This window comes from Globicephala melas, chromosome 12 (assembly GCF_963455315.2).
Source record: "Globicephala melas chromosome 12, mGloMel1.2, whole genome shotgun sequence".
NCBI classification, from domain to species: Eukaryota; Metazoa; Chordata; class Mammalia; order Artiodactyla; family Delphinidae; genus Globicephala; species Globicephala melas.
Genome location: NC_083325.1, coordinates 69,090,698 through 69,227,311, shown reverse-complemented (window position 1 = coordinate 69,227,311; position 136,614 = coordinate 69,090,698). Strand labels below are relative to the sequence as shown.

General features: G+C 47.8%; 10 protein-coding genes and 1 non-coding gene across 37 annotated transcripts; 4 read left to right on the top strand and 7 right to left on the bottom strand.

The window, feature by feature from the left end:
• Positions 1-2,305: 2,305 nt before the first annotated feature.
• On the bottom strand, positions 2,306-15,020 carry SLC30A3 (solute carrier family 30 member 3). 2 transcript variants are annotated; one of them, XM_060309413.2, is made up of 8 exons: positions 14,677-15,020; positions 11,047-11,228; positions 10,323-10,412; positions 10,072-10,225; positions 9,287-9,485; positions 8,937-9,042; positions 8,562-8,696; positions 2,306-7,668 (listed from the first exon to the last, which is right to left on the bottom strand). In XM_060309413.2, the coding sequence occupies exons 1-8, from the start codon at positions 14,769-14,771 to the stop codon at positions 7,520-7,522; spliced, it is 1,110 nt and encodes a 369-aa protein (XP_060165396.1). In that variant the 5' UTR covers positions 14,772-15,020; the 3' UTR covers positions 2,306-7,519. The 2 variants fall into 2 exon arrangements, with proteins under 2 accessions (XP_060165396.1, XP_030714000.1); XM_030858140.2 differs by having other exon boundaries at positions 10,323-10,469; positions 14,677-15,013.
• DNAJC5G (DnaJ heat shock protein family (Hsp40) member C5 gamma) lies at positions 14,189-28,071 on the top strand. The gene is given in 7 exon segments (XM_060309414.1): positions 14,189-14,275; positions 16,209-16,316; positions 26,198-26,313; positions 26,572-26,589; positions 26,591-26,831; positions 27,069-27,213; positions 27,953-28,071. Coding segments are annotated over 6 exon segments (621 nt in total). The 5' UTR covers positions 14,189-14,275; positions 16,209-16,283; the 3' UTR covers positions 28,021-28,071.
• Positions 28,072-29,978: 1,907 nt separating this feature from the next.
• Positions 29,979-47,452, top strand: TRIM54 (tripartite motif containing 54). Of its 3 annotated transcripts, none has more exons than XM_060309170.1 (9): positions 29,979-30,395; positions 42,127-42,299; positions 42,825-42,996; positions 44,760-44,855; positions 45,535-45,768; positions 46,029-46,048; positions 46,165-46,289; positions 46,428-46,520; positions 46,828-47,452. In XM_060309170.1, exons 1-9 carry the CDS (start codon positions 30,228-30,230, stop codon positions 46,836-46,838), a joined length of 1,092 nt encoding a protein of 363 aa, XP_060165153.1. In that variant the 5' UTR covers positions 29,979-30,227; the 3' UTR covers positions 46,839-47,452. The 3 variants fall into 3 exon arrangements, with proteins under 3 accessions (XP_060165153.1, XP_060165152.1, XP_060165154.1); XM_060309169.1 differs by having other exon boundaries at positions 46,026-46,048; XM_060309171.1 differs by lacking the exon at positions 44,760-44,855 and having other exon boundaries at positions 46,026-46,048.
• Positions 46,402-49,537, bottom strand: UCN (urocortin). Its single transcript, XM_030858139.2, has 3 exons — positions 49,401-49,537; positions 48,161-48,407; positions 46,402-47,899 (listed from the first exon to the last, which is right to left on the bottom strand). Exon 3 carries the CDS (start codon positions 47,884-47,886, stop codon positions 47,506-47,508), a length of 381 nt encoding a protein of 126 aa, XP_030713999.1. The 5' UTR covers positions 47,887-47,899; positions 48,161-48,407; positions 49,401-49,537; the 3' UTR covers positions 46,402-47,505.
• Positions 49,060-59,557, bottom strand: MPV17 (mitochondrial inner membrane protein MPV17). 18 transcript variants are annotated; one of them, XR_011377882.1, is made up of 9 exons: positions 59,506-59,532; positions 58,943-59,017; positions 58,181-58,271; positions 52,082-52,197; positions 51,792-51,884; positions 51,612-51,707; positions 51,020-51,363; positions 49,888-50,031; positions 49,060-49,539 (listed from the first exon to the last, which is right to left on the bottom strand). XR_011377882.1 is itself a non-coding variant. In XM_060309178.1 (8 exons), the coding sequence occupies exons 2-8, from the start codon at positions 59,010-59,012 to the stop codon at positions 50,728-50,730; spliced, it is 555 nt and encodes a 184-aa protein (XP_060165161.1). In that variant the 5' UTR covers positions 59,013-59,017; positions 59,427-59,500; the 3' UTR covers positions 49,060-50,727. The 18 variants fall into 18 exon arrangements, 9 of the variants coding, with proteins under 9 accessions (XP_060165161.1, XP_060165162.1, XP_060165157.1 ...); XR_011377886.1 differs by having other exon boundaries at positions 52,082-52,162; XR_011377883.1 differs by lacking the exon at positions 59,506-59,532 and adding an exon at positions 59,427-59,467.
• Positions 59,558-62,049: 2,492 nt separating this feature from the next.
• GTF3C2 (general transcription factor IIIC subunit 2) lies at positions 62,050-83,535 on the bottom strand. The gene is made up of 19 exons (XM_030858119.3): positions 83,385-83,535; positions 75,526-75,796; positions 75,041-75,362; positions 74,161-74,446; positions 72,220-72,314; positions 71,339-71,416; positions 71,094-71,192; positions 69,789-70,016; positions 69,503-69,614; positions 69,189-69,297; positions 67,869-67,894; positions 67,555-67,684; positions 65,426-65,570; positions 65,157-65,318; positions 64,886-64,973; positions 64,112-64,240; positions 63,665-63,817; positions 63,407-63,514; positions 62,050-63,097 (listed from the first exon to the last, which is right to left on the bottom strand). Exons 2-19 carry the CDS (start codon positions 75,770-75,772, stop codon positions 62,879-62,881), a joined length of 2,736 nt encoding a protein of 911 aa, XP_030713979.1. The 5' UTR covers positions 75,773-75,796; positions 83,385-83,535; the 3' UTR covers positions 62,050-62,878.
• Positions 83,536-83,749: 214 nt separating this feature from the next.
• On the bottom strand, positions 83,750-92,994 carry EIF2B4 (eukaryotic translation initiation factor 2B subunit delta). 5 transcript variants are annotated; one of them, XM_030858127.3, is made up of 13 exons: positions 92,737-92,994; positions 92,315-92,358; positions 91,856-91,991; positions 91,454-91,660; positions 91,106-91,188; positions 90,827-90,918; positions 90,480-90,594; positions 90,203-90,279; positions 89,404-89,506; positions 89,042-89,169; positions 88,726-88,903; positions 88,148-88,328; positions 84,431-87,468 (listed from the first exon to the last, which is right to left on the bottom strand). In XM_030858127.3, exons 1-13 carry the CDS (start codon positions 92,768-92,770, stop codon positions 87,269-87,271), a joined length of 1,578 nt encoding a protein of 525 aa, XP_030713987.1. In that variant the 5' UTR covers positions 92,771-92,994; the 3' UTR covers positions 84,431-87,268. The 5 variants fall into 5 exon arrangements, with proteins under 5 accessions (XP_030713990.1, XP_030713985.1, XP_030713987.1 ...); XM_030858128.3 differs by having other exon boundaries at positions 84,435-87,468; positions 91,454-91,657; positions 92,737-92,989; XM_030858125.3 differs by lacking the exon at positions 92,737-92,994 and having other exon boundaries at positions 84,430-87,468; positions 92,315-92,698.
• Positions 89,619-89,719, top strand: LOC115854354 (small nucleolar RNA SNORA8). The gene has a single exon (XR_004039978.1). It is a non-coding gene; the product is annotated as a small nucleolar RNA SNORA8 (small nucleolar RNA).
• On the top strand, positions 92,346-98,806 carry SNX17 (sorting nexin 17). 2 transcript variants are annotated; one of them, XM_060309731.2, is made up of 15 exons: positions 92,346-92,479; positions 93,713-93,787; positions 94,816-94,933; positions 95,455-95,519; positions 95,800-95,910; positions 96,022-96,112; positions 96,267-96,354; positions 96,599-96,668; positions 96,964-97,056; positions 97,153-97,356; positions 97,495-97,620; positions 97,784-97,861; positions 98,014-98,088; positions 98,181-98,222; positions 98,315-98,806. In XM_060309731.2, the coding sequence occupies exons 3-15, from the start codon at positions 94,924-94,926 to the stop codon at positions 98,426-98,428; spliced, it is 1,167 nt and encodes a 388-aa protein (XP_060165714.1). In that variant the 5' UTR covers positions 92,346-92,479; positions 93,713-93,787; positions 94,816-94,923; the 3' UTR covers positions 98,429-98,806. The 2 variants fall into 2 exon arrangements, with proteins under 2 accessions (XP_060165714.1, XP_030713995.1); XM_030858135.3 differs by lacking the exon at positions 92,346-92,479 and adding an exon at positions 93,015-93,219.
• A 108-nt stretch (positions 98,807-98,914) lies between these two features.
• Positions 98,915-102,860, bottom strand: ZNF513 (zinc finger protein 513). Of its 2 annotated transcripts, none has more exons than XM_030858132.3 (4): positions 102,686-102,860; positions 101,984-102,139; positions 100,179-100,766; positions 98,915-100,088 (listed from the first exon to the last, which is right to left on the bottom strand). In XM_030858132.3, exons 2-4 carry the CDS (start codon positions 102,006-102,008, stop codon positions 99,262-99,264), a joined length of 1,440 nt encoding a protein of 479 aa, XP_030713992.1. In that variant the 5' UTR covers positions 102,009-102,139; positions 102,686-102,860; the 3' UTR covers positions 98,915-99,261. The 2 variants fall into 2 exon arrangements, with proteins under 2 accessions (XP_030713992.1, XP_030713991.1); XM_030858131.2 differs by lacking the exon at positions 102,686-102,860 and adding an exon at positions 102,398-102,583.
• Positions 102,861-103,283: 423 nt separating this feature from the next.
• Positions 103,284-123,374, bottom strand: PPM1G (protein phosphatase, Mg2+/Mn2+ dependent 1G). The gene is made up of 10 exons (XM_030858122.2): positions 123,060-123,374; positions 108,529-108,598; positions 107,972-108,057; positions 107,497-107,629; positions 106,398-106,813; positions 105,682-105,819; positions 105,121-105,355; positions 104,606-104,735; positions 104,211-104,313; positions 103,284-103,893 (listed from the first exon to the last, which is right to left on the bottom strand). The coding sequence occupies exons 1-10, from the start codon at positions 123,177-123,179 to the stop codon at positions 103,687-103,689; spliced, it is 1,638 nt and encodes a 545-aa protein (XP_030713982.1). The 5' UTR covers positions 123,180-123,374; the 3' UTR covers positions 103,284-103,686.
• Positions 123,375-136,614: the final 13,240 nt, after the last annotated feature.

The window sequence follows — 136,614 nt, the reverse complement described above, 5'->3', positions numbered from 1 at the left end:
GGGAAGCCCTTAACATTCGTTTTTACCTACTCTTGGATGAACTCTTTAAATATATTCCCCTGTGAAAAGAGGTCTGACCTAATGTATTTGCTTATTTCCTTGCAAAATAATTTCCCCCAACTCTTCACTGCCTATATCCTAGTGAAGAAGAAAATCCCTTCAAGACAGGTATTCCGCTTGGAGCTTGAGCACCCTCATCCTATTCCTGCCACTTGTCGCAATGACCTGCAACTGTGGGCCAGTAAGTCAGTGCACCTTAGGGCTTTAAGTTGAAAGGGTAGAGTTGGAAGTTGCCAGTGTAGCATCGGTAGGCATGTGTAATTCTGTGACGATATCCTGTAGACTGTGGGGGACCTTGCTGGTGATGGTGCGGGGTCGAGAATGAGTGCCAGAAGAGCTGGGGGTAGCAGCCATCCCACCATTAGGGAAGCCAGGTAGGATGTTGTTGCACTAGAAGCAGATGATGGCTGAAGAGAAGAGACGAGAATGGATGTTATAAAACACTAAGGATAGGAGAGTGAAGGGTGGCTCTGTGGGGTGGGCTCTTGAGGAGAACGGGGATGGGTACAGACCAGCTTGGGGTGGGAAAGGATGAATTGTTTGGGCAGGATACTGTTCAGCTGCTGTGGGACATCTCTATGGAAATGTCAATAACAAAGCTGGGGAATTGAAACAAGTGCAACAGAGGTAAATGCTATTTATATGTGATAACGTTACGTGCCCTGAGAACAGAGACGGTATTCACTGATGTATGCCAGGCACCTAGAAAAGTATTGAGCACAGAGTCGGTGCTTAATAAGCACCTGTTGACCGAATCATCAACGTAAAGGTAATGAAAGCTCTTTAAATTTGTGCCTCTGTATTATTCACCGAGAGAATGGGAGCAAAAGCTGTCAGCTAAAACCTGAACGTCAGAAAGGGTTGGAGAAGAGTTCAGAAGAAAGCCCTCAAAGAGGCCCAGAATCTCAGATATGTGAGATATGGGGAGAGGTGTGGACAGGATCAGATCCTGCAGGAGGCCACAGAGAATGCAGTCTGAGGCACAGACCCGGTCTGATGCTTTGTGCGTGGGAAGGTGGCACCATGTTCACGGGCTTCGTGAGGTATTGGCTGAGAAGCTGAGGGTTGTTTGCCGAGGAAAAAAGAGGTGTAGGGATTAGAACCTGAAAGTCTAGAAAAGGCTGGGAAAGCTGTGATGGATCCTCAGGAGATTCATAAAAGGGTCACCAAGCAGGGCTCAAAGGGGAAGCTAGACGTCGTGAGTTTGTGGTAGGGTTAGGCAGGCAATGCCCAGGCAGGGCCACGGCACCTCACCCACCTTGGAGGACCCTCTCTACAAATAGCAATTACTTCCTCCTTGACAGACTCCTGATCAGCTACCACCAAAGGGTGGTGCAGGTTTGCCCTGGGGAGTTAGCCCGGAAGGCACTGGCTTGCTGGCCCATGGCTGGGGGCCTGGGGACTAAGATGGCACCTAATGGGCCTGTATTGACCCCACGCCCGTTCCTTCCCCATCTTTGCATCCGTTCATTCCTTCACCAGCGGGCGTTCCTGAGAGTCTGCTAAGTGCCAGGCTGCGAGCTTGGTGCTGGGGAGGCAAACATGAGGAAAGCAGCGCCTTCCCTCAGGGGCCATAAGCAACCTGCAGGGCAACCTCACCCACTTGCTGTGCCTCCCAGAGGTCTTGTGTGACTGGGTCCTGATGTGAACCCTGCTCTGGTGCAGCAGGTGGGCGAGGTGGACCAGAGCCGGGAGGTGAGCTCTGGGCAGACTCCACGGTCAGGGAAAAGGCAAGTTTGCTGTTGTAACGTCTGAAACCTGTGTATTTTGGTAAGCTTTAGCTGTCTTTTAGTTCCTGGATTCGGTTCCCTTTTGTTTCTCCCTAGGCTTTTTGTCTACCGTCCTTTGAAAATTTATAGCCTATCTTGGTTGAGCCAAAGGGAACGAGAGAATGGAAATGGATGTTCAGACTGTTTGGGTCAGAGAGAAAGTCAGGGAGTAAACCCTGCCACCAGGTGCCATGGGCACAGCACCAAACAGGATAGGAAAACTCAAAAGGGGTGCACCTGGAGACCCACCTACGCAGAGCTTTCCTGTTCTATTCTGGGAAGATTTTAAGAATGGAAACTATTCTGTATCAGGAGCCTGCAGCCTTCCCTAGGATCATAGCTCTAGGCTAGGATGGGGGAGGCTGTGGATGGCTGCACTTTTCTTCTCTCCAGTAATGAGGCTTCTACTTAGGAATTGACCATAAAATCTTCTAGAAATGTAATATGGAAGAACAAATCTGACTCCACATTGGAGCTAGCTTTTTTTTAATTTGTTTTGTTTTATTTGTTGTTGTTGTTTTTACTTTTAACCTTTGTAGGCTATTAGGTTTGCTACAAGTTAAGAATGTTGCCTACAGCCTGAAATATACAGGAGAGCCCCAGAGCTCTGACCTTTAAAGGTATAACACTTTTCCATTCATATAGAGATTAAAAAGTTGCAGAACAGAGAATAACATTTGTCTTGTTGGAGGTTTGTGGGAACATTGTGACCAGACCTACCTAGACAGCTGCAAGAACAAAGCATTCAGGCACCAAAAAGTTTGCAGCAAACAACCACACCTCCTCTCCCTTTAGTATAAAAGAAGCCTGAGGGACTTCCCTGGTGACCCAGTGGTTAAGAATCCGCCTTCCAGTACAGAGAGTTTGATCCCTGGTCAGGGAACTAAGATCCCATATCCTGCATGCCGCGAAGTGCAGCCAAATAAGTAAAGAAAGAAAGAAGAAAGCCTGATTTCTAACTCCGTTAAGATGGTTCTTTGGGACACCAGTCCACCATCTTCTCAGTATGCTGGCTTTCCAAATAAAGTCACTATTCCTTGACCCAACAACTCATCTCTTGATTTTATTGGCCTGTTGTGCAGTGAGCAGTATCAGCTTGGTAACAGAGGGAGTGGGATTTCTGGCTCAGGAGGAGAGGCTGGGAACAGCTCATGAGCGGGCTGTGATGTGCCCTTCCCCGGGTGGCTACCACGGCCTCTGCATTGGTGCTCGGTACAGAGGGTCAGCCCAGACAGGAGGAGACCTGCCCTCTGAGTGAGCGTCGCCCAGGCCTGGGGCTGCTTCCGGGGGCTTCAGGATGCTGTAGCCAGAGAGCAGCAGAGGGAGGGTGGGGAATGGGGCGCAGGAGTGGGGTGCAGGCTCTGGCAACCTCCCCACGCTCCCCACCCACTTTCTCTCATCAGTCCTGGCAACAGGGCCTACTTTGTGGGATCATTTGTGATCGTGGCTGCACGTGCAGCCTCAGGCTCTGCCCCACAGGCACCTGGGAACTGCCCAGCACCCTTTGGAAGGTGTTGACCAGGTGCTGATGGGATGGCCAGGGGGCTCAGAGCAGGGACAGGGAGGCCCAGGGAACTCAGAGTTGGGGAGGAAGAGTCCTTCTAGTATAAAAGAAACTCTAGGGAATTCCCTACCAGTCCAGTGGTGAGGACTTTCACAGCCAGGGCCCAGGCTCAATCCCTGGTAAGGGAACTAAGATCCCACAAGCCAAGTAACCAGGCCAATCAGTCAGTCAATCAATCAATAAACTCCCTAAGTACAGTTCTCCACAGAGGTGGGGGAATCTGCCAGGAATAGGGGCAGGGGTCTTCCCAGCCTGACTCAGGGTCCTGTGATTCCCTCCAGTCTTCCAGCTGCCTGGGCTACTACCAAGGCACAGGCCTCATGGGGGCGCTGCTCCCCCTCTGATAGCATGGCTCAAGGCAGCCAGGATGGGCCCACCGCTTAGGGAAGTCCCCGAAGGGGCGGCAGAGTCACTGGAGGGAGAACACCGCTTTATCACCCTGAGCTTGCTCTTGACCACAGACAGGCTGCTACCCTGGTCTGCCGGGTCCTCAGCCCTCGCCCCTCAAACAGGAAAGCAGGGCCCCCCACCCATGACCAGCTGACCCAGCGGCCCCCCAGGTGAGCAGCTCCCTGAGGAGGGCAGGGCCTGCCCAGCTGCCCAGCTTTTCCCCTTCAGCACCTGCCCTGTCTCTGCAGCACGAGGCCCTCCAATCCACAGCCTCCCATTCTGGCTTTTCCGTCTGACTCCTTGGTCTCTCTCAAGCGCTCCTACAACTGCACTGAGCCCTCCCTCCTGTCCACCTCATCTTCCTCTGGCTTTCCCTTTTTTCTGGTACATCTCCACCTCGGGAGCAGCCCTCTCCCCTCTCCTCCCCTGGTTAACCAGCTGTGTAAAGAGCTGCCAGGGCTGGGCTGATGGATGGGCCCTTCCCCCGCTCTGCTCTTCCTCAGGCCTCCCCTTGTCCCCACGCCTCCCTTCTGGCCCTTTCTCCTCACCTCTGCCTCCACCACTCATTTTTACCATCAAGGAAGGACACTAAGGGGAAAGGGCCTTCTGGATAAGCAAGTGGAGAGGTGGGTCAGGGAGATAATAGGGGTGTGCAGGCAGCTCCTGCAGATAAGGCTTTCCTGGACTCCCTGGGGAATGCCCTATGAATGGGGGAGAATGCTCCCGATCCTTCTGTACTTCCCTGTCCCTGACAGAGCAACGCCTGGAGTGGGGTGGAAAAGCAGGGTGGTGTTGAAAAGGGCTGGGGACTTAGTGCAGCCAGAACTGAATTTGGATCTCAACTCTGACGGTTATTAGCTGCATGATCTGGGGCAGGTAAGCCTCAGTTTCTCCATCTGTAAAGCACAGATAATACTGTCTGCCTCACAGCGCCTGGCACCAAGTGTAAGCTCAATAAATGTTGGTTCCTGTCCCTGCTGTCAGGGTGCTGGGTCACCCTTTTCCCTGAAATCCCTCATAGATTCCACCCAAAAGGTAACCCTTTCCTACATGCCCTCTATATACCAGGCACACTTCTACCCACAACGTCATGTAACCCCTCTGTTTATAATTAGGAAAGCTGGAACGCAGAGGGGTTACCAGTGACCAGAGTATTAGCAGAGGGCCGAGGCAGAAGCAAGGAGCCTGAGCGCAGAGCCCCAGGATGGGCTAGCCAGCAGCAGCAGGTTGCTGGGAAGGAGCCGAGAAGAGTTTTGCTGAGAAACTCAACTGTGCAAGTGCCTCCCAGGGCCTGGGTGGCAGTGAGAGCCCAGGCTCTGCACCTGACCCTGTCACTTGCTGGGTGACCTTGGGGAAGTCCTTTTCCCTCTCTGAGGCTCGGCTTCCTCTTCATTTTGCAGGGGTATGGGACAGAGATGGACTGCGTGCGTTGTGAGGTCTCTTCCTGCCCTGAACGTTCTGTTCCCTCTCCTGCAAAGGGATCCAGCCTTGTGCGTGTAGGGCAGGGCTGCAGCTTAAGGCTGTTCATAGAGTAAAAATCTAGGCCTCGTTTTCCCCACTCTCTATTTCCTCACTCTTCCCCACCCCCATCCTGTCACTTGGGGCCTGTAATCAATGAGTCGTAAAATGAGAAAGTAGCAGGAACTAGCAAAGCATGGACAGCAGCTGGGGCAGCCTTGGTGCCCAGTGTGAGGGACTGCTAGCCCTTTGCCCGCGCCCAGCCTCCCGTGCTAGACTCAGGCCAGCAGCGACTCACCCATCCTGGTCGAGGGGCCCCCAGCTGAAGATCAGAATGGGAAGGCCTATTTTCAACCGGTCCAAAGACCACACGGTAAAACAAGTAATGAAATCTACGTGTATTAACGTGGAAAGACGCACCCAGGATGTATGGCTGAATCATAAAAGCAGGTTACATGTTATCACCTATAATGTAATCCTCTTATGTTATTACGAAGAAGTCTTTGTACATACAAGAAAATATGGGCAGAGAGACTGTGAATACCAGTTCTCTCTGGGAGTAAAAGTATAGGGGAATCATTCACTTTCTACTTTATACACTTTCCTTTGATAGGTTTTTATTTATTTATTTTTATTTTTGGCCACACTGCACAGCTTGTGGGATCTTAGTTCCCCAGCCAGGGACCGAACACATGCCCCTGGCAGTGGAAGCACAGAGTCCTAACCAATGGACTGCCAGGGAATTCCCTCCTTTGACAGGTTTTTAAAGCGAACATATATTGCCTTTATAATTTAAAAAAATCAACACAATTTAATAATAAAGATGTTTCCATTTGGGGGAGAAGCCTTGCAGAAATATGCATGAGCTAATGAAAACGCTCCGGGCCTTTGCTTCAGGCTGGAGTTGTATCAACCTATGATGGGAAGGCCGGTGGACTCCTGCACTATATCCAGAACAAAAGCACAAAGGGCTTGTTTTTTTAAGAGAAAATGAACAATCCCTTAAAGAGATTTGTAAGGTCAAATCTGTCGAAATATATGATTCAACGTATATGAGGCAAAGGGAGGATAATTGTAAAACAGGTCCTTGGTGTCCACAGCTCAAACCTGGACTTGGGGTTGGCTGCTGTGAGGCAGGGCTGGGGCAGTCGGGACGGAGGGCTGCTCCCCAGCACCTCACACAGCTTGAGAACAAAGCCAAATCAGCACCGTGGTCCAACCCCTCTCTCCCAAATGGCTGCAGCTTCCCGCCAACAAGCCCAAGGCCACCCTGGCCTGTGGGAGCCTTTCAGAATGACTCCAGTATCCCTCAGCTCTTTGCCATCCAACTTTCTCCTATAACCAATCCCAGAATGAATGGGCATCTCCCTGAGCCAAGGACCCAGGCTCAAGCACACTGCCAAGTAGGGGAAGGCAGTAAAGGGACTGGCGGGTTTCAGCCTACATCAGAATGGATATTTGAGGGTGGAGAGGATGGAGAGGGTGGGAAGGGGGTAGGGGGGCTGTGCAAGGTCACTCTGGCTGAGGGATTCTATCCGTTCCCAGGTGACCGGTTCTGTGTCCCCCTCCTGAGGAGTCAGCACAGGGGCTGAAAGGTGCAGTTAGATACAAGTTTATTGGCAGAGCTGCGGCGGAGTCCTCCCTCTCTCTGGGAGAGCCGAGGGCACAGCACCAACAGAGGGATGGCCAGACAGACCCCCAAACAGACACATGGATGGTGCAGACTCATAGAGACCATAGCACAGCCACACAGGCACAGAGACACACAGGCCACAGCACCAAGACACACACACACACACACACACACACACAAAACCATAAGGCTAGAACACACGGACAACGTGCAGGCTTTGGGGCTCCTGCATAGACAGAGAGAGAGCCACATGGGGAGGGGGCCCCTGCTGCCCTCCCCCAGGCTTAGGCACACCAACAGCACAAAGACAGGCAGATCCTCCAGCCAGCCAGCCAGCCAGCCTGCCACACAGACAAATGAACTGCACGGAAAGGAGGCTGGGGGCTCCCCCGAGCACGGGGAGCAGGGACCACAGGACTTCTACACACCCCGACTGCCCTGACTTCCCTGTTCAGCCTGACCCTGGCTCCACTCCCCACACACACTTTGGTCTTGCCCACTGGAGCTGGGGGGTTGGCAGGTGGAAGCGGGCAGAGAGGAAGGGTACGGACCCAGCTCCGTCCCTTCTCCGTGAGCAGGGAGGCAGTTGCTGAGAGTCCAGGGCTGAGCCTGGGCCTGGCAGTGGGGTGAGGGTGCGGCCGTGGCTCAGGCTTGGGGGGGCTCCCTGCAGCGCAGGCACTGGGCCATCTCAGGCTGGTACTGCTCGACCTGCAGGGTAGAGCTGGAGAATCCAAACCGGGAGCGGAGCCGGGATGTGGCTTCAGCCAGGACGGCTTCAGAGTCAGCCGTGGAGTCTGCGGGGGAGTGATAAGAGGCAGCAGGTTTCCAGGGGAATTGGGAACCAGCCAGGGGCCCAGATAAGGATGGGTGAAGGGGACCCAGGGGTTTGCATGGCATGAAAGCCAAGATTGAATGGGAAGCTTTATTTTCTCTATATATTGTATGAACAGTGTAAAACTGTCAAAAAGATCAGACAGACTCATCCCTAATCGACTAGGCTAACACACTAGACCGTCATTTTTCTATTCTCTTCTGCTCTTTGAGTATCAGTATACAGCTGTGTATTTTAGCAGCCATACCACCCGCTTTTCCACGACATTCCAGATGTTAAATATTCTGTTCTCATTGTCCCTCTAGAGTTACCATCAAATATCCTACAAAGTATAATATTTTTGGCATCCAAATTGCATGTCTCTGATTGCTTCTTGCATCTGGAAGAAACTCAAAAATTCTTTGTCAGCTTGTGAGTCACCATATATATTTTAAATAGTTGAACCATAATGTAGCTAAAATTTTATATTCCGCTTTCTCTCTTAGCATTATACCATAAACATTTTCCCTAGTTGCCCTACAGTCTTCATAATCATCAATTTTTAAAAGTTACATGATACTCCACTGAGTGGAGGAGCCATAATTTACCTAACTGTGCCCCATCACGAGACCTGTAGGTACCAGTGACCTTTTAAAGGGTTGCTGGTTCCCAGTACTACTTCAGAGAGAGTGAAACCCCCCCGAGAGAGACAGAGAGAGAGAGAGAGAGAGAGAGAGAGCAGGAAAGAGAGATACAAAAGACAGAGAGATGGAAACATTCGCAGTTAATTCAGACCATCTTTCTATGTTTGGATGGTGGTACGGGAAGGGAGAAATGTTTCTGGAAAGTAACTGGCTGGGGTCAGTGTGGACTCACCAATCGCCAGGTGTGCGGAGGCAACATGGTAAGTAAGCGTAAGGGACCACAGGTGCAGCTCGTGGGTTGCCCGAACTCCTGGCACTGACAACAGAGTATCCCGCACAGGTTCAAACCCCACACTTCGGGGGGTACCTGCAAGCAACACCCACCGTGTCTTATTGCCAGGGCCACTCCTGCCCAGAGGCCAGGACCCCACCTCCCCCATCCTGTACCACTCACCCTGTTGATCCCCACAGTTTACCCCATCCCTGAACCCTCCTTCCACCAATAGGCCTTCTCCCCACACTTTCTCCAGAGAAAACAGAGGCGCCTAGTCCTGGGGTGAGGTCAGAGAGGGCCCCGGGGGGTGGGGAGCAGTGGCGTCTGACTCACCTTCCATGAGGACGCGGAGAACATCTCGGAGGGTGGGAGCGGTGGATCCAAGGGCACAGATGGAGAAGAGAAAGGTGCTGATGGGGTCAGCTGCCTTGTACTGAGGCTGTAGAGAAAGAGAGCTCTAAGCCTGGGAATCAGGGACCTTTCAGAGGAAGACCTAGGGGCATCCTGGACATACAGGACCTGAGAGGCCCCTGAGAACCCTGCTGGGGTGAAAGGACTATAACCCTGGGCCAGGAGTCCTGGGGAGCTGGGAGATGGAGTGGGGTGGGTGGGGGTCCAGGGAAGGAGGGGCTGGGGGGTGGAATTGGGGGAGGAAGGCTGGGGCAGGCTTGCACAGATGGTACCTTGAAGTAGATGAGGATGGAGGCGGCCAGCACCCCAAGGCTCTGCAGAAGGTCCCCCAGCACGTGCACAAAGGCCGCCCGGACGCTGGTGTTCCCCAGGGGCAGGGGCTCCCCGGGCCCCTCCTCCAGCGGTGCATACTCTGCCCCCCTGGACCCGTGGCTGTGGTGGGGCCCGGCCTGGTGCAGCACAAAGGCCATTCTGAGGGGGAAGCAGAGCAGCTCAGCCCAGGTGACCTGCTTCCAGGCTCCTCTGCCCACTTCCACACCTCCTCCTCTCACCTCCCCAGGAGCCCTCTCTCCATCTATTTTCTCCCTATTTTCCCAGTCCCAGGAAAGAGACAATACGGTCCAAGAGAGACAAGTAATGCAGCCTGGGGGCAAGAATACGTGGTGCCAGAGGCGTGGATTCAGATCCTGGCCCTGCTACTAAAGTAGCTATGTGCCCTGGGCAAGTCCCCTGGTCACCTCTTGGGGTCTATCTGATTAACTGTATACCAGAAGCGATGCTACCTACCTCATGGGGTGGTTGTGAGCTTTAAATGAGACAGTGCTGATGACAGCCCCCAGCAGGGTGGCCAGTACACAGCAGGCCTTTAACAAAGGTCTTTTGACTCTGAATTTTAGGTCTCTACCCCAGCCCCTTCTCAGGCATCCCTAGAGCAGAGAGATGAGAACAGCATGTGCGTGCTGCGAGTCTGTCCGGGAGAGGAGAGCCTGCTCTCCCATCCTGGAGGAGGAGCCCTCGCCCTGAATCCCACAGGTGCCCGCTCCACACTGGAACGTACAGCAGATTGGCACAGACTGCGACGCTGGCGGTCAGCAGCATGGCACCCCCCTCGATGTGGTAGTCGCTGTGCAGCAGGCGGATGAAGGCCAGGTACAGGAGGATGCCAGTGACCATCCAGAGGGAGACCACAGAGGCCAAAGCCCCCAGAGTCTCTGCAGGGGAAGACAAGCTATCAGAGGGCTGCCCAGGACCCTGAGAGGTACCTTCCGGCAAGACTGGGTGGGTCATCAGACCATGCAGGGGCCTTACCTGAGCGGTGCCAGCCAAAGGTCATGGTGCGGGTGGCTGGACGGGTAGAGAGCCAGAGGGAGAAGAGGCTGCCCATCATGCTGCCCACATCTGCCAACAGGTGGGCTGCGTCAGTCATAATGGCCAGGCTGTGCGCCAAATACCCACCTGTAAGGGTAAAGCGATATATGGTCTGGTCCATTTAGAAAATATCATGCGGTGTGTGTAGGGGCATGGAAAAGAGACGGGGGGACACACACCAAAATGTGAACAGCAGTTTTTCTCTGGTAATGGGATTACACGTGGGTTTTTGGGTTTTTTTTCTTTTCACTCATTCACATTTTCACAGTTTTCACAGTTTCACAGTTTTTCTACAATAACATTTTTTTGACCACGCCGCACAGCTTGTGGGATCTTAGTTCCCCGACCAGGGATTGAACCTGCGCCCTCAGCAGTGAAAGCGCGGAGTCCTAACCACTAGGGAATTCCCCACAATAACGTATTTTAATAAGAAGAAAATAGGGCTTTTACAAGACCAGTTCATACTGATGAGCCAGCCCTGAATTCCCTTGGTGCTGTCCCTCGCCCTCTCCCACTTCCTGAGTCCTGGGCACCCACCTCCCCTGTCCCAGCCATCCCCACCTTCTCTGCATCTCCACCCAGGAACACTCCTGGGACTCCGGGCGGGAAGTGGCTTAGGCAGGCGTCCGGAGGATGGTGTTGGAGGGACTGCTTTCCGACTTACCGACTACTTCCCCGGCCATGAAGACGCAGCACACAGCACAGGCGGCACACAGCTGCCTCTGTGCCTGCAGCCTCTCAGGGGTGAGACCTGGCTGTGGCAGAGGGTCCCTGTGGCAGTGGTGGAAGGACATCTCCACGGGTTTGGGCTCCTCGGGGAGGGGCTCAGAGGGCTCTGTGAAGAGACTGAGGCAGGCAGCCCAGTTCAAGTTGGGGCCTGGTTCAAGGGCTAACCTGCTTCTCACTCCCAGTCCTGGATCCCCCAGACTGGCTTCATCAGATGTCCCACCTCTCTATCCTTTCCCAAGGCCTTGTGGACAGAGGGCCACAGGAGAGATGGGGCTATATGGACAACTCAGATTCCAGCCTCCCTTTTCCTTTCACGTACAGAGCCATAGAATCTCAGAGCTCACATGGAAAGCACCTTAGAGACGTCTGGTCTACCACTTATTAAAGAATTAGAAGTATGAGGTTCAAAGGGGGAAAGGACTTATGGAGGCCACACAGCTAGTTGGTGGTTGAGCTGAGATTAAACTTCAACCAAATCAATTCATTATGATAGGCACCACGAAGAATACAAGTGGGATAGGATATCCTTTCTGACCTCTGGGAGCCTCTGGTGAACAAGACAAATGTGTACCTAAATACTGTGAGATGTAGCAAAAGGTAGCTATTGCCTTAGAGCAATTAAAGCACTATCAGGGCTCCGAGTGACATACTGACTCTAATGAGGAAATCAGGGACACAACTGAAGGAGGCCCCTGAGAAGGGCCTGGAAGGATGGGAAGGATTTTGATAAAGAGGAGGTGCACGTGCCCGGCGAAGGCAATAGGAAGGGGAAGTGGTGTGAAAGTGTGGGGTGAGGCTCAGCACATGGTCCTGGCCTTAGTGCCTCCCTGCTGGACCTACCTCCTGGTGCCTCCACTCCCAGGTCCTTCACCTTCCCTCTCCAAGACATTCAGCTAGACGTGGCCCTTTAAGAGGAGAGCAGAATGCTGGGACCCAAAAAGTCTGAAGTTCCTGGCACAGAGAGCTAATGGCCAGATTCCAGAGCTGGGTTGTCATGGGGAGGAGAGAGCGCAGACTGATGTGGCTGGGATTGGTGGCAGGAGGAGTGCTGGGTTTGGAGTCTGCCACATGTTAGCTGGACCTCAGTGTGACCATAAGCACCCAGCAGAGGCCACTTTAACTGCACAGTGCAGTAAGCCTCCCTGGACAAATGAATGGGGCTGGAGGCCTCACCTGGGGATGCCACAGGCTGAGCTCAGGCTAACAGAGTTTTCAGTCCCTTCTGGCTTAATTCTCACCCCCATTACTACCCAACCTGAACCCCAGGGAGAAGAGAACCTTCCACAGCATAAAGGACCTAAATAGAAAAGTACAGTTCTAGAAATACTTGTGGAAGTGTCACAAGAATACCCTTGAGAGAAAATGAAGGCTCCAGATAGAAATGTGATCACAGCAGTAAAGTGGGGAAGGGCGCCTGGGGCCTTCTGGCTGAGGACAGCTCTGCCCAATGGGCGAATTCAGCTGTGAGGGAGATGGGGGCACATTTGGTGCTTCTAGGGAAAATTCAAGTGCTGGCAGGTAGATTAACTTCTTGGAATCCCCTTCCAAAACTTAGAATCTGGGTGTGTATGATTCCAGGTGTGTTTCCAGAGGAGACGGGAGATGAGGGTGGCTTTGAGATCCATCCTCATTCCTCAATGAGACTACCAAGCAGCGTACACGTACTGAAGCTCAATCTAGTGGGAGAGACAGAAGTGTCGCAAATGACTGACTATGCAAGGAGAAGCTGGGGCCAGGAGGGTTATGAACAAAGGACTTTGGAGCACAGGGGAAGGACTGACCAACTCTAAAGGGGATGAGGAGACCTTCACAGAGGAGGAGATGTTTAAGAGAAGACCTAGGTAGAGAAAGGAGCTCCAGACACATGGAATGACAATGACAAGATATGCAGCTTGGAGCTTAAGTGTGAGGAACCAGGGGAAGGGCTGAGGAGGAAAGTGATGGGCTCAAAGTAACATAAAGGGAGATACACTGATTGATTTAATCTTTCCTGATCTGTGAGATGGATGACCTTGACGATGGACTAGTCTGGGAGGAAGAGAAGAGAGGAGATGGAGGGGTCCAGTACAGACAAGGCCAGAGGCTCCCTGCGCAGAATCTTAGAGACAGGCAGGCAGGTAGGGAAGAGCCTCTTCCAGAAAATACTGCAGGATTTGGTGACTAATGGTCATATGAGAATGAAAACAAGCTGGGAGTCAGAGATGCGGGTCTGAAGAGTAAACAGAGGGTGAGTGGCTTTGAGGCAGTGGGCAAGATGCCTTTCCTGGCCCTGTAAGACACAGCGCGGCCAGGCATCAAGGTAGTCACCCATCAACAGGCTGCTCCCTTTTGTTTTGCATTAACTGGGCACTAAAGAAGCCTCATTGTTGGTGTGTAGGGGTGCGGGGAGCTACCTGCTGTGTGCAGAGAAGGAAAGACAACTTGCTCTCCCTGGCCCTCTGAAACCCCCGACAAACAACAAATAATACTGAGTAGGGTAGAAGGAAGACTGGCCTGAAGCAGAGTCGAAAGGTACATTAAGAGATGCCAGGGCCACAGCTGCCCCCGTCTGCAGTCCTCCGCGGGAGAGATTCCGACGGAAGTCTTCCCTCCCTTCTGCTCATCCATTCCCCCATCCACCCAGGTTTACGGCCCCCATCCAGGGAAAGAGCGAGAAACCCACAGAGGCACCACACCCGAGACAAAGGGAGAGGGGTTGGGAGGAAAAAGGAAAGATAGGGAGAGATGAGGAAAGAGAAAAAGCCGGAGACCCTGTCAAATTCCCGAGATAAACGAACGGTGGGCAAACAGACAAAATGGCCAGCGGAGGTGGCCAGGGAGGGCCTGGCGCGGCCGCTCGGAGGGACAAGGCGGTCGGCGGGCGCCGGGCGCGGGAGGCCGGCGGGACGCGGAGGCGGTTCTCCGGCCGCCCCCGGCCCGCTGTCCCGACCGCTCCGAGCGCCTCATTTCACACCTCGCCGCCCCCGGCCCCGTCTGTGCGTAGCCGGGAATACCCCCGCCGCCCAGACCGCACCTGCTCCTTCCTTACCGCCCCCTCGCTTCCCAGCGGCCGCCCGCCCCACAGGAGCCCGGAAGACCCGCTGCGGAGCCCGGGCCCATCGTCGGCCCGGGTGCCCACAGCTGGCCACTCTAGAGGGGGCGCCCCGAGCCCGGGAGCGCGGAGGGTAGGGCCGGGGGCCTGGGCGGCGAGGGGCTCCTACGACCCCGGAGCAATGCGTACATCGGGGCACCTGGCGCGGACTCCGGCCAGACGGAGGGGCAGTCGCTCGCGGGGAAGTCAGACGCGGCGGGGGCGGCGGAGGGGTCGGGAAGCTTGGGGGGCGGGCCGAGGAGCAGTTTCCCGGGACCGGGAGAAAGAAGGTAGCCAGGAGGAGGCATGTCGGGCTGTTGAGCGGCGGGGGTCGGGGCTGGCTGGGCGGGCCGGAGGGGACAGAACGCAGCGCCACAAAGCCGAGGGGGTCGCGGTGCGCTGGGCCGGCTGGCCGAGAGAGACAACGAAGTGGACGGAAGTCGGAAGGGTGGCGCCCCCCCCCCCCAGCCGAGGGCCGACCCAGGTCAATCCTACCTCTTCAAACGCAGGCCGCCACCAGCGCCGCCGCGGTCTCGGGGGCTCACCAGGCGAGTGGTCTCAGAGCCCCCCGTGGCGGGAGAGGGCTCCATTTCCCCGCGGCCCCGACCGTCTAGGCCGCACCGAGGTAGGGAGAGGCGTGGCCAACCCCGCGCCAAGTCCGAGCGGCCAGTCGACCCCTAGACTCCCCGCAGGGCCTCGGGGCCACCACAGTGAAGGGAACTGCGGCGACTGTGGCGCCGGCAGTCCGAACTGCAGATCCCGCGGCTGCTGGAGCCCCGCCCCGCGTGGGGCGAGCTCCCCAAGCCCCGCCTCCAGGCTCCCCAGCCTCTCCCCCCACGCCGAAGCCCCGCACCCGGAGCCCCGTCCCCGTAGGCATAGCCCTATTTCCCGGTGCCGGAGCCAGGTGGGGCGGTGGGAGCTCTCTGCGCCCCCGCCGGGTTCTAGAGAACGCCTAATCTCCATAGCCCACCCCTAGGCAGACCAGCCCCGCCCCTACCTAAGCCCTGCCTACCAGTTTCCAGCCGAGCTCCTCAAGCCTAGGGACCTTCCAACCAATCTTCAACCAAGGGACACCGCCTCGTGCAGGTCCGCGCCAGGGCATCCCACCCCCTCTCCTCACCACCCGTCACCTCGTGGCCCCAGCCTCCCCACACGAAGGCAGAAACAGGTGTGGAGGAGAGAACCAGAAAGAGAATGTGGGGTAAGCAGTGTGACAAATCCGGGAGAACTCCAGGGACTCTGGCCAGAAACCCCTCTGTGGCGGATGTGGGGTCGGAATTCGCGAGCCAAGTCTGCTGCCAAGCACTGTACCGCTCATTATTATTTATTTTTATAGAGACATGGGGCGGACAAAAAGCTTCCAGCTCTCCTTCAATCCATTATTATCCCTATTTTTCGGACGAGTAACAGTCCCAGAGGAAGAAGTGTCCGGGGTCATGCGACCAGTGAATAAAGGACTGGGACTGGAACCCCATCCTCTCTCCCTCCCCGGTTCAGGACGCCACAAGGCGACTGGAGAGAGCACACAGCCGCAGTTTTGTCACTTAGAGGCTGGGGCAGCCGAAAGGAAGAGCGCTCCACTTCTCTGGGGTCACAAGCCCCAGGTTCATGGAGGGAGGCTGCGGTCAGCTTGTCCTTACCTCCAAACCTGTAGCACCTTCCCGGGCATTACTTCATCTTGCCTCATTTTAACTAAAGCCCAGGGGAAGGAGTGACTTACAGCAAAGTCTGTGGCTGAGCCTGGAGTCGAAGCTTCAAATGCTCAATGTTCTGTGCCCCTCACATCTGCCACCAGTGTACAATGAAAAGCGGTGGTGACTGGATTGTGCACTCCAAGCTGTGACACTCTGTGAAGAGAAGGATCCGTAGGAGGAGGGGAAAGAGTAAGCATGGATGGGGAAGGTGGAGGGTGAGAGTCGTTAGCTAGCCCAGGCAAGAAACCCATCAAACGCACCCTTCAGAATACCCGTCAGAATGAATTTAGGGTTCTGGTGACCGTCATCTAAGCCCAACATTCTTTTTTTCAGACAATGAGACTCCGTGCGTACTTCTAAAAACAAAAAAAAAACTGGAGGACGTGCCAGCTAGAGTGGTTGGAAGTGATGGGGTTAACCTGGGAGAGCTTCGCGGAGGAGGTGAGGCTTGAACGGATTAGGCAAGCTGGGCGGCGGGCTGGCTGTTCCGGCGGGGAGAGTGCGGCTTGTGCCAAGGTTTGCGGGCGGCGTGTGCTAAGCGATCGTACTGCGCCGGGAGCGCTGCTGCACGGAAGAACGAAAGGGTCTGCGCGCGCCCTCGGCGCCGCCTCCACCCACGCCCTGCACGGGGCCCGCGCCAGCCTGTTCTCCACACTCTTCCCGCAAGGCCCAGCCCACAGTCCACGCGGAGCAAGGGAGCGAGGGTGGGGGTGGCTTTCGTCCCCCAACCTCCCCTAGAGGCATGGGGCCTCAGCTCCCTCCGTGGGTTATAGCAAGGCGAGAGGGGAAGCCACCAGCAAGGTCACCTTGTTGGTCCGCGTCAGAGCTGGGGTGGAATTCATGTCCAGCTCGCCTATGTCAGGGCCCCGGACACGTCCCGCCTGGCGCCGTCGGTTTTCGAAGCTCCGTCCGCACTGGGCCTGGGGCATTGCCAATTCTGAGAGCCTTGGAGCTGGGACGTGAGGGCCACTGCTCACTCCAGGGCTCAGATGCGGTAGCCTCGCCCAAAGTGGCGCGGGGCGGGCGAGCTCGAAAATGGGCAGAAACCGCGGGACCCTATGCGGGACGGGGTGTGGGGGGCGGGCTTCTAGGAACGCCTCGGCCAATGACGACAGCAGGGGGACGTGGTAATAACAATGGCTTCCTCCGGGATTTCCTTTCCTGGGCAGCCCGTGGCGCAGGGACAGCAGCCCCGGGTGCCCGGGAGGGGGCGCAGACGCCGGCACGTGCCCGCCCCGCCACTGCCACCCGGCGGGGAGCGAGAAGGCAGGACTGGAAAGGGGCGTCGGAGCAGACAGATAACAGGGCTGCCCTTCGCCTCCCCTCCCTGGCCTTGGAACTCGCTGCCTCCAGAAGTCCAGTGCAACGGCAGGGAGAATACCAACAGTTTCTTTTGCTTGGAATTTATGCATGAAAAGCCTGGCAGTGAAACAGACAGCTTGCACCTGTTTCTCAAAGAACCATCAAGGCCCTATGAAAATCTTTGCAAAGAGTCCTCTTGAATTCCAGGTCTGAGGAAGGCATTCTGCATCTGGACAGGAGCTAGGAAAACTGTGCAGGAGTTAGAAGGACAGCTGAGGGCTGGTGCCCTGTATGGAACTCTAGTCTTCATTCAACATTTACTGAACACTTATTCCTGCCATGTGCCCTGCTATCCTAGCTGCGGATTCCTGGTGAACAAGATAGACGTGTTCTCTCCCATCCTGGCTTTAACTTGATTGCAAGAGATTTCTATTCTGCAGACTTTGGTTACTGATTTACCCACATGCTCTTACGCCTTCCTCAGATACCAATTTTCCCTAAGGTGAGTCCTTAGTCTACTCTTAGTTGTGGAGGCAGGAAGGCCTGATGTTCCCGAGAGGACAGGTCAGTGCCAGCTTCCAGAGCAGAAGGCAACAGAGCAGCTTAGAAGGAGGCTTCAGGGAGACCCAGGCTGGAACAGTTCATATTGAGAGAGAAGGAGAGCAAAGCCCAGTGCTGAGGTCAGGATTTAGGCTGGGCCAGGGATCTCAGGCAAGATTTGGAATCCAAGGCTGTGGGCAAGGGTTAACACTTGAAAGGGCTAAGCTAAGCTGAAGGGTATGCACAGAGGTGTTACCCCTAGAAAGCCTTTCCTGACCCCTCCCACCCCTGGGTGGGTTATGTGCCCTTCCCTGGTGATCTCAAGGCCCACTGTGCCTCGGTGATGTTAGCACTCACCACGTTTTAACAAAATTGTTTACTTGTCAGTCTCTTCACTAGAGTACAAGCTCTCTGAAGACAGATGTTGTCTTTCTCAACACTGTGTCCCCAGCACACCATAGTGCCTGATACATAGTCCTCGATAAAGCCATCCCAGAAAGGGGGAGCTGATTGTCAGAGTGGAAGCAGGATGGAGGAAGCAGGATTTTAGTTGGAGATACGGAAGATGAGGGAAGGCTGCAGCTTACGTGTCACATCCTCAGAGAAGCCTTCCTGACCCCCCAAATCAGCCTAGTGCATGTTATGCATTCTCATTGCACACTTCTTTTCCTGCCTTAGCACTTATCCTACTGTAATTAAATTGTTATTTGGAGATTATTTCTTTTTTCACTTGGCTTCCAGGATACCATAATCTAGTTTTCCTCCTATTTCACTGACTGCTTATTTTCGGTCTCCTTTGCTGGTTCCTCCACATCTTCCCAACCTTTTAACACTGGAATATCCCAGGACTTGGTCACCCTCGTCTCTTACCTTCCTACACTTAGTCCCATGGAGATATCATCCAGTCTCAAGGCTTTAAATACTACCTAGAAACAGCAAGAAGCAATGATTATTGAAGCTGGGTGATGGGTACATGGAGAATCATTGTACTATTCTGTTTCTATATGTGTTTGAAAGTTTCTATTAAAAAAAGAAACTTAAAAAATAAATGGCAGCTTATATGATGATTCCCAGATCTCTCACTTGAACTCTGAACTCATGTACCCAAATGTCAGCTTGACCTCTCCTCTTTAATGTCTAATAGGCATCTCAAGCTTCATCAAAAACTGAGCTCCTGATCGCCACCCTTTATCCCAAACCTTCTCTTCCAGCAGTCCTCCCATGTCAGAACATGCGAACTCCATCTTTCCACTTGCTCAGACCGGAAGCCTTAGAGTCATCCTTGACTTCTCTATTTTTACCCCACATCCAATCTGTCAACAAATCCTGCTCCCATCCTTGTCTAAACCACCATCGTCTGCCTTCTTGATTACTTCAGTAGCCTCCTAGGTTGTCTTCCTTTTTCTACCTTTGTTGCCCTATAGTCTATCCTCAATCCGGACTAGGCAACTAGGCCAGATTTCATCAGTCTCTGTCTCAGTATCAGCCAAAGGCCTTCCACTGGCCTGCAAAGCCCTATGCAATCTAACCCTCTCTGATCTCATTTCATGCTACTCCCACCTCACTCCCCAGCCACTCTGGCCTTTGTGCAAGTGGGTCCTATGACATACCCGGTGTGTTCCACCCCAGGGCCTTTGCATTTACTTATCTCTTTACCTATAATACACTCTGCCAGATGTCTTCACGACTCACCTGAGCATCTGCTTCAGGTCTTGAATCAAATATCACTTTTACAGGGACTTCCCTGGTAGTCCAGTGGTTAAGAATCTGCCTTCCAATGCAGGGGACATGGGTTTGATCCCTGGTCAGGGAACTAAGATCCCACATGCCATGGGGCAACTAAGCCCGTGTTCTGCAACTACTGAGCACACGGGCCACAACTAGAAAGCCTGTGAACCACAACTAAAAAGCCGGTGAACCACAACTAGAGAGAGAAGCCCGCGCACCGCAATGGGCGCAACTAAGACCCGATGCAGCCAAAAATAAATAAATAAATAATACAAAATATACATATATATATATATATATATATATATATATATATATATATATCACTTGTACAGGCCCTCTCTGCTTATCCTTTTAAAAAGTGCAGTCTTCCCTCAAATTTTTTCCATCTCCATCCCTGCTTTATGCTTCTCCATAGCAACTATTACCACCTAACATACTGAATATTTTACTTATCTTGTTTACTGTCTATCTCCTCTCACCAGAATTTAAGCTACATGATGGCAGAAGTTTTTGTCTGTTCTGTATGTTGCTATATCCCCAGTACCTAGAACAGAATCTGGCAGAGGATAGCACCTAATAAATATTTGTTGAAGGTATAAATGAATGTCTATCTTCCACATTAAGCTATAATCTATGAGAGCCGATTATCACTGTATCCAAAGTACTAGGCATAGAGGAACGATTAATAGATGTTTGTTGAGTAAGTGAACTGATTAATTAAAAGGACAGTTCATGAGGGGAACTGGTGTGAGAGCAATGGTATAGAGGTGAGAAAGAACAGGAATATTTAGGAGGAAAAAAAGACTGATGGTTATGGAAGGTTTACTTCAGGGCAATAGCAGACAATGCATTTGGAGGGATAACACGGTGTCAGATTGTAGATTTCATTGCCATATTTTAAGGGTTGTTTTGCACCCCATAGGCTATGAGCAAAGGAGTGGTAACGATGGTAACATTGCTTTGCTCTAGGAACATTGATCTGGTAACCAGTATCCAGAATGAGACTGGCAGTAGGGAGAACAGTTAGAAGGCTAGGACAACAGTCAGTGTGACATGGAAATCCTTTAACTGAGGCGCTTCAAAGCTGTGGGAGCTGAAAAGAAGGGGACGATGAAAGAGCAATTTTGAAAAAAGAAATTCGTAAGATTTTTTGGCCTGAATTTGGGGGAAATAATGGTCCACAGCCCGCTGATGTTTGGGTTTTGAGCAGCATTATCTTGGAAAGAGTCATAACATTAACGTAAATAGAAAAAGCAAGAGGAACAGCCAGTCTGGGGGCAAGGTCATAAGCTCAGATTTCAGAGTGTGGTTTTGAGGCAATGGGAGACTGGCATGTGGATGACACTAAGCTGAGCTAAAGCAGAGTAGTGCCCGCTGAAGCCACGCCCATAGACTGCATCTCTGAAGTAGAGAGGAGAGAGCAGAAGCAGGAGCTTAAAGACCAAGCCATATAGAATATCCACAAAGAGGAAATGAAAGAAGGGAGAGGAGCCAGCAAGGGACAGGAAACTTATCAGAGATGTAGGAGGAGACACAGAATAATGCAGAGCCCCAGAATTGAAAAGACATGAAGTTGGTGGAGCTGAACAGAAAGGAGAGGAGAGATTTAAGGCCCAAAGTCTCTTCCCAAAGCAGAGCCTGATAGTTTTCACTTCATTCAGTCATACTGCCTGAGATTCTGCCAGTTATTCCTTTTGTGTTGGTTAAGAATTAAGAGGGTGAAGTATTAATAGTTGTTCTCACTATAAGCAGAATTATAGGGTTTTAATTAGATTGCTTTCCACCTAACCCATAGGGATGAGATAATTTTATGGAGGTAATCATTTTTATTAGAAATGTTTAAAGGAGAGGAAGTGAGAGAGGTAATGTTGGAGTTTTGACTGCTTGGGGAACACTGTGGCTATTTTGGAGGGCAGAGGGCACTGGGTAGAGGAATGAGAAAATAGGGTTCTAAGGGGCTGAGAAAAGAATGTAGAAAGGGGATGGAAGGATTCCAATGACAATTTCCAAATCTTCTTAGAGGGAGGACCCTGATTTACCCCCTTCCTCCCAGAGACAGAAGGAAAGCAATTTCTCTCTTCACAAAATTGGGAGGAGACAGGATAGAAAGGATGATGATGGTGATGATGACAATGACATAGCATTTACCACATGCCAAGCACTGTTCAGATTAAATATTTAATCCTCTTAACAACCCTAAGAGGCAGAGACTATTATCTCCATTTTACAGGTAAGGCAGGTGTGCCCTGTTAGCCTGCCCTTAGGTCTGCAGAGTCTGGGGTTGCAGGGCAGAGAGGACAGGAGTATAAAGCAGCTTCTCTAACTGGAAACCCTCTACCTCCCACCACGAGACGTCTGCCCTGGGGAGGACAGGCAAACAAACGGGGCCAGAGGTATTTTTAGTCACATGTAGTATGTATGCCTTCAGCTGGGGGGAGGGAAAGCAGGATATTACCTGACATCACCATGAAAGGAGGTGAATATCAACTACAGATTTGGTCTGTTTCTACACTTAGATTTTAAAGTGGAAAGGGAGCTGGTGTGTATGAGGAGCAGACACAGTATGGACACTGAACTTGGAGTCAGAAGACAGGTCTGGACCTCACAGGTTGACCTTGGGCAGGTTAATCCCTTTCTCTAGGCCACACTTTTCTCAATTACAAAAGGAAGGCATTGTATGAGAGTTGTTTCTGAGGTCCCTTCCAGCTCAAAATCTGTACGATTCTAGAACCTGGGGGTTGGGTGTGACAAATTATGATCTCTCTCTCCCACTACATATGTTGGAGAGCGTGATATTTTGGGTATAAATATACCAATGTCTGTCGTCTGTATGTGTATATTCCAGCTATATGACTAAAACTTTAGTTGTTTGTGGATAAATAAGGGATGCTTCTTGGTTTTCTCCAGGAAAGACCAAATGGCTCTGTGACACAGTAAACTTCTAAGATCACTGACTCAACATATGATGGGAGGGCAAATGATTCCAGAAAAGGTTTGAGTCTGTCATCATTCTTTAGCATGGTTTTTTCAAATTTTTTCCATTTTTTTTTTTTTACAACCAAATTTAATTTAGTCTTGACCTCAACCCTGTGAAACAGCACAGGATTTTACAGAAGAGGGAAGAGACTCAGAGATTAAGTGACTTGTCCAAGATCACACAGCCTGTTAGAGCCAGAGCCAAAACAAAGATCTAGGGCTTCTGACTCCTGGCTTGTACGTTCTTCCTAGTTGTGTGCATGGAAAATGGAGTCAAAAAGGGTCTGCTTCTAGGTAAAGGCCAAGGGGAGGCCCCTGGCCAGAGGATGCCAGCTGACCTGCTTGCTCTATTCCCATCTCTGCAGCTGCTGGCTGCAGTGTCATCTCATTCAGAGCGGAGGCGCAGAAGGCTTAAAGATAATGGCTATTTCAAGAGCCACTATGATTAGAATTAATTAGAATGTCAGAGGGCAGTGATAAGAAGTAATAACATTCTGGAGCCTCTGGCAAGATGTGAAAGCTGTTTACTAACTCTTCTCAGAGCCTAATTTGCCGTCTTTCTTGGGCTCATTTCTGTAAAGCAGGGATGGGCTCATACCACCTCCCAGGGCTGTTGTGAGGATCAAAGGAGACAATGAGGTAAAAGTGCTTCAGAAAAGGTACACAAAAGCATGCTTGTTCATTCAACTTAACCAACATTTATTGAGTACCTACAATATTCCAGATACTGTGTTAGGAACTGGAGGAAAACTAAGACAAACAAGAAACAAGGAGCCCAGAATCGCCCTTACTATCTCTCCTAGTGCCTTCTGTCTCTTCTTGTCTCAGATCATATGAGGAAAAGTGGGCTTTGCAGTCCTGTCCAATTCCCCAGCTATCTGCTTCTGTCCCAGGCAATTCTTGCTATGGCCCAAACTCTGGGCCTCCACTGGACCAGCAGAGGGCTCCCTCTGCTATAGTTCATTCAGCAAATCATTAATTCACTTATCATAAGCCAGGCATGGTTCTAGGTGCTGGGGATACAATGGTGAGCAAACATACAAGGTCCCTGCCCTCATGGAGTTCACTGTCTACCGGTGAAGGCAGACCTTAAACAAATCAACGTGAGATAAATATATATTCACAAATCAGGGTGAGGGTGTTAACGAAATGGGGAGAGAGAAGTGGAACTCAATTTAGAAGGACTCTCTGAGGAAGCACAAAGCTGAGAGCCACAAAGGATGAGAAGTCAGCTACGCACGTAGCCTGGGGAGGAGCCCTCCAGGCAGAGGAGTGGGAGGGAACACGGTGTCTTCAAAGAACTGACAGAAAAGCAGTGCAGCAGAGACCAGAGCACGCAAGACAGTGGTACTCCGTAGAGCTGGAGTGAGAGGCAGGGGCCGGACCACACTGGGCCTGTAGACTGAGGTGAGACGTTCCCTGTAAATGCACTGCACTTCCAGTGCCTTCTGTTCTCTTCCCAGTGCTGGTAAAGAAATGACTCGGGCTGTTCTAGTTCTGTCCTTCCATGATGGTGACGAAAGGCTGGAGGTTAGTTAGAGAAATCTGGCATAGTACAAACCATCAAAAAATTGTTAGCTTTACCTCCTTTACTTTAGGCGACTAACCTCTAAACTCATCTAACCCAGAACCTATGCACTCAGTGAGGGATACCAAAGATTTTCATCCCCACCCCTACACTGATCACGGATCTACAGAAATAAACTAATTCAGTGGTCGTTGTGCCTGTTGCACATGGACTCTTTAGTTTGCTCAGATGGCTCACATCTTTGGGGTGCAGTATTTACAACTTAAAACCTAGAAGGGAAGGTAAATGTACACAGGTAACAGTAATAAAAGGAAGAGATAATAAGTCACAAGACAGGTAACAGAGAGATAGGACTGAAACAATAAAGTTCTTTCAATTCCATGTTATAGGAGCCATTGAGTGCTCCTTTGTTACGAAAACCAACATCATGAAGTGGTAAATTATAAGGGATGCAAACCTGTAGGAGATCACAGGAATTAAGTAGAAATAGGTGCTCTTATGCCCTGCAAGTAGCATGTAAATTAGGGAGGTAAATTGGTACTTTTGGTAACTTTCTGGAAAGAAAGTTAGCCATGTGGATCAAAAGCCTCAAAAAAATTCGCTTTGACCCAATAATTCCACTTCCAGGAATCTACTCTAAAGAAAAAAAAAAGATTTATTTGTAGATTTAAAGATAAGAATTTTCATAATAAGGTCATCATACTATCAAATGATTATAAACAATTATCCAATCTGGATTATATCATTATATTATGGTACATCCTCGTGATGTAATAGTATTTAAAGAAAGTTTCTGAAGAACAGTAATGACTTTTGGAAATGTTCAAGACATCAATTTAAAGGAACATGCCATCTTAATTACAATATGATAGGATAACTGCTTTTACAGAGGAAGGTGAGAACAATTGAGGGAATGAAGGAAAGTTTCCTAGGAATACTTACATTCGATGTAGGTCTTAAAGCATGTGTAGGAGTTTCCCGGCAGAAAGGAAAAAAAGGACCAAGTGGAGACCCCTAAATTCCGTAAAAGAAGGCTGAGAAGGTAATATACCTCTTGAGAAAGGTTTGTAGCAAACATACCTCTCGTACAGCCACGGTCTACAAGCGCCGTTATCTTTCCTTAGGTGAGTTGGTGAGCCACGTCCCTGATCGAATGAGTCCCCTCCCACCCGAGAAGGGACGGCCCTACAGGCTGCATCCGCGGGTGCGGTTGGAACCCACACCCCGCAGCCCTTGGCCGCTGGTGCCAGGCAGATCCCTACGCTCAGGCTCCCCGCGAGAGAAATAAGTCCCTCCCAGACCTACCTGCAGCGCCAAAAAGGGACCCCTAGTGTTGACGCAGCGCGCAGGCGCAGTCGGCCACTGGCCCGCTGCCGTGTGAAGTTTCACGCCTTGATGGAGGTTGCGTGAGGCCTCCCCGGCTGAAGAGAGCGACTCCGAGGTAGACGCCAGGCTGGGTGGGGGTGGGGGGTCCACACAGAGCCAGAGGGGACCTGGGGAACCAGAGCGTTCCCTCTGAGCTTGTTGCCTTGGTTCTCCCAAGCCGCAGCCTCCCAAGCGCTCCCCCGGCCCTCTGGGGTCCTGCTCGCTGCTACCTCTCTGGTCTGCCCCACAGCTCCTCCTTTATCCCTTGATTCACCCCTCTGTTCTCCCTGAGGGACAGAGGTGGGAGGGTTTGAGCGGGGAGGTTAGGAGGAAGAAAGCGTCTGGCCTAGGTGCAAGCACTGCCTCCCGGCCTGGCTTTTGGACGCCTGACTTCTCTTAGGCAGCGCAGGGTTTCGTCTGACTTGCTTCTCCCTTGGGAATTGGGGATCGCCATGATTCCGCACCCAAGCTGTTCAGGGGCTGGGGCCCTGCTGGTCTTTCAAACCCAGTAATGAGCTTGGACAGGCTCGGGGCTGTTTACTTAAGGTACCAGTAGCTCTGGACAAAATCGATCTTTATGCAGGGTTTAGACCTCCTTTGGCTTTACCTCTGTAGAATGTGGGGTGTCTGGAGGTCTGTGCATCTGAAGGACACTGGGAAATGTGAGGAGAAGATGTTTCCTCTTTAAAATTCGAAGATCTTGTCACCTGCACTCTCCTGCTAGTCACAGATGCCAGTCACTGTTGTCTTATACTTGTCCCATTGTAGCCACTTACCTGCCTCGCCCCTGAAGGCGATGAGCTTCTTGTCACTGGAAGTTCGCTTCTCTGTGGCCTCACCTGTGGAAGTTCTCACAAATGCTGCTTCTCCTCTGACCCAGATCATGGCTCACGTGGACAAAGCAGCCCGCCCGTTGTCCAAAACTGGATCAACCCTCTATGCAGTGCTGGAACTTAAGAAGGGTGCTTCACCTGAAGACGTCAAAAAGGCCTACAGGTTCAGACATCAGCCCCTTATTGAATCCTGCAATTCTCCCCCTTGAACCCTTTTCCCTCTACCTTGCTTTCTGACCCATTTTTAAATCCCCAAGCCTTCACTTTGGGACCAGGTGGGGCCATCATCCTCTTCAGTGTGACACGAGAAGGAATGTGGACTTGGGCTGCATGCCTCCATCCTTTGTACCACATCTCATGCATTGTTTTTTCACCATCTAGAGACCTATCCCTGTCATTCACCCTAACCCTCCCTCCCCAGCCATTCCCATCCTCTCCCCACCCTCCTTTGGGTATTGCTTGGGTAGGAGACTGGCCTTGAAGTATCATCCAGACAAGAATCCAGGGGACCCTCAAGCAGCAGAAATATTCAAGGAGATCAACACAGCCCACTCCGTACTGAGTGACCCTAAGAAGCGGCAAATTTACGACCGGCATGGCTCATTGGGAATATATATATACGACCACTTTGGCGAAGAAGGCGTCACATACTATTTTACGCTGAATAGCTGTTGGTTCAAGGTACACAATTCTTCCTAGTCTCTTAAGAATAAGGAAGCAGGGGCAACCCTCCTCTATTAGGACAGCTAATCCCCCTCTCCTAGGACACGTGCTTCTGTTGTCTCATATAGCAGGTGCTGGAAGGATTGAGGGAGGGGAGCTTGAATGGAAATACACAAGAACTGCCGGACTGAAGCCATTCTTTCCCACCTTTTAGACGCTTGTGCCGGATTGAAGCCATTCTTTCCCACCTTTTAGATGCTTGTCCTCCTGTGTGCTCTGCTTACCTGTTGCTGTTGCTGCTGCTGCTGCTGCTTTTGCTGTGGAACACTTAAGCCACCACCCGAGGAAGCAGCTAAGAAAAAATATGAGCCGAATGTCCAGAATCAGCCTCCAAGGCCAGGTGAGAACCACAGGCAGGGACTGGGATGAGAGCTGGAATAGGGGTGCAGGAAATGGTTGGGGGTGAAACTGTGAACTCCCAACTATGGGAGTCTCAAGTCAGTATTGGGGCAAAGTGAAGAAAGAGAAGGGGATACACGTGGTTTCTGAGTTTGTTTATGCCACACACTGACAGTTTGAATGTGATGTTGGCCTCCTATGACTGTTAAGCTTAACGAATGGGGTGGAAGTTAAGGAAAAGAATGGGGTGGGGGACTGTGCCTAGAAAAGGCAGTAGTCGAAGACAAGTTAGAGGACGCAGTTCTTTGCATTTACTCGAGAGAAAGGTAAAGTGCCTGAGATTATCCCCCTTATTCACACCAGTGCCACCTAGTGATGTGAGTGCATAACTGCAAGGTAACCATTTTTTCACCAGTGGACTAAAAACTTGTTACTAAATACGTGTTTTTCAAATTCCATCACAGGACACAGAGAACATTTTAGAAGAGGGGAAGATAATTCTAGTGATGATAATTATTAAAAGATGAAGAAGAGTGAGGTATGAAAACTGAAATGCAGCAATAATTAAAGGGTAAGAAAGAGAAGGTTAGACACTAACTTCAGATGAGTCATTAGTGGAAAGTTTATATCTTTATAGTATGGACTACAGGTATTTGTATCCTTACCTATAGGGGGTTGGCTTTAAATTCTGGGTGATCATTCCTTCTGGTTAATAAGATGCCATCTTCTTCTGCCCTTAGGTGCTGACCCAGTGAGGGTGACTTCTGCTGCCCAGTCCGCTGGACTCGGTGAAGAGAAGAGCAAGTAGCCCTGTCCTGACATTGACCCTGATTTTCCCCTCTACTTGTAAGACTCCCATCTTCAGAAGCATCGATGGCATCCATCCCAGTGAGGATGCCATCTTTGTACTTGATGGTATAACTGACCCTGGCCATACAGGGTCACCCAGCTATTCTTCTTTTTAGCTGCAGTCCCAATTTTAGTCTGTTAGAGAGCAGCCCTCGTATCCCTACCCTTGTGAGGTCTTAGGCAGTGATGACAGTCTTTTCCTGAGCGTTCTTTTTCCTGTGCTTTTCTTGGGATTTGAGCCAATGTCAGCTGGTAGGGTCAGCCACTTGCGATATCTCTATCAGGATCCCGATAGCCAAGCTGGATGGATCCTGTCCTGGAGCTGCCAAAGCAGCTAACCCTTCTTTGTTGCAGTTCTGTGTACCAAGAACTCTGAGTGTCAGCCACGTTCCTAAGCGAGTACACCTTTCTGGGGGCTGGTCTCATCTTCTTCGGTGCCCATGCCTTTGGCATTGCCAGCCTCATTCCATACCACATGAGACAACTCAGGAAAAATATCAATCCATTTGAGGCTTAGGGGTAGTTATCTCACCTTTGGATTCTCCCTGGACTGCGGCTGCCAGCATAGCAACCATGAGCAGGGCGCCTGTGGGTTGACTGAAGTTCACACCTCAGTGCCTGCCTGCCTCCGTCCTTTTGACCACGTCTTATGCAAGCTCATCCCTATATGTTTTGTTCTTAAAACTGGGGCATGAAACGTGTGATAGGGTAAAGATTGCACTTTTACAGACCCTTTCCCCATGTGTGCCTCATCGCACTGTCTCTTTGGTATCCTCATCACACCATTTCTCGTCTATGCAGGGTCAGAGTCTAGTAACTCCTCAAAGTTCTCTCTCCTGACTGGGAGAGGGGCTAAGGGATGTCAGTGAATAAAAGAGCTTTTGTCCAATCCCAGTGCATATGTTGGGCCCCAAAAAGACAAATTGTGCCTGGGATAGAGAAGAAGTAGGAGAAAAAGATAGAGGGCCAGTGTGCACATCTGAAACCAGCCTGCCTTGGAGAGCAGGAGTCCAGGACAGCTGTGGAGCTGGGGCAGAGGCTTCCCAGAGCCTTGTGATGATGACTTTGTCAGTGCTCTAAAATTTCCCTGGAGACTGATACCCCTGGTGCCCGAAATAGGTCCCTGGCATTCAGGTCCTTTCTGCCCTGCTCAGCTACTCACAATTTCCTAACAAATTTAAAGTCCTTGGAGTGGCTCCAGTGATGTGTTCATGGACCAGAATCCCACACTTTCTCAGGGGCTTGCTCATGAGGTAGTTCCAGGCCCTGGCACACCTGCCAGCTCCAGCCTCCTGGGCTTCTTTTCCTAGGTGGATATAAGAAAGGTCTGGGCAAAACCAAAAATGGGTCCAGAAGTGTTGAACCAGAGCCTCTCTCTCATCTCTGGTGCCCTTGTTCTGAATCACAGGGTTCAGAGGAAGAGGGCCAAGGTCACTGGCTAAGCCTCAGAGGCAGAAACTTTCACTGACTCTAGGTCTGGCAGGATCTTTCCTCCCACCCTGAGCCATGGATGGTACCTCTCATACAGGCCGATTCAGATTCTGTGTCACTGCCCTGGAAGAGGGGCCCAGGCCAGAGCATGGGGGTCAGGGGCTTACAGGAGCCCCCTAAGAGCCCCTTTGCTGTCCTACCTTCCACCATAAGCGGTGAAGCTCACCCCGCCTCTTGCTCAAGGGAGTCACCGTTCCTGAGTGAGTCAGGGTCACTCGGTGACAGCTGTGGCTCGCCTTACATGAGCTAAATTGGGAGCTGGAATGTCACACACAGATGCCCCTTGTTCCCCACCCCCACGTTAAAAAATAATCTCCTCTCTGGGGAGTGAGAGACAAACAGTGCCGCCCATAGAGTGGACAAGAGTGGTTTGGGAAACAAAAGGAGAAATTCCCAGGGACAGAGCCGTTCAGGGAGGGAGGGATAGAAAAAGCTACGTGTGCCTGGCTGGGGTACAGAGCAGAGACTCAAGAGAGACACAGAAGTGTCTGAAAACAGCTATTTAAGACAAGGCAAATTGTTAGAGGAAGGGACAGAAGAGATAGCAGAGCTATTTCGGGAGTGAGGGAGCACAAGAATCCGCAGACTGTCTAAAGTAAACGAGGAAGGGTCCAGAGGCAGTGAGGGAAGGCCAGGACCAGGGTCAAGGCCAGGGCAGGCACGATTGCTGAGGGGATGAACTTCACAGTGGGTTTCAAGCCGCTGCTAGGGGATGCACACAGCATGGACAGCCTGGAGAAGCAGCTCATCTGCCCCATCTGCCTGGAGATGTTCTCCAAACCGGTGGTGATCCTGCCCTGCCAGCACAACCTGTGCCGCAAGTGTGCCAATGACGTCTTCCAGGTGGGCCGGGGCAGGGGCAGGGCCGGGTAAAGCAGTGCAGACTCGTGGGAGACTTCTCATCAGGTCAGCGCTGAGATCCCAGGAGGTGAGGGGAGATGGGTTCCATGAGGTGGGTGGTGGCTGTCCTGGCTGACGAGCAGAAGAAGAGCCAGGGGTCCTAGCAGATCCCAAAGTAAGCATGAGTCAGCAGCTGCTCTGCAGGCTGGCGAGTACAGCCAGTGCACGGACAGCCGCTGGGATGCTGGTATCTACAGAGGAAAGGAGACCCCCTTAGAAACTGGGAGGGAAGTGATCCTCCACCAGGCTGTGTGACAGTCTGTGCTAGACTCTGCGTTCCAGTTTGGAGTTTGAGATTTCGAGAACAATATGGAAAATCTGGAGAAAATAGCAGTGAGATAATGAAACATTAAAAAATAAACTGTGAGAAAGGTCCATGGTGACAGTGAAACTATTTGTATTTAAAGCAAAGCTGAACGCATCCATCTCTGGTGGGGGGGCAGAGTTAGACAGTGGGCAGGAGACTGGGAATCCTCCCAGCCGAAGTTCACACCTGTGTCCACCTCAGACTGGTCAGTAAAGGGACCTGCTGGTTAAAATGGATTGAGGTCACTTAAGCAGGGAAAAGGCAGAGAATAAATTGTACATCCCCCAAATGTAACCAGTCTTGGCTTATGTGTGGTCATGGAGCAAAGCATAGTTAATCAAGTTCACAGATATCATTTTAGCTCATGGTTTCAAAAATAAAAGCACATATCAGAATGCTTTATATAAATGGGTTTTCTTTCTTGCCCTGTGCCCTGGTGTAGGTTCTAGTAACCTGTAAAATGAACAAAAATCAGGGAGAGTGAGGGATAAAGGCATGTACACACACACACACACACACACACACACACACACACACACACACCTTGCAAATGAAGTAGAAACTCAGAATAGACCAGAGCTGGCTGGCTTAGTAGGCATGGCAGCGATAAGGGACATCGTGAGCACTTAGTCTTCATCTGTATCAGAAATTATGAGGAAATGTGTTGAACACAGTGATTTTCAACTCAACCAAGAAAATGTTTCCCTTTTAAGTTGTTTAGGGGCAGCATGTTTGGGGAAAATAATGGGCTGGCTAATTCAGGTCATTCCACAGCTATGCCCTGTGACCCACCCTTTGCTGTCTGCCATCTTCACTGAACTCCATGGTCTCTCCTGCCATCTTCCCATCAAGGCTTGTTCCCATCTCCTGTTCCTCTACGTGTCCAAACCTGCCATTATTTGGCTCCAGAGAACCTCGGAGCCAGTGATTTTCCCTCTCTGGGATCTGCTTATCCCGGGCACTAAGTCACGTACCAGAGGCTATGCCTTGCCCACTATCTTGGGTTTTCCCTCGGTCTTAGTAACGCTGAACATCCTTCAGGCTGAAATGCCTAGGAGGGAATGACGAAAAGATTTTGCCATCCCTTCTCATGAATTTGTAGTGAAACGTCTTTTCATTAGAGCCTGAAATATGTGAAAGCAAAACAAAGTTTTGAGAGTGAAGGTAACGTGTTCTGTAAAAAATTGGTCAGAATATTAAAGTGCCTGGCACACAGTGTCATTGGGTAGAGGACCCAGGGACGGTCCTACATATGGAGGCTAGAAGCTGTTCAGTCCCTCCTCTGTATCTAGACACACTGTTTTGGTTCCTTGAAGCTCTGGAATACTGATCTGGACCCTGAGAGACCTGGGAATTGTTTGGTACAGAATATTTGGGAGAGAACATGATTCCCAGAGCTTTGCGATGGTTCTGTGCATCTGGACTACTGTGTATCCTTTAAAGTGCCGGGCACCCCTGGGCCCTCCAAGGAGAGAAGTTGAACAGCTCATTTCCTTGCTGCTTTATTTGGGGTGGCCTGGTGGGAGGCTGACCCAGTTCCTCAGCTGCGCTATGTATACACATCTCAGTAGACCTCCCTCTGCAAGATGAGCATATTTAGTTTCTCACACATTGCCTCCACATTTTGACAACTCTAGGCATAATCAGATTGTCTGTTTTCTAAGTATGGGGACAAGAATAGGACTTGTGGTTTCTCTCTCTTAAAACTACTTAGGAAGAACACCCTTAGAACATTGCCTAGAAAGTTAATAGGACTTAGAAAAGTGATACCAGTATATTATACACCCACACACACACACTTTTTTTTTTTTCAAACGCTATAGGAATTTATATCATGAAAAGTGAATCTTCACCTCAGGCCCTATGTAATTCCCTTCTCCATTACCAACTTTCTTGGGTACCCTTCCATGGTCCGGTACACGTTTCTGTGTGTGTGTATACACACACGTTTAAACTAAATTCATCCTATACCTGCCTTTGTTCACTCTCTTGGCCATTGTTTCGTATCCACACATTCTGATATGCACCTTCGTTTTGGGGACTTCCCCGGCGGTCCAGTGGTTAAGGCTCTGCACTTCCACTGCAGAGGGCACGGGTTCGACCCCCTGGTCAGGGAACTAAGATCCTGCAGGCCTTGCGGCACAGCCAAAAAAAACCACAAAGTTAATGCACCTTCCTTTTTCATGGCTATATAGTGGTCCATTGTTGTAGCTGGGCCACAGTCTGTGTAATCTGCGCTCTGAAACATTTAGATGATGCTCAGTGTTCTGCTGTTCTAAAAACTGCTGTGATGGGCAACAAACAAGAATTTGGAGGGATTATGATCTTATAACATCAGGTTAACAAAAGAGCCAGGAAGCAAAATTTTAAAAGTTAAAATATTTCATTGAGGTAATTCCCTGGCAGTCCAGTGGTTAGGACTCCGAGCTCTCACTGCTGAGGGCCCAGGTTCAATCCCTGGTCGGGGAGCTAAGATCCCACATGCCACACAACACGGCCAAAAAAGAAAAAAAAATTTTTTTTCATTGAAAATGTTGAACCGTATTAAGGTTTGGGAGGAAGTCATCCATAATTCCCACCTCCTCCAACACAATTATTTTCATGTTTGCATATTATTTTCAAGTGCTTGTCTCATATATATTTTTACTTGGTTGCCATCACAATTTAACTAGTTTTCTTCAGAGCTGTGATACAGCTCTCTCTCTCTCTCTCTCTCTCTCTCTCTCTCTGAATTTAAACAGAATAAAACACCAAAACACCACATTAACCCCCTCTAATTTCTCTCTCTCTCTTTCCCTGCACTTGCACCCACTCAGCTACCAAGCATTTTGACTAGAGGAAAGCTGTCGGTGTGGGAATTTGACACAAACATCTTCCCATGTTTCTGAATTTGTAAACTCTATTCACTCCTAAACTACTTTAAAACAGCCTTCGGTTTATTTTTATACCTGCCCCCACTTCACTGTGGGCACTTGTTTATGAGCTGCAACCTGCTGTAATTTAACAGGCAACCAGAAGGGCTTGTAAGAAGGTTGATCAGAAACAGCTTTTCTGGACGGTGTCCATGTAGGGAGAGATTTACAGAGATGGGAATAGCAAGAAAGGGGCCTCCTTCTCTCATCAAGGCAGTCTGGGAAGGAGATGACCTCTTTTACTTCATCCCCGAATTCCACTTCTTTACTGGCTAATTGTTAGGACCTGCTGTCATCAAGTATAGGCCAGCTGGTGAAAACCCTACACAGCCTGTCTCCTCGGCCACTTCCACCTGCTACTGAGGGCACCAAGACATCCCCTCCCCAGCCCAGCCTTGGGCAGGTCTCCTTTTTGAGAAGTTGGTTCACTGAAATTTTGTGAATTGTGTTAACCTTGTAGCAGGCTTAGGATCTTCCTTTAGGGAAGAAACTGGGTTGAGTGGGAAACAAAATCATAGAGACTCAGCATTCCTGGGCTCAAGTCCCACCAGCTTCTTCCTTAATTTGTCATGTGATGTAAAGCAGGTTATTTCACCTCTTCAAGCCTGTTTACACACGTATGGACGAAACGGAGGTTTTATTTTATTTTTTTGGTTTTTTGGCCTCGAGGCATATGGGATCTCAGCCCCCTGACCAGGAATCGAACCCACGCCCCCTGCATTGGAAGGCAAAGGCTTAACCACTGGACCGCCTGGGAAGTCCCCGAAACGGAGGTTTTAAACTGATCTTTAACATCCTTGTGATTCTAACAATCTGATTTCACAAATTCAAGAAATGTCATTATGGATTTCCATTTTTTCAGGACTTTGCATTCTGTTACTAGCGTCCTACCTTGTCTCACTCTTCTGCTTACCAGCCCTCCTTTCAGCCAGGCTCCGTTCACAAACCCCTGTGCCACACTCATTGCTAGCTTCTGTCGGGCAGAGCTAGCTCACCACCCAAAACCCCTTCTCCACCCACAGCTCAGCTTTTGCCGCCAATGCCTGTATTCTTCTAAAGCTCAGAGGAAGAGGGCCAAGGTCACCAGACCAAATGTCTGGTCTTCTGCCACCATTTTCCCAGTTTCTCCAGTGTATTCTGAGGGTCTGGCCCAGAGGATTTGCATGGTCCACTATTCATCATTGGCCAGGCCAATAGTTTAGGGGAGGTAGCCTCCAACAACCCTCCTTCCATCCTGGGCCAGTATCCCCAATCAGCATCACTCTGGATAGCAGGAAAGTGGGAAAACATTCTGAGATAAGAATTTGATAGAGAAACTGCGTTCACAGAGCATCTTTCTAGATGGAACGTTTCTATTGGATGCCATGGACCATTACAAAAGAAATAGAAGCCACCATATAGCTCTTATGCCACACAAAACCCCTGATCATGGCCTAGAATTCCATGTATTTATTCCATTCCATTTTATCCTTCACAGTGAAGAAAGAACAGTTATTTCATGTCCTGTGGTTCTCTGTGGTCATATATTTTTAAGGTCTAGATTAGGATTTTTAATAACCATTTGTACAGTGCTTTATAATTTATAGAGTACCTTCACATGTGTGATTCCATTTGAGTTAGAATCAATGTTATTTCCATTTTACAGGGGAGAACACAGGAAACAGGTTACAGTCACACAAACAAAGGGACAGAGCAGGGACGTAAATCTAGGTGTTCTGTTTCCTAGAGTGATGGAATTTTCTCTACACATCACATTATTGGCCTGTGAAATTTTACTTTATGGGGCTGGCTCCCTTGTGTAAATGTAAGATTTAAGCAAAGTTATTTCTTAGTCTTGAAAGAGAAAGATAAACAGAAGCAGAAGATAGCTTATGCTAACTGGATATTGGTCAGCTGAGAGATCTTTAGCCCAAGGTGGAGACTGTCAGCTATGGAGACGTACTAAGGAAGTTGCCATGCGCACCTCAGAGTGTAAAGTTCCTGTTTGTGATGAGACCATGTGGGGACTCACGATCAGGGCAGGAAGTAATCTCTTTTTGTGCTATAGATCCCTTTTTAGTTTGTGAAGCCTATGGATCCTAAGGACAATGTATGTGTGTGTTTTTTTAAGAACAGGGTTTTTAAGTGCATAAATTATAACATATATGATTATAAAGAAAACCAATTGCATTAGAACACAGCATGCAGTCTCAGTGGGGGTGATATGCTCCAATTATATCTGTGGTATTAAAAAAATTTATTGCAATTTTACATTTTATTTATTTTCTGCTCTTATGTAAAATTTATTCCCCAGCTCTGTTGAGGTATAATTGACAAAATTATATATATTTAAGGTATACAACATGATCATGTGATATATCTATACATTGTAAAATGACTACCACAATCAAGGTAGTTAACACATTCATCACAGTTTCCATTTTTGTGTGTGAGGGGTCTAGACTCTCTCAGCAGATGCCAAGTACACAATACAGTGTCATTAGCTACAGTCACCATGCTGTACATCACCTCCCGGGAACTTCATTTTATAACTGCAAGTTTGTGCCCTTTGACCAACAGCTACCCATTTCCCCACCACAAGTCTCTGGCAACTGACTTTCTAATCTCTGCTTCTATGAGTTTGACATTTTTAAGATTTGTGGTGTTAAAATTTAATTGCGGGGGATAGCAATTGGGGGGGATATGTCTTAAAATGCTCTTAGAAGAGGCAGGAGTGAAAAAAAGCTTGAGAAACGCTGGAATATAATTACCAAAATAATTAGAACATGTTTTTTGATAGAGTAATATATGTGCTTCTCGATAAACCATTAAATAATGAGATGGGGGACTTCCCTGGCGGGCCAGTGGTTAGGACTCTGTGCTTCCACTGCACGGGGCACGGGTTCGATCCCTGGTCAGGGAACTAAGATCCCACATGCCTCGCGGTGCAGCCAAAAAAAAAAAAAGAGAGAAGGAACAGTGGGCCTAATAACTACTATAGTTTAGAAGTAGTGATAAGCATAAATTGTTCTTGGAGATTTGATCAACAACTGTGATCAATAATGTGATATGAAAATACTCGTTGGTGACAAAGTCACAGGTACTGCTAAACCTACGTGGTTTGTTGCCTACCTTCATAATTGAAGAAAGCGCTCAAGTTCTGCTCGGCACGTTAGTGAAAATGAAGATGTAATTGTTTTCCCATCGAGGCTCACAGACTCCTTAAGTTGTAGTCATGGATCTTTTGGGGGCTGTGGCCCCCAGGTTAAGTTCTCCAGCATTTATTCCCCAGCTCTGTTGAGGTATAATTGACAAAATTATAGATTTTGTCACACAAAATGTATACAGCATCCAGCTTCCGGTGTCTTCCCAAGCATCCAGGCTTGAAATGCCTGAATTGTCTCACTCCCTCCTTTCCCCACAGCCCACCCACAGCCAAGTGACTGGCCAGATTCCACCTCTGGCATCCCTAGTCTTTGCAGGATTACTGCCACTATCTGAGGGCAAGCCTGTGACCTGCACTGACTGTGGCTCTTGCTTCTGATCTATGCCTTTAGATCAGGAGCAAAAGCCATAGCCTCCTCTCCCATGTATCCAAATCACCTCTGTTAGATTAATATTCTAATTTTCTCTTGCAGTTTAGAAACCTTGCCTATAAAGTTAAGTTCAGATCTTTACCCTTGGATTCAAAGCCCTCCATGTTTTTACCACAATTATTTTTAAAAAGCCCTTCTTGGGGGCTTCCCTGGTGGTGCAGTGGTTAAGAATCCGCCTGCCAATGCAGGGGACACAGGTTCGAGCCCTGGTCCAGGAAGATCCCACATGCCGCGGAGCAACTAAGCCCGTGCGCCACAACTACTGAGCCTGCGCTCTAGAGCCCACGAGCCACAACTACTGAGCCCACGTGCCACAACTGCTGAAGCTCACGTGCCTACAGCCCGTGCTCCGCAACAAGAGAAGACACCGCAACAGAGAGTAGCCCCTGCTCGCCATAACTAGAGAAAGCCCGCGTGCAGCAACGAAGACCCAACGCAGCCAAAAAAAAAAAGAAAAAAAAAAGCCCTTCTTGGTAAAACCTACCTTTCTAGCTCCTCCCCCACCTCGCAACCCACGCCCGTCTCAGGACTCCTCTGTCTGTAACCTAAACTCCTATAGTATCTCTGGTCTCCTGAAACTCTTTCCTAACGACCATCTCCTGCTTCCTGTCTACCCTGTCTTCAAATGGTATCTTCTTAAACAGCTCCTCCCTCGCACTAGCATAGTTCCTTACGGTCTCCTAAATAGCATTTTCACTTGTTAACTCGTCTGGCACTTTTTAAAAGTAAAGGTTTTTTTTCTTCCTCCAAACCCAAAGTCCTTGTACAAAATTTGGAAATTATATTAAAAAAAAAAAAAGGAATCACCCACAATTCTATCACTCAATGGAAATGATTGCCAAAATGTTTAATTTTTATTTTATGTATTTTATAAAGTAATTTCATGGTCTATACAAAGATATTGGGTAAATGTAGATGACTACAAAGAAGAAATTTTAAAATCCTGTAAATCCCATCACCCATTTCAAAATTGGGATTCTACTGTCTATATAGACTTATATCCTGCTTTTTTCATGGGTCTCTCCCCATGTTAAGAACTGTTAAAGATAGTTGCATAATAATTCCTCTATAACTCATTTAATATTTACTATTAAATAACCAGCACGTTAAGTATCTGAAAAAGCAATTTTACTGTTCATTCTGGTTACAAAAAATAATACAGGTGTATTACATAAAATTTAAACCTCACAGATAATACAAATTGTAGAATGTATAAATCCATCTAAATACACTAGGGCTGTTTCAGAGGAGATAGGATTTCAGAAAGTGCTGGCATCAGGCAGGAAGAGGGCGATCCAGGGACAGCTAGGGACTGGCAAAAACAAGTGAAATACCGGATCACAGGAGCCAAAAGGTTAAACAGAGTGGGGTGGCCTGCAAGGTGTGAGAGGAGAAGGTTGTTATGAAAACCAACAACTCCCTTCCCCCACACTGGTCAGTATTCTTACCTTAAATATATCCATTAAGGCTCATTGCTCAGAAAACATCAGCCTTTGAAGGGAGTTAGTGCTAAGTACAAATCCTCTTTTTAGATCTGAGGAAATTTGAGCCCTAAGAGAAATTATTTTCCCAAGGTCATAAATGGCAAATCCCAAACCAGATCTTCAGATCAGTTACTTTCCCTACATCATCCTGCATTAAATGCCCTCTGTTAAAATACAGAGATGTTGCCAAGAATGGGTAACAATTTTATCTACATATCCAGTACAGGTGACTTTCTCAAGGTAGCCACCTAGCATTTGCAAAAGGTTTGGGACACAAGACACACAAATTTTGATAAGGGGAGTCAGAAAAGGGTTAGAGCAAACATCCCAAACTTCATTCTCGTTTCACCTTCCTGATGTTTGCCAAAGCTGTGTACCACCTATGCTATGCTTGAGTATTTCTATTTAAAAGAACTCACATTTTTTTAACTTTTTATTTTACAATATATTGGAGTATAGTTGACTAACAATGTTGTGGAAAAGAACTCTTTTTTTAAGTAAATTTATTTATTTTTGGCTGCGTTGGGTCTTCGTTGCTTCACACGGGTTTTCTCTAGTTGCGGCGAGCGGGGGCTACTCTTCCTTGCAGTGCGCGGGCTTCTCATTGCGGTGGCTTCTCTTGCTGCGGAGCACAGGCTCTAGGCACGCGGCCTTCAGTAGTTTTGGCACACGTGCTCAGTAGTTGTGGCTCACGGGGTCAGTAGTTGTGGCACGCGGGCTATAGAGCGCAGGCTCAGTAGCTGTGGCGCACTGGCTTCGTTGCTCCACGGCACGTGGGATCTTCCCAGACCAGGGCTCGAACCTGTGTCCCCTGCATTGGCAGGCGGATTCTTAACCACTGCGCCACCAGGGAAGTCCCAGAACTCACTTTTAAAGCTGAAATATTTGTCATTCTAAATGACAAAATCCATGAAAAATCATGTGTGGTTTTTTTGTGTTTTTTTTGCGGTACACGGGGCTCTTACTGTTGTGGCCTCTCCCGTTGCGGAGCACAGGCTCCGGACGTGCAGGCTCAGCGGCCATGGCTCACGGGCCCAGCCGCTCCGTGGCATGTGGGATCTTCCCGGACCGCAGCACGAACCCGTGTCCCCTGCATCGGCAGGCGGACTCTCAACCACTGCGCCATCAAGGAAGCCCCAAATGTAATGTTTATGATGTGCCTGTCACTCTCCCCAAGATAAGTCACCCAGTTCACAGTGGGGCCACATTTCCTGCCTTGCCTACATCTCTTGCTACCAAAGGATCAAATAAGACTCTGGACTTGGATGCCCTCTATGTGCTGTAGGTGCTGCTGCACACGCATTAGGGTCCTGGTTGATGTAGAGCAGAAGGATTTGGAGAATTTTATGGAACCCAATTGCAGGAAATACATCTGAACATACAAAGTCACAGGTGACTGCTCTCTCCATTACTCTCTAGGAGTTCATGGTGTTCCAGCCAATTAGGATTAGGTTCGGCTGTAAAAGACAGAAAACCAAAAATAACAATGGCTTCAAGTAGGTAAAACTTTGTTTTTTCTCTCCAGTGAAAGTGTGGGTAGGTAGTCCAGGACTGTCTCATAAGAGACTCACTCCTTTTATCTTGTTGCCATTCTCGACATGTGGCTACTTCATGGCTCAAGATTGCTGCTTCAACCTACGCCAGTCCATATTTTTTTTTTTAATTTATTTACTTTATTTATTTATTTTTAGCTGCGTTGGGTCTTCGTTGTTGTGTGCAGGCTTTCTCTAGTTGCGGTGAGCGGGGGTTACTCTTCGTTGCGGTGCACGGGCTTCTCATTGCGGTGGCTTCTCTTGTGGAGCACAGGCTCTAGGCACACAGGTTTCAGTTGTTGTGACACATGGGCTTCAGTAGCTGTGGCTCGCAGGCTCTAGAGCGCAGGCTCAGTCATTGTGGCACACGGGCTTAGTTGCTCCGCAGCATGTGGGATCTTCCAGGCCAGGGATCGAACCCGTGTCCCCTGCATTGGCAGGCGGATTCTTAACCCCTGCGCCACCAGGGAAGTCCTGCCAGTCCACCTTCAATCCAGCCAGCAGGAAGGAGAGAAGAGGAGGAGTAGGGCATGCCCTTCCCATTAAAGATACTTCCTAGAAATTGCACAAAACATTTCTATTTATATACCATTGGCCAGAACGCAGTCACCTGGTCACACCCAACTGGAAGGGAGGCTTGGTCACATGGTCTTTATTCCATGTGTCTTGCTAAAAACTCAGAGCCTCTATTATTGAAGAAGAAGGGGTGAATATCAAGCAACAATAAGCAGTATTTACAAGTCTTTCATCTCTGCTGCTCTCCCCAGATTGACTTTCTCTTCCTTGCAGACCAGCCTTCTCTGTTCACAGTGTCTGACCCCTCACACTGTCCACCTACACAGATTTTGGGGTGGCCACAATGTCAGCTTTTAGCCCAACTTCACAAGTCTTTTTTCAGTTCAAAAGCTGCACATGGTCTGGTCACCTCAGCGTCTGTGACTCGATTCCAAGTTCCTAGAGAGAAAATTTGATTGGTCCTGTTGGGTCAGGTGATCACCTCCTCAATTCTGAGCCAAGCATCGGTGGCCTGGGCCATGGCAGGGCTCTCCCTTTTAGGATGGGATGGAGCAAGTTCCCTAAGAGGTGTAAGCGGGAGGAAGTGGTGAGCAGCTCTGGTAAACCCTTCTTCTGAGCTTCCTCCTGTCATAACACGCAGCCCATTGGATGTGGTTGTCACTTTGCTCTCCCTGATGGTAATGTGATGTACCTGTTCATGTTTCATCCCCAGAGCCTAGCAATTACCTGACACACTCAATGTTTACGGTAGAATGAATAATCCAATCTCGTCCTTAATTGTACAGAGGTTGAATGCTTGCCCAAATATGCATAGTAGGGCAGTGTTGGGGCAGCACAAGAACCCAGGACTACTGATTCCCAGTCCCTGGAGTGATTTTCCCGAATTACCCAGCTCGATAGGTCTGCCCCATTGTTCAGCACTTGTCTCCGTGCCCCTGACCGTGGCTGCAGAGAACGTCCCCCAGATGTGGCCTGTGAGAACCCCAGGCTGGAGGACTGCAACACTCAGAGTCCATTTCCTACTTTGGTCTTCCTGCTGAGGTCAATGTCTCCCCACAGCTCCAAGCTGGGCCCCTTTGAGGAGAGCTTGCCCTACCCAGGCTTGATCAAGCTAGGTTCTGGATGTAGGGACAGTCAAGGAGGTGGGCTGAGTAACAAGGCAAAGGTGGGAAAGTCTCCATGGCCACCCACCGGGAGCTGCTCTCAGAGGAGCACGCAGCCATGGAAAAGAGCTGATGCTTCCTCTTCACCACTCTCCTACTCCCCAGTCCCCGTGATATCCCCCCTGCCTCCTCCCAGTTCCCCCATGACTCACTGTGCCTTTCTCTCACGCTCCCCGTCCCCACAGGCCTCAAACCCTCTGTGGCAATCCCGGGGCTCCACCACTGTGTCTTCAGGAGGCCGTTTCCGCTGCCCGTCTTGCAGGCATGAGGTTGTCCTGGACCGACATGGTGTCTACGGCCTGCAGCGGAACCTGCTAGTGGAGAACATTATCGACATTTACAAGCAGGAGTCCTCCCGGTGAGCTGTTAGGGCCTCTTGTTTCTCTAAAGTGCAGGGCCTGGGACACAGGCAGGGAACCCATCAGGGCCAGAAGAGAGGAGCTGAAGCGATCAACCTGCCTCTTCAGTTTAGTGATGAGAGGACTGGACCTGAGAAGAGGAGGGACTTGCCCCCAGCTCGTCAGGTCACCCAGCTCAGGCAGCCTCTGATTCCTGGTTAGTGCTTCCCCCTCTTCACCTCGGAAGGGGCTGGCCATCCACCAGCAAGGTCCTTGCCAACCCTCCATGACGTCCCGCCCCACGGGACTTCCCTGCCCTGGAATAGAAACTACTCTTGGATCTAGGTCTCCACTGTGCCATAGCTCTATTCCTCAAAGGAAGAGCCCCGTGGAAGTCACTCGCCTGCCCAGCCACAGCACCAGCTGCAGGGGCAGAGAAGGTGGCGCTGGGCACCTGAAGAGAAGGTGTTCATGGAGCCTCACACTCTTGCCCCCCACCCAGCCTGGCCCCTGACCCTCCTGCCACCCTGCCCGCTACCCTCCAGGCCGCTGAATTCCAAGGCTGAGCAGCACCTCATGTGCGAGGAGCATGAAGATGAGAAGATCAATATCTACTGCCTGAGCTGTGAAGTGCCCACCTGCTCTCTCTGCAAGGTCTTCGGCGCCCACAAGGACTGTGAGGTGGCCCCACTGCCCACCATTTACAAACGCCAGAAGGTATCAAGCAGCAGAGGGAGCAGGCGTGTGGGGGTGGGGACATAGGACAGGGTCTCAAACTATAGCCTCTTAGTCCACTTGGTTTCAAAGGCAGGCAGATCAGGGCTGAGGTCCCAAGTCTATGCGTGACTCAGTGTGTGACCTTGGGTAAGTCACTTGTCCTCTCTGGCCCTCATGTTCCTCACTTGTAAAATGGGGATGAAAATGCTTACCCCTGAGATCTGTAAGGATAAAATGAGAAATGGATGCAGTATGGTGGACTCTCAAGGCCATCTCACTGTCACACATCTAGATTCTACATAAAACATAATTTAAAAGTTAAATTGGTAGACACGTAGGAAGCAAAGGAAAGCTCCAAGTGCCGGTGAGGTGGGGAGAGGAGGAGGGGAAGTGGGATGAGAACAGAACCCTGAGTGATAAGCACGGAAAAGGCAGGATTTCCCACAGGGCAAATTATTACTGAACTAGAGAGATGAGATTATGCCTCCAAACTCCTAAAAGGTGGGGGGCCTGCAGTGAGGACCCCCAAGGATCCCAGCTTAAACTGGAATCCCAGGAATCCCTAAAGTGGTCAGTTGTGCCACCTGGCTTTTGACAAAAGCAAATGCAAATTCTGCCTGGAGGAAAAACCCTCAATTTAGGCCTTGGGTTTTTCTTAGATTAAGAACAACAAAAGATTATCTCATGATTGAAGATACACAAAGAAATTCAGATACTGGAATTACTGAAGAATGAAAAGTCACTTTGCATAAAATACTTTAAAATGGAATTTAAAAATAAGCAATAGGGACTTCCCTGCTGGTCCAGTGGTTAAGAATCTGCCTTCTAATGCAGGGACCAGGGTTTGATTCCTGGTCAGGGAACTAGGATCCTACATGCTGTGGGGCAACTAAGCCTGCACACCACAATGAAGAGCCCGTGTGCTGCAACAAAGACCCTGCATGCCACAAGTAAGGCCCAATGCAGCCAAAAATAAATAAATAAATATTTCAAAAAAGCAATAATAGACTATCAAAAATGCAGATTTGACAAAGAACCAAATAGAGCTTTTAGAAACGAAAATATAATTGTTGACATAAAACATTCAAAGGATGAATTAAATGACAGATTTCTCTCAGGAAGAGAGGACTGGGGAATTCCCTGGCGGTCCAGTGGTTAGGACTCCACACTTTCACTGTTGAGGGCCCACGTTCAATCCCTGGTCAGAGAACTAAGATCCCACAAGCCACGGGGCATGGCAAAAAAATTTTTTTTTAATTAAAAAAAAAAAGATGGGTAAGAGGGGACTGAAAAAACAACTTAGAATACAGCACTGGGAGATGAGGAGGTTGAGAATGAGAAGGTCTAACATATATCTAATCAGAGTCACAGAACGAGAGAATAAAGAGAATGGAAAAGAGGCAATATTATCCTAATGGCTAATCATGAAGAATTTTTCAAAATTGATGGAAGACATGAATCTACAGATAAGGCATCTAGGCCAGTGCCTGGCATTTGGTGGATATTTGGTGAATGTCTCTTCCTTTCTCATTTGGTGGTGGAGGACTTCCTCTCTCCACCTCCTTCCAGAATCCATAGAGTGTGCTTCCACACTTCTTGAATGGCTCCAAACTCTCTAGATCTCTGTCAGAGCTGCCCTGAAGATGCCCTAATGGTGGAGTGGAGGGGGCAGTCCTTTCCTGGGCAGCCTGGCCAGGGTGGGAGGGGCACAGATCTTGACTAGGTCCTCCAGCCCTAAGTGCTGGCCTGTGTGTGTGTGGCAGAGTGAGCTCAGTGATGGCATCTCGATGCTGGTGGCAGGCAATGACCGTGTGCAAGCAGTGATCACACAGATGGAGGAGGTGTGCCAGACCATTGAGGTGAGACTGGGATGGGAGGGAGGGAAAGTTTCTGGACTCCTGGAGGTGGATCACAAGTAGTGGGATGTGCTTACCAGGCTGTTGGTTTGAATCCCAGCTCTGTCCCTGACTAGCTCTGTGACTTTGGTCCAGTAACTTAACTTCTCTGTGTTCAGTTTTTCTTGTTTTTAACTATATAAAACAGTGATGAGAGAATGATATGTTAGCTACCTCATTGGATCTTTTTGAGAATTAAATGAGATAATACAAATAATATAGACAGCACTCATGAAGCTTCTTTAAAATATAGTGTTATCTGCTGAGAGAGTAGATCTTAAAAGTTCTCATCACAGGAAAAAAAAAAATTGTAATCTATGTATGGTGCTGGATGTTAACCAGACATATTGTGGTGATCATTTCAAAATATATACAAATGTTGAATCATCATGTTGTATACCTGAAGCTAATATAATGTTATATGTCAAGTAAACCTTAACAAAATATATATCATTATTATTACTGAAAAGATCTGGGAATCAGCAGCCCTTGGCTGGAGTTCTGTCTCTGCCACTAATTTGTGGTGTAATCGACAGGTCACTTTTCTTCTTGGCTGTCTGTGACTTCAATTAAGTCGGGAGTGGGACAAGTAGCCCCGTGCTCTCCCAGTTACGAGGTCTCATCCTTGCTTCCGGTCTTTCAGGACAACAGCCGGAGGCAGAAGCAGTTGCTAAACCAGAGGTTTGAGGCCCTGTGCGCAGTTCTGGAGGAGCGTAAGGGTGAGCTGCTGCAGGCGCTGGCCCTGAAGCAGGAGGAGAAGCTGCAGCGCGTCAGGGGCCTCATCCGCCAGTACGGAGACCACCTGGAGGCCTCCTCTAAGCTGGTGGAGTCCGCCATCCAGTCCATGGAGGAACCGCAGATGGCGCTCTATCTGCAGGTGGGCTTTGGGGGATGGTGTCAGGCTGCCTAGTGGCTGCAGTGGGGGCCTTGGCACAGGGAGACGGTGTTCAAGTCCTATCTCTGGCACCTACTTGCCCCACGGCCTTGGGCAAATCACCCCCTGAGTCCATTATTTCCTTAACGAATTGGGACGCGCATTCCCACCGACCCCGCAGGACTGTGTTGGGCATCAGAAATGGGACTTTGCCAGAGATTGGCACAATGCTTACTCTCACCCTCTTTTCTTCCCTGCAGCAGGCCAAGGAGCTGATCAATAAGTGAGTAGGTGGAGTGGGAAGGTGAAGGAAGGGGCCGCGGGGGCTCCGCTGCCACCGGGAGGGGGTGAGGGTGCTGGGTGCTTCCAAATGAGCCGCTGCCGCTGCGGTTGCCGCAGGGTCGGGACAATGTCAAAGGTGGAGCTGGGTGGACGGCCGGAGCCGGGCTATGAAAGCATGGAGCAATTCACCGTGAACGTGGAGCATGTGGCCGAAATGCTGAGGACCATCGACTTCCAGCCAGGTGAGGGAGCGAGGATGGGAGGGGGCGGCGGGCCGCTAGGGCTAAGCGTCCAGACCCTCCAGGTTGGGGGTCGGGGGATGGGTGCAAGACGGCCAGAGAATAGGGGACTCCAGCTCACCCAGCCTTCCTTCCGCGCAGGCGCTTCTGGGGAGGAAGAGGATGAGGAGGTAGCGTTGGACGGGGAAGAGGGCAGCGCAGGGCCAGAGGAAGAGCGGCTGGAGGCGTCGGAAGGTGAGTGTGGGCATTGGCGGGGTCTGCCTGGTACCGCCCCTCCCCCGGCGATCTCCCTCTCTGCTGCATAAAGGATCGCTTGGGGCCCCTACTCCCAACCTCAACCAGGAGGGGTGCGCCCCCTAGCGCGCGTGCTGAAGTACAACTTTCTTTCCCACCATCCATTCCTCTGGGGGTTTGGGAGTCCGAGTTGGGTGGGGAAGTGGAGGAGAAACCCTCCAGGCTGGGGAAAGGGAGTGAGCTGGGCTTCAGAGTTGCCTTGTCTCTTTGGAGCGCCCGCCCACCGAGCTTTCTTTCCCGGGGACAGGCCTGCACTGACTCGCCCCTGTTGGGGAGGCTGCGCACCGGCGGCCTGGCGCTCGGGTGGTGAAGGACCTGAGCAGGGACCACCCGCCACCCAGCTCGGAGCGCCGCCGCGGGGGAGGGGCTCAATAAAGGGCTAACGCGTCCCGACCCGCAGCTCCTTTCACTGCTCACTCTCTCAGCCTCGTCTTCGGCGACGATCGCATCACCATCCATCCCAACCTTCTCCTAATCTGGGACCATTTCGGGGGCGGAAGTGGAATGAACCCCTGTTGGGCACCTCCTCGATATCAGGCACGGATTCGCAAGCCCAGTGCCAAGAGGGTCGGTGGTGGTGCGGCGGCACCGGTGCTTGAGTTCCTGGGAGACTTGGGGACGATGGGGACCGCAGGACCCTGGCTGAAAGCCGTTCTCGCGGAGCCCTCCCGCAGCATCTGGTCCCCTCTCGCCGACCTGGGAGCCCCACTTTCCCACGGGTTTACACCCTGCTGTGGTTCCCCGCGCCCCGCAGCAGAGGCCAACGGCTCTTCGGCACTTTTATTAAAAACTAGTAATGCGGAGAGTGCTCAGGGTATCCCTAGGCCGCTCTAGCCCCGCGGGACTGGGTCAGTTCCTGTCGCGTACGTCTCAGCCCGGGGGTGGGGGTGGGGGTCGAGATTTTCGGGGCCCCAGACCCCGCCGATCACTTGCCCACCGAGTCGAATATGATACGGTTCTGCTCGGCGCGCTCCCTCTGGCTCTGCGTCCGCGCCAGCTCCAGCAGGGTCCGTAGCAGGTGGAAGGTGAGGTCAATGGACAGCGGAGGGTCGTCCCGTCGCGGCCGCTCGCCTGTGATCGCGGATCCCCATCGGCCCTGTCCCGCGCGGCGCGGGAAGCGCTCCGCCAGCAGCAAGAGGAGCGCGCGGGCCCCTCCACCGTGGTTCCGTGTCCCAGGGCTCCAGCGCAGACTTGGGTCCTGGACCCCGGCCGCCGCCGCCTCCGGGCTCCACTGGCTGCTCCCCGGGCGCAGCTGTGCCAGGAGCAGCAGCGCCGCCAGCAGCGCCGCGCGTCCCGCCGGCCTCATGGTACCACCGGCCCTGGACACACAGGCGCAGCGCAGGGTGAGGCGCGCCAGGGGCAGTCGCAGGAGGAGCCACTCTCCTTCCCGCGCACTTCCAGCGCCCCTGTCGGGCCCCTGCGACTGCTGCCCGGTGCCCACAGCCTTCCCTCCAGCCCCAGCCGCTGCCCAGTCCTGTGCCACCCTTTTCTCCCTCCCTCCCTCTTGGCGGGTCGCGGTGGGTGAGCTGAGCGCAGTCCCGGTGCTGAGGGAGTCTGGGCGGACGCTGAGAGCCACTCACAGTTTGCCGGAGAGCGTCTGTACCCTGCAGGAAGGAGCTCCCGTCTCGGTCCCTCGGGGCGGGCTGAGGGCGCCTTGGGGAACACGGGGTCTGTCCCGGGACTGCTGCCAGCCTTATATAGCGCCAGGACAGCTCCGGCTGACGTCAGCGAGGAACATGCACTGATTGTAGAGCAATGACGGCCGCAGCTCCGAGTCCGACCCTTGTGGCTGCGAGACCCCGTGGGGCGCGTCTCTGGAAGTGACACCTGGCTCAAGAGAGGGAGAAGCCTGTTGGGGAGTAAAGACTGCTCCAGCCATGAGAGTCCTTCACCTGTTTAGAACAGCCAGCAGTGACCAGGGGGCCTGTCCCCAGACCAGACTAGTCCAGATCTGCAGTCTTCTCTGACACTTGAAAGGAAGACTGGACCGCGGGGGCTGTCCATGGTGCTGACCTTGTCCTCAGCCTCCAGAAGGGGCCAGAGGCCTCTGGAGAACGCTGTCCTGCTCAGACCCAGTCCCTTGCCCCAGCTATCAGTTCTGTAAATGGAGACAATCAGGACAGCACTGCTGGCACTCAGCTACCATCATGGTGCCCACCCAAGAGGCGTCTGAGGCAGCTTAAGCTGCCAGGATTTTTGATGTCATTCTAGCCCCAGGATCTAAATTCTAGGGCTGTCTGACTGAGGCACCATAAAAAAGAGGGCCTCTGGTCAGGGTGCTTTCAGACAACAAAAGGCTGGTCCATCTGCTTATAGGTTTGCCCCAAAGCAGGAGTTTAGCCAAGTTAATTTTTCCCCTGGGAATCACAGCAGCAGTATTACTTTATCTTTGACCTCCAGGTTAAGATCACTGGGTAGGAAGTAAGGAAACTTGGTCTTAAGTGTTTGAGCTGCTACAACAACAATACCATAAACTGGGTGGTTTATAAACAAGACATTTATTTCTCACAGTTGTGGAGGCTGGGAAGTCCAAGACCAGGGTGCCAGTAGGTTTGGTGTCTGGTGAGGACCTGCTTTCTGGCTCACAGATGGCGCCTCTTGCTGTCTCATCACATGGCCTCTTTTGTGAGTGTACTGATCCCATGAGCACTCTGCCCTCATGACCTAATCACTTCCCAAAGGCCCCACCTCCTAATACCATCACCTTGGGCATCAGGTTTTCATCATATAAATTGGGGAGTATACAAACATTCAAACTATAGCATGTGGGTTCAAGTTTCTACTCTGCCTGTAACTCATGGTGTGGACAGGGCACCTCACCTCTGTGGACCTCAGTGTCCTCATCTGTAAAAGATTGGGCTTAGTCATCTCCAGGCTCTCTCCAAACTCTAGAAAACGGGACTCCGCAGTCGGTTTCTGCTGGGTCTTACTCATTGCCTCTGCAAGTTCCAGATTTTACCTATTTAGAAATATATTTATGGAGGCACCATACAAAGAGCTTGAGGGGCTCCCCCAAAATTGGAGCTAGACTAGGGCTGGGAAGGGTTAGAAAACCAGATGTGTCTATGAAGAGTGGGGATGAGTGGTACTTGCCGGGATATGAGTGTAAACTGAAGGTGACAAAATCATATGGTTCAACAAGTATTTATGGAGTGCCTACTATGTGGTGGGTATAAGACCATTATAAAGGTTTTAGTGATTTCAGTAGGAGTCAGGTTACATTTTAGAGTGAAACAGGCCACTTCAGAGTGCTAACCCCATTAAGTTCTGACCAGCCACCAAACCCTGTGAAAACCAATGTGCCCACTTTGAGGAGGTGGTTTGACCCTTCCAGGGTCAAGCTGCATCACTGCAAGCTTGAAATGATGGAGTGAGGCAGACTTAGAGCCGATGTGCCTTCCAGGACAGGTAGGAGTTCCAGATAACAGCAACACACTGGACGACAGCCAACCTAAGGAACAGGGATGGTACCGTGAAGAAGCAGCAGAACAAGGACAAGCAAGCAGGGAGAGATGGGAAAGTACAGTGGGATAAAGGGGATTATTTCCAAGAATGCCCAGATTTAGCTCTCCTTCCTTCAGCCCCCACGGAGGGATGTGTGGCTCAGACGAGAGGAAAACCAGCTCGGGTTCTGGTGCCAGCCCAGAGCTCTGTCTCCTGGACAAAAGCTCCAAAGTTAACCCCCCCTCAGCCGCCATCTCGCCATGCATGGCTCCATTATTCGTACTCCTGTCCAGGCTCCTTCTAAATACACATCTGTCCGTCTTGTACAGCTGAGATCTCATCTTCCGAAAAATGTGCTGCCTGCCATATAAAGCAGCACCTCCTTCTCTTTATTTTAAACATACCTTGCTCTAGTTCCAAAGAGCACTGCAAGGACCCTAAAGTTTCATTTAGTTCATAAGTCTATACTCCTTTTAGCTGTGCTACTCATGTCCATTTTGAGCCTGTCCCCTCTGAAGAGTTTCATGTTTTTCCCTGTTCCCAAAGCCCCCACACCTCCAATAATTTTAACCACTCATCTTGGTTGCACTATATATTTTTACTGAGATTTCAGCAACTACCTTTATTATCTAGGATAAAATAATATTTTGCAGTGGACTAACCTGACCACGTTCCTACTTGTCTCTTTGGTCTACCTTTCTGCCTAACCTAGGCTGTAGCCCGGCCCCTGCAGACATGCCATCAAAGGTAGAGAGCCCAGGTGGGATGGAGACAAGGACTGTGGAGCAAGATCCTCCCTAGGAAGATGAAAGAAGTCAGCGGGCAGACACTCTGGGATGCTCTGTAATAAAATGCTCAGGAGTCTGAGGAGCTCTGACCAGGGCAGAGTGTTCTGGGGGGTCTAAGGTAGTTCAAGGTTAAAATGAGAATCACTTTGTCTCCAACCGTTCATAATGTGCATCTTCCTTGAAGGGTGGTGTGGGGATCTGTCATACCTGTAATGAAGAGGGACCAGGTAGAAGTTGGCTAACTGCACAGCAGGCCAGAGCTACAACAAAGAGAAGGTAAAGGTTGGTGGGCTGCCTCCATCACCTGACCCCAGACTCCCTGCCTTGCCTGGTCTGCCTCCAGCTTCTACAGACAAGAATACGTTGCACAACTGGGTGAGTGCTTCCCTGAGTATGGTGCCCATGTGGGAATGAGAGAGTAATCCCAACTGAGGGATTTCTGTGTCAAGAGGACCCCCAGTCCCTGGCACTTCTGGACTCAAGAAAGAAGAAGAGGCAGCTGAGGTGTCAGCTCTTACATAGTAGTTGGTGATGAGAGCATCAGGATAATCCTGAGGAGACAAGAGAAGGAACAAGTGAACATTTGCATTTCCAGGTAGCTCAGACCTCCTGATCTGAGTATCACATAGAGACTTCTGCTCAGAGAAGACACCCCTGCACCACTGCCCCTCAGCTCCTCTCCTCCAGAGCTGGGGCTCTGCCTGCACCTCCACCCTTCCCATCCCCATGAAGCCTGCCTCATTCCCCTGGGCCTGCCGGCCTGCCATCCAGAAATCATCCCCACACCTGCCCAGCTCACCTGCTGGAGTTTGGCCCAATTGTCCTGGGCTGACAGTCCATTGAGTGTCCCTACCAGTGAGAGGAAACAGCCCAGAAAACATGGGGCAAAGCCCCCCTAGGGAAGAGAAATTAAAGCACCTAAACCCCTGCCCTCCCTTGACACAGCTCACCCTCCCCAACTCCCTTTCCTTGTGCTCACCTGATCCAACAGCATCTTCTTTAGTGCATCCACCTTGGTGGTGCCAGGGATGAGCCGGTCCAAAACCTTGTACCAGCCTCCTACTACAGGGCCCTGAAAGTAACCCCCAAAGAGGGGAGCAGGGATGCAGAGGGGAGCATTAGGCCTTTACATCACAAAGCTCCTCCCCCAGGGGGAGCAGACACTCAAGGCTGGCTTAGATGTGAGAGGGTCCAAGGGAAACTAAAGGATGACAGGGAACTGAAACCACTGTCCAATCCACCGGCAGCCCTGCTGTGGGCAGAACTTACCACAAAGCCACAGCCCACGGAGACCATGGTCAGGGTCCGGCCAGTCTTGTGTGCCTGCAGACCTCGCCTCTCCACCAGCTGCTGTGAGATAACATCACCCAGGCCCATCAGAGACCCTGTGCAGGGTACACAGGTGTTGTCAGGACACCTCCCAGGACAAGCTGCCATCCCAAGGAGGGAGGTAAGTCTGCTCACTGAATGAGGCTCTGGCACTCTGAGGCCAGGGGTTTCATTCTGGGGCAAATGGCCAGTCTTTCCTGCTGCTTCAAGGATGGTAACACCTCCCCAAGGGTGGTGATATTTAATATGTGTCCTGTTAGAAACTGGGATGAGCAGCCTTGAGCAGGCCAGGGCCCAAGAACACTGCACTGAGCAATGAAGGAAAGTTGGACTCAGAAACCGCAGGTAGGGGAAGGAGAATCTGAGGTGCCAGGGGCTGAGATGCACTGACTGTCGGAATTGGAAAGGCCTTCCAGATGTTTTTGTGCAAACCCCTTACTCTAGAGTTATGGATGGAAACGAAGGTCCAAGACCTCACATAACCAGTAAGTGGTAGAGCCAAGGCCAAGGACCAGGTGGCTTGATTTCCTAGACAGTGTTCTTTCCAGGACGCCTTACTATGAATAGATCATGTGCAGAACGCTAAGGGATCCTGGGGTTGTTTCTCCCCCCAGCCGAAGGCAAGGCCCTGGCCAATGTCTTCACCTTGGTTTTGGGATCTCTGTTTGTGGAGAACAGCAAGAATAACTCTAAAACATAAGTGTTCAAATGGTCCCAGGCAGGAGGATGCCTGGCTGAGCTGCTACGAGTTCCTGCAAGGAAGGATCCTGTCACCTCCCAGCACAGTCAGGTACACCCAGACTTCCCATTCACAGCCTCAGACTGAGCTGCCAACAGGTATTAAGGCCATTTCTCCCCAGGTCTTTGCACCCGCTTCCCCTCCCCTCACTTGCACAGACACCCAGCTCCAAGTAGCACTAGTAGGACACCCACACCCAGAAACCAAGACAGAAACCATCACTGTTTGGGCTTCCCTGGCTGGTGGCGCAGTGGTTAAGAATCCGCCTGCCAATGCAGGGGACACAGGTTTGAGCCCTGGTCTGGGAAGATCCCACATGCCGTGGAGCAACTAAGCCCGTGCGCCACAACTACTGAGCCTGCGCTCTAGAGCCCACGAGCCACAACTACTGAGCCTGCGCTCTAGAGCCCGCGTGCCACAACTACTGAAGCCCGCATGCCTAGAGCCCGTGCTCCGCAACAAGAGAAGCCACTGCGATGAGAAGCCCGTGCACCGCAACGAAGAGTAGCCCCTGCTCGCCGCAACTAGAGAAAACCCGCGTGCAGCAACGAAGACCCAACGCAGCCAAAAAAAAAAAAAAGAAACCATCACTGTTTACAGAGCCCCCGTCAGTGATGGTGGTGTGATGGTTTCTAGCAAACACACACTTCTACTAGGGCCACTTGGGAGTGACTGTATGACCTTCTGCTTGCCTGTCCATCACAGTGAGTAATGAGAGTCCCCTCCAGCCCCATAGCCACCACTGTCCCTGTGCCCTCAATTAGCACTGGGCAAACACATCCTCATCCTTGGCCCGGAGCTGGCTCTGACGTCCGTGCTGGCTGCACACTCATTGCTCTTCGCCCGCACCCCTGCACAGCCCTGCCCCTGTGCAGCCTCGTCAGAGGCAGCTGAGTAAGGCTGAGAGCTGGGGTCGGGCTGGGGCACCCACAGGTGACCTAGGCTGCTGGCCTCAGCTGCTGGGACCCCCAGCACACCCACCAAGGGAGGCCTGCCTCTCCTCTCCCTGAAACTCCCAAAGTGGTGGAGGCCCTTCCCAGAACATGGCTAGACATGGCCTCCCAGAGGGCAAGGACAGAATCCTAGACGTCTTTGTTCTCTTATCCCCCACCATACCGAGCCTGGCAGGTGCTCAGAAAATAAACTGGGAGAAATGTCAGAGGTACCACCCAGACAACAAGACTGCCCTGGGAAGGGCACAGAGGACGTCAAGTGTAGCCCAAAGGATGCACCCAGGCTCAAGGTGTGAGGAGCAGTGGGGCTGAAGGCTCGCTCCCCCTCCACAATTGGCACTGAACACCCTATCCCCTCTCCCTAACAACTTGGGGTCACCAGCTGCGTGCCCAGGGAGGAGAGGGAGCTGTTGTGGCCATGCACAAGGGAAGAGTGACCCTGACGAGGCCTGGGGAAGGGGGAACAGAAAGACAGTCACTGCTTAAATGAAGGGACTAACAGTTTGACATTTGGCAAGATGTTTACAGTATACAAAAGGGCTCTCATACATTTAATCCTCACAAAAGGTCTGGAAGGTAGAGGTCACACCCCCATTTAATGTCTTTGAGAGATGAGGTGACTTGCTAAGGAGTGGAGCCTCAAACCAGGCCTTCTCTCAAGGGGGTACAGGAGGCCAGGGAATCCCCAGCAGAGGCTGAGACCTGGGCTCAGGGGCCAGTGGGCACCAAGAAGCTCCTGTGGCTGCTACTCATGGGGGGTTCCTGCCCAAACAAGGCCCCAAAGGCTTGCATATCAAAGACACTTCCTGGACTAACGCACTTCTTCTCTGTCTTTCACTCCCCAGAATGTGACCACCTCTGTTCCTTGTCACCTTGTGGGGAGGGCAAGCAGCAATATTCTTGGGAAGGAAACAGTCACAAAGAGAGGGGTGTTTTCACTCTTCACGCTTACCAACAGTCACACAAGCTAAAGGCAGAGCAGGAGTGAAAAGCAAAGTCCCTGACATGCAGTCCCACAGTCCTGCAACCCTGCAGCCTTTGAGAAAGATGGATTCCAGGCCCCCAAACCATGCCCATCAGGCCTGAGAGACAACCAAGCAGCAGGAGTGAGCAGGTGGTGTGTAGCCTGTAGCCCTGCCAGTTCTGTCCATTTCAGACAGAACCATGCCCAGTTCCTCATCTGGAGGAACACAGATCATGAGCCCCCGTGGGCCTGCAGCAGCTCCAGGGAGCTCTAAGGCTTTGGTCTAAGCACAGAGCAAGGCCTTTTTTGGTCAGAGTGATTGAGCAGGAAGGGCTGACATCCAGATTCCTCATCCCACCTTCCCCAACCCAGAGCCCAAACAGACCCCAACCGTCCTAGGCTCTGGGAGTCCTCTTGGACGTATTTGGTTGACCTGGACCCTCCAGTGCTCTGGCTCCCCTTTCCTTGGACTAGTTTCCAGGGCGTTGGGACTACAGGCCTGCTGAGACATAATGCCTGAGCCCCGATGGGGCAGGACAAGGGGCTGCCGGGCGGTGATGCCCCAATGCCAGGCTGGGCGCAGAGCCCAGCGGGCAGACGCTGGCGTGGGTGTGACATCATGCCCCTGGGTAGGTGCCAGTTCTCATGCCGTCACTCGCCACCAGATTCAGCAGAGTGGGGCGGGGGGTAGGGGTTGGGGAGTGCCTGCATCTGAGCACAGATCTATTTGGGACCACCTTCTGCCCGCTAGTGGAAAAGCCCCAACTTGCATGCCCTCATCCTAGGCATGGGTGGGGGTAAGTTCTCTACTTCCCCTATTTTGTTCCTCTCCTGGCTTTTGTGAGTTGAGTCTTAGATGCAAGAAACCAAAGTATTAATGGAAGATGAGAAAACTGAGGGGCAGGAGGTTGGAATGAGGAGAGGAAACTGTCCTTGACTATGGGAGGCCTGGGTCGGCAGGTGTAGCTGCTGGCAGGGGGCCAGGGTGCTGTCTCATTCCTCTCCAGAAGTCTCCAATAATTAAATAGCCGCCTGGGGTAGGGGCTTGGTCTGGCGGAGCGTGGAGGGAGCTGAAGCCCAGCAGTGACAGGGGAGCACCTCCTCTGGGGTCCGTGGGAGTGCTCTCCCCACTCCTGGCCTGAACCCTTCCCACTGCTAGAAAGTAAGACAAAATGCAGGGTTCTGCAGCTTGTCAGGTACCTAAGCCCAGACCAGCTGGAACTATACTCAGCATTCTGAGGTCCCAGGTGTCTCAATTGCAGGGCAGTGCATTGGGAAGTGCCCCAGGTTCTAATGCCAGCTCCACCACTGACCATGAAACCTCATGCATATCACTCCTCCCTCGTGCCTCAGTTTCCTTCTCTGTAGTATCAGGGGCTGGACTGGATGGTCTCTCATGCCTGTTGAGCTCTCACATTCAGATTGCAGGGAAACCAGTGTCTGCAGAAGCTCAGCTGCTTCCACAGCAGGACCAGAGTGGCCTAAGATGGATGGAACTGGGCCCCCTGGAGACTGGAAGGGCCCTCAGGAAAGGATGAGAGAAGGCTGACTTAGACTCTGCAGAACACACAGCAGACCTTTGCCCAGGCTGCCCTGTTCCTGACTCTGGCTTGGCCCAAAATAGGTGTACCAGACACTTCTTTTGAACCATATCAGATCTTTTTGATTCACTTATCTCTTACTGCAGCCACCACTGCAGTTCAGCTGATGGGTCCTTGTCTCAGGCCTGTGCCTTACCTGAGGCTGAGCTACTGGTGCTTTACCTGGGGATGATGCCTGTGCAACCTGGTAGAGCACAGAGCACGGGCATCAACATCCCATGTGGCAAACCTTTGACCAACGTGGGATGGAGCCGGTGGGTAAAGGTTTCTCCTTTTCTCCAGAAAAGACTATTCACCCATAAAGTCCTAAGAGGCATTTCAAAGAGCTTCTCAGTCAGTTTTAAGGGACTGAGCAGCCATGTGCCCTAAGCAGTGTCCATTTGATAACGCACCCTTCTGTTGGCTGTCCCTCTTCCCTCTCTCCCCACCATGGATTACTTCCTAACAAAGTACCGGCAAAGAAGCTTCAGACTCTACTTTTTGGAGAACCGAGGCTAGATGGTTATCCATGTTCCAAATTTATGGCTAGTGGAACAAACCCAACCCAAGCACCACTATAAAAATAAGAGCTTGTTGTTCTTGGGTTGCCAACACTCATACAAAGGGCCAACTCCTGGAGCCTTTAAGTTTCTTGAGCATTTTCTGATTTCTAAAGCCTTTTCAGAGATAATCCCTACACTGACTCTGTGAGGTCATATAACTAAACTCAAATTCTATATGAGGAAACTGAGGCTCAAAGAGGTTTATTTTCTTGTCCCGATTCACACAGTTACTAAGTGCTATGGCTCTGAGATTCAAACCTTGGTCTTCTAACTCCAAGTCTGAAATCTCTATTCTGTTTTCCAGTGTGATGAGCTATGCCATGGGACCTTAGGAACTACTGTGCTGGGATCTAAAAACAGCTCAGTGAGCTAAATCCACCTCCCCCCTTTATTAGTTTGATTCGAGTACACTGAGCAGCAGGGAAGGAAAAGTCTGAAAGGTCTGGGAAAGTCTGAGAAAAGTGCTACCTAGAGGTTGCTTCAGGGCTGAGATATTGGCACGGCCTCAGGAAGACTCGGGGTGTGGAGCCACAGCACTCCAGCACTGACAGACCAGCACCCCAGTTCAGCTACGTATCTGCACTCGGACCCCTTGGAGCTCTAGCTCCTGCCTTCGTCAGCTGCAGATCCCTTGGGTAAGGAAACACAAGGACCATCCTTCCCTCCCTATTCTTGATGGCCACAAAGGGGAAGGGGGAAACTTCCTTCTGGCAGTTAGGGTCCCTGGGGGAATCTGAGGCTGGGCAAAGGGCCCAGCATGTCAGTTCCCATCACAGCCACCCAGTACAGCATGAGTCACCACACACGCAGCCAGGTGAGTCATGCAGGCTGACGGACACTCTGAGGACAGGATGGGGGATAGCTGGGCACAGGAGGCTGGAGAGGGGCCCAGGGAGGAGCAAAAGACTCCTTGGCCAGTCACTCAATGAAGTTCCTAGTGCTGATGTGGGGCTATTCCAGTAACAGGAATTCTGTTGTATCCTGGCTTTCAGTAGCATCCCCCCACCCCACCCCTTTTTAACAGTCTTCCTCTCAGAAGCCCATGGTCCTCATTAGAATCCTGTTCCCTTCCTCTAAACATAGGCAAGACCTTATCTTAACTGGTCACTCTCGCGCTGCCCCAATAGTCACAGGCCTTCCAATCCTTCCCCCTATAAAATTTATCTCTGTGCCATCTCCTCTCATATTAGCTAATCTGCAAAATGAAATGAAAATAAATACAGGTAAGTCACTGGGTTACCTTTGTGAGGTCGCTACTCAATCACTGGATTTAGAGTAAAAATAAATCCTTGATTAGTATATTGTTTGAGGATACATCCATAGATAGTAAACTATAAGAAAAGCAAAAGAATGATATAAACAAAACTCAGCAAAGTGGTTATTTCTTAGGATGTATGAATTAGGGACAGGCATTCAAGGGGTCTCAAAGCTGGGTACTGATACAGGAGTATTCAGTTTACTTTTATTTCAATGGTACACACATATCTTAATCATTTTTTTGTGTGTATTAAGATATATTTCACAATAAGAACAATACTAAGAAAAATAAACTGGGGTAAGAGTCTGATTCCAGCACTTATTAGGTGTGCGATCTAATGTGGACCCAAGTAATCTTAGCCCACTTTGTGTCCCCACCTTTGTGGGGACCCTATGAGATAATGTGTGCTGAAAGTGTTTTGCACACTGTGAAATGTTAAAGGAGCCTTTGTTATTGTTCATTTTCTAAGTTAAGGCCTCCTCGGGGCAATGCCTTTCTTTATCCTAAGGGGATGACTCCTCAGGTTTGTGAGGACTTTCAGATCCTACTTTATAGCCAGGTCATCTATGCATAGCCCTTTCCTTAAGAAGAGCCTTGGGGACCCTCCCTCCAAAACAGACTGGGGTGAGAGCCAATCCTTCAAGGGGTCTGAATAAAAGCAAATAATGATGGCGGGGGTGCAGCGAGCTTCTGCCTCCCAGATCACCCTGCGCTGGTACCACTAGGTCCCACAGGGACACTTACCAGCTGTCAGGACCTGTACTTTCCACGGGTGAGCAGTCAGAGCCCGCTGGTATGCCCGCCAAAGTGCCATGCTTTCTGTCAAGGCGAGAGGAGAGGGGGGTCACCCCCACTGCCCCTCTCCACAGTTAAAGAGACTTTTGTCCTTCCCTTGTGCCCACTCCCTCTTCCCCTCCCGCTTCTAAATGGGCAGAGGCTTCCTGGACAGCTTCCTGTCACAGGGATCCCCTTAGGCAATCGGGGACGAGAGGAAGGCTGTGGGCGGCTCTGGAATATCGGTGGCCGCCACCCGCCACCCCACCCCCAGCCCTGAAGCAGGTCTATCTGGGGGGCCTCTGTCCCGACCGAGGCACACAAGAGGACAAGTTTGCTCTGGCTTTCACCCAGAGCCTGGTCGGTCCCCAGATTCAGACTCTCAGTTGGAACCACCCCGCATCCTTCCTGAGCCCAACTCCACCCCAGAAAAACGGCCTCTGACTCCCTGGACCTGGAACGGTCACAAACGCTGCTGCCGCTACGGAATCGCTGCGCTTTGAGCGGGTGACCGCGGAACTCTCGCTACTCACCAGCGCGCGAGCTCAGCCCCTCCCACGTGACCTGAGCGGCGGAGGGACTTCCGCCCCAAATCCCGCCCCTTCCGCTCGGCTGACCCCTAGGCTTTCCCCTGCATCCAGGGCCGGAATGGGAGTGGATTCAGCCACTAATACCGTGGAGAGGGGCTCGGCTCGGTCTGCGCTGAGTCTTGGTGCGGGGCCCGCCTGCCCACGTGGGTCCGACCTCTGTCTGCTTCTGCCCCTTCTCTCCCTGCTGCACGGGCCTCTTAACCTGGATAGACTCTCACTGTTCCCGCATCCCGGAACTGGCCAAGGTCCAGACGTCGTTCTCGGTCTCAGGAATCATAGTTTGGAAACTATTAGCCATAGTTAAATGCGTGCGTGTGTGTTACTTTTTTAAAAAAAAAGTCTGTAAGTTCTTCACTAGCCTCAACTGTGAGCTCCTGAATGGGTGGAACTGGGTCTTGTTCGTATTTGTCGTCCTCATAGCAACTAGTTCAATGCTTTGTGCACGGTAGCCTTTAGAAATGCTGCGTAAAGATGACTGTTCCATGGAAATAATTCGGATTACAGAATCTCCAGTTTAGATACTAGTTTCATAACTAGCGGGTTTGCAGCCTTGGTCATCAGTAGACTTGAAGTTCCTCATCTGTTAAATTAGGAGGTTGGACTTTGTTTTTCAAACTGGGCTCCTCAGTTTTAGAGCTTTATAGATGTTTGGGGAAGGGGTATCACAGGTTCTTCTTTACCTAAGCTTTTAAAAAATACACGTATACTTCTAGAAAAAGCCACATTTAAACAAGGGCCCACAACTAAAACTGTTAGGAAGCCAATAGATGAGGTGATTTCCTAATCCCTTTCCAGCTCTAACATTCTAAAATTTTGTGAATATACTGCAACATCCTTTCTAGGGTAGTGGAAACATTCACAAGGCTGACAGCCTTTGCTTAATCATCCCTAGGGAGCTCACACTTAAGGAGGCAACCATATCTGACTCTTTCAGGGTCTTTACCTGGCTAGCTCCAGCCCCAGTTTACTCAATTCCTATATGATTAAGGCAGGGAGAATCCTGTAACAGATAACTGGAGAAACACAGTAAGGAGGCAAGAGAATTCGATGTCACAAACATTTAACTAAAGCTTTCTATATGCAAAACACCATGCTAGAGGAGTGAATTTACACTAGTAATAGGAGACCAAATGTGCTAAGTTGGAAAGTTGTATTCTGAAGTCAGACTGTCTACCACCACTCAGTAGTTATGTGGCCTTATTCAGACTGCTTAACCTCTCAGAATCTTATCTTTGTCAAGTAAAATGGGGCAATACCAACCTCATAGGGTTAAATTAAGTAACATATGCTAAAGTACTTGAAATAGATCAAGTGCCTAATAAACTCTCATTTAACCTCTTTTCCTTCCTTTTCTCTTGGGAGCGCATGGGAGAATAATTTTTACTGGAGAAATCTGGGAAGCCCCATGGTGGAGGTGGAATTTGAGCGGGGGCCTTGAACAATGAATAGGACTTAGGTGCAGATGGTGGAAAAGGACACTGCAGGAGGAGGGAATAGTGTGAGCAAAGGCACAAAGGAAGAAAAGTACAGAAAAGTACAGGAACCTATGGATAGTATCAAGTATATATCAGGAAGAAAGTTTGGAAGGGGAGTGTCCTGGGGCAAAAAGGGCTTATGGCAGAGAAAGAGAGCAAGGGCTGAAAGCATTTTCCTGCTTTTCTTTTGGAGGATGAGATTAGGGCAGAGACCCAGCAGCAGAAGCAGGGCTGCCAACACCAACCTACAGCCTCAATGACATGGGTCCCCAGGCCCCATCTTTTCTACCACTGAAAGTGGGATTTCCTGAGGCAGTGTCAAAGGGCTGTTGTGTAGAATGAACAAAGCTCCTCCGCAATGGAAAGCACTTCCCTACCAGTCCTCTCAAAAAGAAAACTGGCATAACCTGAGCTGGCACAATAGGATGGGGCATACTTGGCCGCTTTGCATTGACGTGAGTTGTCTCTCTGCTGCTAATGGTCTGGGTTGCCTCCAAATCTGTTTCCTCTTCTGTACAGGGGAGGAACTGAACTACTTGATTCCTTTCCTCTTAAAGATTTTCTCACATAATGCTAAATTCCCTACCCTGAAGAAGCAGAAAGCTGTTCCCAGATATTTGGCCAATCAGTCTACAGTGTCAAAGTGTTCTGTTCCAGGTAGGCACTGAACTAATCTCCACTCCCTTAAATAGGAGCTGGCTATGTGTTTTTCTCTATTTCCTGAAGTCATCTGACTACTCCCTGCCCCAAACCTCAGGTTGTACTCTTCTACATTCCAAGACTATGGTCTGCTTATTTCTCCTTGTGGGGTCTATCCTTGCTTAAGAGGCAATATTGCAGTCACCGTGAGTCTGCAACATCCCACAAGAGGATTCTAACAAAATGAGCTATAATACACTACTGTGCTTGGGTTTGAAATACCTCCTATAGTTGAAATAGTGTAGCTAAATATGTTTAATAAGTCAACAATGTGACAGTATAATGAAGGATCAAAAATCATGACGTGTAAAAGAATGGTTAAAGCAACTTAAGATATTTAATCTAGAGAAGAAAAGACTTGGGAAACACATGATAGCTATTTTTAAATACTTAGAAGGGCAATCATAGGGAAGAGTGACTAGATTTCCTAACACCCATGGTAAAATTTATAGAGGTATACTGTGTGACTTGATATAAAGGAAGATTTTTAAAAAATGACTGTCTAGGAGTGCTCAAGAAGGGTCAGATGACCAGTGATTGGGAATATTCATAAGCAGGAGCAAGTAAGATCTGAGCCACTGTTCTGTTGGCAGGGTGTCTGTGGTGTGTTCCTCAGTTAAGTAAGTACTATAAGCAGCTTCAGTGCAATGAATTACCATCACCCCCTTGTGGGCCTGTGTGTTGGGTACTCTAAAGAGGAAGTTAGGAAGGCAGTAATATTGGATCCTGGAATATAGTCAGACAGGAGCCTTCATGCAGATACCCTTTCCAGTTCTCCAAACACCCACTCACATGTGGTCTCAAAAACACCCAGTACCTTTACTTAGTTTTACCCACTTCACAATATGCTCAATATGAGCAGTTTGACTCCCAAGCCTAGGTCAGGCCTGAGTGTTTCTCATGAGTCATAGTTTTATGCTGAGGAGACTTGAGAGTTTGTGGAGGGAGAACCCCCTTGCCCGCGGGGGGCCGTGATGACAGAAGTCTGTGGAAAGAGGGATCTAAGGAGTCCTGGGGAGGCAGGTCTAAAGGTCCAGGCCTGGCAGCATCACTGTCCAGGAAAGCCCCAGTTCCTATGGCTGTGTGCATGGGGCCAGTTGTTCTCGGCAGACTTCATCCTGAGTGTTCTGTGGGGACCACGACTAGGGGCCAGGCAGAAGGCGATGGCTGGTTGGAGGGAAGCCAGGCCCTTTAGTGGGGGAGGCCGGCTGGAACATAGCATTGAAGTGGGCTCGGCTTTCAAGCTGCATACGGTGGCCCAGTGGACAGGTGAGCGCACGGACAAAATGGATCCGAACTAGCCCTGACTGCCCCCCAGAGACCAGCCATCCATAGGAGTCCAGGTTTGGGCTGAATCGTACCTGTGAAGAGAATAGAAAACAAAAGAGATGCTCACAGTTGTTGCTTTAGGGTGAGTCTTAGCTCTAAGAGCAAAAAAAAAAAAACCACAAATCTGAAAGGATAGGAGGACCACGATGGGGTGAGAGGTAGGAATGAGAAGACGATGAATGAGGTATGTCTATCATGCTCTGGAGGATGAGAGTGCCGGAGCTGTTTCCCCCGCCTTAACCGTCTCCATTACCTTTTCATCTCCCATTTCATTGCTCACAGGCCCAGAGTTGGGAGGAAATGAGATGAAGGATGGCGAAGATGAGAGATAAGGTTCCTACCTTATGAATAGCTTCCAGCTGCAGCCGGTCCAGGCAGAGCCGTGTTTGCCCCTCTCCCTCCTGCATGCGCAGCATTGGTTCTCTGTGGGGCAGACCGTGGAATGAACTCTGGGGAGGAGGGTGTAATAGGAGAGAGAAAGAGAGCAGCTTCTTAGTTTTGCATCTTTCTGCTGGAACTCCTTAGGACTCCCTACTATACAAGGACTCAAGTTTTTTACTTTTTCTAATGCCACACCCATTCTCCTGGCCTCAGTTTACCAAATCTGTGTCTTGAAAGAGCAAGTAGTGATGGTTGACGGTTTCAGCGTAAGTTCGAGCCTTGGGAGGGTTGGGGGCCCCAGATGAAGCAGAAGAGTGGTCCTGACCTTCAGGACTGTCCTGATATGGCATCAGATCTGCTTTATATATAGGCTAGAAAGAAGAATGTTAGATTAGGTTCTATAATACTGAAGACTGAATAAAAGTAAAAGAGAAAATTGGTTTGGAGCAGGAAAGACTGTAAGTAGTATGTTTAAACATATGTTCAGATGCACGAGGGTAGGGGAGATTATGTATACCTCTATGCTAAGACTTCCAGGGAGAATATCAGGGCTGGGAGACCTAGTACTAATTTGTACTCTGCTGCTAATTGGTAGCACTAATTTGAGAGGTCATGTGGATTAGGACCCAACAGATAGTGCTGCTATTAAATATTCATATACGTACGAATCTTCGATCTACAGGTCGTTTGACATTTATTGGGTTCAGTGCCATATCAGGCAATATAGCTGCAATGAGCTCCCCAGATATATCTCCTGCAGCTATTGTCCCGAGCCAGTCGGATCCTGAAAGACTCTAATAGGAAGAGAGAGATATTTTTCATTCATTCATTCATTCACTCATATTTATTCAGTTCTGTGAACTGGTAACAACTTCACAGTCTGAGGGGGGAGAGGCATATTCGCACAAACAAATATGAGTTTATCATAACCCATATCCCTGAAGATACAATTACCACACACCTATCTTCTCCTTTTATCCAAAACTACTGCCTCTGGGACTTCCCCAGTGGTCCAGTGGTAAAGAATCCGCCTTCCAATGCAGGGGACGCAGGTTCGATCTCTGGTCAGGGAACTAAGATCCCACATGGCGCGGGGCAACTAAGCCAACATGCGCCACAACTACTGAGCTCACGCGCCTCAACTAGAGCTCATGTGCCCTGGAGCCTGCGCACCACAACTAGAGAAGAGAAAACCCGCACGCCACAACTAGAGAGAAGCCCACGCGTCGCAACGAAAAAGATCCCGCGTGCCTCAGTGAAGATCCTGCGTGTCGCAACTAAGACCCTACGCAGCCAAAAAGAATAAAACAAATTAAAAAATATTAAAACAAAACCAACCAACCAACCAAAAAACCCACTCCTGCCTCTTTCTGACCACCACTAGGTGAGTAAAGGGACCGTTTTCCTGTGTAATGAAGGTTTGGAAGAGAGGGGCTCACCCAGACAGTGCCTTTTCGAGGAGCAGTGAAGTAGGCCTTGAAACCAAGGTAACCAGCATCAATATAATGAATTCCACAGAGTCCATAACTGTAAGAGAAAGAGAACAGAAAACCTTCTTTTTTCTAAGATTAGATTCATTTCTTCCCCCACAATTCAAACTCTCTCAGTGAAACAACCCTCAACCCTCCTCTCCTCACAACCATCTGGCACAGTGCACCCCAACCCTTAGGGCCTGTCCCCAGAGCTCCTCCTCTCTCCATCCTGCCGTACGAGGCATAGCAGTTGTCCTGGGCCACAGTGACACCATTGTAAGGGAGCAGCCAGGCCAGCTCTGTACTCAAGAAGCGCTTGATAGAGTTTATTGGTTCATAAGGTCGTCGAAGGTCCCAGAATTTGATTTTCCGGTCACTCCCTGCAGAGACTAGGAAATGACTGTGGAAAGATGGGAGAAGAGAGAGAGGATCAAATCTGAACAAGCCTGGAAGAGTCAGCCTGTCCCAGTCTTCACCTCCCACCTCCACAACTCTCCTATTCTATACCTGTTAGCTTTGCACCATTGAAGGGTACGCACAGCCTGGTCATGGGCTAGGAAACACTGGAAGGGGTAGAGCTTCAAGGAGCCATCAGAGAGCCGTATCCGCTGCAGAGGCGAGTTCGTGGGAAGGTTCCAGAAAACCACCATGCCTGAGGTAGGGACAGAATGCGTAGGTATTAGAGCCAGGTTCTCCCTTCTTGTTCTAATTCCTTTCTCTGGCTCCTAGGGTCTATGTCGTCTACTCTCAGACTTGATGCATTATGAAAGGCTATAGAGATCATGATTAGCTAGTCAACATTCCCTCCACGGTTTAAAGACTCAACCTGATATTTTTAGTTCCAATTCTCATCAACATAAAAGTAATAGCTTAGTCTGAGATCTGCAGTTGAAAGATAGGTTGAATGAACCCAGTGTCCTCTACTCCCTACTAAATAAAAATAAAGGGATTTTTAAAAAAGCATAAACCTTCCAGGACAAGGGTTGGCAAACTACAGCCCATGGGCCAAATACAGCTTGCTGCCTATTTCGGTAAATAAGTTTGACTGGAACACAACCACACCCATTTGCTTACCTAAGGTCTGTGGCTGCTTTCACTTTATAATGGCAGAGCTGAATAGTTCCAACAATGGCCAAACAACCCACAAGGCATAAAATACTCACTATCTGAACCTTAAGAGAAATGTTTGCCAACTCTGCTCTAAGGCAAAGAGAACAGGCAAGGAGCCAAAAGCAACAAAATGTAGAGGAATAGAAAACAAATGGACAAATAGAAACTAACTCAGCTGATCCAAAACAAGCTGACCCCTGACCAGGCTGGCAGAGGACGAAGTAATCAAAAGTATAACTTTGATAAAAGTGAAAGACAAACTAAAGAACAATAAGAATTTAATAAACAAAAGTGGGGGGAACCGGGACTTCCCTGGTAGCGCAGTGGTTAAGAATCTGCCTGCCAACGCAGGGGACACGGGTTCGAGCCCTGGTCTGGGAAGATCCCACATGCCGCGGAGCAATGAAGCCCATGCGCCACAACTACTGAGCCTGTGCTCTAGAGCCCGTGAGCCACAACTACTGAGCCCACATGCCTAGAGCCCGTGCTCCACAATAAGAGAAGCCACCACAATGAGAAGCCCGTGCACCGCAACAGAGTAGCCCCTGCTCGCCGCAACTAGAGAAAGCCCGCGCACAGCAACGAAGAGCCAACGCAGCCAATAAATAAATTAATTAATTAATTAAAAAAAAAAGTTGGGGGAAGCATGTGAAGCTAAAACCCCTTTTATACATAAACTCAGGAAATGTAGCATCTATGAGCCTTTTTGAAAAAACTTGACAGTGAATTACAGCTAAGCAATATAAGTAATTCAGCAATGGAGGGGGAGACCGAGATGAAAGGACTGGTGGAGACAGGCAATCGTTTTCAATACAGAGTTAAGATTAAGTAACTCTGGGAATTAAGATAGCAAAACAGCACTGAGTATCACATACCTTGACAGTGTAAGAACAAGACCACCAAAAGAAACACAATTAGGAGATTGTGAGGAGGATGACAGGAAGCAGTGTACGAGTGCTAATTCCCTTATCACCCTAGCAGAAAGTCTGCTGGTGTGTCTAAAAGTGAAACTGTCATTTAAAAACAATAACAACCTAATAACGCCAATTACTTAATGTTATTTATAATTTTTTACCTTTTTCCTTTTTAATCTTAAAAGTATCTTTATGGAACTAATCTCTCTGTGGTGAAAGAACATTTATTGGGACCTTAGCTAATTTTTCAGTTTCACTTGCCTTTTCCTTCCATAAAGTTAAAGTATAATTAAACTTAATACCTTTTAATTTAAAATAGTATCTAGAGTATGATCCCATTTTTACAGAATTCTTTATCTCTCCATCTAATCTTTTTATCTTTATACATGCATAGAGAGCAGCATGAAATGATGTTTATCTACTCAATTATTTCTTTCTGAGTAGAAAAATTCTAGTGACTTTTTTTCTCTTCTTTGTGTATTTTTACACTTCATGAAGAGTTACAAGTATATAATGGCGAACACTGAATCAAAAAGGAAACCACAACAGAAAAACAAGCATATATAAAAGTTTCAAGAGCGGTAGCTCCTTATGCTCTGCTTTGCTTTTCACCATTATAATATCCAGCAGCCAGGTGGTGGTGGGGCCGGGTGGGTATCCAAGCCAGGCTAAGGCACTGACCACACTCAGAGGGGTCTGATGCTTGCATAGACCCCACCTGAAGGGTTGCCACACATTGGACCTGCAGGGACAGGAGAGACAAGGCTAGGGTTAGGGATAACTACTGTTTGGAACAAAGGCTCCAATCCTTGTTTAATCCAGCAGGAGGTGGGAGATTTTTCAGGTGGAAGGAGACTCGCTGTGGAGTCAGTAAGGGAGGCTCAAGAAGATGGAGCCTTGGCTAAGGTAGCAGGTTCCTCACTCACCTTATAGATGGCAGGCTTCACTGCATCTGTGAGGGAAGAAGAGCAGTAACTGACACTCTGCATCCAGAGGACTGAGGTCCTAATTAGGCCTTGCTCTTAGGCCAGCACCCCCAGCCCTTTCAGCCATGCCCTTCCCTCACACTCTTCTCTCTCTACCATCAAATGTATGAACCTGCCCCCAGATTCTCCTTTCCTCCTGTTCTATATGATAGTGCCCTTCCTCCTATCAGAATGGCTAACCCCTCCACTCGGCTCTCTTCTCATCCCCTCCTTTTCCAGAGCGTGGCTCATTTGGTTACCCTCCCCTTCTCCTGCCCTGTCCACTTTCTCTCTCCCTATTGGGTCACTCTCATACTCACATGTAAACAGGCACTCTTGTCTTCTACCTAAATCAAATGAACAAACCCAAACCCTCCTTTACCCATTATTCTTTTTTTTTTTTTTTTGGCCGCGCCACGCAGCACGTGGGATCTCAGTTCCCTGACCAGGGATTGAACCCACGCCCCTGCACTGGAAGCACGGAGTCTTAACCACTGGACTACCAGGGAAGTACACCTTTACCCCTTTTTCACCTCCAGCCACCGCCCTCATTTATATGATCCCCTTCACAGCCAAACTTCTGAAAGAATTGTCTATACATTTCTGTCTTCACTTCCTCACCTCCCACTCCCTCCTCAGCCAACTCCTAACACCAGACCACCGAACACGGGATTTCTCAGGGTTCAAACCTAGGTGCCCTCTTCTTTAATTACTCAGTGCTGTTGAAAAACAAATAAATTCAACCAAATAGGAGCTGCATTTCCTGCCCCTTCCTCTTTGTGTTCACCTTCACAAAGGTGAATATAGAGGGAGAACTCTATATTCTCTCTCTCTCTTCACAACAAAGAGAGTGTGTTTACGTGTATGTGTGGTGGTGAGGGCAGGAGAGGTGGAGGACAGGATCTGGGGAGGAAGAGGAATATGGCGGGGGAGACAAGCCCCAGGCGCAATCCTCAGCCTTCAGCAGCTCTTTACACAGCCAATTAACTGTGGTAGCAAGAGGGGGAAGACCTGAGAGCACAGGAGAGCAAGGAAGGCGGGGAGATAAAAGGTAATGTGCTGAAAGAGGGCAGTTACAAGACTGCAAAAGAGAGGACTGCGTGCAGGCTGCCAAAGAGAGAGGTCAAGAACAACACGTGTGAAGTCAGAATGGGAGGAGTGACTCGGTAAGGCTTTGTACTGGAGAGACTGGGCCTGGAGGAGTTTCAGGGGAGACAGACAGGCCCTGCTAAGCTGTGGCCACAAATCCAGCAGCCCCATTCTCCTTGCTGTGCTACTCACCTAGGGGCTGCTGAGCCAGCAGGGCCTCGGGATGGGGCAGACTGAACAGCAGCACCTTCCCATCTGAGCAGGCAAGAGCCAGGAGACCCAACCGGGGCAAGAGAGGAGCCTAGAGGGTGAGACCAGATCTGCACTGAGGCTTGCTGCCTTCAGGCACCTCTCAGAAAACTTTTCAGGTTCTGGTCCCTGAAAATATGATATGGAGTTGCTGGAAAAACTCCACCCACCACTCTCTAACCTCCCTCCCTCCCAGAGCCAGCCCCTTGGTCCTGGCTCTGAGTCCTAGGGCCATCCCACAATCAACTGAGAGGTACCTTCCGAGGGGTGCCTGGAAGTTCCCACGCTCCACTGGGGCAGAACTTGAGGTCCCAGATGCAGCCGTGGTCACAAGCAATCCCATAGACAAAGTGGGCTCTGTTGCCAGGACTGAGGAGAGAAAGCATGTGGGGAGAATGGGTGGGAAGGAGGGGCCTGGAGCTGCCAGAGCCTGCGCTCCCCTTGTCTCAACCCAATCCGAGCCTTGCCCCCTTCCCCTGCCCAGCCCCATCCTTCTCTCCTCCTCAACCACCCTCCAATGGCAGTGTCCCAGCCCCACCTCACCAGCTTTCTTGCTGCAAGGTCCCAAGGTCCCAGAGCTGGAGCAGCCCAGGGCCCGAATAAAGCTGGCTCAGTGGGTGTGTCTCATTCATGTCAGGACTGGAGAAAAGAGCCACATACTGCGAGGCTGCTGCCCCCTCTGGCACTGGGCACCAGTCCAGAGCCCACAGCGGTCCCCCCGTAAAGAAAGACACATCCCAGCGCTCTGGGTGTGCTGTGATAGAGCTAAATCTAGAGAAAAGTCAAAGATGGGATGAAAAAAGGAGTTAATAAAAGGTAGTAAGGACTTCAGTAGATGAATGGATAAATAAACTGTAATACACCCAGACAATGGAATATTATTTCACACTAAAAAGAAATGAGCCATCAAGCCATGAAAAGACATGGAGGAACCTTAAATGCACATTACTAAGTGAAAGAAGGCTATATACTGTATGATTCCAACTGTAAGATATTCTGGAAAAGGTAAAACTATGGAGATAGTAAAATGATCAGTGATAACCAGATGTGGGGGAGGTGGAGGATGAATAGGCAGAACTGAGTATCTTCAGGGCAGTGAAAATACTCTGCATGATACCACATTGATGGATACATGTCATTATACATTTGCCCAAGCCCACACAATGTACAACACTAAGAGTGCACCCAAAGGTAAACTATGGACTTTGAGCTATTATGATGTGTCAGTGTAGGTTCATCAACTGTAACAAATGTGCCACTCTGGTGAGGGATGTTGATAATGGGGGAGGCTGTGCATGTGGGGGGCAGGGAGTATATGGGAAAAACCCTCTCAATTTTGCTGTGAACCTAAAACTGCTCTTAAAAAAGAAAAAAAAAAAAGTAATGCGAACAGAATGGGAGCTCCACCTGGAGCTCCTGTGAACTGACTTAAGCAAGCACCAGAACACCAGTCACAGTCTACAAGTGAAACCAGTCCTGGCCACCATCTGTATCTTCCTCCTTTCCTTCCCAAAGTCTGTCTAGTCCTAGGCTTTCCTTCAAAGATGACAGGTTGTGCATTACGGTTTACTACAGTGTTCTCTCTAGGGCCAGTTTGTCTAGGTCTATCGGAGTAGATGTGACCTTGAAAACTGGTTTTACCCTAAACCTCCCTAGGCTCCCTCAGTCTGGCCAGCAGCGATAAGCACTGCACATTCGAGGGGGCTGACCAGATCTAGCCAGCACTCCTACCCTTGGGACCTATTGGACCAGCATTAAGGGAAGAACAGGGCCAACCTATCATCCCTTTCAACAATCATTTTTCATTTTCCTGTCTCCCAGAATCAGAAAAAGAGGTGCAATCGTCACCTGTTTATTCGGTAGAGTGTGCCATCTTCAGGAAGTCCTTCACGTTGTACAGAAAACAGTGGCGACTTCTCCTCCTGGGGCAGGTAGTGAGCTGCCTCACTGGGGGAGGGCAAAGGGAATAGCCTAAGTTTGGAAGAGTTTCATCCATCCTGGGATTCCCATTATAAATCTAGAGTCCTCTGTTACCCTTCTGTCTCCAGTGGTGTCACCCCCTCCTAGATTTCAAAGATGTTTCTTCAACTTACAGTTCAGGTAACAATTGCCACTTCCAGGCTAAAGGAATCCATTCTGCAAACTCCCAGTATGAATGCTTCTGTTCTCGGCTGGAGAAACAGAAGCATCATGAATGAAGGAAGAGAGAAATTCTAGAGCAGCGCTGCCCAACAGAAGCAGCACTGCCCAACAGCAGCTCCCAGTGATGGGAGTGATCTATCATCTGTGCTGTGTAACACGCTAGCCGCCAGCTGCAAGTAGATACTGGGCACTTGAAATGTGCCTAGTGCAACTGAGAAACTGGACTTTTAATTATATGTAGTTAATTGAAAATGAAATTTAAATGGCTTCATGCAGCTAGTAGCTACCATATTGGACAGCACAGCTCAAGGGCTCTCGCCTTGGACTTCCTTCGTGGCGCAGTGGTTAAGAATCCACCTGCCAATGCAGGGGACATGAGTTCGATCCCTGGCCCGGGAAGATCTCACATGCCGCAAAGCAACAAAGCCCATGTGCCACAACTACTGAGCCTACGCTCTAGAGCCCACGAGCCCCAACTAATGAGCCCGCATGCCCCAACTACTGAAGCCCACGTGCCTAGAGCCCGTGCTCCACAACAAGAGGAGCCACCGCAAGAGAAGCCTGCGCACCGCAACGAAGAGTAGCCCCCGCTCGCCACAACTAGAGAAAGCCCGCACAGCAACGAAGACCCAATGCAACCAAAAAATAAAATAAAATAAAAATTTAAAAAAAAAGAGCTCTTGCCTTTGGAGCAGTGCCTTTTAGTTATGAATGTCTTCACAGTGTTCTACGCTGCAAGTGCCTTGCGCCCTTCCCATAGCCCCACTGCTAGATAGTCCTTTGCACTCCTCCACCACCCTTTCATCCTCAGCCCCCATTCCCCAAGCCTCACAGGTCCTTGGTGAGATGAAGGCACTTCCAAACAGGAGCCATGATGTGATTTGGTAAACCATTGGGAGCCACTCCCCGGCAGTGTGGCTTCTGCTTCTGAGGATCAAATTGAAGAGAGTGTAAGGGAGAGAATCTCATAAGCTGGAGAAAGTCCCCAGGAGACCGCTTTCCCAACTTTTACTTTTCTTGGCATTACTTCCTCTCCAACCTTTTACCTATCAGCATCTTAAAAGATTTGTATCTCAACCATTACAATGACTTCTTCATCTTCTGCTCTTATTCCTCCATCAAAACCGCAAAACCTCCTCTCTGTTTTCTGTTCATCATCCTTGGCATGTCTCCATGGCACCTGATTCAGAGGACTCCTTTTGCTTCTTGAAACTCCTGCCCTATGGGGTAGTCTCTCCTTATTCCTCCCATGTCTCTCCTTATTCCTCCCACGTCTCCTTCGCAGGCTTTCCCTCCTCTGATCCATTTGGTCAGTGACGGTATTTCCTAGAGGCCCTCTGTCTCCTCAGCCCTCAATACACGTACTCCTGGTAATTTCATCCTATGTCTCATGGCTTTGACCACCATTTTAATGCCTGATTATCAAGGCTGCATCTTAGTAAATGTAAACGTTACTCAGTCTCAACTTTTCTACAAATTCTAGACTCAGTGTGGTGCTGAGCCGTATTAGAGCCTGAGGCAAAAGGGAAAATCAATTATATGGTTTCTATCTTTATTTAAATTTTTGATATTTTCTTCACTACAGATTTGTTGCATTAATTTTGATTTTTAAAATGTTGCATCGAGATATTTATCTTGATTACTGGGGGTTTTGGTGCTCCCTTAAATGTTGCATCTGGGAGAAGTAAGGCACTGGTCCCATATATCTGACTGGCAAAGAGACATCTCCAGAAGGATGGCCCTTGATCTACCAGCACCTCCAACTCGACATGTCAGAAAGTAAACTCATCACCTCGCCTGCCCACCTTCCCCCGTCCTGAGTCCCCCACTCTTTCTGTGTGCCCAGGTTCAGTGTATGAGAGCACCATCAAAGCTGGAAACTCTTACTCCTTCAATTCCCAACTGCTATTAATTCTCTTATATATCTCTTTTATCTGCCTCCCCGTCTTCTCTTCCTTCACTGCTTAATTTAGGCCCTCACTAACTCTGGAGCACTAGAGAACTGAAGCTGTCTTCTTTATTGTCAACTGCAAATTAATATATTTTCCTAACTGATCATGTTATTTTTCTACCTAAAAACCTCTGTTGTATAGAGTTTCTGTTTGGGATGACAAAAGTTTTGGAAATGGATAGTGGTGATGGTTACACTACATTGTGAATGCACTGAATGCCAATGAATTATACATTTTAAAATGATAAATTTTGTTTTATCTACTTTACCATAATTAAACACACACACACACACACACACACACACACACACACACACGCCCTTTGTTGGCTCCTATCAGTTTTAGTCCTTTCATCTTCTCTAGTTTAATCTTCCCCACCACTTTACCCCAGGCCCTATGCTGCAGCCACAACCAATTTCTGGGAAAACCATCCCCTCTGGCAAACTTCTATTCCTTTCAAGACCTAGCTCAAGTATCATTTCTCCATGAAGTCCAAGCAGTTAATCATCCTTCCTCTATACGCCTAAAGCAGATTGTTCACTCCTGATGCAGCACTTATTACACTGTGAGCTTTGTAAAGCAAGACCTTGTCTTATTCATGCTTGTGTTTCCTAGCATAGAGTAGATGCTCAACATATGAACGAATAATCTTGTTTAGTTACACCCGCAGCCCCTACAATCTCAACTGTGTTTGAAGTTGCTCTTTTTTCCTTTTACCTGTTTTGGCCATCCTAGTTACTAGGCCAAAGCTTCCCTTCTAGGCGTCCTGCTGACCCCCTAATAATCCTGCTATCCCCATTCACTCCATCTATTCAGGTTACCCCTGAAGTGGATGCTCGTGCGGTGCTTCGGGGCACTGTAGGCTCGGGGTCAGACGAGCTCTCGCTTGGGGCCTCACTTTCTTCTCCATCTTCAGCCTCAACCTGGAGAACGAAGTCTTCGTCCCGTGCGGTGTCATCCTCTTCTTCTCCATAATGACGGGCTGCCTGCTGCTGGTTCTTCTTGGGTTTGGTGGGGCTGCTCACCTTGGGGCTCTCAGGACAGGATACTGGAGCAGGCAGGGCTGTTGAGAGCTCTTCAGCCAGTTCCTGAAGATACAGAAGTGCCCTGTAGGATAGGGCAGAGTCAGAGCAACACTCACAGACACTTAACCGAGAGCCCACTGTGCCCGACACTTGGCTGATTCTTATCTCACTAGATCCTCCCAGTGACCATGCGAAGTGGCTATTAATTTCCCTTCCCCTTTGATAGATGTAGAAAGAGAAATCCAGGAAAGTTAAGTGACTTGGCCAAGATGATTCAGATCACATATGTGGAATCTGAACCCAGTTCTTCTGACTCCAAGTCCAAAGCACTTTTCACTCTACCACAGTCAAAGATCATTGAGGGCAAAGGGAAAGAATGGAAGGGCACATATATACTGACACATATTGGGCAGTAAAATTGCAATGAAGACTTGGAGGACACTGTGAAAAATGCGATAGGATATGAGGTACAGAAAGGAACCTCCCAGATAGACAAATTTAACCACAGATAAAATTGCTGTGGTAAGAGTTAGAAGATTGCTCAAGTCCCCAGAAGCCAGACACCACCCCTGCTTACCTGACACCTCATCACAGTCCACTCATCTCTCCAGCATCTGCCCCACCCTCATCCCTTCACCCAGCCCCCCTCCACCAAGCTGTGCCCCGAAATCCTTACACTTGGGCAGCCCTTCGGCGGGGTCGTTCCCCAGGAGGGGTCTCAAAGTCCTCAGGGGGCCTCTTTGGATGTGGAGACTCTGGCTGATCTAGGCCTTTTGACAACTTCAGCAGTAGCAGATCTGCCTTGGACTTTCGACCTCGTTTCTTAGGCATGGGGGTGGACAGAGGGTTGGACTGATCTAAGAGACCAGGAACCCGAGGGGCTGATGGAGAATTAGGCTGCTGGGGCCTTTTGGGGCCTTTCCGTGTCCTACCACCTCTCTTCGGGCCAGGCTTTGAGGCCCTAGGCTTTGGGACCTTTGACATCTCTGAAGAAAGATCTGTAGAGAAGAATATGGGTCTGTGAGATGGGACCAGAGCTCAAGCCTCTTTGGAACAGATTACATCATACCCAAGTTTGTAAGGTCCTATGAGCTCAACCTGCTCTCGTTCATCTTAAGCTGAGCATGGGGAGATAAAAAGCTGAAAGGTCAAGGGACATACCTTGCTGTTCCAGTCTGGAGAGGGTTTCCTGTTCTGGAGGGAGCCTCCTCTCATCAAGAGAATCCTCAAATCCAGGCAAAGGGGTAGATAATGATGTCTCTATGGAAGCCTCCACACTGGTTGTTTCTGAAGAGGCCTTGACATCAAGCTGTTTTAGCACCTCTTGTCCAGGAGAGTCTACCACAGTCATGTTCCCCACGGGGCCGGCCTCCTCCAGAGCAACACAGCCGACCCCGTAGGGATCCATCAGCACCCCCTAAAATGGCTGCGCCTGCATATAAGAGACATACAAGTGAGTAGAAGGTAAAAGCTATTTGCACTGGCTCAGATTTTTCTACTTTCCTGTCTTTCTCTTCTCACAACCATTTCTCCAACCTCCCCCCACCTTCCCCACCAACCAGAAACCCAAGCTCTCTGATCATTCATTCATTCAGCAATAATTACTAAGCATATTCTATATGTCAGGCACCATTCTAGGAACTGGTAACATGACAATAAGCAAGACAGACAAGGTCCCTGACCTCACGGAACTCACATGTTAGTGGAGCTGACAATAGACAAACAAGCAATAATAAAGCTACCATTTATTAAATGCTTACTATGTGCCAAGTATTGTACTAAGTGCTTTATTTAGATGATTTAAAGTGAGTGAACAATTATTTAACTCCTCTCCCTGAAACCCAATGAAATGAATCATCCCCTCCCCCTCAAAAAAAAAAAAAAAAGAGAGAGAGAGAGAGAGAAAATCACCTGTTATGAATGTAGGAAAGGGCCGCAAGTTTCTAGAATAGACTATAACGAATAGCTGCCAGATACTATAAAGTTTACATCAAATTGAAGGAGGACAGGATGACTAGATCTGACATCCATCTTTGTGAATATTAGTCAAGGTACAGATTTATTTAAGAATAAGTAATTCTCTAGTGTCCTGCTAGCAATCTTTCAGCTGGATGGGGGAGGTGGTAGCCTATGAGACAATTAAGGAACATCCTACTACATTAAGAGACCATTTCCACACTGAAGAATAGACTAAAAAATGGTCATGAATCTTCATTTTCTTCAAACCCAGGAAACCAGCTGTGCAACCATGGACCAAAGTAAACTGACAGAGATAAACAACACTGGCTACCAACCCAAAAACCTGAGCAACACAGAACTCTGCAAGGGCCCAGTTTCTGGCCAGAATAACCTACTTGTCTGTAACAAAAGGGAAGAAATAGCTCAGATCCCAGGAAGAACCCCTCCATAGGTCTATATATGTCTTAAGGATAAAGAACTCATCAGCCTCAGTGGAAAAGTGTGCTAATACAAATACCACAAGAAATATCATACAAATTAAAGTTTCCAACTGTCTCTCTTGAGGAAGCTACAGTCTATCATTATAAACTATAACAATAGCCAACTCTTTAACTCAGGTGCTAAGGATACATTATAACATCATATGCTAGGGATATAGTATAACACTATCAAGGTAAATTGAGGTCAATGAGAATCCACCTACATTGTTCTCTGGTAAACAGCAAACCCTGAGAGAACTACTCCATTCAAAATTAGTAATAAGCAAAAAGGATCCAATGGGACCTATGCATAGTTACTATGGAAAGAATATAAAGGACACAAATGAAAAAGGTGAAAAGTACCCTTTCAAAGAAAGTCTCCAGAAAACAAGAAATTTTCCAACAAAAGCTTCTATTCTTTCAAAAAAGCCAAAGAGACTGTGGAATCCAAGATTTAAGAGACCAAAGAAGAAATAAAACAATGGCAAGGCAAAAAAAAAAATGAGCTGGCAGTTATAAGGAAAGAAACTGAGTAAAAGAATAAAATCAAAGAAATGAAAACCAGAGAAGCAAAATGCTGAAACTATACATACTACTGAAAAGACAATCAGTGATATGAAAGACATGTTTGAAAAAAACCACACAGGTTGTAAAGAGATAAAAGTGATTAGTGAGAAGATGATATGGATGAAAAGAGAAAGTGGAAAGCCAACATATGAATAATTGATGTTCCTGAAGAAGAGAGAAGAAAAATGGGAACAGAAAAAAAACATGTTCAAAGACCTAACAAAAGAAAATTTCCTGAAATGAAAACTAGAAATGTGTACTTTCCTAACATAAAGGAAGATCTCAGTCTATAGATCAAGCGGGCTTATGGTGCAAAAGGAAGACAAAAATCAATAAATACTCATTAAGACCAAGAAATACAAGTGAAGATACTAAATTTCTCCTACAAAGAGAGAGAAAAAAAAATCAGGTCAGCCTCAGAGTTCTCAGAAACATTTGATGCCAGAAGATAAAGAAACATTAAAAGGATCAAGAGAATTCTTTACTTAACTGTCATTCATGTAAAGGTAATGGGATGACATTCTAAATATGCAATTTTCTAAAAAAATACACTTGAAGACCTAATTTAGCCAATGAAAGATAAATCAATATAAAGAACTTGCTAATGGAGAAGTTGTGTTATTAAAAGGCTGGCAGTAAGGATTTAACCCAGTGACACATCATCAACTGTGGTAACTACAGGTATAAAACAGATTATAAATTAAAAATTTCAATGTCCCACAATGTAAAAATACCAATATTCTGATTGTAGTAGATTGGGGCAAAAGAAGTTGTTCTTAATTTTGCTTCTAAGGCTGACAAATTGAAAAATATAGATTTACTAATACCATTTTTTTTGGGGGGGTTGCACCGTGTGGCTTACGGGATCTCAGTTCCTGGACAAGGGATTGAACCCTAGCCACGGCAGTGAAAACCTGGAATCCTAACAACTAGGCCACCAGGGAACTCCCTACTAATACCATTTAGATGTTTAATAGAACTAAAAACAGTATACTATATTGCTTCCAAAATACCCAATAGGGCTAAGAAACGGAAGGAATTTTTTAAAAGACCACATAATAAAAGATCATTAAAAATAATGGAAGCACACACACACACACAAAGAGAAAAGAAAAAAAAAACAACACAAAGGTGACAGAAACAAGATAAATAAAAGGAATTTATTACAGGGTATTAAATGGTTCACATCAGTGGTTCTCAAAGGGTGGTCCCAAAACTAGCACATCACTTGGAAGTCAGTTAAGTGCAAACTTCCAGTCCTACCCCAGACCTACTGAATCAGAAACTCTGGGATGGGGCCAGCACTTCATGTTACAGCAAGACTTTCAGGTGATTCTGCTGCATACTCAAGTTTGAAAACCACCTGCATAGAGGATCACTGGAAGGGTTGGGGACAAAACGTTTAGGAACAAGTACTTGTCAAATTGAGAAGTTGTTTACAGCTGCTGGTTCAAGAACCACATGGCTTCTCCTCTGCCATGGTGGGGAGCCAGCAGCTGAATCAAGAAGCCCCTGCCATAGCTGATGGCTCCATAAATAAGCTGCTTCTGCAATAATCAGAAAGTGACCAACTGAGGAAGACTCTTCTCTGGCTCCCAGATCCAGAGCCGTATCACTGCCACTATCTGCAACAGCAAAATGCATGCCTTCTGGCCTGCCTCCTCTCTAAACTCAAGTCCAAATTTGAGTTCCTCAAGAGCACATTTGATTGGCAAGGCCTAAATCATATTCAGAATCTTGGATGGAAAAATTCCAGGAAATGAAATTTCTAGCTTTCCAGGCTCTCAGATGGAGGGTGCTCATTCTCTCACATCCCACTTACCCCAGGGTAGAAAGTAGGATCAGTATTTTCTCAATTCCTCTCCAGTGTCAATTCTTGACCAATAGTCCTCCCCATCTTGTAAAAACCTTGTTCCTTCCAAGCTCGTAAAGTTCAGCTAAATCACTGCTAGTCACTCCACTGTCACACCTGAACCTTGTCAGCATATAAAACCTTTTAACCTCTAAAATCACTAAGACACCCAATATCTGATCACAACCTCCCATCGTTACAGCTAGACTGCTCAACTACTATCACTATATCTATTCTTTAACCACATTAATTAATCCACTGATCTCTCCAATTTCTCCCTATGTCAGCCACAAATCATCTAGTTTAGACTTCTTTATTTTAATCAGACTCTTGTTGATATTACAAACTTCCTTTCTTTTTGTCTTTTTGTTCCACAGGCCCGGCAAAATTCAAGCCTGGATGAACCAATCACCCATCTTCTCCATGGGAGCATGTAAGCTAGTTGAGCACTAGCGTTCTAGTTGAGCACTAGTTGAGCACACGTTCTCTCTAATCAGCTCCCATACCCTCTCTCCTCCAACGTCTGATACCTTAGTCCTCAGCAGATAACTTAGCCTCAGATTTCTTAAACAATCAAAAACCATACTTCAATTTCTTGTCAGATAACCTAACACTCCCTGCCTCTGAGCCCCTCATCCACTTTCCAAAGCCAAACTTTCCACTTGTGTTCTAGCCCCATGCCCCCTCCTGCCCCACCGAAAGAAAATGAAGATGTTTATCCTTTTCCTTTCCATTGGCTCCTTCTAAACAGAATTTAACGGGAATTCCCTAGTGGTACAGTGGTTAGGGCTCTGCGCTTCCACCGCAGGGGACACGGGTTCAATCCCTAGTGGAGGAACTAAGAACCCGCATGCTGTATGGTGCGCCACCCCCCACTCCCGCCAAAATAAATAAAATATGTGCCTCCCCAAAATAAATAAATAATATAAAATTTAAAAAATAAACATTTAACTATTTTTTAATTTTCATCTTAACACAAATACAACTATCCTTCAAACCCAGTTCTCCAACTAATATCCTCCTGCCCCTCACAGTCAAACTTTAAGAGCTGTCTGCCCTTGATGTTTTAATCACCCTGCTGCATCCTAACTAGGAGATTGCCCTCAACTCATCACTGAAGCTAAAGTGATCCATAACTGTTGTGTCAATTAGTCCAATACTCTTCTCAGTCTCATTTAACTTGACCTCTCAGCAGCACCAAGGCTCCTTACCACTTGTTTCTTGAAACATTCTCTTTTCTTGAGAAGTAATTCAAGTCCAGTAACCTTCCAGATGTTTACAAAATTTCCTGTCTTTTACAGGTGTCTTACACCTGTTTGGTAGCTTTTTTGCTTGTTTGCAAACTCACTTTTGTCTCTCCAAAGTATTCAGTTTAGTTTGCTTTCTTTTCTTTTTTAGAATTGTTTTTATAAAATCTTTAGTTGATACAAAATACTTATAAATAAGTGTAGAATATAAAGAACAACAATAAAACACCTGTATATCTGCCATGTTTCAACTTACTTTTAATAGAAACAGTAACTCTTACATACTCAAATTTCCTTAAAATTTAAATATATGTCACAATTATATAAACATAGTGACAAATCAACTTATATTAAAAATGTTCGAACCAATACAATGACTCTTGGCAAGCATTCAGTTCAACTACTTAGAGTGACCGGGCCTATAGGAAAAAAATCTACAGGCTTCGAGAATTCAGTGTGCTATGGGCATCAGTAAAGTATGCTTTATGCAGGAAATGGAAAATGTCAGTTAACAGAGGGAGCTAGTTAAATGGAATCAGTTAAGAGAATTTCTACATGTCTTAAAGATTTTTCCATATCATTTTTCCACATACATCTTTTTCATTCTTCTTAGTTACTATATGGTGTTCCATAGGATTATAGTTTATTTGGGTATTTCCCATTTAATGGACAATTGGATTATAATACTATTACAAATAATACTGCAGTGAATATTCTAGTATAGATCTCTTCATTAATGAGAAATTATTTTTCTAGAATAATCATCTGAAGTGGAATTACTGTACTGGGTTAAAGGGTATACACATTTCAAAATTTAATAGATACTGCCAAACAGGTCACCAAGATGAAAAGCAATTTATACTCTTACTAACTGTAAAAATGGGTATACCCATTTTACCACCCCTTGTCAATCTTTGATTTTTGCCAGTCTGATGAGTGAAAGAATTCTTCCCTACTGTATTTATTTGCATTGTCCTGGTAATAATTGAGATTAGCAACTTTTTATATGTTGGACATCTGTCTTTTATGAATTGCCGATACACATAATTTGCCCATATTTCTACAGGACAAATTGATCATTCCTTATTTATCTGTGCAGTTATTTATGTTGCAAATATTTTCTCTCTGTATCTACCTTTTAAAAAAACTTTGCTTATGTTTCTTGCTAAACTGAAGTTAAATTTTATGAGTTAAATTTCTCAGTCTTCTCTTTTCTGGCTTCTGTTTGTGTCTTTTTTTTTTGGCCATGTTGCATGATGCGGGGATCTTAGTTCCCTGACCAGGGATCGAACCCGTACCCCCTGCCGTGGAAGTGCAGAGTCCTAACCACTGGACCACCAGGGAATTCCCCTGTTTGTGTCTTAAAAAGGCATTTCCTACCCCACTGATATAATATCAGAATATAAGATATCTTCTTTTATTTTCTTCTAATAATTTTTCTAGTTTTGGATTTTACATGTAGCTCTTTAGCCCATCTGGAATTTTCTTATCATAAGAGATACGGGTATTTACTTATTCCATATCTATCTTCCTTAAAAGTTTCATGAGATAGGGCTCTTGTCTATCTGACTCACTATTGTATCTAGAACCTGGTACGTGGTAAGCACAATAATTAACCTTTGTTGATTGAACAACCTTCTCAAGGTACAAAAATCTCTAAAAGGATTCACTTCTCATAGAAGGCATGGCATTGGTGGTTAATTTCTATTTTTGACTACACAATGCAAATCCTGGACACAAGTAAAGGATGTTTAGTAAATGTGTACCAGAGTTTATGAAATTTTGCATCGGCACCCCAACTTGTCTGGTTCCCATGCTGCTCCAAGGCTGCCAGCCTGATCTCCCCAGATGTGGAAAATGATTAGATAACACTGCTCCTCAAGTATGGAGTTACTTTACACACACTGTTTGGTCTAATACATTGTCTCCCAAAGTGTTCCTATGGTACAACTGGTGGTATGCAAGATGATTTCTGAGATACAAAAATGAACGATTTTATTTGACTAATTGTGTTTTTATTTTAACTTGTATATATAAAAAGAAAACTATAACTAGTCCATGAAACCCATGGTTTCATCTACGTTGTTTAGATCAAGACTAAAGCACTTAAATCTTAAAATTAAATCAATTTAAAGAAAATTACTAAGAAAACAATACTACAGTTGATAAGAAGGGGTGGCCAAAAGAGACGAAGGTACAGGAATGACAGATTTGTGTAACAATATGCCCCTGGGACTATAAGCCTTGGCCATACCCTGCATCCCTCTAACAAAGTGAGTTACCACGGGTGAAGCTGAAGTCACCACCTCTGCCTTCCCCAACAGAAAGCCAAGTTGCTGCGGGATAAAAGGACTAGATTGGGAAACATAACTGGCCCCTGGCTGCGCCAATGAGGTTGCAGCGCGCGGGGCACAACCCCCAGGGTTAGAAGAGCCTCACCGAGGAAGAGGCTGGAAAACAGCAGAATGAAAAGACCGACCCGCTACCTCTCTAGAGGTGACCGCCTGCCCTTTCTCAGTCCTGGGCGTCGGGTAGCTTTCACAACTAGCCTGTTCGGGAAGCGAGCCCTGAGTTTCGTAAGGCTGAGAACTACGGTAGGTTCGCAGAGTCCGAGGGTTGCAATGTAGGCAGCGCGGCGGCCGGGACACAGGACGAGGTGTTACAGACACCGCGTGGGGAAAGAAGGCGAGACCCGAGGAGAGCAGAGATGGGGGATGCACGGTTGCCACCGTAGGTTAGGGAGGTGGGGACCACGACGGTTTCCGGAGGAGTTCAGGGGCTGGAGGTCGCGATGCTGTGCAGAGGCGGAAAAGCGGAGCTGGAGTTGGTTCCCAATATCTTAGTGCTACCGAAAAAGAAGTGGGGTGAGGGGGTAGTAATCGTGGGGCCCCGCACATCCCGCTGTGGTACACTCACCCTCACCAAAGTCCTTCCGGAAGTCCAAGTTCGAAGATGGCGCCGCCTGTCTGGTCGCCGTTTTATGACGAAATCTGGTAGCTACTCTTCATTGACGTCCCCCCCCGTGTACAAGGTAAACACGTGGGCTTGGTTGGGAGTTTGTGCCCCAGGACGTTTTCTAGTAGACTATGTATCCCATAATGCAGTGCGGCGAGCGTCCCGAGCCCTGTCGCAGCGGGCGCAGCTCCCGGGCCTTAGCGGCGCAGGGGACGCCGCTGCACGGCCTTATGGGAATTGCAGTGTCCCGAAGGGAACTGACGCCTGCGCGGTGATAGTCGTCGCGCCCCGCCGGTTCCCACGCGGCTTCTACTCGAGCCTCGACACTGCGAGTGCCCAGGCCTGAGTGTCGCTCCTGAGCGCGGAATCCTGGCTTTCTGTCGAGACTACCGGCCTGTGGCGGGCAGGGACGGGCCGATGTGAGAATATTGACCTGCAGCCCCGCCGTCGAGCCGGAGACTGGAAGACAAAGGAATCCTTGCCTCGGGGGACGACTCCGGCTTCCCCCTCAGGGCAGCCCCCAGCAGATCCAGCCACTAGTGAAGTCATGGACCCAAGACGGAAACACAGTGAAAGGGAAGAGCAGTAGAAAAGCCTGGCATGGGGACGCTCTACTCAAGTGATCCTCGGGCTTGGACCCACCCCTTGGTCGTAGGCCTTGCCCCACTCCCTCCCTGGGAAGTAGGATGCTGCTGGAGAAAGAATGTAACAAACTTCCGCCCTTTCCTGAGGCATTTAAAGCTGTGTAAATCTCACAGGTCTCCATACACCGAATAGTGTGGAGTTCAGGATGTATAAACAAACAGGAAAGGGTGGAGTAAACCAATCTTTCTCTTCCCAGATAATCTCATCTATTAAATTACCGTGGTTACACAAAACATTTAAGAAAACCTTGGGAGAAGCTAGCTAAGATTTAAAATCTAGAGCAAGGGGGGGCTCCCGTCCCATTTGCCCTAAGTGGCCTAAAGACAGCTAAGGCTGCGCTGTGGCTTAGGACTGACTTCTTTCTGAGAGTGCAAAATCGGGTGCAGTCGAGGCTGCAGTTCCTCTAATACGGGGTATCTACAGTGCTTGTCCGATGAACAGCTCTCAACTTGATAACTTCAAGCATTTATTTTTCTATTAAAATTGTTTTCAAGCATTTATTTCTGTAATGAACAAATCTGACTCTTCTCCATTCCTGTTGCCTCAGATTAGACTATCTTTGACTTCCCCTAAAGCAAAATCTTTTTTATACTAATAATTGTATTTATTTTGGGGATAAGACATTCACATGGCTGCAAATTCAAAAGATACATAGGATATAAAGTGAAGAGTACCTTTCACCTGTCTCCAGCCTCCCAGACCACATCCACCCAGGCAGTTTTCTTGTTACAGGTCCAAGATACTTTCTGTATTTATACACATGCAAATACATATATATCTCCCCCTCACACACACACCTTTTTTTTTTAACCTTTTGGCCGCGCTGCGCATGTGGGATCTAGTTCCGCAGCCAGGGAATCTTTCCCCCTTTTAATTCAAACAGCAACTACACACACTGTCCTGCACCTTACTTCTTTTGAGTGTACCTTGGAGACTATTCCATTTCTCTATATAAAAACCTTCCTTATTCTTTGTTATGATTGCTTAGTATGTAATTATATGAATGTAGTAATAATTAGCCCTTATTATTAATGGATATCCAGGTGGTTTCCAGTCTTTTGCTATTATAAACAATGCTGCTATAAATAACTCTGTATCTAAGCTACTTCAAATGTGCAACTATATGGCTAGCATTAAGTTCCTAGAAGCAGAATTGCTGGACCAAAGTTTAGGTGCATTTGTGATTTTGATTGATAGGCAATCTCTTTTTAATTGATCTGGTTCTCTGCCTCTAATCTCTACCAGCTACCAGCTAAAGCACAGAGCTCACCCTGTTGAACCTCTGCTTAATTTTGATGATTGAGTGGTATGCTCAATATGTAAAAAAACATGAATTCATCATAATCTTTATAGAGAGAAAGCCAAAAATGCAACAACTTCTCATTGTATGCCACTGGAAGTAACCAGTGATCAATCCTGAAAACTGGCAATTAAAAGGAAAGAATTAAACTTTTATCTTGCCTTTCCAGTATGGACTGTAATTCAGAATAGTAACTGATGAGAGGGCGTTCTTTATAGAAGATTATTAGCTAGTACGTATGGAATGATGTAATTAGGAAAAAAAATTCACCATGTTGCATCCTCTAAAGAAATAATTCAGGCAACAATAAAAGTGGATGAAACCACTAAATAAAAGTTTGTTGGGAAACTTTAAAACACCTAGACCCTTTCATCACTGAAAATGGACCAACCAACCTGATGGCAAGGCAGTATGAAACATACTCAACCTGGTTCCTGGCACAAGTCTATGTCATGAGAAAAGAAGGGGCGGGGTTGGAGAGACTGCTTTTGATTACAAAAAATTTAAGACAAAATAACGACATGTAATATATGGATTTGTTTGGATCCTGATTCAACAGTAAAAAGCTGCTTTTGAGACAATCAAGGAAATTTGATTATGGCTTGGACAATAAGGAAGAGTTTAATAAGTGTAATGACATGGTAAGCTTCCATATTTTTTAGAGACATAATGACGTTTGGAGGAGTAAAACGATATAATGACTGGGATTTGCTCTAATACAACTTCAGCAAGGAAAAAAAGGGAAACAAAAAAAGCATATGTGGCGAATCTTGATAATTACTACATTTGGTGATGGGGATTCTTTGTATAGTTCACTGTACTTCTATGCTGCTTAAAATTTTTCAATAAAACATACACACACATACACACACACACACACACACACAAAATGGATGACTCTAACATATTTTTTAGGCTAACCACAATGGTTAGACTCTCACAATCTGGACCCAATCCAACCTACGTTAGCAGCTGTATCACTAATTGTCCACATAAGCCGAGGTTCTAGCTTTACCACACTACTTGACACTTTGGAATTGGCCAGTCATTTTAAGGCCTATTCTGTAGTCTAAGTTATTTCCTCTGTTCACCTGCGTTCTCATTCTTTTCCAACTGGGAAACTTCTTATCCTTCAAGGACTAGGTCAGATTTTACCTGTGAAGTCTTCTCCAACCTCACTAGATCTCCTGGCAACATCCTAGGTTACTTCCAATGAACTCTGTTCATACTACTAGTAGAATGTATCTCATAGTGTAGATGTCATCTGTCTTCCTCCATCATGATGAGTACTCCTTAATGGCAGATAGCGTAAAAATTACAGGCACAGTCTCTAGATCCAGAATGCCGGAGATCACATGCCGGTTTAGTTAGTGTTACCTTGGGCAAGTAACTTAACCTCTCTGTGCCCCAGTGATCTCATCTATAAAATCACACTTCATAGAGTGGTATTAATCTTCCTAAATGGATAAAACAGGACTACAACAGTTTATGACACACAGTAAATACTCAATACTAAGGATACAAAATATTAATATATTAATGTGTAACTATTTAACGTAAATATCAATATATTGGTTTAACTTAAATATTAATGTAATAATAATACTAAAATACTAAGGATAGGACTCTTATTTGTCCTTATTATACTCTTCCTCATGTCTAGCTCAGTGTCTGGCACATAGATACTCAATAAATGGTTGATGACTTGGATAGTTTATGGTCTCCATACTGACCTTCACTTTGGCCCCAAAGCACTGGCATGGAGGTTGGTAGCAGGTGCTAAGAGGGGCTGGACAGTCTGGACTCCTAACCTAAGTGGTGGCAATGCTAAAAGAGATAAAAGGCAGCAGAGTTGCTAAGTGTAGGGAGTATGTCATTTATTGACCCTGTGTTCACCCACTCACTGGTCACTACTCTTGACTCGCAGCACAACAGGTACAGAACTGCAAGGGATCATGCCCAGCTCCGTGATCACCAGATCCACCAGTTCTGGGGGGGTCACATCATAGACCAGATTCAACAACCGTAGGGACGAGTGGTTCTGCCAGTCAGCCAGGGCCACACGTTCTCCTCGCTCACACAGCAGATCGTCAGGGTCATCTGCAATGGGAGGTGTACCCTTTTATGTACTTTTAAAAAATAAGCTGTGGGGCTTCCCTGGTGGCGCAGTGGTTGAGAGTCCGCCTGCCGATGCAGGGGACACGGGTTCGTGCCCCATCTGGGAAGATCCCACATGCCGCGGAGCAGCTGGGCCCGTGAGCCATGGCCGCTGAGCCTGCGCGTCCGGAGCCTGTGCTCCGCAACGGGAGGGGCCACAACGGTGAGAGGCCCGTGCACCGCAAAAAAAAAATAAATAAATAAGCTGTGGTCTTCCCTTGTGGCACGGTGGTTAAGAATCCACCTGCCAATGCAGGGGACATAGGTTCGAGCCCTGGTCCAGGAAGATCCCACATGCTGCGGAGCAACTAAGCCCGTGCGCCACAACTACTGCGCCTGCGCTCTAGAGCCCGTGAGCCACAACTACTGAAGTCTGCACACCTAGAGCCCGTGTCCGCAGTGAGAAGCCCGCGCACTGCAATGAAGAGTGACCCCCCACTCGCCGCAACTAGAGAAAGCTCGCGCACAGCAACTAAGACCCAACGCAGCCAAAAATAAATAAATAAAATAAATTTATAAAAAAATAAAAATAGAAAATAAGTTGTACTTCAACCTCCCCTCTCCCTCCCAAATCTTCTCAGGTCCCTGGAACCTTCTCTCCTGCCCTCCTGGGCCTCCTTACCTAGCTCATTAGAGACAAAGGCATCAGTCTGCACACGCTCACAAAACTTGTATGTTTCACAGCAGACCAGCACTGGCACATTATGGGCCCGTGCCACCAGGGCCAGCTGTGCTGTCCCTACCCGTGACATCACAGACCCGTTGGCCAGGAGTGCATGAGCTCCCAACAGCAGCTTAGAAACCTATTTTGGAGAGTAGAGAGGAGGAAAAAAAATGTCATGTGTGACCAATGCAGAATAAGGTTCCCAATTCTTACCCAGGACAGCAATATTAAGGCAATGGGTAACAAATCTTAATGAAGGCTCTTGGAAAACACCTGACCGTTGACTCACCGCACCACCCACAGGAAAACTAAACTCTTTAGTCCTGTTCCCTCTCATCGGCTACTAGTTTTATATAAGGTTCTTGCAATAGGTAGACATGCTGTATAACGTGCTGTAGATGCTTCTCCTACTAAATATAAACACAGCTGTATAATTCTAGTACTTCTAGACAATTGCAACGTTGGGAAGGCAAGACTATGTCTATACTACTATACCCTTTTACTCCAACTTTGGAGTTCTTTTCCTCTGCCCTCACCTCTGGGAGCACATAGGAAGCTGCAGGAATCAGCAGGTAGGAGGCAGGGACCCCAGCACGGACCAGAAAACGTAGTGTGTGCTTTCCCTCCAGCCGTGGCCGGCTGTCCACCACTACCACCCGAAACCGCCGGCCCTTAGCCCAAGCCTCCTGAAGAATTCGTGATACCAGAGATGAGCTAGAGTGAATGGAGAGGAGGATTCAGTTATAGATGTCACTGACTGATGGTCAGCTCATTCCTAAAGGGCAAAGGGGCAGTTCCTTCTTCAAATCATTTCACTCCCCAATTTTCTCAGTCACAGGGTCTGGCCCATACCATCCATATACCAGGATTACATCTCCATTACTGATCTTCTCATAAGCAGAGCGTGAGATTGCCTGAGCTGCAAGCACAATCTTCTCTTGCACATATCGATCGATGGCTGCTCGAAGTTCTGACTTGGCCTAAATGGAGCAAGATACTTATGAAACAAAAAACAGACACAACCCTTTGATTATCATGCTGGATGCTTGAATATGCATATAATGACAGGCCTAAAGGGGGCCCAGGTCAGACAGACCCACCATCTCCTTAACCCTTGACCAGGCAGACCAGAGAGTTGCCCCTTCTGGGACCCCCAACATGTTTCCAGCTCTATCCCCCAGGTGCATGCCTCGCTCATTCCTCATACTCATCACCTCCTCTTCCCGCTTGGAGCTGCTCACACCCGTGATCTCCTTGTTAAGGAACTTGATGGCGTTGTACATGCTCGCTGACAGGGGACGGCACTGAGTCAGGAAGCTACAAAAACAACACCTTGCATCTGTGCAACTCTTCACAGCTCACAAAGCTTTCACATTTAAAAACATTTTTTTTTAAAGAGAAGACAGAAAAATGAAAATAGAGGTAGAAGAGCAAGAAAAAGGCTCCAAGTGCAATATAAATTCAGTATTTGGCATCGTTAGTTTTCTTGGCTTTGTGCATGTTAGACCTGGTATTTCTACTGATAGAGTATTCCTATAGTTTCTCATACTGTTCAGTTTGACAGTCCTCAATAGTAACTAATACTAATTTTCTAGGGTGTCAAATTCAGAACCAGGCAGATCCATCTCCTGACCCTAAACATGGTCCTAAAGTAAATCGCTTGAGGAAATTGGATCCCAAAGATTACAGGTGGGGAATTTTGAAGTGTGTCCACATTTCACTGGAGATCAAAGAAGCCTAACTAAAAGAATTGTAGGCTGACTCACATGACAACTTCTTTTTGAAAGGGTTTTTTATCTTGAAGATTATGAGTTTGGAGGAACTAAGGTGATTGGCAGTGGAAAGAATCAGAACGTGTGAAATTCCTTGAAAATTTATTGACTTAAATAACTTTGTGTTACACATACTAAAAAAAAAAACCCTTTATGCTTTGAAAAAAAGAAAAACAAAAAGGGTCTAAGAAAAGGACTGAGCAAGGTGGGGTGGGAGCGGATGTGCCGTGGTCATCCTTACCTGAAGTAGGGCTTTAGTTTATTCACTAGGTCCCTTGACAGTTCTTCACTGGGAGGTGTGGTGTAATCCTGAATCACCTGTAGGGTACACAAGTTGATCAGCAAACTGCGCCCTAACAAAAGTCTCTGAAAGGGGGACAGGGTAAGCTTCTCTGAGGAAAGTCTTCTGAGGGTGGAGTCATTCCCTCTTCCCCCAGAGATTACTCTGGGTGAGAGAAGCCGGGGTAGTGTTGGGGAAGGTGAGGCTGGATCATAAGAGATAACAAGATGGGACATACCTGCTGCAAGGCACGAAGCAAGGCAATGCACCGGGCATTGGAGCCACTGACCAGGCCCTGGGAGTACTGCAGGCCAAGTCGCACCATGGCTGGGTGGATCACAGAGGATGGGATGCTGATGGGATGGCGGTGTCACACACTTTGCAAGGGAACTTGAACACCTACCGCCCACCTTCCCCTGATGAAAAGGAACCTCCTTCACTCGCACAGACACCCCCATTTGAAGAAGCATGCCTTGTGTTCATGCTTCTTTCCACAGATCCAACCTCAAGTTTCCAGTCACTTTCAAAACAGAATTACTAAAACTCCTCATGCTTAAAAGTTATGACAATTTCATAAGCTCCTACCTCATAAACTGGGTTAGAGAGTTTTGTCTGCTGTACTGGGGTAGGTGGGAGAAGAGACTGACTTTGGATCCATAATCCTTTCGTGTAGGAACCTTGACAAAACAGGGGAACAGGACCAAGGGCCCAGAGTTTAAAACTGTGGGATAATGCTGGGAAGGAAGAAGATGGTGAGCCAAATACCCATCCTTTTCCAGGGTCTCACTTCGCCCCGAGCACCTTTCCTCCCTCTATTCCATCTCCCTAGGCTCTTTCTGGCCACACACCAAACCCACTTCCTACCTGCTGTCGTTCTGGTTTTTTAACAAGCCTCCTCAGAAGCGTGGGGTCATCAACCTGACTATGCTCGGGTAGACGCTTCACTCCTAGAAGATAACAATCGTGTTTTCAAGACACTGTAGGTGATAATGAGAAATCTGCTTTCAGGGCATAAGGGACATCAAGAAAGATTTAAGAGAGAGATGGAAAAAAACAGGAGAAAAGAGTAGAAAAAGAAACAGGGGTAGGATGAGGTTAAGGAGAGAATTGTGAACTCTGGGAACCAAGGTGAAAATTGGGAGCTGTTTTACTGTGGGGAAGCCTGAGCTAACATAGGCATTTGAATCAACAGAGGTCTTGAAGTGAAGATACCTGAGGGGGTTTCTCCAGCTGTGCTGGGGCAGGCCTGAGGAGGTGGGCCTCCTTGGTCCCCTTTTCTTGCCTGCTTCAGGGCCCGCTCAGCCTCCTGCTTGGCCCGCCTTTCAGCTCGAAGTTCAGCCTTACTCCGACCTGCTGGAACTTTCTCCTTGGCACTGCCCAGCTGACTGTCCAGTCCAGGCAGGTCTTTGGTCGGGCCTGCTGAAGGTAGAAGGAAGAGGTGCCCAAGCCCTAGGTAGGTAATAGCTATGCCCCAACCAAAGCTTCTTTTCCTGTTTATCTAAACTTTTTCCCTTTTTACTTGTTCAAACCAACTTTGTCCTGTCTCCCCCTCTTCTCTCCCACCACATCCCTTTACCAGCTCCACACCCCGGCCCTTTAAAAAAGCCCCCGCACCTTGACATTGGGCTGCAGAGACAGCAGAGCCAGTTTCTGGTTCTGCCCCCTTTTCCTCCTTCCGTTTCTTCTTCTGCTGTTTCTTTTCCTTCCGAAGCTGCAGCTTTTCTTCTTGGGTCATCTCCCTCCCCCCTGCCTAAGACACAGACATAGAACACTAACCTTCCCCAACAATTCCAAAAATGAATAAACACTACTGGATACTTACTAGTCTCCCACAGGATCCCTAATCCTTCCTAAGTCTCAGAAGCTACCTGTTACGAGCTTAGAGCCCACAGGGATCGAAGTTTCTCCTGCAGATCACAGTCACATTACCATTAGGGCTGAAAAAGCTCTGTAAAATCTCTTGGCTTTACCAAGAAATAAAGTGAAACGGGGATGAAGATTGGGTCGGAACGAAGTTGACACGGCCTCCTGCGTACCGCCTGACAGGCGGCTAGGGAGGGCACCCGCACTTACCCCAGGCCGAGGAACAAGCTCCGCCTTCATCCCAGATCCCGAGTCTGCATCAGAAAACAGGGCACAAAGTGAACCAGAGAGGCTCCGGGAGGGTTTGCGGGGACACGTATTCGGCGCTGCTGGCTGCTGGGTCTGCATGACCACGGGTCCGCCACCAGGCGGGAGGTGAGCCGGGGATCTGCGTGGGGGACGCAGTGCGCGGCAGGATCAAAGGGAAGGGGGGCGGGGGAAGGAAGAAGCACGCACACCTCCCGGAGGAACAAGCCGGTGCGCGGCACGGAGTGCGCCCGAAGCAGTGCGGACCAGAGTCCGGCGTGGCGCGGGAACCGAACGACAAGGCCCAGAGGTACTCAGGGCCCATCAGTAGCCGTCCGAGGCCCGTCCGCTCGCGTACCTGTTTGTGTGCCCGGCCCTTCACTCACCCTCGCGAACAGCCACGGCCACGGCAGCCATCATCCTCCGTCCTGGGCTCCGCCCGCCTGGGTCACAGGGACTACAAGCGCTCCCTGGGCCGACAGCCTCGGCGCGCAGCCCCAACCGGACTACAAGCCCCGAAGTGCTCTGGGGCTCTGCCCCTGGCTACGGGTCGCGATAAGGGCCTTTTCAGCTTTGGGCTCCCAATCCCGGCTGTCGGCTCTTGCCCTTTAGACTACAGTTCCCAGGATGCCGGGGGCGCTGCGCCCCAGAGCGGACTTCCCCAGCCCTTCCCACCTCTGATCGCAAGTCCCCCCCCCGCAAAATGGCGAGCGAGGCTGCGGGGACGTGCTGAGGAGCGGAGGCGAGCGTGCAAAGCCGCTGTGGCCCTCAGAGTCCGGACCCTGCCGGGCCCTGCCGCAGGGAACATGCACTTTTCCATTCCTGAAACCGAGTCCCGCAGCGGGGACAGCGGCGGCTCCGCCTACGTGGTGAGGAGCGGCCGGAGCCCGGCCGGGTAGGGGCGGGGATAACGGGCCGGAGCCCTCTCCGAGCGGCCTCCGAAGTCTGGCCGCCACCTTTCGGGCCTGGTGACAGGCCGCCGAGTCCCGACGGCCTCGATGGGAGCTTATATTACGTCTCAGATTCATCCAAAGGTCGCCCCAGCTCCTGTAGTTCCTTTGTTCGGCCGCATCGCCTCCCCCGGCTGGGCCGCGGCTATTCTGGTGGGCGTCCCTGGCCTCTTGGGGAGGAAGACTGCAGCCTGAGCGCCCGGGTTTTCCCCGACTGGTCCTTCTGCTTTGGGACCTGGCTCTGGAGAAAATCGTCTGGGCACCTTTGGACGATCTCGGCGCGTTGCTCAGGCGGAGCTGTGGCAGGCAACTTCCGGCCAGGGTTCTCAAGCCCCGCCAAAATGGCGAGCGAGGCGAGCGACCCTAAACAAGATCGCGACCCTAAACTGCTTGCCTGCTTTTGTGTCCTCAGGCCTATAACATTCACGTGAATGGAGTCCTGCACTGTCGGGTGCGCTACAGCCAACTCCTGGGGCTGCACGAGCAGGTGGGACTAGCACCCCTGCCTTGAGGCAGCTTCAAGCCCTTTTCTACACCTGGGCATCAGTGTCTCCATTTCCCTCCCCGTCGCTTTCTCGTAGGCTGTAGTTCCCCTTTAATCACTGCCACAGGGAAGGATTTGGTGCTTTATCTCATCGTCTGACATTTCCGGGGAACTCCCAGGAAGCTTAATGTCTGCCCCTAACTGCTCCTCCCTATACTCACATACTCCCTCCTTTCTTCTCTGTCCCCATCTTACACAGCCTGTACACTGCCTGTGCCTGTGCATGGAGAAAACGACAACCCTCCCCCCTAAGCTGCCAAAGCACTTTCCTCCTGTCATCTGAGCTGCAACTTGAAATTCTTTTTTCCTGCTCATATTGATACAAACCATTCACCAGTTTCTGTCTGTGTTCCTTGACTCACCTGAGCGGGTGTAGCTGTTCCAGCTATCCTTATGTGTCTGTGATGTAATGTTTCTTTGTTCTCCTCACCAGATTCTGAGCTCTGTATTTAACTCGGTACAGAGTCCTGGTTTTACTGATAACTAGTTGTGCAACCCTGAGCAAGTTACCTGATTTCTTTGGGCCTCAGCTTCTGCAACTGAAAAATAGAGTCATTGATCTGCAAAGTCCTTTTAAGTCCTAAAATACTTCGTGAATATATTTAGCTATTACTTAACTGTGCACATAAACTTTCCTTACCAAGCCTTTTGCTTCCTATGAGGGTTCAATGAACACAGCTTTGCTAGATAAGCAAGGGTCTCCCTAGGCCCTGGCCCTATACAAACCCTTCCCACACTGGAGGAACAGACTTGTACACTGTAAGATTGGAAAGAACATATATCTAGGACAGAGGAACGGCTCCCTTGGGATGCTGCCCCTGCCAAAGGAATGATTTCCTGGATGACCAGGGTAGATAGGGGAGCAGGGACTAAGGAAAGGGAAGGGGAGCCCAAGAGAACATTATGAATGTGGATTGCCTCTTCTCATTTGCTATGTTTATGTGAAGAGTTGTATCTCTTTCTCCAAATAGCTTCGGAAGGAATACGGGGCCAATGTGCTTCCTGCATTTCCCCCAAAGAAGCTTTTCTCTCTGACACCCGCTGAGGTAGAACAGAGGAGAGAGCAGTTAGAGAAGTACATGCAAGCTGGTGAGTGGTTGGAGGGAACTTTAGGCTGATTCTGTTGAGGACTATGGAGAGAGACTCAAAACAGCTGCTTTTGTAGAAGGTCCTGAAGGAATCTGTACATCTGGGAAGCCTACTGTTTTATCTATTATTTAATTAGCAAAAGTAAATAGCATGCAAGGATGCTGTGGTATCTAGGTACCAGCAAAGCAATTTGGGCACTGACATCTATGAGGAATACTAATATGGCACTAACTAGTCTTAAAGCAGTTTCGATCGGTGGGGAGAACTTAACTTGTATCTGATGTGCTTTAGATGAACATTATTTTTCCCTGGTTCTATAGACTGGACTCAACTAGATGGTAGCCAAGGGTGGGGCAGGTGAAGAATTTATGCAAACAGCGAGTGAGGTGAGGCCAGTTGGGAGATGTGACAAGCCACCATCAGCCCAGGAAAGGGGACCTGGGGGGGCTGCCAAAAAGAGAACTGGGGGGATCCAAGAGGGAATCATAAGTTATTAGAACATCATTCTCTTGTCCCCACAGTTCGGCAAGACCCATTGCTTGGGAGCAGTGAGACCTTCAATAGTTTCTTGCGTCGGGCACAACAGGTAAGGCTTTGGATGGGACCAAGTTTTAAGGGAAGCACCTTCCTGCAGGGCCACATCATTTTAATGAGGTGGGTACAGAGGAGCCATCCTGGCACCTTTCTGTATGGAATGGGGCTTCTGCTGTACCAGTGAAATCAAGGAAACCCAGTCTATAATTAAACAGCTGAGAATAAAGTCACCAGAGGGACCTACAATACAACATAGTTGGGAAGGGTCAGAGCTGGACGCTGGGCATGTTGTTAACAAGGTGCCTCCCATTCCCGTGTATGCTCACAACCAGGAGACACAGCAGGTCCCAACAGAAGAGGTCTCCTTGGAAGTGCTGCTTAGCAACGGGCAGAAAGTTCTGGTCAATGTGCTAACTTCAGATCAGACTGAGGATGTCCTGGAGGTGAGGCGCTTGTTCTGCACTGCTCCTCCTCCCCCTGCACCCCAGGTTCCCAGGCTTGGGGTGATTGGAACCATCCAGGATGATGAGCTGTATTTCCTTCCTTTTTCCTAGGCTGTGGCTGCAAAGCTGGATCTTCCAGATGACTTGATCGGATACTTTAGTCTCTTTCTAGTTCGAGAAAAAGAGGATGGAGCCTTTTCGTGTGAGTTTGTCTGGACTTTACAGCTTCCCTCTGTTTCCACTAGTGAACTTGCCTGTCTTCCCCAAGAATGTGGCATTTCCCCAGGGCTTCTCGCTTGATTTCCCTCCCCTGAGTTTCATGACATTTTCTTTTTCTTTTTTTTTTACACCCATAGTTGTACGGAAGTTGCAAGAGTTTGAGCTGCCTTATGTGTCTGTTGCCAGTCTTCGGAGTCAAGAGTATAAGATTATGCTAAGGAAGAGGTCAGGGCTGGGCTTGGAGGAGGGAGAGGGTGCTGGACTGGATTATGGGGCCACGTATTGAGACAGAATAATCTGGACAAGGGGGTAGTGCTGGGTGTTTCTACCAGGCCTCCCAAACTTCCTCCAACTGTATCACCATTAGCCCCATAGTTCCAGATTGCTCCGGTTTTGCCCCTTTTCCATTCTGCCTCTTGCCTTCCCCCAGCTTAGCCCCATTACCCCTTTCCACCCCTTGGCCTCACAGTTATTGGGACTCTGCCTATGATGACGATGTCATGGAGAACCGGGTTGGCCTGAACCTGCTTTATGCTCAGGTGAGCTTGGAGCTGCCTCAGAACCCTTCCCCTGAAAATGGCTCTGGTGTCCCTCTGCCAAGAAAACTCCTTTCGTATCTTTACTGCCAGTTCATGGGGAAGTTTCTAGAATACTCTCAGGGCATCTGGCACAACCTCTACTCTCCCTGCTTTGTAAGCTGATATGGTCAAGGACTCAACTGCGAAGAGCTTGCTCAAATGTGGGGTGAGGGGTCAGGCTGGACAGAGGTAACTGGACACTCTTTGGGTCTCTGACTGGGAGCCCCGAACACCCCACCCCTTGTCTCCGCCGCAGACAGTATCAGACATTGAGCGTGGGTGGATCCTAGTCACCAAGGAGCAGCACCGGCAGCTCAAATCACTGCAAGAGAAGGTCTCCAAGAAGGAGGTGAGCCCTGCCTCCCTGTCTCCCTCCAAGGGGTTGCTTCCTCTGGGCTGTCCCACTTCCCCTCCTGACCCGTCCCGCCTGCTGACTGGGTTTCAGTTCCTGCGGCTGGCCCAGACGCTGCGGCACTATGGCTACTTGCGCTTCGATGCCTGTGTGGCTGACTTCCCGGAGAAGGACTGTCCAGTGGTGGTGAGCGCAGGCAACAGTGAGCTCAGCCTCCAGCTCCGCCTGCCTGGCCAGCAACTCCGTGAAGGCTCCTTTCGGGTCACCCGCATGCGGTGCTGGCGGGTCACCTCCTCTGTGAGTTGGGGTAGGAGGGGGAGACGTTTGGGATGGAGGCCCGGCAAGCCTTGAGCTTCGGGAATGGGCTGGAGTGGGTCAGGGAGAGGCACATCGGTCAGAATGAGCTCAGCCTAATTCTTACCCTTCCTCTCCCAGGTGCCACTGCCCAGTGGAGGCACAAGCAGCCCAGGTCGGGGCCGGGGTGAGGTGCGCCTGGAACTGGCTTTTGAATACCTCATGAGCAAGGACCGGCTACAGTGGGTCACCATCACCAGCCCCCAGGTGTGAGCCCACCCTCAGGCCTCCTCTGGAGCCCATTGCACCGTCTCTCTTAGATACCCAAGTCTAGGGCTTCCAGGACTCCATGTGAGTGGGAGCCCTTGTCTTAGGGGTGCTGGGCTCAGGATGACCACCCAGTCAGGCTGAGCTCTCTCCTTGCCCTCAGGCTATCATGATGAGCATCTGCTTGCAGTCCATGGTGGATGAACTGATGGTGAAGAAATCCGGCGGCAGTATCAGGAAGGTAAGCAGCAAGCACAGACCCAGCAGCTGCGTGGCTGTGCTCTCCCTGCCTTTTGTCCTCGGTGTGATGCCTCTCCTGAGAGGGAGGGGAAGGGACTGGGATGCCAAAGGGGGTGATCAGCCCTTATCAACGCCTCATGTCTCCATCCCCAGATGCTACGCCGGCGGGTGGGGGGCACCCTGAGACGCTCAGACAGCCAGCAAGCAGTGAAGTCCCCACCGCTGCTTGTAAGTACTACTCTCTGGTCAGTCCCCCAGCCCCCAGGCCTTGCATCACCTCCCCAGTGAGGTCTCTGACACCTCTGCCTGCTCCTCCCCAGGAGTCACCTGATGCCAGCCGGGAGTCCATGGTCAAACTCTCAGTGAGTTTCCCACGAGGGTTGGTGAGGTTGGCGTTTGTAGGGGACCTTAGGGAGGCTTGAGCCCTCTGACCCCGACCCTGCCTTTATTACAGAGCAAGCTGAGTGCCGTGAGCTTGCGGGGGATTGGCACTCCCAGTACAGATGCCAGTGCCAGTGATGTCCACGGCAATTTCGCCTTTGAGGGCATTGGAGATGAGGATCTGTGATCTCCAGAGCTCGGATGTCTGCCCTCTACCCTGGAGGAGTGTTCAGAAACTTGCCCTGTGCCTGTATCCCCCAAACTGGGGTATTTTTCTTCGTATTGTCCCCTTTTCTCCTCGGCCAGGGGCCTCCTAACCTGCCTTCCCTTCCCCTCCCCAGGGCTGGCTATACAAAGGATCGCTCAGAGCTGGCCTTCAATGCCAACTTAGCATTTAGTATTTTGCACAAAGTCCACGGGACCATGGCTACCTGCCTGGGGAGGAACCACAACTCCCCCCAGGCTGCTTCTGGCTTCTCGGGGCCATGAGCCAAGGGGATGGGCAGAGGTCTGTGTATGGTCTGGCCCAGCTCCCCGTCATTAAACTCAGCCTGATTGCTGCCTACCTCTGGTTCCCTCTCACTGCCCCTGCTCCCCCCATCACAGCATGGACTGCTGTGCTACGGGTGAGGCCAAGCGGTGCTTGCCACTGCCAACTCAGCATAGACGTGGCTTTGTTAGTGTTTCCTTTATTATAAAGCACTGAAATAAGTTAAATAAACAGGTGCGAGGCTGGACAGTCCCCCAGCCAGTTCATCCACCGCCCCTGGGAGCAGTGGAGGTGGATACAGGGCCCTTCTCACTGAGCTTATGAAGTTGCATCAGTCAAGGCAAGGCCCCCCTGGTCCATATGGGCCCCCGCCCATGGGGTTTGGACTGGTCCGTATAGTGCCTAGGTTAGTCTGTGTGGAGCCCCTGGCCAGCGGGGGAGGAAGGTAAAGGTGGCTTCTGGTCCATCTGTGTAAAACATACAGGAGGGTCAGGGCTAATTCATAGAGCCCTAGGGGAGAAGGACCTAGTTCAGGGTGAGTCTGTGTGGAGAGCTCGGCTACCAGTGGCACCCAGGGCTGTTGGGCCCCGAGAGCTCAAAACAGAGGGGGGACTGTGAGGTGGCGCCCAGCCCTCAGAGGCAGAGAGGCCAGGCCCTCCTGCCCCACCATGGCCGTGCACCTTCTGGTGCCGTTTGTAGTTGTCCCAGTGGCCCGTGGTATAGGCGCAGGTGGCACAGCGGAAGGGCTTCTCGCCTGTGTGCCGCAGCATGTGGCGTTTGAGGTTCATGCTCTGGTTGCAGCTGTAGTTGCAAAGACTACACCGAAAAGGTTTGTCCCCAGAGTGGATTCGACCGTGACGCTTGAGGTTGGCCAGGTTGCCACAGGCATAGGGGCAGAGGGGGCACTTGTAGGGCTTCTCTCCTGTGTGGACGCGCTGGTGCCGTTTCAGGTTATCCAGATGAGCAGAGGCATAAGGACAGCGGGCACAGCGGAAGGGCTTCTCACCACTGTGAGTCTTCATGTGCCGAGCCAAGTGGTTGGGATAGTGAGTGGCAAAGGGGCAGAGGCTACAGGCAAAGCCTTTGTCACTGGGGCCCTGGGGTCCACCACTGGCACCACTTCCAGTCTCTCCTCGCATGCAGCGCCCACACGTGGCTGCTCCCAGCCGACTACCCTCCCCCTCTTCCAGCTCTTGTCCACAGTTCCGGCAGGTCCAAGGGAACAGCAGCTCTGGCAGTGGTTCTGATCCAGTCCCACATAGGCCTTCCCCTTCACTCCTCAGCTGCCCACAGTCCGGCAAGAAACTGGCACCGCCTGGTGGCACATGGAGGCTCAAATCTGGAAGCAGCAGGGCATCTGTGGAGACAGTGAGACCTGGGCTATGAATCCAAGTCCCCCTAAGGCCACCCACCCACGTCCCAGGTTCTTTGGTCCCTGGCTTTTTACCTTCAGGTCGCCGGGGCACTGCCCCCTCCTGCTCTGTGGGACTGGGAGGCCGGGCAGGACGTGGAGCACAGCAGCGGAAGCCACAGGTCGGGCAGGGAGGAGTGGGGGGCCCCGCATGGGTGCGCTGATGCCGCCTCAGGTTGCCCAGGCTGCTGCAGGCAAAGGGGCAGTGGGGACAGCGGTAGGGCTTCTCGCCAGTGTGGGTGCGAGTATGTCGCGTCAGGTTGACGAGCTGGGCTGAGGCGTAGGGGCAGCGGCCACAGCGGAACGGCTTCTCCCCGCTGTGTGTCTGCATGTGCCGCTTCAGGTGGCTCGAGTAGTGGGACACGAAGGCGCAGAGGCGGCATGAGTATAGTAGCCGTGGGGGCAGCGGGGGCCCCCCACCCGGCCCTCCTGCCCCACAACACGGCCCCTCACCTGTGGGCCCCCCACACAGCTGGCAGGCTGGGCCTGGCCTCTCACCCCTGGCCTCCCCTGGACCCCTGGCTGGCTCCTCAACTTCACTCTCCGCACTTAGTGCCCGGCCGCCCCCAGACTCGTCGTCGCTCAGCCCATAGGGAAGCCCAGGCCTGGCCCCCAGAGAGTCTCCTGGTGAGACAGACATGAGAAGAGACATCAACACAGGCTAGGAACAGACTCCAAACTCCCTTTCTCACTTGCGGTCTCCCCACTTGCTGGGCTCCACCCTTCTCTTCAATCAATGATCCTAAAAATTCAACACAAATCATCTACCTCCAAGTCTGGACTAACCTAGTGATGACAGAGTTGTACATAGGACCAATGAATGGAAAAAGATCAAGGGCTCACAGTGGACCACATACTGAAATGAATCAATAATTAAATAATTAACTGATTCTTGGGATAAGTAAAAATACACAAGGCAGAGGCCTGATACGTTTTTCTAGTGCCTCTATCAGTAAGGACTCTTAGTTTTTATTTTATAACCACCTCCATACTATCTCAAGAGGCAAAATTTGGAGGGAAGGGCTTCCCTGGTGGCGCAGTGGTTGAGAGTCCGCCTGCCGATGCAGGGTACACGGGTTCGTGCCCCAGTCCGGGAAGATCCCACATGCCGCGGAGCGGCTGGGCCCATGAGCCATGGCTGCTGAGCCTGCGCGTCTGGAGTGCTCCGCAACGGGAGAGGCCACAACAGTGAGAGGCCCGAGTACCGCAAAAAAAAAAAAAAAAAAAATTTTGGAGGGAAGAGGAAACAAAGTAACACATGTAATACCACTTCTAAGCCTAAAGGATGGATTCTCTTTTACATGGATTTCCTCAATGACTTTCAAAATCATCCTTCAGAAGTGGCATTAGTGGATAGGTAGTGCAGCAAACTAGGTTGGGGTGATGCTAAGATCAAAGGGAAGAGGAATGTGGAAGGATATTTGAGGGCAGAGACTAATACCTCCATACAAGAGGAGTTTATGCTGCAGGTGAAAGGGAGTTAGATTAGATATAAGTACTAGCTTGAATGAGGTTGCTTCCCTGAACCTCTTAAAAATAAACTCATCTAAGGAATGGGCTAGGGAGTGGGATAAAGTTATTAAAAGGGCATTTACTTTTAACCAGTTGTTTCATGTGATTCCTCTACCGTCCTATTCATACCACCTTTGAACCAGGCCTCAGAACTTGACCTCAACAAAGTGATGGACCATCAGGCAAACGAAGAAATCTAGCTCAAATCTAAACTGAACCAGCCCCAGTGGCAGGAAACGGTGTTTTGCTCACTGGCACTATACTCTAACCCGCCTCCTAAAGGCTGAGGTTCCAGCGGTCACTTCCTTAAGTCAGTCCCCCAAACCCACCTTCAGAGTCTCTCTCGAAGCCCATGAGCCGGTCGCTGTTGCCGTCACCTTCCTCCTCTTCCTCTTCTTCCTCAAACTCCAGATCCTGGCCTAGTAGTAAATCACTCTCCAATACCAGGGCCCCGGGTCCTTCGTCGAGGGAGTCTTCAGTATCCACTGAAGAGGGGAAAAGGCTTGTAGATCCTCCCTCAGGAACTGTGCCCATCATTCGCACCCGGGAAGCTAGCCCTCGCAGACCGTACTTCCCGCACTCGTAGACCCTCTCGGGTTCCGTTAGTACCTCGATGGGAAGCTAGGAGTCCAGATCGCCCACCCCATCCCTCAAGGGTCCCCCTCCACCCAGACCTGAACCCACACCACTGACCCCACCCCCGCTCCTCCCCACCTCGCAGCCCCTGACCCCTGACCCCTGACCTTTGACCCCCTCGCATTTCACGGGCTGCGGGTGGCTTTGCTTCCTTCGGGGCATCGTGACCGGCTCCAGCCCGACGCGCCTCCGGCCTGCGGCCGCCCGGCCCCGCCCCTCCCAATTCGGCCTGCCCGCCCTTCCTCTCAGGGCCCGCGGGCCGCCCCCATGCAGCGGCGCGGGCCCCGGGCAGCCCCCGGCCCTGGCCCCGGCGCCCAGCTCAGGCCGCTCCCGCCGCCGCCGCCGCGTCCATTCATGGAGCCCCCTACCCCCGCCCTACGGAGACCAGCTGGTACCTCCGTACTCGCTTCCGCTTCCGCTGTCGCAGAGCCACACGGGACGCGTAGTCCGTGGAAAGCAGAAGCCCCGAAAGCTTCCACAGCGTGACCAGGAAGTGATTGTGACGGAAGCAATCGGGCGAGCCAATCAGGGATCAGATGAAACCTGGCCGGCAAGGAGGGCAGGTCAAACCGTGACCCTGGCTTTAGTCTTAAGGGTCGCCTGGCCGGTCCTGACCCCTCCGTGGAGGAACAAGGAAATCGTTCCTCACCCTAGGAGGGGGTGAGGATGAGCCGCGACGCCAGGCCAGGCTGCCAGCGGCTCAGGGAGTTACCATACCCGACCCCCTCTCCCCGAGTCACACACATCACACGCAGGCAGGTAGGTGGGCAGGTGCGCGCCCGCGCGCACACACACACACACACACACACACACCGCACACACCACCTCACCCCCCCACACACACACACCCCCCACACCACCTCACACACCCCCCCACACACAGGGAAGGGCTAGGTCGATGCTACTGGTGGGGGCCAACTATGCAGCCAAGGCATCCTGGGTGGCTGGTCTGGACAGGATGGCAGCAGAGAAAAAAGGACACCATGGGCACGATTAGGTTTTGGCCTTTAGTCTGAAAAAGTGTTGACTGAAAGTGTACAACAGAGAGCGGGTACAAGCGGCTGGGGGCCATGGAGCCGCCAATAAAAAAGAATGTCCTTAAATAAAGTTCACAGAGTAAAAACCAGAACCACCAGTCCTTCCCTCCAACACAACAGAGCACAGGCACAGAACCGGTGATGAGCCCCAAGGAGCAAGGAGGCGGCTGGGGAGGACAGCAGAGGTTCCCAGGCTGCTGTGTGGAGGGAGAGCCCTCTTTGGAATGGGCTGAGCAAAGCCACCCAGCTCCCCCTGCACACCTCATAACCACTGCTAAGGCTAAAGGAAAAAGACAAAACTCAGTCTCAGTCTGGAGGGCTCAGAAAACAGTCTAGGTGGGCAGGGGTCTGGACAACCGCTAGTCCCGCTTGGCCTTCTTCTTCTTGTCACTGTTGCCATTTTCTTCAGCCTCCTCAGTAGAGAGCACCTCCTCCAGTTTCCGCTTGCCACTCTCTGGCTGAAGTGCTGCTGTGGTTCGGGGCTTGAAGCAAATGATGATGCAGGTCATGTTGTCACATCCTGTACCGTCCCCAGAAGTGTCTGGTGCCAGGCACTGATCCAGCAGCTACAAAAGGGATGGGGTAGCTCAGCTTCAGAGTTTGAAAACCTTCCTGGGAACCTAAAGTCTCAAAGGGCTGGCCTTGCTGAGACAGGGTGGCAGAAGGAGGGGAACAGGCAACAGGTGTCACAAAACAGGCCACTTGCTAGTGCATGAGGCATAAGGATAAGTCAGGGAAATGAGGGAAAGTGAAACTTTCTAGTCAGAGTTTAGTATCTGTCAGTAATTAGTGATACTCCCAGGCTCTGGTCTTAACTCAGGCCAAAAGAGAAAACTCTGGATACACAGACCAGACACCCTCTCTCCTCTACCCTGGGACTTACCTCTTCCACGATGGATGACAATAACCGAAGCTCCCCATTTTCATCACGCTGACTGATCTTCGATTGAATAAAGTCTATAACTTCCTGGCTGCTCATCACATTCCTGGGGTCAAAAACAACAGTAAGAATCTTCTTTAGTCCCAGCAAGGCAGAGTAGAGGATAGAGGTCACAGATGGCTCAGGCCAACGTAAACACCCACAGAGATTTTTCTCAGCTTTGCCTTAGGCTTGGGGGTCTTGACACCAAGCTGCTGCCTATCTAGGCTCTAATTCTAGAGCAGCCTGAGAAAAGGGGCTGACTACAGCCATTAGAAGGAAGATAAAGCAGCTCAGAGCCCTAGAAGTAATGCTGCAGGGGAAAAAAGGGAATTTTAGGGTTTTCCGCCAGTGCTTACCAGATGCCATCACAGGCAATGACCATGAATTCGTGATCGTCAGTGAGAGTCAGCACCTTGATGTCAGGAAGGGCCGAAATCATCTGTTCCTCAGGTGGCAAGTTCTTGTTTCTCTTGTAGAAGTGGTCTCCTGAAGTAAAGGAATGGATGGATGATGAGTAAGTAGTTTGAGCACTTCACACAGATTTGTGTTTGAGGCCAGTCAAACCCTGCCATTTATTTCCCTTCTTTACAAAGTTCCATAATCTAGTGGAATGGAGAAGTGAGTTCTAGTTTTTCTGGTTTCAGCCCTGTCTTTGGGTTGCTGAACCTTAGGTCAGTCACTAACCTGTTTTTTCATCATCTAGAAGTGATACCTATTTTACCTATTTCATAGCGATGATTAAGGGACATAGGTAGTAGATACAAAAATACTTGGAAAGATAAAAAGGCCATGAAGATTAAAGTTTGCTATAGGTAGTCTGGAACAGAGAACAAGACCCCAGAAGTTTTTCCCATAGTTTCTTGGCCCTTACCAATGGCTCTGGAGAGGTTGAGGCCACCATTGACTCGCCCATCCATGGTGACCTTGCCACCAGCATTCTTGATGCGTGCTAGCTCCACTTCATCCTCCGGTTTGTGGTCATAGGACATGTCTAAAGCTTTGCCAGCCTCAGACACCACACAGCGGGAGTCTCCTGCATTGGCTACGATCAACTGCTTCCCTCGTATCAGAGCCACCACTGCTGTTGTACCACTGTCAGAGCCAGGCTTAAAAGGAAGAAAAGGACCATCATGGGAGCTTCTGGACACCAGCTGTAATCATTCCCCTATGTCTTCTCATCTCACTAGGACCACCAAGAGCACTTTAATAGATAGGAGGAGCACAGCTTTAATCTTTCCAGATATAGCACGCTCTCCCCCTTTTCTGAGATAATTCTACCCGAAAGGCCTAACTCCCCTTGCAGAGTAAATCCTTCCATGACCATGACTTCAGTGCTAAGATAGGAAGGGACGCTTCTCCCAAAATCAAAATCAGAGAATTCACACTTGGCCTCTTGGCTTTCCAGACTCACTGCCCTCCTTTCCCCACACACCTCCTCTTTGCCTTCCATCCCAGGCACCATCATCTCCTCTTCTTCGTCCTCATCCTCTTCAGCCTCCTCAGTGTCATCCTCGTCTTCCTCATTCTCTGCCTCTTCACTGCTGTAGCCATCTTCTTCCTCACTGCATTCCTGCCAGAGGGACAATCCCAGGCTACTGAGACTGAGATGACCTCCTTGCCCCCTCCCCTCAACTCACGCTCAGAACCAAGAGGCCCTGACTGAACATAGATCCTTAAAACACTGAAAGATGCAAATATATGATCATGACAGAAAAATGTGGAGGACGGGAGAGAGGACTAGGATGGATATAACTAATATCCTGAACTAGGTTCAGCGGTCACCAGCAGGAAACCTCAGGCAAGGCCAGAGCTGCTAGCCAAAAGCACCTTCCAGGCAACATGACCAGAAAATAAGTTGCCCAGAAAAACCCAAATATCCAAAGTAACAACCACCAACTTCTTGTTCTCTCTCCAGGAGACAGACTCTGAAAGGCCAGAACTAGATCTGTTTGTTATAATGTCAACAAAGGAAGAGGTTAAGAGGGCTAATGGTACCTGTGTTGGTGGAGATAATGAATTTTAAAAAAGCTTAGACTGTAGTTGGGGGATGATGTCAAAATAGACAGAAAAGAGTAGAAAGCTATGCACGGCGACCAACCAGGCCCTCTCTACAACTTCAACGTCTATCTGCCCCCACTGGGCCCTTACCTCGCTGTCTTCCTCCTCCTCCTCCGCCTCATCTGACTCATCCTCACTGTCCTCAAAGAACTTGGACTTAGCAACTCGAGGCAGCTTGTCGGAGGCTGAAGAGCAGGAAGGCCCAGCCTCACCAGTGGGAGTGCCAGGCTCCCCACCTTGGCCTGCCTCAGTCCCACATTCCGAGTTGGAGGAAAGGCCCGTGTGAGCCTTGGCTGTGGGGCCATTTTCCTCTGAAGAAGTTTCCCTAGATGGGTCCCCAGGTCCTGCCTCGCCATTGAGGCCCTGGGACCCTGGTTCCTCGCCTGTCCCAGCTCCAGATTTGCTGTGGGGAGCACCCTTGTGACAGTTCTGCCCGTAGCGTGTCAGCAGCTCTTCAATAGTCATGGTAGCCTCTTCATGCAGCAGTGCAGCCTCCTCATTGTCCACTGCAGGGGAGAGGCTAAATCAGCACCCCATGCCAGACTCCTCATGGAATCAGTCCCTTACTACCTCCACAGCCCTTGCAACCTGAGTTCCAACTTCCCCACCACCTCCCACTCCTAAGGCTCCTCTCACACTTATCAAATCTCAGAAGAACAGCCCTTTGCTCCCTTTTCCTCAAGTAACATCAGCCTCCAGAGACTTCCTTTGGTCTTTGTCTTGCACTCCCTTCTTAGTCAAAGGAATACTAGTTACTATATGTGTTCCCTGTCACCTCTCATTTTTTATTGGTAAGTTGGAAACCCTAATCTGGCTAAGGACCCAGGAAGTCCACAATGCTACTAGTCCAGGCCTAGGGCTCAGGCTTAATGACTGGCTGCTATGGCTAAAGGCAGCTCCAGTCTTAAAAAATAGATCACATAAACATTAAAATGAACCAGAAAGACCCAATCGCAATGACAAAAGATGATGTATATAAAAATGCTTACAACTACAACACTATGAACTCAACAAAGGTTAATCCTCTCTCACCTTTTCATAACCACCTGTAGTACAGGAGATTCTTTAACATGAGGATTTCCCAGGTCCCTAGGAAGCCATCTTTCAGAACTGACACACAACTAATATGTATTAAAGAGCAGTTCTTTAATATGCCAATTTCCTTTCAAACAAAAGACGCCACACTCACCATCATCTTCATCAGCTACTTTTTCTTTTTCATCCTCATCCTCAGTGGGTCGCCCTGCAATCTGCGCCAGCTCCTTAATGACTTCCTCAGTGGTCAGTTTGGCATCGATAGCCAGGAAGGCATCTTCCAAAGCCTGAATATAATCAAACTAGTATGAGGCAAGTGTAGGAAGAAGTACGCGGGTACAAAATGAACTGCCTATACACAAGCCTGGGCACGAGGATGAGATGCAAATTAGAGTGTGATCCACCAAGCTGTGAGACACTCACAGACAAATAAAAAACAGTTTAGAGACTTAGGAATTAATAAGGTAGCTCTAAAAAGGATCAAGTGGGAATAAGCTCATTTTAGGTACAGAATTCTTTAAGAAATACAATAAGAAGAAGCTGGGTGGCAATGAAAAAGGAAAAGCCAAGGACTGGAAAAAAGGGGAAAGTCTGCAGAAATGGAGAATGAACAGTGTGGGAAGACAGACCTTCTGTAGCTTGCCTTCTTTGTAGGCCTTCTGATCTTTGATGATATCAGGAAGATATTTGGCACAGTACAAGGCAACTTCCTCCCCTAGAACAAAGGTAAAGTCACCCAGAGCATAGCTTCACACACATAGAAAGTGATATAATATCAGCACACCATTCTAGAGTGAATCCCAAGGATTGAGGAGATGAATGTCTTAGCACAACTGAAACCTATTTAAAAGACAATGTTTCGGGAAGTTCTGACCAAGAAAATGGATTTCACCATCACCTCTCTCAGGGCTATATTAATATAGCCCATGTCTTTTCTCGCCTGTATACTTAGTTTTCAGTGAAAAAGAGATAAATGCTAATGTAGGAAGAGACTTCTTGGATTGAAACAAGGCCTGGTGAGATTAAGAACCAATACACTATCCTCCTGGGAAGGACGAATGGCAGAATAGAGAAAAATAGCACTAGGCAGGAAATTATATCTGAGGACCAGAACCCTGGAAAGTAAAAGAACAAAGGACCTGGAAGTGGGGTCCTAGAATGTTACCACATGATCTGCTAAAGTTACCTCCATGTCCATCGTAGACAGAAAACATAGCTGTCTCACTGTCCAGCTCAGGAATACAGTTGTGAGCATCCTAGGAAAAAGAGCATAATCAGCATTTCTTAAGGTCAAAGGGTATTCTTCCTTGTGCACCTCAGGTCATTAAGGATTGCCTTTACACCTTAATCTCACTAACCCTTCCCTGGCTGACCTACATGGCCTAGAAATAAGAAAGGAAGATGGGATGATAAATAAGAATAGTACACAGGAGGGAGAAAGGAAGGGAGGGGGAAAAAGGAAAGGAAGGAGGGAGGGAAGAAGGGAAAGAGATGAATCAGGTCACTACCTCTGCAGTCTAGCAGCCTCAGCCTAGGAGATCTCAGTCCAGATGGCAGAATGTTTGGCTGTTGGAACTCTAGACCTGACCCTTTTGGATTTGTGGCAACTATGGGAAGAACCAGAATAAAGGATCTTCAAAGTCACTTCCAGACCCATTCTATGAATCAGTGAACTTAAAGGAAGAAAATGTTAGGGAAGATAGCAAAAAGCAACCTGAGGGCATTACCGACCTAAAAAGTTTCTAGGAGAATCCTAAGACAGCCTGAGTGAAAGCACTAGAAATTGGTAAAGCTACATACATTTAATACTCCCCACCCCCCCAAAACCACCATCTAAACAAATTACTCCCCTTTTCTCTTAAAGTTTAACTCATTTAAGAAGTTACCCCCAAGGCTAGGGGGAGGATATATTTACAAAAGGAATCTTTCCAACAAATAGTTATTAAACTACACTGTGTGTAGTACTTGTTAACTGGAATTTACAATGCCCCATTAAATCAGCCATCCCATCTCCTATCCCCAGCTGGAACTGAGATACCATTTAACTCTGAAGGCACAGCACACCTGAAGAGAAATTTGCAATGGTCCTGCTACACGAACGTTTTATTTGGGAGGCTGGGCTTGATCAAATTCTCCTATTAATAAAACTGCCACCCAAACTAATATTCCTGGCTAAGCCAAAGTTCAGGCAAGACTGTCAGACCTAGATAAAAGGGTACTGCCGCTTACCCTGCCCCATCTTGGAAAACAACCCAACCTTCCTTTCAGGTATTCTCTACAGACAAAAAGGATATAATTAGCTATTTACTTTTTTGTGTGTGTGTGTGTGTGTGTGGTACGCGGGCCTCTCACTGTTGTGGCCTCTCCCGTTGCGGAGCGCAGGCTCAGCGGCCATGGCTCATGGGCCCAGCCGCTCCGCGGCATGTGGGATCTTCCCAGACCGCGGCACGACCCTGTGTCCCCTGCATCGGCAGGCGGACTCTCAACCACTGCGCCACCAGGGAAGCCCCTAGCTATTTACTTTGATTAGTTAGTAAAGTTAATAGTTCTCCTTTGTCTTTCAGATATTAGTATTTAAAATTTTCTAATTATACTGATAGTCAGGAGACCTGAATGTAGTAGTTCTGTTGTCACTAAAATAAGACTATTCCTTAATTATACAAGTCTAGAATATAAAACTTAGGGGGCTTCCCTGGTGGCGCAGTAGCTGAGAATCCGCCTGCCAAGGCAGGGGACACGGGTTTGATCCCTGGGCCAGGAAGATCCCACATGCTGCGGAGCAACTAAGCCCGTGCACCACAACTATTGAGCCTGTGTCCCACAACTATTGAAGTCCACACACCTAGAGACCGTGCTCTGCAACAAGAGGAACCACCACAATGAGAAGCCCGCGCACCGCAACTATAGAGAGCCCATGCGCAGCAAAGAAGACCCAACTCAGCCAAAAATAAATTTAAAAAAAAACAAAAAAGGGGCTTCCGTGGTGGCACAGTGGTTGAGAGTCTGCCTGCCAATGCAGGGGACACGGGTTTGAGCCCTGGTCTGGGAGAATCCCACATGCCGCGGAGCGGCTGGGCCCGTGAGCCACAGCTACTGAGCCTGCGCGTCTGGAGCCTGTGCTCTGTAACAAGAGAGGCCGCGACAGTGAGAGGCCCGTGCACCGTGATGAAGAGTGGCCCCTGCTTGCCGCAACTAGAGAAAGCCCTCGCACAGAAACGAAGACCGAACACAGCCAAAAATAAATTAATTAATTAAAAAAAAAAAACTCACTTTAAAAAAAAAAACAAAAACTTAGGGTTTTAAAGTAGGGAAGGAGAGCACTGAAAAGGAGCTACTCTTTCTTGTATTTCCCTCTGATTGTCTCCAGGAGAAAGTGCCCCAGAAGCTAATGGGCGTCCACAGAAGGCCTCTGATGGCTTATCTATGGTCATTGACACAACTGCCTCTTAGCCTCATCCCCAGGATCTAGAAGAACACCACACACCAAAGGTCATCTTCTTCCTCTCTCCCTCTTCCAACCGCTCTACCACCAGCCACACTGACCTCCCATCCCTCTAGACCAGGGTTTATCTTACTGGGCCTTCCTCTCCTATCACCAACATCTTAGCACTTTCTTGCCTTTTATGATTGTCTTTTACCACAGCATCCTCTACAGTGGTTCTCAGACTTTAATGTGCCTAAGAATTCATTTGTTCATTCATTCATTCATCAAATATCTGAATATCCATTATGTGCTAGTATGTGTTCTGGGTGCTCAGGATATATCAGTGAACAAAATAAAGACCCACACTTCATAAAACACTTATATTCTAGTGAGGGATATTAGACAACAACCACAATAAATAGGTAAATCATATAGAATGATAGCATAATTCACATGGAAAGATGGTAATGCTATGAAATAAAGAAAAAGTGAGAAGGGACGGGTTGGATGACAAAAGCAGTGAGAGAATGGGCATGGGACACAGTATAGCACAGGTATGCCAAACCCATAAGAAACTGTACCTCAGCCGTCACTACCTTGGTCATGCTGTGAGTGTCTGATTAGTTTCAGCAAAACAGTTGTGTCACATTTATGTTGATTTTAATTCTGTTGATTTTGTAGTTTGGTTTGTTGGCATGTAATTTATGTCCAGTTCTATGTTTGTACACATATGTCCAGTTCTATGTTTGTACACATATAAGTAACATTACATTAAAATCATTTTAGTGAATATTGGAGATCCACAAATATTGCTTTCCTTAAAAAAAACAAAACACAAACAAAAAAAATTCATGGAATATCTCCAAGATATTTTGTTAAATAAAACAAAGTGCATAATGATATATTTAGTAAGCTGCTTTCTGTATAGGAGGGAGCACAGGAATAGACATTTGCCTTCTCATACTTTAATACTACAAGGACATACAGAAAACTAATAAAAGTAAACTGTGGGAGGGCATGAGGGTGCTGACAGACTGATGGGAGCAAGACTTAACCATGGGAATGTTTAGCTTTTTCAAAAGTAAATGAAATGTCTTTTTAAAAAGACTCAATATATGCTAAAATTTGAGAGGCTGGTCCAACTAATTTCACTTTTTTGGTAGATGAGAGAGGAGCACTCTTCCTGTCCACTGCTTCCCAGTGGAACAAGAGAATCAACTGGTCTTCCTCTGTCCTGCAACGTACTCTAAATCACAGCTGTATCATCTTTTTTATAAAAATAGATCTTTATTGGAGTATAATTGCTTCACAATACTGTGTTAAGTTTCTGTTGCACAACAAAGTGAATCAGCCATATGCATACACATGTCCCCATATCCCCTCTCTCTTGCATCTCCCTCCCATCCTCCCTATCCCACCCCTCTAGGTCATCGCAAAGCACGGAGCCAATCCCCCTGTGCTATGCTGCTGCTTCCCACCAGCCAACTATTTTACATTCGGTAGTGTATATATGTCGATGCTACTCTCACTTTGCCCCAGCTTCCCCCTCCCACCCCATGTTCCCAAGTCCATCCTCTATGTCTACCTCTTTACTCCTGCCCTGTAAGTAGGTTCATCAGTACCGTTTTTTTGTTTTGTTTTAGATTCCATATATATGCATTAACATACAGTATTTGTTTTTCTCTTTCTGACTTACTTCACTCTGTAAGACAGACTCTAGGTCCATACACCTCACTACAAATAACTCAATTTCGTTTCTTTTTATGGCTGAGTAATATTCCATTGTAAATATGTGTCACATCTTCTTTATCCATTCATCTGTTGATGGACATTTAGGTTGGTGTACCATCTCTTTTGAACCCACACCTCTATTTAAAAAAATCTTTTTGACTTCTCATCTGTTCCTCACAAGATCATGTGACTTTGAAGCAGATCTAGCAACACTGAACACAGGAAAAAATATTTAACCTCAATAGTAATCAAAGAAATGAACATTAAAAAAACAAGGAATTATCCTTTTGTGCAAATTAGAATGATGAAAAAGATGAATAGTATCCAGTAATAATAAGAGTGAAGATAAAAACACATTCTCATGTACTCTGATCAAACAGGAATATAAATTACTAGTTTTCCTGGACGGCAATTTTGTAATATGTGCCACAATGTGCATGTCTTTTGATCTAGTAATTTGACTTCTAAAAGTTTATTTTATGGGACTACTGACACAAGGAAACAAAGATAGGAAGAATGTTCATTACAGCATTACTTATAATAAAAAACAATTATAACCATCTAAATTTCCATGAATAGGTTAGATTACAAAGAGTACATCCCTCCAATGGAATATATGCAGCTGTCAGAAATAATCAATATGTATTCATTCAGAAATGAGTTCACAATATATTGTGATAAAAAGCAAAAAATTAGGTATCTATGTATATGTCAGAAGTCTGTAAGATCACACATCAAACTTAGTGGAGGGTGAAATCTGAGTAATAATTATATCCTACTTTTCAAGATTTTTATTTTTATTAGCCATATCGTTCCATTCTGAATAATGACCACAACAAAAGAAACCTATGATTGTCCTTAAGCTGCCAAGCTACCATATACTGTGTGATCTCTGGTCAGCTATCCATTGGTGTGCCTCAATTTTACCCTCTATAGTATGGAATAAGAATATCTACATTACTCATATCATCACAGGACTATCATGATGATGATGTAAAACTTCTTTGTAAACTGGAACATAATATATAAGTATATATATTCTGCTCTGAAATTCAGTACCTGGTTCACATTTGTCTTCTCTATCCTTTTTCTCAAAGAGGAATGCCCACAATAAAGACTCATCTTATGCCTTGAGGTCTCAGTTCCTAAAACCACTCCACATTACCTTCTCCTCAACTTCTTGGTGAGGTTTTGGATCTATATCACTTGGAACTGCTCTACCTTCTCTAAGCACTTCAATTTCCCCCTTACATCTTCAATCATAGCTTACATACCTTTACCTTTGTCTGTCTCTGTCCTTTTCTGAGTCAGAGCTAAGTACTGCATATTTCAACTCTGTCTCTTAGCAATCTAGAAAAACTCATCCAACCTTGTATAACCCGACCAAATGCTTTCTTCACACTTGAATCAGAGCCACTAAGTATCGCTAGTCATAAAATGTCATGAAATCATGTTGATTGTGGTGACTACTTCCATTTAGCACTTTTTTCTCTATTCTGCATTGACTCTTAAATATATTAACCACGGTCAGTCACAAACCTTTCCCACATTATTCAAGCTCTCAATGTTATTTTCCTTTCACTCACAGCAGATGAGCTAACCTCTTACTTTACTTATATCAAGGTCTTATTTCAAGATCTACCTCATCTTCCCTATTCTAACTCAAAATTTCTCCATAGTTGTATCTAACATCTCCTTCACTTCTGCCTCAGAAGCAATATTTCTCCTCTTTTTTAAAATAAATTTAGTTATTTTTGGCTATTCGTTGCTGTGCGCAGGCTTTCTCCAATTGTGTGGAGTGGGCTTCTCACTGCAGTGGTTTCTCTTGCTGCAGAGCACTGGCTCTATGTGTGCAGGCTTCAGTAGCTGTGGCACGTGGGCTCAGTAGTTGTGGCTCACGAGCTCTAGAGTGCAGCATCAGTAGTTGTGGCACAGGGGCTTAGCTGCTCTGCGGCATGTGGGATCTTCCCGGCTCAGGGTTTGACCCTGTGTCCCCTGCATTGGCAGGTGGGTTCTTAACCACTGCACCACCAGGGAAGTCCCTCTCCTCTCTTTCTAGATTAACATTTCCTCTTAAACTCAAACCCTTCTCCTTCAAGATCATACTTCACGAAGCAGGCAGTCACTATAACAGCAATCCAAATAGCCATTTTGCAGGCTTCACTCTCCCCAACGGCTGTATGTAATTAAATAGTACAAACCATGTCAGCTTTCTCAAAAGTTCTCTTGGGTTCTGTGAAGAACTATAGTTCTATACCTCCAATTGCCTGTTTCTACAGGATATCCCTTCTCCACCTCAAGCTTAATATATGTAAACAGGAACTTAGCAGTCTCCAAAAAAAATCAGAGCTTCCCCTACATGTCTTATTTCTGTCAATGGAATCTTAACTCTCCTAGCAACACCTAATATCAGTCCTCCTTGACTTCCTGGCTGTCTTCCACCAACCGTTACTGAGTCCTGCTGACTCTTCCCTCATAACTGTGATCCTGGATTACTTTATTCTTAATGGTATTTTAACTCCTCTCCTGTCTCTACTCTCTGCCCCCTGTAATTCAGCCTACATACATCCAGCTGCCAGATTAATCTCCCTAATATAACATTTTATTGCTAGGCCCTTCAATGGACTCTACTGCATTAGATTAATTCCATACAAGTTACTGGCAATTTAAGGCACTCAGTAATCATTCCTATCCATCTCCATAACCTAACCTCTTTAACTCATACCATTCCCCAAAAGAAACTACTCTTGACACTCTTGATACTGAACACCCTACCCCAGCAAAGTAGTAAGCATGCCTGCTTCAGTCTTTCCTCCTATCCTTTCGTCTAATACTTTTCTTCTCCCACTTTCCTCCTCCCCATTTGTTACCATTTATACTCTTTCCTAAAGGTCCAGTTAGTCTCACCACCTCCAAGAGATCTTTCTTCAACACACCAATACTCTGTGATCATTCCCCACCCGAACTCTTTTAATATTTATTGCTTCTACCAATAATTTGGCATTCAGCATATGCTATCTTGTATTGTTATCCAACATTCCATAGGGGAAAAGGGAGTCCTAGGTCCAAAACAGCATGAAAACAGACTGTCTTAAATTTCTTTACAGCACTGGGGCCTAACAGTATGTTCTGTAACACAGCAGGATGTTTACTTATGATGGTGAGTTCCCAGCTGCCTCAGAACAAATATCTTAGGGATACCTCCTCTTTCATTTACTACCCAAAACCTAAAGTTGTATCATAACACAATAACCACTGAGGTGGTATGAAAGAAATGATGCAGAATACACAGATCACCTGAATGAGGGCTCTTATGTCTTGCTTTACTAAATTATATATCACATAGCCCCTTCTGACCTTCTAGACACCAGTGGATCTGCTATTAATAAAGACCTGGTTATCTTTCCTGATGTCAATTTCCTAAGGTTACAAATACATCCACAAAGGCTCCTGTGTCACTTGATCAATCATTTAGGTTTATGATACTTAAATTTATCTAAATCTTTGCAATTCAAGATAAAACTTTTGAAGGTGGTTGGAAAGGGAACTACATTTTTGGTTTTAAAAAGTCATGTATTACTGTCTGACTTTTAAAATTATATGCATGTATTACCACTGTGCTATAGACTGAATGTTTTGTGTCTCCCTAACATTCCTATGTTGTAACTTCATGGCCAAAGTGATGGTATTTGGAGGTAGGGGCTTTGGGAGGTAATTAAGTCATGAGGGAGGAGCCCTCATGAATGAAATTAGTACCCTTATAAAAGACCCCAGAGAGGTCCTCTGCCTTGTGAGGACACAGCTAGAACACAGCCACTATGAACCAAGAAGTGGGCCCTCTCCAGACACCTTGATCTTAAGCTTCCCATTAGGGTCTCAAAGAGATATTTACACACCCATGTTCATAGCAGCTTTGTTCAAAAGAGCCAAAAAGTAGAAGAACCCATGTGTTCATCAACAGATGAATGGATAAACAAAATGTGATATATACATACAAAGGAACATCATTAAGCCTTAAAAAGAAAGGAAATTCTGACACATGCTATAACATGGATTAACGTTGAGGACATTATGCTATGTGAAATAAGCCAGTCATAAAGACAAATCTGTCTTTATATGAGGTACCCAGAGTAGTCAAATTCATAGAGACAGAAAGTAGAACAGTGGTTGTCAGGGGCTGGGGGAAGGGGGAATGGGGAGGGGTTTAATGGGTATAGAGTTTCAGTTTTGAAAGATGAAAAGAATTCTGGAGACTGGTTGCACAACAATGTGAATCTACTTAACGCTACTGAACCGTACATTTTAAATGGTTAAGATGGTAAATTTTATGTTACGTGTATTTTAGCAAACAAACAAACTTCCTACAAAGAAAAGCCCAATCTCAGATGGCATCACTGGTGAGTTCTACCAAATATTTAAAGACTAATTAATAGCAATTCTTCACAAACTCTTCCAAAATACAGAAGACGGGGTGACACTTCCCAACTCATTCTATGAGGCCAGTATTATCCTGATACCAAAGCCAGACAGACATCACAAGAAAACTATAGACTTAATATCATTAAGATAGTAATACTCATCAATACATCTACAAATTCAGAACAATTTCTATCAAAATCCCAGATGCCTTTTGTACTGAAACTGACAAGCTGATCCTAAAGTTCATATGGAAATACGAGGGACCCAGAAAAGAAGAAACAAGAAAAGGAACAAAGCTGGAAGACTCGTACTTCCCAACTTCAAAACCACAAAGGTATAGTAACCAAGACAGTGTGGTACCATATATCAATGGAATGGAATTAAGAGTCCAGAAATAAACCCTCATATTTATGGTCAATTGATCTTAAACAATGATGCCAAGATAATGCAGAAAGGGCAAAGAATACGCTTCTTAACAAATGATGGGGACTTCCCTGGTGGTTCAGTGGTTACGAATCTGCCTTCCAATGAAGGGGATGCAGGTTCGATCCCTGGTCAGGGAACTAAGATCCCACATGCCGCGGGGCAACTAAGCCCTGAGCTGCAACGCCCTCGCCCTCTAGAGCCCATGCGCTACAACTAAAGAGAAGCCCACATGCTGCAACGAAGATCCTGCGTGCCATAACTAAGACTCGATGCAGCCAAATAAATAAATAAATACCTAAAAAAACAAAAACAAACGACACTGGGACAAACACATATCCAGATGTAAAAGTTTGAACTTGGACCCCTTCTTTACACCATACACAAAAATTAACTCAAAATGGATCACAGACCTAAATGTAAGAGCCAAAACTATGAAACTCTTAACAGATAAACTGGACTTCATCAAAATTAGTAACTTTTGTGCTTCAAAGGACACCAACAGGGGCTTCCCTGGCAGTCCAGTGGTTAAGACTCTGCACGTCTACTGCAGGGTAGCACGGGTTCGATCCCTGGTTGGGGAACTAAGATCCCACATGCCCACATGCTGCTCGCCATGGCCAAAACAAACAAACAAACAAACAAAAGGACGAAGGATCTGAACAGCCATTTCTCCAAGGATACAGAAACGGCCAATAAGCACAAGGAAAAATGCTCAAATATCATTAGCCATCACGGAAATACAAGCAAAACCACAATGAAACATCATTTCACACCCACCAGAATGGCTATAATTGGAGGAAAAAAAAAAGACAACAGGTGTAGGGAGGAGGTAGAGAAACTGACACCCTCATATACTGCTGGTAGAAATGCAAAATGGCGCAACCACTTTGGAAAACAGGCAGTTCCTCAAAATGTTAAACGTGGAGTTACTATATGACCCAGCAATTCTACTCCTAGGAATATACTCAAGAGAAATAAAACTTATTTCCACACAAAAATTTGAACATGAATATTCATAGCACCATTATTCATAATAGCCAAAAGGTGGAAATCCAAACCACCATCAACTGATGGAGGAATAAACAAAATGTGCATACAATGGAAGATTATTCAGCCATAAAAAGGAATGATGTACTGATTGATTCATGATACAACCTGGATGACCCTTAAAAATGTTGTTTAGGGGCTTCCCTGGTGGCGCAGTGGTTGAGAGTCCGCCTGCCGATGCAGGGGACATGGGTTCGAGCCCTGGTCCGGGAAGATCCCACATGCTGTGGAGCAACTAGGCCCGTGAGCCACAACTACTGAGCCTGCGCGTCTGGAGCCTGTGCTCCGCAACGGGAGAGGCCACAGCAGTGAGAGGCCCGCGCACCTCGATGAAGAGTGGCCCCCGCTTGCCACAACTAGAGAAAGCCCTTGTACAGAAACGAAGACCCAACACAGCCAAAAATAAATAAATAAACAAATATGGGGTTTAAAAAAAAAAAAAATGTTGTTTAGGGGCTTCCCTGGCGGTGCAGTGGTTAAGAATCTGCCTGTCAATGCAGAGGACATGGGTTCGAGCCCTGGTCCGGGAAGATCCCACATGCCACGGAGCAACTAGGCCCATGTGCCACAACTACTGAGCCTGTGCTCTAGAGCCTGCGAGCCACAACTATTGAGCCTGCACGCCACAACTACTGAAGCCCGCGTGCCTAGAGTCCGTGCTCCGCAACAAGAGAAGCCACCGCAATGAGAAGCCTGCACACTGCAGTGAAGAGTAGCCCCAGCTCACCGCAACTAGAGAAAGCCGGCACGCAGCAACGAAGACCCAACGCAGCCAAAAATTAATTAATTAATTAATTAATTTAAAATATATGTATATTGTTTAGTAAAAAGCAACCAGACATAAAAGGTGACATATTTATATGAAATGTTCAGAATAAACAAATCCATAATGTAAATTAGTGGTTGCCAGGCATTAGAGGAGGGGGGATAGGGAGTGACTAATAATGGCTACAAGATTTCTTTTTCAGGTGATGAAAATGTTCTAAAATTAATAGTGGTGATGGCTGCACAACTCTGTGAGTATATTAACTATTGAAATGTACACTTTAAATGGATATGGTACCTGAATTATATCTCGATACAGTTGTTTAAAAAGGGACCTGTATATACATTTTCAAGTACTATGCATGATTAAAGTTGAAACACTCCATCTCTGAACTAGACTTAGAGGGAGACAGAAAACAACTCCACTGGAACTGGTACTCAGTTTACAGTGTCATTAAACATCAGTGATGCTTTCAGTTCTAAAGATTTGTGCTTCCAGACAGCACAATTTTAATGGCAGCTAACAGTGGCAAGAACTACTGATCAGATCTGTCAAATTTCTACACTCGAATTCAAGCCCTTACCTCTGAAAGTATAATTCCAAGATGGTAACCCAATAGAGGGTCAGGGGTTCAGAAGCAGTATTAACTGCTAGGGGATTGGGCAGCAGAAATAATGTAAAATATTCTTGAAATCTTGAGAAATAAGTTCTGACTGTAACTTACAGTTGCTTGAAAACTTATAAAGGAATAGTATAGTAGAAAACAATTTCTTTATATTAATGGACATACATTCGATATCATTTCATGCTAATTTTGAATTGTAAAGAATAGGAACTGCATGCTGATCAAAAAGAATGCCCTTTTATGAAAGTTGCTTAACTGTATCCTAGACAAAGGAATTCTGATCTGGTTCAGTAAGTAAAAAGTGCTTTAAGCTAAGATGAGACACTAATCTGAGGTACAAACAATAAATGCTCTTCAGCCTCAGATGCCCTCTCTCCAGCGGAACCCCACAGCATGCTTGTGGTATCTCATTTTATACTTCCCCTATTAATATAATGATTTAAACTGTCATGCATGTACCTTTAAGAACTTTCTGCTCAACATTATCTATATTCAATTCTAGATGACCCTCTGTGATCACTAATAAGCCAGCTTCTATATGGCAATAAACAGCTAGCCTACTCAAATTTATACTCTAGGTATTGATGCTGCCTTTAAAAGGGACAAATATAAGATATAGATATATATATAGATATCCTAATTCCCCACAGGAAGCAATTTTGTCACTTCCAGAGAACCTCATAACCAAAAACTAAAAGTACTCTAGTCTCTTTGAGACTACATCAACTAAAACTGTTTTCAGATTGGACTTCTCATTAGACATCAGAAACTCAGAGCCTTTCCATATATATTTCTCAGGCACCCTTCCACAACCTACCTGTTAACCCCCAAAATACATACCTCAACCAGCTTGAGGGTCCCTCCAAACCATGGAGAAGGAAGAAGGGAAGGGAACATCAACTGTGGTATTTTGATTACCCCTCCTCAAAACACCCTGGTTCCACAGCAAGAGGGGCTGGAGAGAGGCAGAAAGTATAAAATGCCAGCTATTGATAGTTGCCATTCTTGCCTCAAGAGAAGGGATAAAACGGTACTCTCTAAGGCTGACTATACATCAGTCAGGATTTCAGTAACCTTTATAATGTGTATGGGTGTGATAAACTTACCTCAACTAAATCATTAGGACCAGGCAAATAAGGTCAATAGAATTAATAAACTGGTGAAATTCAGCCCTAAAGGTTAAGAGGGACAGGAGTACACTTTCTGAAAAGGTAAGATTCACTCAAGAGGCTAGAAGTCAGTTCTCTTCTTGCCATAGCAAAGAAACTATGTTACACTTCAGGGAGAAAGGAAACAAAGCCAGAAGCAAAAGTATCAATGCAGCAGAACAGGATCCCAAACAGGACTTCAAGAAGATTTGATTGGGTCTACTTAACTATTCAAACAAAGGGAAATTCAGAAATCGCATAATAAGATTTTAAAACCCTAAGTGGTTATCTCTCAGGAGGAAGATTAGGATCTAAGGAATAGTCTAGCAAGATCTCTACAAACCAAACAGCCCCTGATGAAAACAGTTATGTTCTAATTACCAGAGGAGAAACCAAAAATAAAGGGAAATGCCCTGCAGAGAAGAAGCAAACAGTACAGAATCACTGGGCAAAAGACTTGGAAAATTGATTATCCAAGCAACTCAATTCATAAAGAAAACTAGAAAGAGTAACAAAGAAGTGGAACAACCACAGCAGAGAGGAAAGTGGAAAATATGGAATAAGAAACCCAAAGGAAAAGCCTTACTGTGACATGAGATAGTCACCTCAAATCTTACAATATTAACAGAAAATGCCATAGAACTGGAACCTCCAAATTACCAGCTAACCCAAACCCCAGACTGACAATGAAGCTACATCCAGATATTTCTACCAGCCAGACAATTACATTTACCAAGCACCCAGTAAACTCAATATTGTGCACCATAGAGAAATCTGTTGACACAGATGAGAACAGTGTGTAGTATAGGTCTTGAACAATTTTCATCCTACAGATTCTTTCCACCAAGGCACAAGTAACCTAATCTCTCTGGGCGTCGGTTTTTGAGCTGTAAAATGTGGTGAGATGAACTGTATAGGATCCTCTCCATTCCTGAGATTTTAAGCAGATGATAAAGTCTGCCGTGGGTATAAAATGTGAGGCTGAGAACAAACCATTTAAGTTTATACTGTCATTCCAGAGCTAACCACAGGGAGGAGTGAGGGATTTGATGAAATTCCCAAGGGAGACTTTTGGCTGTTACCTGAAGCCCACCTAGTAAGTGGATAAACCTTCGATCCCAGACATAATTAGCGCATTTCCCTGGCTCCTCTGTCTAGACTTCACAAAACTCTTCACAAAAACACGTCTTACACATGTCTTTCTTCCTTTCCCTCCTACCATAGTTTTCTCTGTTCTCCTTTGTAGTTTCACACCCATTTGCCCAACACTACTCCTTTTTATCCAGAATTTTCCCATTTTTCCCTTTTATCGATAGTAAATTTTTCTATAAAAGAAAAATCAGTTCTCTGTAGGATAAGAAAAAAAAAGTTGATGAAATGATTGAAAATCAAGGAAACTATAAGCTACAACAAGCACAGGCAAAATGACAATTACTAAGTTTTAGAGAAATTCCGAGTGAGAAAAAAACATCAGGCATCATTTTAAAGGAAATTATAGTGACTGACACAGTTCAAGGCTTCCAAAGGCCAAGAAAGGCCCTGAAAGAATACAAATGAGTGACAATTCTTGGAGGTCAAGTCAAATCTCTGAAATTAACATGTGGTGCCCAGGGCCAGGCATCCAGGTATTAAGATTTTGAAGCGGACTATTTGCGTGGCTTCCTTTCCTGTCAAACTCCTCGTCCAAAGACGCCTCACACATCGCTTTTTTTTTTTTAAGTACAGTCATTCACATCTATCCGCCTCTCTCTAGCAAAAGTCAATGGATAAATAGTCCCTCTCTTCATCTTTACTCCCACATTAAACCTCACACCGTTTACGAGCCTGGAGGGCTAGTCTGTCACGAGAGGATGAAGCGAAGGCACGGGGAGGTCGGTCAGTGGGCGGAAGCTGCCTCTCCCCACATGGCCGAGCCCTCGCCGCCAAGCTGGCCACCGTCACACGGTCTCCTAGCACCGGCAGCTCCCTCTCGGCCCCGGCCCCGCTCTCGCTGTCGCCCCCCAATCTGCCGCTGCGGTCACAGGCTCTCGATTCGGACCCTTCCCCGGGGATGACCCCATCCCCCCCGGCTCCCTTTCTCCGTCAGGTTCCCGCCCTACAGCCGTCAGCCTATGGGCCCCTCCCGCCTCACCTCCATGGAGACGCGCCAGCCTTGCATGGCGGAGAAGCCGTAGGGCAGCGGCAGCCGCGAGGCGCCAACCCCGTCCCCAGAGCACTTCACCGTGTTGGGCTGGGAGAGGTAGGCACCCATGGCGGCGGCTGACCGGCGGCCTCAGAGGAAGGCGAACGGAGCGCGACCCGTGCCGGCGCCGGAGCCGGAGCCCCGGGTGCGCGCGTCTCAGGAGTGGGCCCGGCTGCGCGGCCGACGCAAGGTGCCGGTGAAAGGCGCGAGGCGGCCCAGGTGGCGGTAACGGGACCGGAGCAGAGAGGGAGCGGAAGCGGAAACGGCGCCGCTTCAGACCCCGCCCGGCCGGCGCGGCGCGGCGCGGCGCTGCGGGGAGTCATTTCCTTAGCAACTCGCCCCGCCCGCGGGGACAACGGCCCGCCCAACCGCCCTCCCGCGAGATTGGCGCGGCCACGCCCACCAACGGCCGCGGCCTGCTTGGAGCACACTGGGAGGTTGTTCCTCGCCAGTATCTCTCCCCAACTGTCCCCCACTGTCCCCTGCCTCCGCTCCTCTACCCCGGCCTCTCGCGTTTTGTCTGAAGCTCTTTTGTGCGGGACCTGGTACTTCCGGTTCATCTTCCAGCGTGTCAGCTCGCTCTCCACCGCGCCCTCAGACTCCCTCAAACCCCGCCCCGTACAGTTCAATTAAAGTTGGCTCGTGTTCTGAGCGCAAGAAGTACCCTGGCCAGGCTTTGTGAGGCCTATGCGAGTAGGATGTGAGAGAGTCTTTCTGACAAAAGAAAATGAAGACCTCGATCTGTGACCCAGTCTATACTGGTCGAGAAGAAATCAAAGGAGAGTGGAAAAGCTGTTGCTTGAGGTCCTCAGGATGCCCCAGGCGTGCGTTATACCAGGGGGAGAAGGGAATAATGTTACAAGGTTGCAGGGTGAAGAATGAAAGTAAACTGCTTTGGTGAGGGTTTTTGAGGAAACTATCTGGCCTCGTTGGAAATTGATTTTAAGTGGTAATATTAGATAGGATAGAGATGGTCGCAAGCGCCAAAATGGGTGACTTGGACTTCACTGCTATCCTGGTGTAGCACTTGGGGATTGTTGGTCTAGTCTTCGTGTACAGTGTAGATTGGAGGGAGAGTCTGGAAACTAACTGGTGAAAGGGCTCTTAATCTAAGCATGGGACGAGAAGGGCAGGGACTAAGGTGGGTGGCAATGGGAATAGAGATAAAGGAACAAATTAGACGATAAGAAATGGACAGAATTTAGTAACAGATTGGATTCAGGGGGTGGAAGAGAAAGGGAAAATTCTCAAAGGATAAGCAGATTAATTCTTTTAAAATACAAAGATCATGGCTTCCTCCTACTCTTCAGATAGTCCAAATTCCTTAACATAGTTTACCAGACCCTTCATGCTTGAAAGGCTTCTTCCATGTCTCTCCCATTCCTCTCCATTTCCACTACCCAGTGCTTCAGCAGTATGTCTTTGGGTTCCTCCATGCTTTCTCTTCCTATGCTTTCACCCATGGAACAAACCTCCTCACCCACCCACCCTCATCATTACTACCTTCAGGAAGTCTTTTCTAATATCCCTACAATGGTTTGGGTCCCCACTTGTGTGTCTTTCCTGACAGACTATAAGCCTTTAGGAAGTCAGAAACTCTGTCAAACTTACTGTTGTATACCCCAGCATCCCTAGCACAATTCTTATCTGTGCTCAATAGTATTTAAATGCTTGTTGAATGAATGAATATCACCAAGGTTTTGACTCTGAATGACAAAAATTGGCAGAGCCCGTAACAGAAAATGGTGTGATGGGGGCGGGGGGCGGGGGTGAATGCTAGTTTGGTTTAAGGTGACAACTAGATATACAAACATTGCAAATATTGGCTTGAAGTTAGGCTATGAAGGTAGGAGGTGTTAATTAGGCCTGTTGGTCATCGTGAACCTGGATAAGTTCTCTTACCAAGGCAGTGTTAAAGGAGCATGAAATTACTCGGCCTCTTTTTTTTTTTTTTTTAATTTATTTATGTTTTGGCTGTGTTGGGTCTTTGTTGCTGCACACGGGCTTTCTCTAGTTGCGGGGAGCGGGGGCTACTCTTCTTTGCGATGCATGGTCTTCTCATTGCGGTGGCTTCTCTTGTTGCAGAGCACGAGCTCTAGGTGCGTGGGCTTCACTGGTTGTGGTACATGGGCTCAGTAGTTGTGGCTCGCGGGCTCTAGGACGCAGGCTCCGTAGTTGTGGTGCACGGGCTTAGTTGCCCCGCAGCATGTGGGATCTTCCCGTACCAGGGCTCTCACCCATGTCCCCTGCACTGGCAGGCGGATTCCTAACCACTGTGCCACCAGGGAAACCCGCAACCTCTTTTTTTTTTTTTTTTTGCGGTACACGGGCCTCTCACTGTTGTGGCCTCTCCCGTTGCGGAGCACAGGCTCCGGACGTGCAGGCTCAGCGGCCATGGCTCATGGGCCCAGCCGCTCCGCAGCATGTGGGATCTTCCCGGACCCGGGCACGAACCCGTGTCCCCAGCATCGGCAGGCGGACTCTCAACCACTGTGCCACCAGGGAAGCCCCCCTCTTTTTTTTTTTCTTCTAAGAGTGGAATGTGATGTTGTGGGGAAAAAAGCGTGAGTTTTGATATATATATTACCTATGTGGTCTTTCACAAGTTACTTATTCTCTCTCAGACTCAGTTCCTCATCTATAAAACAGACATACAGTATCTACTTTTTCGGATTGCTTTAAGGCTAAGAGGAACTGAATATAAAATGCCAAGTTTACATAAATGTTGTATTATTATTCAACCAAAAATCTACCATTCATTAGGTATACATATATACAAGCTAAATATGGAATGGAAATAACATTAAATTATGTTCACAAAAAAAAAAAATAGACGAAGGCCTGAAACAAAATGGGAGAAAAACATAAGGAAAAAAGTGGGAAAGAAAATATTATTCAAAAAAAAGTGAGGCAGCGGGAGGGCAGTGGTGCCTCTGAGAGAAGAAATGGAGATACTAAGGGACTCATGGAAAGAGGTGGGAAAGAGACAAAGAATATGAAGGTTATCCTCTCCCTATTCCATCTCCATTTCCCCCAAACCACTATATTACACTTCTGAGGACACAAAGGTTTCATACTTTGAGGAAAAAAAATTTTTTAACTAAAAATACTCTAAGACACTGTATTCGCAGATTGATTTTCATGAGTCTTTCTGTAAACTGTGAGCTTCAGAAATCTGACCTATCACACATAGTAACAGAAGCAGCTTCTGAACATGTACTTTAGGGGCTGGCCTGAATATAAAAAGGGTCTCTAAAATATATACCAAGTTCACACAACAACTAGGGATAAAGGCATGGAATTGGTTTGTTGTGGGTAGAAAATAACTAATTCTAAGCATTTGGCGATTCCTATATATATTCACAATATTGAGGTATTGCCTTTGCCTTATTTTTAAAAATAATATTTATTTATTTATTTGCTGCACCGCTTACAGGATCTTAGTTCCTGGACCAGGGATTGAACCCGGGTGTCAGCGGTGAAAGCACCAAATCCTTAATCACTGGACTACCAGGGAATTCCTGATTTTTATATTTAGAATTAGATTGCTTATATTTTCTTGTTGCTCAAATTGATCGAATATTGAAAATAAACTGACAAATACTTGTCATTTTTAAAACTACTTTTGTCTGTTTCTATTAGCCTCTCATGAGTTTCTTTCCAGTTATCTCTCATAAGAGAAAGAAGAAAAGAGAAGAAGGTAGCTTAAGCCAGTGTTTTTCAAGTGTGAGTAATTGTGTACCACTGAGACATACCTACAGATCCCAAGGGATTTAAGGGACCATCCCTCATTCCCCCCCACCCCGGCCCCCAGGGCTGGGCAACATTGCCTTAAAAGTTAAATGCTAACTTCAGAGTATAATGTGATACCAGTTAAATTGTAAACTTAAACATAAATTCAGGATCACTCAAAAATATAAAATGTTAATCCAGATGATCCAAAATATGCTAACATACTTATATTATAAAACTTAAAACACAGTGTTTTAAAATTCTCATAGAAGTGCTCATTTCGGCAGCACATATACTGATCCAGCAATCCCACCTCTGGGCATATATCCAGAGAAAACCACAATCCAAAAGGTTACATGCACCCCAGTGTTCATTGCAGCGCTGTTTAAAATAGCCAAAGATATGGAAGCAACCTAAATGTCCATTGACAGAAATGGATAAAGAAGATGTGGTACATATATACAATGGAATATTACTCCATAAAAAAAACAATGAAATAATGCTATTTGCAGCAACATGGGTGGACCTAGAGATTATCATACTAAGTGAAGTCAGAGAAAGACAAATATATGATATCTCTTATATGTGGAATCTAAAAAGAGGTACAAATGAACTTATTTACAAAACAGAAATAGAGTCACAGATGTAGAAAACAAACTATGGTTACCCGGGGGTGGGGGGAAGGAGGGGAGGGATAAATTGGGAGATTGGGACTGACATATACACAATAGGAAACTAATAAGGGGCTTCCCTGGTGGCGCAGTGGTTAATAATCTGCCTGCTAATGCAGGGGACATGGGTATGAGCCCTGGTCCGGGAAGATCCTACATGCCGTGGAGCAACTAAGCCCGTGCGCCGCAACTACTGAGCCTGCGCTCTAGAGCCACAACTACTGAGCCCATGTGCCACAGCTACTGAAGCCAACGCACCTAGAGCCCGTGCTCCACAACAAGAGAAGCCATCGCAATGAGAAGCCCGCACACTACAACGAAGAGTAGCCCCCGCTCGCTGCAACTAGAGAAAGCCCGCGAGCAGCAACAAAGACCCAATGCAGCCAAAAATAAATAATTTTTTTTAAAAAGAAAATTAATAAGGACCTATTGTATAGCACAAGGAACTCTACTCAATACTCCGTAATGATCTATATGGGAAAAGAATCTAAAAAAGAGTGGACATATGTATGTGTATAACTGATTCACTTTGCTGTACAGCAGGAACTAACACAACATTGTACATCAACTATACTCCAATAAAAAATTTAAAAAAACAAAAAAAAAATAAAATTCTCATAGAAGACTCAGAGTGCCTTGGAAGTTCAAGACCCCCAGAGGGTAACAGACCACAGATTGAGAAACCTAACCTGCATGTGGAAGATGTTAAGTGAGGAGAGAATGAGAAAAAGGCAAGAAATTGAGATGTGAGTCCTCCCAAGCTAACCCCCACCCAGGCTTTTCTTGGGGTTCCTAATTCTGTTTTTGACCATATCCAGTTTCTGATGACATTGTACTATTCATAAAAGATTACCTTTGGAAGCTCAGCAGTTTTTATGCTACATTCCATTCTGTGTGTGATTAGAGGTGAAAGATTGGTTCAGGGAGGGAAAAAAAAAGTGGGGCAAGATTTAGTGCTAAGAAAGAAGGAATATAGATATTTTGAAGTTACTAGAAAAGGGAAGAAGTCCATTTCTGAGGTTCTGTTCTAGCCCCTACTCCTCTTTGTACTCATAAGTTTCAATGGGTGCCCAATAACTGAAACATTTTCTAAAGTCAGAGAAGTGTTATATTTTACAGTCACAGTTTTATATTTCTAGAAGGCAAGATGTAAATTCATTTTGAAGCAGTCTGCCTTTACTTAGGAAAATCACCAGGATGGGCCCACTACACATACATAAAGCAAATACCCACCTTTATCCTAAAGAAAATCATGAAATGACCATTAACCAAAATCCAGATATTTCAGACTGAGATGCCGAGGTTAATTTATTTATTAGTGTTAAAATCTGTGTCTTTCACAGGATTGTGCCCTTGCAGGGAGAGAGAGATCCGTTTTTCTCCGTAAATAATTATATAGACTGGAATGTTTCTTAAAATCCTTATTGTTCTTAGGAGACCAATGTTTTTATTTGTTTATTTTTGGCTGCATTGGGTCTTCGTTGCTGTGCGAGGGCTTTCTCTAGTTGCAGCGAGTGGGGACTGCTCTTCGTTGTGGTGCAGGGGCTTCTCACTGCAGTGGTTTCTCTTGTTGTGGAGCACGGGCTCTAGGCGCGCAGGCTTCAGTAGTTGTGGAACACGGGCTCAGTAGTTGTGGCTCATGGGCTCTAGAGCGCAGGCTCAGTAGTTGTGGTGCACGGGCTTAGTTGCTCCACGGCATGTGGGATCTTCCCGGACCAGGGCTCGAACCTGTGTCCCCTGCATTAGCAGGCGGATTCTTAACCACTGCACCACCAGGGAAGCCTCAATGTTTGTTTTTAATTCAAGTGTTTGCTCGCAGGTGATCAGAAAACTGGAGCCACCCTGAGGTGTGTGCCAGTCTTTTCTCTATACCTCACACCGGACAGACTGGTCTGAAAAACTGTATCTCACAAAGTGGAGTTAGAGCCAGATTATCTGAAGCCTGGAAAGTGTCCACAATTCCTGGGATTGCATCAACCAGGTCAAGGTGGAGGTGAGTTTTTCCCCCTAAGGAAAAGGATAGATGTTCTAGAGTGAAAATAAGCAGGCCTTGAACTGGAAAAGAAAGATTCTCTTTGGACTCATGCCTGTTGCTGGCATCAAGACTCCAAGACGTGGCACAGTCTGGAGATTCCTGTTGGGGAAACTGGGTGGGCTGAGCTGGCTCTGCCTTACCAGGAATCTGAAGAAGAGCCGCTTCTAGTGGCAGTTGTGGGCTACTCTTTGTTTTTCATGTCTATGCCTCTGTGTCTTGTTAAATAGCCTGGACTGAACTGAGCTTTGGGGAATCGAGTGAGGAGATCTATGTCCATTGGGATGGGGCCATGTGGGGAGCCTGAAGGAGGTGGTGACAAAGTTCAAGAGCCGCAGTGGTTTGGAGCAGGGACAGCTGGCAAAAGTGATAGTAATTTCCTGTGAGGATCTGTGGCACACTTAACCATTCCTTAGAGATTTCTCAGAATCCTTTAGTAAGAGAACTCCTTTGCTCTGTTGGCTGCTGAGAACTGAGGACACACAAGTTGAGTCTGACAGATTGGCCCAAGAGAACCAGAGTGTTACTTAGAAAAATTCTGCTGGTTCTTGTAGTCACCAGGAGGGCAAAAGTTCTTAACTGAGGCTCACATTCCAAGTAACAAATGACCTCACATTTGTAATCTCTTGGCTCTTTGATTTGCTAAGGAATAAAGATCAAACAGTAGTAATAGGAAACCTGCCAGCTGGAATCCTGCTACCCTGTCCACCAAAATGGCTTTCTTACCACTGGAAGATTGTGCCAACTCCTCCTCTCAAACGGTTCTTTCCTCAACCTTGATAGTTTCAGCATGAGTATGTTTAGCCGAGATCTTGAGAGGATCCTTCTGCAGAGCTCCATAGTTCTCTCTGTGTGTATCTCCATCCTTTCTGGCACTCTTCCCTGAAAATGTTAGCCACCTTGGCCTCGCTGAACTCCAAACTCTGTCTTCCCAATACAGTGAGATTGTCAGGCTCTGTTTAGTTTCCTCTTTCTACAAGGTGGCCTGAAAACACTTTCTAGGCTGTAAGCTGGGGTACTCATAGGATTCACTTCATTTGTTTACCTTCTTTCAGGGATCACTATCCTGTGCTGCCTGTTGTCCAATGTCTGAAAGTTGTTGCTTCATATATTTTGTCCAGTTTTCTAGATGATTAAGGCAGGAGGGTAAACGTGGTCCCTGTTATACCATCATGGCCAGAAATGGAAGTTTTCCTAAGCAGTTTTATAAATTGTTATTTATAACTATGTTTTTCAGTGAGATTGTATGGGTGGTTTAAAAAAAATTCCTTAATTGTTTCTGGTATATCAAAATGTACTTTGCCCTCACTAATGATATTTTGGATGGGGATAAAATTCTATGTTTATAGGGAAGTCTTTTTTTTTTTTCCTTTTTTTAAGAAGATGCCGGGCACAGGAGTTTACCAATCAATCCATTTATTTTTGCTGTGTTTGGGTCTTCGTTTCTGTGCGAGGGCTTTCTCTAGTTGTGGCGAGCGGGGGCCGCTCTTCATCGCGGTGCGCGGGCCTCTCACTATCACGGCCTCTCCTGTTGCAGAGCACAGGCTCCAGACGTGCAGGCTCAGCAGTTGTGGCTCACGGGCCTAGTTGCTCCAGGGCTCGAACCCGTGTCCCCTGCATTAGCAGGCAGATTCTCAACCACTGCGCCACCAGAGAAGCCCCCTATAGAGAAGTCTTTTATCAGTCTTCACTGTTGTTTCATAGGTAATCTGTTTTTTCTCTCTCATCTCTGGTAGCTTTTTACAATTTTCTCTTTATCCTTAATGTTGTGTAAATATTCCTATAACGTGCCTCAGCATGTGTTTATTTTATTAGTACTAAAGGCTTATTTTTAAAGTTTGATGTCTAATGTCTTTCATCAATATTTTAAAATTTTATCTCTTGCATTTTCAAACACTGTTTCACCATCATTCTGTTTATTTTCTTCTAGAACTCTCATTATACATGTTGGAGCTCTCCATCTATCCTCCCTCTCTCTTAACTATATATATCCTTGTGTTTCTGTGCTGCATTCTGAGTAATTTATTCTCTCTTCAGTTATACCCAGTTTAGAGCTCTTACTAACGTCTTATTTTCACTGTCCTGTTTCTCTTAGTCCCAAACAAAACAGGCAAGGAGTTCCTTTGCTTGTTTTTGGAGAGTGTTTTGTTACTTTCTTTCCAAGTTTTCTCCAGTAATAAACAAGTGTCCTTATCAGACTCTCTAGTTTTTTTCACTTGCTCTCTTAAGAATGTTTTTCCTAGAGAGTCTCTTCTCTCCCAGATGTAAAAAACTATGTAAAAACAAAGATTTCAATTCAGGGAGTTCCCTGCTGGTCCAGTGGTTAAGAATCTGCCATCGAGTGTAGGGGGCGCAGGTTCGATCCCTGGTTGGAGAACTAAGATCCCACATGCCATGGGGCAACTAAGCCCGCGCTCCACAGCTACAGAGCCCACTCGCCGCAACAAAGATCCCATGTGCCAACTAAGAACTGATGCAGCCAAGTAAATAAATAAATAAACAAGCAAATAAATTTTTTAAAATAAAATAAATTCAAACTGAAAAGCCAGAGGTGAAGTGAAGGGAAGAAAAATAACACCTATGTTGGAAATCTTCGACTCTTACTGCTAAAAAATGAGGCATATGTCACAAAACTTGGGGTACAAAATCATGTTTTAGGTCCAACTTCCTATCTTCTGAGACTGGAGAGTCAGAGAAAAAGAAGGTTCAGTCTTCTCTGGATTGTTCCTGCTTCCCTTAACATTCCTATTCATCCTTTATTTACTTATTTATTTTTATAAATTTATTTATTTATTTATTTTGGCTGCATTGGGTCTTCATTGCTGCGCGCAGGCTTTCTCTGGTTGCAGCGAGCGGGGGTTGCTCTTTATTGAGGTGTGTGGGCTTCTCATTGCAGTGGCTTCTCTTGCTGCGAAGCACGGGCTCTAGGCTCACTGGCTTCAGTAGTTGCAGGACATGGGCTCATAGTTGTGTCTCGCAGGCTCTAGAGCGCAGGCTCAGTAGTTGTGGCACACGGGCTTAGTTGCTCTGCAGCATGTGGGATCTTCCCGGACCAGGGCTTGAACCCATGTCCTCTGCATTGGCAGGCGGATTCTTAACCACTGTGCCACCAGGGAAGCCCCCTATTCATCCTTTAAAACCCAGGTCAGGCAGACATCACTCTTGTTCTCTGAGAAACTTTATGTATTAGTTTCCTATGGCTGCTGTAACAAGTTACCACAAACTTGGTGGATTAAAACCCCACAACTGTTTATTTTCTTACGGTTCTGGAGGCCAGATGTCTGAAACTGGTTTCACTGGTTTAAAGTTAAGGTGTCAGCAGTCCTGGTCCCTTCTAGGGGCTCTAGGGAAGAATCCATTTCCTTTCCTTTTCTAGCTACTGGAGGCTGCTTGCATTCCTGGGCATAAGGACAATCTCTTGCTTCAGTGGTTACATTTCTTTCTCTTCTGTAGTCAAATTTCCCTCTGCCTCCCTCTTTTATGTGCACTTGTGATTACATTTAGGGCCTATCCTAATAATCCAGGATAACATCTCCATCTCAAAATGTTTAATTTAATCGCATCTGTAAAATACCTTTTGCCATATGAGGTGATATTCACAAATTCCAGGGATTAGGACATGGGTCTCTTTGGGACCATTATTCAGCTTATGACAGCTTCCCCTGTATCTTTCTTCTGTGAAGTCAATCAGGTCCTTCTCTATTCAGCCTATGGAACTTTATACATACTTCTGTTGTACTTGTTAAGTATTGGCACTGTTTTGTTTACACAGATATCTTCCTAAATAAATATGAGCTCTTTAAGGACAGGAACTTTGTCTTATTGATTTGTCTGCCTAGCATGGCACCTAGCATGTACTCTTACTAGCCAATAAATATTTGTTTAGTTAAATTGAATTTTGTTCTCTGATTCCAGCCTGGCTGTGAGCTGTGAAATAATGAAATCTTAGACTACTAATGCTACAAGGGATCTCCAAAGGCCTTTCCTTAAAGTCTGAATCTATGTTTTTTCAGGAAATAATTTTAGATTTAGGAAATTTCTCTCTATTACTACAACAAAGGTAAATTCAGTAAATGAAGAGAAACAAAAGGGGTTTTAGCCCAGAAAAAGCTGTGGAATGACCTGATAATTATTTTAAACTCACAACATCCCTGTGAAATAAAATAGGTATTAACTCTATGCCAGTAAAACACAGAGCAAAATAAATAATAAATAAATTCGATTTGAACATAATTGAATACAGTTGTGGAAATCTAATAATCTAAAAATTAATAAATCTAATTCTTAATTTAGATGAGCTGCTTTTTTTCTTAATTTCCCAGTGCCCCTATTTATCTATCATGTTTATTTTAGAAGTTGACTCAATTTCTTATGACATGACGTAGAGGTGTAGGGCAAATCATGTTCCCATTTCATAACTTAAACAATGAAGCTCAGAGGCCTAAGTTATGAGGCAATGTCTGGACAGGAATAAGCATGAGCTATGATGATGGTTACCACCCTTCAGCCTAATGATGAGCCAGGCTACCTGCATCAACATCACCTGGGCAGAATTTTAGGCATACAGATAATCAAGTCCTCCCCGGCTCCCAGATTCAGATTCAGTTGATTCAGGTAGGGTCCTGGGAAGGTGTATGTTTTAAAGCACCTCTCAGATGATTCACAATTATCACGAAATCTAGGTTTCTTTTAGTTTGAGGTCCTATAGAAATGTAAGTGCGAAGCTTGAGGCAAAGGAACATTTTTGTTCCTTTGATTATGTCTTCATTCGGAAAAGAATCCACATCACATTCCTAGAAGAATGATCAGTTTGGAGGTGTGACTAGTGAGTCGCACACTGAGGAAGAAAAGCTTTGAGCAAAAACCCAGTTGATTTTCTAATTGCCCTGATTTATGGAAACCAAGATCTGAAAGATTTTGGACAGTTTTATTGAGGTATGATTTTCACATCATAAGATTCACTCACTGTTAATTCAATGATTTTTTAGTAAATGTATAGAGTTGTGCAACCAGCATGTCACAATCCAAGCTACAGTCCACTTGGGAGATGAGGTCAGCAGGTCACTTGGGAAGCTTAGAAATTAGTCATATATATATGGGTATTCTAAAAGCATTGCCTTTCTTTATTATACAATTATTTAATAAATTGTTTCTTTGTTAAATATTGTTTCTTTTTGGAATAAAATGTATGTACATGTGGCACAAAGTACAAAAGGCATAAATGGGCATACAAATAGTTTCCCTCCCACTCTGTCACCCAGCCACCTGTCTTCTGTTCCCAATAAATTAGTTCTCGAGGTAGATTACTAACCTGAAATGAAAATCTTTAGGCAAATTAGGTTTGAAGTGAGAGTGGAGCATCCAATATTATCTTGGAGCTTGGGCAAGTAGTGCTAGAGATAAATATAACTGTCATCCTGGTGATGTATTGGAAGCTCATCAATGGACATATTTTCTAAAGGATGGTGTAGAGAGAACAAAGAATATAACTTTGGACACATTGACAGGCACATTAATAGTTAGGAGGGGGAAATTTCCTGGCCGTCCAGTGGTTAGGACTTGGCACTCTCACTGCTGGGGCCTCGCTTGGGTTTGATTACTGGTCAGGGAACTAAGATCTCACAAGCAGTGTGGTGCGACCAAAAAAAAAAAAAAAAAAAAAGGAGGGAAGAACAGAACGTAAAGGAGAAAAAATTAGGAATTGAGAGAGAAATGAAATAAATTTGTATTATGAAAAGTAACAGAGGAGTTTTAAGAACGTGCTGTTCAGTGGTCCCAAATGCTAAAGAGGTCATGGAGAATGGGAAATGAGAAAGGGTTTTTGGAATAAAGGTTTATAAACTGAGTGTAAAGTTTCAATGGAGATAGAGATAGGATGGGATTCACAGTGTAGGAGATTGGGAAGACAATGGGATTTTCCTAATATACAAAGAGCTCTTACAAGCCAATAAGAAAAAGATGATCAACCTAGTTAAAAATATGCAAAGAACATGTACAGGCAAGAAACTGAAGAGGAAATGCAATTGGGCAGTAAACATATGAAAACAATGGTATTGGAGCAACTGGACATCCACATACAAAAAAAAAAAGAATCTAGACACAGGCTGTATACACTTCACAAAAATTAACTCACAGTGGATCATAGACCTAAATATGAAATGCAGAACTATAAAACTAGAAGATAACATAGGAGAAAATCTAGAAGACCTTGGGTATGGTGATGCCTTTTTAGATGAAACACCAAAGACATGATCCATAAAAGAAATAATTGATAGCTGAACTTCAGTAAAATTAAAAACTTCTGCTCTGTGAAAGACAATGTCAAGAGAATAAGAAGACAGCACAAACTGGGAGAAAATACTTGGTAAACAGACATATGATAAAGGACTGTTACCCAAAGTACATTAAAAAACCCTTGAAACTCAACAATAAGAAAACAACCCAACTAAAAAATGGGCCAAAGACCTTAACAGACACCTTAGCAAAGAAGATATACAGATGGCAAATAAGCATATGAAAAGATACTCCACATTATATGTCCCAGGGTAATGAAAATTAAAACAATGGGATACCACTATACACCTAGTAGAATGGCCATAAACAGGAAAAAAGACAAATGCTGGTGAGAATGTGGAGCAATAGGAACACTCATTCATTGCTGGCGGAAGTGCAAAATGGTACAACCACTTTGGAAGACTGTTCGGTGGTTTCTTATAAAACTAAACATACTCATAATGTATGATCCAGAAATTGCACTCTTTAGTATTTACCCAAGGTAGATGAAAACTTATGTCCACATGAAAACCTGCACATGGATGTATATAGGAGCTTTATTCATAATTGCCAGAACTTGGAAGCAACCAAGATGTCTTTCAATAGGTAAATGGATAAACTGTGGTACATCCAATGGAATATTATTCAGCACTAGAAAGAAATGCTCCATCAAGCCATAAAAAGACATGGAGGAAACTTAAAGGCATATTACTAAGTGAAAGAAGCAAATCTGAAAAGGCTACGTACTGTATGATTCTGACATTCTGGAAAAGGCAAAACTATGGAGACAATAACA

Coding starts and splice junctions, on each gene's coding strand:
- UCN (XM_030858139.2), bottom strand. CDS start 47,886: ATGAGGCCGGCGGGACGCGCGGCGCTGCTGGCGGCGCTGCTGCTCCTG.
- SLC30A3 (XM_030858140.2), bottom strand. CDS start 14,771: ATGGAGCCCTCTCCCGCCACGGGGGGCTCTGAGACCACTCGCCTGGTG. Junction 11,229..14,676: donor GGCGGCCTGCGTTTGAAGAG/GTAGGATTGACC, acceptor TGCCTGCCTCAG/TCTCTTCACAGAGCCCTCTG. Junction 7,669..8,561: donor CTCCGCACACCTGGCGATTG/GTGAGTCCACAC, acceptor ACTCCCCCGCAG/ACTCCACGGCTGACTCTGAA.
- ZNF513 (XM_030858131.2), bottom strand. CDS start 102,452: ATGCCCCGAAGGAAGCAAAGCCACCCGCAGCCCGTGAAATGCGAGGGG. Junction 100,767..101,983: donor CTTCGAGAGAGACTCTGAAG/GTGGGTTTGGGG, acceptor CTGTCTCACCAG/GAGACTCTCTGGGGGCCAGG. Junction 100,089..100,178: donor AGTGCCCCGGCGACCTGAAG/GTAAAAAGCCAG, acceptor CTGTCTCCACAG/ATGCCCTGCTGCTTCCAGAT.
- TRIM54 (XM_060309169.1), top strand. CDS start 30,228: ATGAACTTCACAGTGGGTTTCAAGCCGCTGCTAGGGGATGCACACAGC. Junction 44,856..45,534: donor AGGTGTGCCAGACCATTGAG/GTGAGACTGGGA, acceptor CCGGTCTTTCAG/GACAACAGCCGGAGGCAGAA. Junction 46,290..46,427: donor GACCATCGACTTCCAGCCAG/GTGAGGGAGCGA, acceptor CCTTCCGCGCAG/GCGCTTCTGGGGAGGAAGAG.
- SNX17 (XM_030858135.3), top strand. CDS start 93,157: ATGCACTTTTCCATTCCTGAAACCGAGTCCCGCAGCGGGGACAGCGGC. Junction 95,520..95,799: donor TCTTGCGTCGGGCACAACAG/GTAAGGCTTTGG, acceptor GCTCACAACCAG/GAGACACAGCAGGTCCCAAC. Junction 95,911..96,021: donor AGACTGAGGATGTCCTGGAG/GTGAGGCGCTTG, acceptor CCTTTTTCCTAG/GCTGTGGCTGCAAAGCTGGA.
- EIF2B4 (XM_030858125.3), bottom strand. CDS start 92,452: ATGCAGACCCAGCAGCCAGCAGCGCCGAATACGTGTCCCCGCAAACCC. Junction 91,189..91,453: donor AGCTGGAGAAACCCCCTCAG/GTATCTTCACTT, acceptor GTTATCTTCTAG/GAGTGAAGCGTCTACCCGAG. Junction 88,904..89,041: donor GTAATCCTGGTATATGGATG/GTATGGGCCAGA, acceptor CATTCACTCTAG/CTCATCTCTGGTATCACGAA.
- GTF3C2 (XM_030858119.3), bottom strand. CDS start 75,772: ATGGATCCCTACGGGGTCGGCTGTGTTGCTCTGGAGGAGGCCGGCCCC. Junction 74,447..75,040: donor CGCCGAAGGGCTGCCCAAGT/GTAAGGATTTCG, acceptor CCTATCCTACAG/GGCACTTCTGTATCTTCAGG. Junction 63,818..64,111: donor GACCTGTAGATCGAAGATTC/GTACGTATATGA, acceptor TCTTCTTTCTAG/CCTATATATAAAGCAGATCT.
- PPM1G (XM_030858122.2), bottom strand. CDS start 123,179: ATGGGTGCCTACCTCTCCCAGCCCAACACGGTGAAGTGCTCTGGGGAC. Junction 107,630..107,971: donor AAGAAGGCAAGCTACAGAAG/GTCTGTCTTCCC, acceptor GATTATATTCAG/GCTTTGGAAGATGCCTTCCT. Junction 104,314..104,605: donor ATTGCCTGTGATGGCATCTG/GTAAGCACTGGC, acceptor TTTTGACCCCAG/GAATGTGATGAGCAGCCAGG.
- MPV17 (XM_060309172.1), bottom strand. CDS start 59,012: ATGGCACTTTGGCGGGCATACCAGCGGGCTCTGACTGCTCACCCGTGG. Junction 52,163..58,942: donor AGTACAGGTCCTGACAGCTG/GTAAGTGTCCCT, acceptor GTTATCTCACAG/CAGCTGGTGGAGAGGCGAGG. Junction 51,885..52,081: donor CCGTGGGCTGTGGCTTTGTG/GTAAGTTCTGCC, acceptor GGTTACTTTCAG/GGCCCTGTAGTAGGAGGCTG.